Raw genomic sequence first — 121896 nt, forward strand, 5'->3', positions numbered from 1 at the left:
TCCCGTTCATCTTTCAAGTCCTGTTCATCTGCTTAAAGAGCATTTCATGGTCAAAATTGCGTTCAGGCGCCTCTTGTTCTAGAGGCAGCCACTAATAGAGTCGGTTTGAAGGCTGTTTGGAGTGTGTTTAATGAACACTGGTACACAGTCAGATCCATCAGCGCTGGCTCTTTGGCAGTGACAACCAGATCCTGTAATGTCGATGTTTGGAGATAATGCTACAAATTAAACAAGCGCGTCTGTCCCATTGTGCCCACAAGGGAATATACGTTACAGTTCAGGAAACAATGAAATACAACTCCATCTCAACATGTGACCGGATAGATAGCTATGATAAGAAACACTAAATGGGAATCTAATGTGAAAAAAGCCGAGGTCTGTTTCTACTCCTTAATCACAGAGCCCGGTGACAGACCAAAGAAGATGCTTTCACCGTCAGACAAAGGAAGAGAGAGGCTGAATCTGTGGTGGCTAGTGGAGGAGGGAGGGACACTGCCCCCCACCCCATCCTCCATCCCCTGCCCCCCCTCCCTTTTCAACTAAAGGAAGACATCATTATGAGTAAATGACATGAGGCGGTTGGTTCTGTTCCACTCCTGGTCCCCCAAGGACTCTTTTGCACCACTGTGTAGCCCGTTCCCATCCAGCTTTGCTGCTGGCCACAGGCCTTCAGAAGCCCGGGCTCGGGCTGCAACTCAAAGGGATGGACGCTCGCACATTATTGATTGGACACTCGATAAAAGGTCATGGGGGCCCTCCTCTGCTGTGGGGTCCCGCGCTGCGAGTAAGCCCCTCTCTATCAGGCCACACACACATGCAAGCGCACACACAGCGCTGTCCCCTGCATCAGCCACCTGGGGGATAAGCAGAGCTTGCAGACAAGCTAATCATTCCCTCCGATTTTCTCTCTCCTTTTCTCACACACACACACACACACAGACACACACAACAGTTCCTGAGTGGCTGACAAATGTCAGAATGGCTTGTATGGGATTTTTAAGAAAATTATTTATTAATTGAACTGGTTAATTAGGTCCCTGAGGCTTGCACGCTAATTGAGAGCCACAGAGCTGGCGAGGCAAGAAAGCCAAAACAAAAGCGATGGCTCAAACAAATAGACAAGCGCTTGAGAACTCTCACACTCAGCGCACACACACAGTCGCACATAAATTAACGGAAAGATAAACAACTGTTTACATTTTTTCCCCTTCTTGGGCTTCCCCTTTTCCTCGCATAATTTTGTGACCTGCCAAATGTTCTCCTCTTCTTGATGTTCCAGCGATGGAGAGAGACGCGCAGCCACTGAAATCTGCCACATTGCACAAAGCATCTGTCTCCACACAGCGCCCCGCATTCATTAAGTTTGCACCAATTAGCAGACATAGCTCATAGCACAAACATCCATTTGTGCCTCCCACTTTGAAAAATCTTCCTAAAGTGAATGTGTCCCTCAATATGCCCTTGTGTCACCCAACTTTATCTTCACAAAGTCTCTGTTTCTTGCATAATTAGAGAATAAATTCATTTCTTCTCCTGTCTTCTTTCAGGCGGTGTCTTTGTCCCTTTTTATATCGCGCTCGAGTGCACCTTGAGAGCGAGTGTGCTTTTGTCAAGAAATCACACCAAGGTTGTCTGAAAGACTTATGAGATGGAGTCATAGGCGGAGGTTGGTTCGGGGACCAGAACACAGAGAGAGGCATGCTGACACCTCGACAGTTACACCTGTTTCAACAATTATCCTGCTCTCTGATAAGAGCTGAACTCCTTGGATGCGTGCTTCGTCGAGTTAACCGAAAGTTTTCATTGGTGACAAAGTCTTGTGTATTCAAACTTCCAAGCCCCAGTTCCATAGCATTTGAAGGCAGGGTTATTGTGAAGGAAGAAAGGAATATAAATAGATCTACACAGCTTCTCTGTATTTTAATTTAAAGTGCAACATAGGAACATAAGATTTTGATCTGTGGAGCAGACTTTAAAGACACGTCGAGCTTAATTGGTAACCTCTCTACAGTATTGATTCTCCGTGTCAAGTGATGGATGACTTTTTGATTTCTTGTAAATATCCATGTTGACAGCAAAGTTTTTTCTAATGGTGTTTTATAGGGCATATATTCCAAATGACTAAAACAAGTAGTAACTTTAATTTAGTACATCTAACTTTTTCAAAACAAATGTTTTCTTTTCTTCTCTTGTTTTCTCTTCTTTTATCCGAACATGTGCAAAGGACATTTGAAGGGATTAGCATGTTTCCAGATGTGAAGTTTGGCAAAAGACGCACACATTGTAATTCTAACCATCGTAGCATGTTGCAGTTTCTATGAAAGGTCAGTGTTTGATATCAGGGGTAATTTTGAAGGCCTTTCAAATAGTCCTCCTTAACATTCATGAGCATACATGACCCCAGCAGCTAGAGCAGCATCACAATATGATTACCCGCTTAACACCACCGCGTTGTGGAAATTGCCCCCGCCCCCTCCCCAAGTAAACTCTGCCTCTGACCTGCATTCCTTCGCTCTGGAGGGACCGCTTGCGCTCTGTCTCGGAAGGGAGATTCGGATGATGGGGCATCAGGGTCAGATGCTATTGAGCGATCCTTCAAATAAATGTATGAATAAATTACTTGATAAATGAACGGCTGGACTGAAATCACTGGAGAAAACCAAAGAGTTGAACTTTACCGAGTAGTAAAGAAAAAGAAGAAGAAATCTGAAAGTGCTCTTTTCTTAGTTTGGAAAGCGTTCACGTTTCATAGCAGAAGCAAAGCATAGTTTTGTTTGATTAATGAAAAGCTCCACTGAATCACAAGAGAAAGTCTGACATTGAAGTCGAATGTCGAGTGCGGAAAAGACAAAAATCCTAAAATTGTTTTTTCTAGTTTCAGTTTGATTAGCTGAGAATCAAGTCAAGGCTGAAATGTTTGACCAATAAGAGACAACAACTCTTTACCACACCCTTACAAATGGGGTAAGGAGTAGAGATGTCAAAAAGAGGCAGTTAAGGTGGTTGTGTGTGTGTGTGTGTGTGTGTGTGTGTGTGTGTGTGTGTGTGTGTGTGTGTGTGTGTGTGTGTGTGTGTGTGTGTGTGTGTGTGTGTGTGTGTGTGTGTGTGTGTGTGTGTGTGTGTGTGTGTGTGTGTGTGTGTGTGTGTCATCAGGATGCCTGCTAAACGCCTTCTTATGGAGGTTCTGTGGGTAATACTTGTAGGAGACCCTGAGACTCGGATCATGTTTACTGTATCATCATTCATCTTATCTGATTTGGTAATGTCTCAGGGTGCCCAAACAAATGGGCACCCTCTCTAGTAAAGTTTTTTTTTGTTTTTATGTAAACCGGCAGAAAGTGAAAACATCAGGAAGTGACCAAATCATTTCAATACCTGTGGGCCAAATTTAAGGCGGAAACATTAGAGCCAGGAAGTGTACGCAGCATCATTTTCTTTAACCTTTAGGGCTTTGAAGTCCTTTGATCTAAAGGCTGCTTCCTATGATACAGACCCAGTCCTTCGGCTGACGTTGATCATGGATGTATGTTGTTGTGTCCCGCAACTGTGACCAGCAGGTGCAAAATGTAAAAAAATAATAATTTTGCTGTGCTGAAAAATGTATCACTGTGCCATGGCAGTCACGGAGATGCTTATTTTTCACCAGCTACTGAGAATGAGTCAAAGTCAAACATGATGAGTTACAGTAAATCTATGTGTAAATTGAGTATTGCCAACTCAAGCCCCATCTCCGGCCTAACATAGTTTTGTTAACAGCTGGTGTAATATAAATTAGAAGGCCAAGATGAATGTTTAAGAAAGGATAAAACCGCGGTGGCAAACTACCAAGGGCAACACGGTCCTCTCTGCTGGTCCAACAATTACCGTATGGACAGCAGTTTTATAAATGCCATATTCCATTTTGTAATATTCACAGCTGCCAGTCTTTAAATGTAACTGTTTTTATTTTTCTGAGGGATGTTCAGTGTAAAACTTAGTTTACAATCTACCTTATTTTTCTTCTTCTGTGGTACATTTACATCTGAAAAGAATCTAATCAATGCCATTTGCTTTATGTTTAAAAAAATATATATAATATGAAATAAAAACATAGTTGAATAATGTGTTTAAATCCTAAATAAGTCTGTTCATTCTGACAGCTTTTGGTCCACATTTTATAAATCAGCACATTTTGTTTGCTTTGCTCTATAAAAAGGCAGCAGCAGAGAAAATGTGAGCAAACCTTATCCGTTTTTGATGGAGCTTGTTCTGTAGATGCCACAAAAGAGGAATCATGAGAGGCCTGATCCTGGCTTTGTATTGTATTTCTCTCCAACACTGGATGAGTCAATGTGCAAAATATAGCTTTTTCCCTCGCAACTTAAAATAATATACCAGATCATTTGTAAGACCAGTACCTACCTGTACATGGTTTTAGGATCATGTGATCATTATTTCTTAAATGCACTTTAGATTAAATCCAATAACTCACTTTGTGAAACTGAATATGAGCATTTCTATTTTATATCTGTTTTTATTTTCACCAGTCCATATCAACTATGAAACCTTTAAAACCAGATGTATCTAATGTACAATTATCAATATGTAAAGGTTTTCATATTGCATTGTACGGAGTCCCAGAAGTGTGATCTTAAAAAAAAACACAACATTAATATAAGTAGAAAAAGCTGTACACATCTGTCCTGTTTTAGCATGACAGCCACAGTGTCTGTCTTCGGAGGCTGTGTCCATGCAAAACAGATTTAAGGGTGAGCTGTGACTGTGCCTCGGCCCGATGAAAATCCCCTCTACACAGCAAGGCCCCGCAGTCCCAATCCCCCTCAGACTGGCACCGATCGATTGCTGGTTGTTATTGACATGACACCTGCCGAGCCGGGCTTTAAGCTATCGAAAGCCGATGTGGCAGATCAAAAATAGGACTCCAGCTTTCATGTTTGTAAACAGTATCGATTTGCATAATAACCTTAAAAATTAGTTCCCCGGATTAGGCAAGGACAAACCTGTTTCAGCGTTTGTTATGATGCTCGCAGCATATGCCTAATTAGAGGGAAAAAGGCAGAGGCTGTGATCGGCTTATAAAACAGGCTGTGATCGGCTTGACAAGTCGGTGCCTCGCTGTCAACACCTTTTGGTTTGCCACTGTTAATGAAAGCCATTTCCCATTAAATAATAAAATAAAAAAAACACACCTCTAGACTTGCTCGGCAGACAAAAGCGCTGATGCGTCACTTTTACACGGATGCAAATTATTGCTGCGTGTCACAATCATTTATTCATGAGGAGGCCTTCTATCTCTTGGCGGGTTTACCTGCGCCACGGAAGTGCTCTTTCCTCCGTGGTGCCACGGCGCTGAGAGAGATGTCAGCCTTCAGGAGTGACGAGGAGACAGATGTACTAAAGACAACAACACAAGCACCGCTCGCTCCACCAGACGAGTCCAGTTTAAAAGCACTGAATTATGTATCTAAGCACAGAATGACTTGTCAGCGTTGGAAATCTCCATTCCCTGTCTCACAAACCGTGACCTTGTTTGCTACCGAGGAGCATTGATTAGCTGCAGATGCCTACAGATGTCCAACTAATGCCAATTATAATGACATTTACTGAGAGGTCGTTAAATGCCAGTAACATCAACTCCATGCAATCCTGTAATTCGTGTGCATTTTAATACATTTGCACTCCAGTGCTGCAACACACAGGCATCACAACAAAACACGCTGCAAGGCAAAGATGAAGAAGCCTTCCATTTCAACTCCCAGTTGTGGACATTTTTCGTATAATCCACTGTAACACCATTCCTTCTGCAGGAATTCCCCAGTGAAAAATGCAAAAGATTAGAAAAAATATAAAGACAAGTTTATGGAAAAATAAAGGGCTAGTGGTGTCTGACAAGCCTTTAAATCTAGGACACTCATCCCAAAGAGGAATGCACACACTCATTGCAGGGACATAAAAGCAGAGTTTCAGCTGTGCTACGGATGGAGATGGTAGGCCATTAGTTGGAAGGCATTCGTATATGTCTGTGAAGCAGCCACGACACCCCATTTGTTTGAAAATTGTTGCACCGGTTTTTATACTTACGGCGTTTTTAGAGGATTTGAGCATACTTATTCTGGACGTGCAGATTCAGAGTGTCAGTAAAGACTTCAGGGCAGTAGGATATAAGGACTCAATCGATTTATACAGGCGATGTTTTCAATTTGTGAAATTCTTTTTACAGCTTTACTATTTGCACTTAACCAAAGGTCAACAACTATTCATGTCTTAGCAAGATACATTGATGGAGAACAGACACACATGTACAAATACACATCGAAATGGGGAAGGAAAGCAAGAAAAAAAGGAAGCAAACCAAAATGACATTCAAGAAAATGGCTCATGGCTGGATATGGCAGATTAGTTCAGCCAGAATGGTTCTTCCAGACCCACGTTAGGAAAACAATACCATATGTGCAGGCTTATTTACGAAGTGCTGACACAAGGGCCTGAAAGAATTAGTATTCTGCTAGGTAAATGTTTTCCTCTGGGCTCTGTCTCTGCAACAGCTTACAGATGTTTCAGCCATGCAGAGAACGCAAGACTTTTCCCTCCACGGCATGAATGAATGAAAAAGCATGTTGAAGGTTTTTGCCCCAGCCAAGCTCGGAGAGTGATCTACAACTTATACTCGGCTGCACTTTGCTAAGTACTACCTCCTGCACTGGCCAAGGTTTCATCTGACACAGACGCTATTTAGTGCTGCTTCCATGGACACCAGAGCACATTGTTCGGCACAGATTTGTCAGGCTGGCAGGTCTCCAGCGACAGATGTACTGGCAGCAGTAAAAGCCGTCTACACTGCACAGGAGTGTAAAAAAAATCATGTTGAAGCACTTTAAGTCTCCTAGTAAACTGGTTTCTCCTGACTAATTGTTTGGTGTTTCTGATAGACACAATGTGGATTGTTGAACGGCTACATTTTTGCCCTTTTTCAAGTTTCTCTTACCAACTCTGTCTCTTTCTCTCGCACTATTGAGGAGTCATAAAAGCAAATGGAGCCAATCTTGGTTACAAGGAGTAGCGTAGGACCAACTGACTGCTCAGCCCCAGCCTTAACTCCCATTTACTAGTGTAACAAACCGTTAGGGACTGGAGTGAGGCAGGGGGAAAACATTGTTATCAGCAGGCCAGATAAACCCCCTCCAGAGGTAGCGCTGATAGAGAGGCAGCCCCGCCGCTGGGCAAATAGAAAGATCATATCTGGTCCTTGCTCTGAGCCGGCCAATCAGCCCAGCAGAAGCACTGAGGCTTACTCGAACAGGGGAGATGTGTGGAGAGAGGAGACCAGAGCATCGCCAGGGTCTGCTCCTCAGTGGGTCAGTTTGGGCTCTTGAACCTCTCCTGGTCACCCATCTCCTGCTCCACGGCTCCTTTGCAGATTGATTAATACCCTGTGTGGTGATTGACTGATTCCGGTAATCGACCCCATGATCAATAATAATTGCGAGTTGGCAAGATTTGATATTGATTCTTACTATTTTTCACATCTCTCAATGTGAAAAGACATCACAGGTGACATATGGGACATGCTCCCATGCAATTATGATTATGTTAAATTATGTAAAGTACATTTTGACCTTGACCATCTGCACCAAAACAAATGTGACCTGCAGAATTTGACAGGAAAATGAATCATATCTCCGACAGATCTGTTTTAATACTTTTTGGGACATAAAATATGGAAAACACTTTTTGATACTTTAAATTTACTGCCCCTTAAATTTACGATGTTTTCCCCATCGTCCTTGCTGTAATTGTCGTTTTCCATCTCCTATATTCAAGCAATGGCTTTTGCGGATGCCTGATTTATTTTAATTGACCATGGCCCATTTGTTTATTTTTGGGTTACTGAATTTGTAACGGAGCGAGAAGGGTTGTGATCTTTTATGAATATTTGAAAAGACCATTTATAAATATGTTGAATGTAATATATCTTACAGGTTTTCTTTCTATCTATCTGTCATTTTACTTTCTCTCCCCAGATAACAGTAATTTTCTTCTCTTTCCTTTGCTTAAATGTTTCATGGAGGTTTGCCAGAAAAAATATTGGCCCCTCTCCTCATCCACTAGTGGCTTTAGCTTTCCTTTGGGGCACATACTTTGGAGCATCCGCCTTACATTCCTCACTTCCCCTCTTATCCAGTTTCTACGAGACACTCTTAAGACCTGAGGTATAAATTAACCATTTATTTCATCTCTTATTATTGTGCTTGAGATGATCTTTCGAGAGTAACACAACCTTTTTTTGATCCATTACCTCTCTATGATTAATTTAAAAAGACCTTTTCACTCATGTCATTCAGCTCCCTCTGAAGTCAGCTTTGCGACACCTTTAGAAAGGGGCACTTACTGAAGTTGCAGTGATTGTACTTGAGTAAAAATATTTCTGCACTTCCATTCAGCAGTATGATATACGATAGTGGTGAGAGGCCAAGCTCCTCTATGACAAGCAGGAGGCACATTTCCAGAGGCAGAAGGAGGGTTTCAGGGTGAAGAGGCTACAGCTGTCATTGCTCATCTTAATGGCATGCTGGAGTGCACACACACAAATGCACACAAACACTTCCAAACCCTACACACACCTACAAATGTGGGGTAAATGAGGAAGCTTTGGATGTATGCGGATGTATGCAAGTGAGGCCTCGCGCACGCTTGCAGACACATAAATCTGCTCTCTTTCACGCGCACACACATTCAAAAATGTGCAGGAAATGAGGAGAGGAGGCTTTAGATGTACATATAAAAATGCGAGCGCCCATGTGTGTGAATGCATACTCCTGCAGACATTCAATTAGAATCACATAAACACACACATACGCCGGATTTGTACACAGATGTACACGCTCTCACACAACATGAATATGTATTCCTTAACACTCCGAAGCGAGTACACAGCCATGCACACGGATACTGTATAGCATACAGACACACCTTCACACACCGAGCATCGCCTGTGACAGATGTTGGCAGGAATATTGCCAGGAAGAAAGCTCTTTCATTTCTTTTTATTCTCTCTGTATTTTGGCATGCCTATATCTGTACACAGTGTGGCCATGTCACCAAAGCTGTTTCTTTTCTCTTTGCGTTCCCTATGTGCACGTCCCCCCCCCCCTTCCTCCCTATGTTATCGTCATGAAATTGAAGTCATTTGTGCCAAGACACATTAGAAGAGAATCGGGGAAAGCGAGGGGGACATTAGCAAAGATATTTTTGTCAGTAATGAGCTAACTCTTTGTTATGCACCAGGCTAAGGAGGTCTAATGATGACGTTTGTACCAAGAGGAAGAAACTGAGTCTCCAGAGTCCACACACAGCCAGAAAGCACAGGCTTTGGTGCAACTCTTAACTCTATTCAATTATGCAGATGAGCCCGTTGGGCTAGTGTTGGCCGTCACTTTAATGATGACGTGGGTAAACAGACATAGCTTCCTTTTTCTGTCTTTAAAAGCTCTCCCCTCCCGACGCCCTCCCCCACCCTACAAACCCCTTATTTCTTATTTTTCACCCGAGAGAAAGTTAATTGTCTTAGTCATTAAAGAGGTATCAGCTGTCATGCCACTGACAAAGACATAAAGAGAAGGGAAGGCAGAAGGATGTGAAGAAGAGAGAGTAGAGAGAGATTTATTTTGTGCCTTCCAGGCTGATGGCAAAGACTCTCCTAAGATGCAATCATGATATTTTGATGCCAGATGAGGACTGATCAACCTCTCAAGGCTGATCGTCTTTGGAGATGTTTCTCTGTTCTCCCCAGCGTCCACCGGGTGGCAGAAGAGTACAAGGAACAGGCCGCTCCTTTAAACGGCTTCACACACCACAGAGGCCAGGGGAGGCTTTTTGCAACTACAAGAAAACGACCCCAACAGCCCAGGAAATGTTTGTTAAACTTACAGTCAAAAATGCACATATGCTTCATAATCACATGGCTTCAATTGTACATATGCAAGTGCATTAATATGCAAGGCTTTTATATAACTTTAAAGGGGCTTTTGTGGAGAAAAATGATTGCAATAATGAACTCACATGCAGACAGCTCTGAAGAAGTTGGGATTGTGATAATGAAAGGCATAATTCAAAGCATTTATAACATTGAATCAAATTCACATCAATAGATTATATTGTATACTTTATGATCAATGCATTAAGGTGAGAATAAAACAAAGCTTACTGAAGTAGGTAAGGATAATAAGAAGTTGATACAACTAAAAAATAAAATGACTTAGGAGAACCAGCTGTTTCAGGAATAAACATTATGCAGCATTGTTTATTTATATTTTGGTAATTGTTTTGATGCTTATCTTATGAATATGAGGTATTCAAAAGCAAGATCTATTGCACAGTATGCAAGCATATTGTTTTATACTGTGTATATTCTTTCCGGTTAAAAATATTATTTATTTTTGATGCAGCCTAAATAATGATGGTTTAAAATATTGACCTTTAAATATATTTAAGCAATTTGTTCACCTACTAAAAAGAAAAGCAGAAATGTATGATATTGACATCAGTAGTTGTCAGATATTACCTTCTTTCTAGCAGCTGATACACAATGTAGTCATTTATCTTTCAGACAGTATGGACTTTATTCCGCATCATTTATCTGAGCAACATTTTGTCTGAGTGCATGTGGAGTGTATCCAGGACTCAGAGCAAAGTAAAGTCATTGATTGAATGTGCAGATATTTCATAATAACAGGCTCTTTCTGATGCATTGTCTTTATGGATCGTAACTTACAATCTAGCCTTTAGGTGGGCACCGATCAACCAGGGAATCAAAGCGAGAACATTATTCAGAAAACATTTCTTTCTGTAGTGTTTCTTTGTCTTTCTACTGATTGCACACTGGATGCCCTGAGCACTTGTGACTGAAGACAAATTAACTTGGGAATGATTGTCACAACAAAGTCTCTCTCTCTCCATGCTATTCATTTAAGACTCTGGGCATCGAGACCAAAGTTGTGTCCTCAAAGTGAAGAAAAAAAAACCTCTGGCTTTGGCATTAGCTCCATATTTTAGCTTGTTCCAATTGTCTGCTCGCTTGTATTTTTCCGTTTACTGCCCAGAGGAACTGGAGCCGCTGAATAGCAACGGTCACCACAAATCACCCCTTAAGGACGTCCTCAAGTAGACAAGGATCAAGGCTGCATTTTTATTTTTGCTACAAAGGCTTTATTGTATGAAGGTATTGTCACTCAGTGTGCTAGTAAGTGTTTGACACAAGGATTCTGGGTAGATCAGCTCCTTGAGAAATGTCCTTATGTTGTACTTTGGTCTAGTGTCAGATAATGTAGAAGGAGGGCGGACGCAATGCAATGTCTGAAAACTACTTTTCTTTTGATCTGTCCATTATATGTTATACTTTTCTTACTTCGGAGATGTAACGGTAAACCTGCACCCATATTTGCATCACACAACAAAACAAAGCCGCATTTAGGTGACATCTTCCAAATCAGAACAACCTCCCCTCCCCATCTCCCCTTCATAAAACAACCCTCCAGGGAACAAATACTAAGTGAAAGCATGTAGGTAAGCGAGACAAACTGTGCGGGAGAGATGTGGCCATTGTGAGTGTTTATTGGACGCCATCTTCTTGTGATGTGACAGGGGGTCCGAGCCTCATCTCTACAACGTGCATCTAGGCGCTCTCAGCAGGAGGCTCGCGCTCCCCTTCTCCCCGGTGCCACTGCCAGACGTCTCTGCCGAGGTGGCGTGCTAATAATTTAAACAGCCCAATCAAAGACAATGCGATGTTTCACACAAGGGAGAAAAAAGGAAAAGGAGGAAAGTGATTATTAGTGTTTGGGAGAGGCAGCCAAAGTGATTGAGCTGAAGGGGGACTTTGATTCTGGGGCCTCTCGTTGTTTTTCAGAATGGCATTGGGTTTAGCCGCCAGGCTTCAGGAATCTGGTGAGCTGTCAGCGCATGATGGTTCACTTTTTCTTTTTTTTAGCAGGCTCAAAGCCACACACAAAGAGATTCACCACCAACAGTTTATTGTAGTAAGCCAATACCATGTCCATCCTTCTGAAGGGAAGAAATGAGGTTTTGTCATTTAGGATTTTGTGTTCAATTTTTTGATTGTTGTTATTGTTTTTTATCCTGCACACCTCGGGAAGAAAAGTTGAGATTTTGGGAACAGTTTGAAAGAAAACAGTCACTTTGAAAATCACTTCTGAGGAGTAGTTAAAATAGTTTATGTTCAGTTTGGTTTGTTAGGCTACATTCAAATCACTATCTGGAATGAAAACACACACACAGACACACACAGACACAGTAGAGATGAATCACCTTGGCTTGTCAAGAGGTTGGTTAATAGACACATTTGATGTCACGCAAAGCCCAATGGTGTTGAAAGGGTTTTGTTAGTGTGTTGCTATCACCTCCTGTGCATAAAGCTCCACTTAAAACAATAAATAGCAATGAGCGCATCCAAAGCCCCTGCAGTTTAAAACTATATCCCTTTTGATATGGGATACCTATTACTGTTGGCTTTATCTAATGGATTGGATTCCCACACCTCATCCCTTTCGCTGTTTCAAAGCACTGAAACCTTCAAATGTAATGTGTTATCAGCACATTAGCTGCTCTAGAGCCACTATCAATGGCTCATTTTTCTGCAGGGGACAATGTTACACAGTTTGAAAAAAGGGAGCGACCTCTGAACTCCCTGGATTCAAACCATTCGCTTTGCTATCTGTCCAACTTGTTTGATACCCAAAAGAATACATGTTTCTATTTATTGATTGCAAACTCACACTTACTATATTACTTAGTGGTTTTACTAAGGGTCATACTTTAATATGGCTTTATTTGTGTACATTTAGCTTGCTAAGGAACACACTACCCATCACTTTGTTTTTGCTGTAAGACAATCTTAGCAAAACATTTTTGTCATTTCACTTTGACCATACCTGCAGCATACTGATCACATGCATACAGTTGGATATTATAGGCCAAATAGTGCAAAATGTCAGGGAAGAAAATTAGCATTTTGTTGTGAATAAACACAAATCTTTCATGTTGCTCTCCAGATTCTCACATATTTGTTAGTTCATTAAAAGACCTTAAGAAGACCTATAGCAGCTGGCTTATCTTTTGCTATGATAAAGCCACTACAATAAAGCCTTTTGTTGGCCTTGTGTTGGACAGCCTGGATTGTCTTTCTGTTAATGTGGTCAGTGTTTTTAAAACAAATAGAGGTTAGAAATAGTCACTACAAGCTGTTACACATTCTCAGTGTGGTATAGTCGTAATCACATCCTGCTATATTAACATAATCATACCTACTACCAACTGCCCACTTTCTTGCCCAATAGACAATTATCCAAACATTCATTATATGTGCCACAAAAACACAGCAGCATCAAGAATTGACATCTGAGTCTGCATTTCCCTTAAGACAGTTTCCAGCATCTTCTACCAGAAGGCACCTGGATTAACTGAGCAGCAGTAGCTTTATTTACTTCGCCTCTCCTCCAACAGCTGTTATTTGGTTACATGTTAGCTTACTAGCTGCAGTAAGCATAGCTGCATGGTTTGACTACAGCTTAGGGTAATTCTGTTTCCATGGATTGTATTTCTTCAATTGTTTGCTCTGCTTTTGAAATGCATTGAGGGAACATGACACAGCAGAATGCTGATTCATGTTGATTCCCTAATGTGATTAACTGGAGGATGGCTAATTGATGTGTGGCAGCAGGGTGTAGTTGTTTTTAAAACGGGATGTGAGGATGTGGCATTTAACTATATTTAGTATCCCATCCTTATCTATTTCTTGCTATTCTATCTATCTTTGAACTCAAATAGATTTTTGACATAAATGCAAGGAATGTATTGCTTTATTTTGCTTAAAATGTGGTTGCCATTTAAGAATTTCTGTAATTCATAATCCGAAAAATTGGGTTTTTAATAGTAAAACAGCATGTTCTCACAGGAAATCAATATGCTATTTGTTTTACTAACCCTAACCACACACCCACATTACAAAAAACAACCAAAGATACATTAAAACAGGATAAGTCAAGGAAGACAAATGCTTATATAATTGTGGTGCCAAAAACAACGCTCTCAATTTTTGCAGATTATCTTCAGCATTTACAGGTTACATTTGGAGATGACATTATACTGGATTCTAGCTGTATAAATATAAGGATAATTTGAACAGTGGCAGCTGCTATTGACCATCGAACACCATGTCAGCTGCTGGCTAAAGCATTGATTTACACAACACTCAAATATAAATTGTTCACCACCTGTAACTTTCTGCAAAGGGAGGCAGATGTTATGTATCTTGTCTGGTTTTGTAGTGCCGGACCACATATATTTTGAAAAGGTGGCAGAGCAGAGGAGTGATCCGTAAGATTCTTTATGTATCATAGAGTACAGTTCTCTTCCCACCTCTCCTGACTTCTATATTTCCCTCTCTGTCCCTCTTTTCTAAAATAGAAGTGGTGGAAAATGGCCCTACATACTCCATGTTTAGCACCATTCGGTACTTTTGGTTAGCCTCAGTGGCCAAATGATTCACTTTGAAATCTTCCAATTAAAATAAAGCTTCTAATTGTTAGTTTGCTCAGCAATTCTCCCTATGTGTGCCTTCTTCTTTCACATCAGACAGAAAAGGAGTCTCTTTTACGTCTATAGGTCGTCACAGCTAAAATTATACGTCCTGCGTCTGAATGTATGCGTTATGTATGTTTATCCTCCTAGAGTTGTCATTAGGAAGAATGCAGTGCATGTAAGGTCTCGCATGATAACAGGGTTAGTTGTTGTGCTGTGTGTGCCGTGCGCTCTATATAGACCATGTCTGTGTTCGCTTTTCTACGATTGTGCTGCAGCAAAGCGGGCAGACATCTCCACCAAACAGATCCTGAAGGGGCGGTCAGGCAGCAGCTGTTTGTTTATTTAGATCTAACTTGTAATTACGTCTGCGACAGACTGCACCGCGTAGGAAAGACATATTTGGCTCTGCTCACCAGCCAGTCGTCAAAGGGCGCTCGCTGTCCCTCCTGATTACAGTTGTGCAGTGTAGCCGTGCCATCCCAACGACAATGAGAGAAACGAGCCACCAGGATCTCATTTAAGAAGCAAATGGAAGCGACTCAACTGTTCTGAAGGTGTAGGTGTGTGTACACATTTCATATGACAGAAGAATACTTTTATATCACTACTAAATGTCTATCTGAAAAGTTTTTGCCTCTTAAAGTGGAGGTCTATAACTGAGCCTACACGAGTCAGTGTAATTGTATGCTAGGTTTGCATAAATGCAGTGTTGGGGTTTTCAAGATGGCAGGATAGTCCGTTGATGTGACAATACTTTGTCCAGGTCGAGGAGGATTTCTGCTTATGATACAAACTGTATGTAAATGTCCCTCTACAAGCACGGATGCTTGCTGTGTTCCCTCATTTGGCATTCATAAGCAGTTGTGACGACCTCATCAGTTAGATGGAGCTGACTCCAAGACGGAGACGAGACAAAACCACAGACCTCAAAATGAGGTGAGCGGGAAGACAGAGACTCAACTTCACAGGAAAGCGTGCAAACTGAGCCAAATTCTCCTTCTCTCTCTACCCCGGCTCGCTTTTCTTCCCTACCCTTTCTTCCCGTCGCTAGTTTAAAGTTGTCCTGGCTTTTATTTTGAGAAATATTAATTTGGTAGAAGAGTGATGTCGTATCTGAAACACAACATAAAAAGGAAGAAAAAAGCGAAAGGGAGAGTGAGGAAAAGGGGGAAAGAGGGGAAGAAAAAAGAGGCGCAATGCGTGCACATTTCTCTCGCTTGACGTTTTGCTGAAGTTTGTACGCCACTTGAGCCCGCCGTTTCCCTCGCTAATGATACCAGCGGAGCCTCTCTGGGGAATGGCGTCCGTCGTGCGCCTGGCTTTCACATTTCCAGCACCAGGTATTTTGGGATACGCAAGCGGGGACTATGAGGCACATCATTCCAAGAGCTCATCGGGCTCTTTCTCTCTGTCTCTCTCTTGCTTCCTCTCTCCTCTCCAATAGGCTTCACTCCTCTCCTCTTTCTTCTTGTTGTTGTACTTCTGCATACGCAGACATTCTCTGTCTCACTCTCGTTCTCCCTCCTTCTTTCTTCCTACCTCCCATCCTTTCACTCTCTCTCTTACTTTTTGATTTGGTAAGGCTGATTTCAAGTGTGGAGGGGGAAAAATGCGTGCACAGGAGAGGGAAGAAAATCTTTTTATTAACTTATTCATTGTATGTGAAATCAAGAGGGTTCTTCCTTTCTCCCATCCGCTCTCTCTCCGCCTTCTTCTTGGTTAAGGCAAATGAATGTTTAAAGAGGTAATTTACTGGGGCCCTGGCAGGATCCACATTGTGTATTACACAAACAGGCGGCAACAAAAGGAAATTCTAATCTAGACAGTAACACGACTGCACAGAGGATCCTCAACGGGGGGTCCGGATGAATTATACAACAATCTGTGTTCTCGCTCGTTTAATTTAAAGGTCTGTTTTTCAAGGCTATCGCCAGCTCCCACTTCAGAGGAGAGACTTGGCCCGCTGAGGTCAAGCCCATATTGACAAATATCAAGAGGCAAGAAAGGAGCGCCCAAAACGCAGATATGAATAAGTAAAGGCAGACAGATAAGCAAACATAAAGCAATAAGGGAGAGGGGAGGCATTCAGACGAGCATACACACTGGCCATGAAACACGGGGGCCCAGACAAGGTTTTCCAAAGAACTGAAAAAAACATGAAAACTAAGCATATGAATGCACTTCTTTGTAAATAGGAAATAATCGTTTGTTTGATGGCACTGCATGGCTGTCAGGGTCTCTTGGTTTTCACACAAATACACTCACGGGCCTGTTGGACCTTGCCCTTGAGGTTTTGTTTGCCAAGGTAGAAATAGATTGCCTGCATACATTTGTCGAGATGCCGCTTCCAAAAATGATCCGAGGCATTTCATGAATTTTTGTTTTGTTACATAACCGCTATGTGATTGTGCCAGGTACCTCATGGTGCTTTTATTTTTAACTTCCACTGATGCATTTTCAAATAACTCTGAGTGAAGTCTGAGTCTTTGAGCTCAAATATTCTTAGTACAACAGCCCCCTGCTGGACATATTTCCCTTCTCTCTTTCTCCTTTCTCCTCCTCAGTTCTAGAAAAGAGTCGGGTGGTGACAGAATTGCCCAGCCACCCCTAGTCACCTCTTGTCGCCACTGATTTTCTTCATAGTCCATGGGAAACACACTGCAGCCTCCCCCTGCCCACCTCCCAGTCCATCATACCTCGGACAATCAACAGGTCACAGCCCCCTAACCCCTCCCTGTGGCTCACCACCAGCCTGCTTCTGACAGGATGAGTTTGACCTCTGACCCCTTGAGCAGACAGCTCAATCTGTTTTTTTTATGGCACCAGTCATAGCAGTGAAAGAGAGCCACACATATCACATTTCTCTGGGGGGAAAAAAGACAATGGCAGCCGCTTTGGAGTTTCCTTTCTCATTGTGACCCTTCCTCAGTCAGAATTTGATTTAATAGCGTAACATGGCAAATCATTCTCATCCTTCTATTACTCACTGCCTTTATTTGTTCAAATCAACATCAGAGCTTTTTAAGAATCTGAAGCTTCTATTGCTTTTATTTTTGCTTGGCCATACCTCGGAGGTCCTAACCCGATACGGAAGAGTATGATTTGATTGAGGAGGTATTTAAAAAGACAGGAGAACTCTGATGCAAATTTGGCCCCTCGTTCACAGCAGAAAAACGAGTGATGTTTGCTCCCCTAAGTCCTCTGAGCTCCATCGCTGATTTAACCTCCAGGGATGAGCAGCCAGTCATCACAACGCTCAGAGGAAGTTAGCGGCCTCCACTCTCCAGGGGCCAGCACTTCCTCTTGATTTCGCCTGTTCTGTCGAAATAGAAAAGGAAGGTAAAGATAAAAAAAAAACACCCCTGCTATGCTGTGTGTGTGTGTGTGGGCTTCACACGACTGTAAAACTGCGTCATCAGCACAAAGATAAAACTCTGAGTGTGTGTGTCTGTGCGCAAGTGCGCGTGTGTGCATGTGTGTATTTTAGACAAGGTGCCTGCCCTGGAGCTAGATAATGTGAACAGAAGCAGATGGGGAAACTTACACGTACTCCCACTAGGGTATAGCAGAGCTGGCACAAAGTAAGAAGAGGTCTTAGAACATCTCCCAGCTCTAGTGGATGCCAGCACTCTCGCTAGCACTGAGACTGGATGACAAAGAGAGTGGAAAAGAGAGTGAGTAAGAGAGCGTGTGTGTGTGTGTGTGTGTGCCTGTGCCTGTGTGTGTTTTGTACAGTGCCTCTACTTTATGTTTTTTTTTGCTTATTTATTCTGTTATGATGCTGTCGGCCCTCTGTCCTTCTGTTTTGTGACTCCCTTGTGCTCCAACACTGAGTGTGTCTGAGTTTAAGAAAAGGCCACCCAGTCCAGTCCACACTAATGTATTTTCTGTTGCTTGTTTTCAAATAAAATACAATGTAAAAGTGAATGTAGGGAACTTGGTTGTAGTTGAGTCCAAATGTGAATCATGTTTATAATGCATTTGACTATAATTTAAGGCCTTTATTATCCATTATACTTACAAGAGAAAAACCGCTAAAGCTACAACAAGTATGTTCAATATTACTTTACAAACATCCCACCAGATATAATGCTATAAACGTCATGCCACCTTCCCCACTCTGGATTAGTCTGCTGTTCAAGACCTCAAAACCTCTGTGTTTAATTTAAAGGACGCGATTCATACGTTTCTGTTCTTAATCCTATCCATGCTGTAAATGGACATCTAATTCATACTAAATAGTTCCAGATTTAGTAAGACTTTTCTTTCCTCAAAACTAATGTTGAACATCACCGAAATTGTTTCATTCTAATACTTACAAACAGTTGCCATCGGATCCTCTTGAAGACTTTATTTTACTAATATTATAAATAGTATTGGTAATGTTGTATTTGTTTAATTTTTTTTTTTTGTGATGGTCTGTTTAAATTAATTAATGTGATTATTGTGCATTCTGTAAATGTATTTTGTTCTCAGGTTTCAAAATGAATCTTGATCTCAATAAGATTTTGCTGAGTAAATACAGCTTAAATAACTGATTAACTAACTCTGCCTGCTCAGCAATCATGCAAGAAGCACTTGTCCCATCCTTTAGTCATGCATCACATTTTGCAAAGCATCCGAGTCACTTGGGACCAATCCGTTAGGCCCATAAATCAGCTGTGGTTCTCCACACGAGCCAGCCGAGGCAGGCTGGGGGTAAAGAGGGGGCCAATGAGTCCTCCCACAATGAGATGCACATGTTGCAGCCTGGTGGGTGGGAGCTGCAGAGGTCACTGGGGGTGTGTAGGTTAATAATGAAGTGAACTTGATCTTCTCCAGTCCCAGAGAACACTGGTCTCTCTTTCCCCCCACCGAGGGGAGGAGACTGTTATCTCAACAATGTAAGAAGAGGAAAGTGATGAAGGAGAAAGTGGTGGTTTATCTGAACTGCTGGGTCAGATAATGGTCGTGAGATTGCAGATAAATGATTATTAGTCGTGGCAGTCATGAAGACAGCAGTAAAAGTCATAGTTTCATATGAATGATTTTTCCCCCCACTGTTATGCCAATAAAAAGAAACAAGCCAATGTTGCCAGATGTTAAACACAAACAGCTGTACAAGAAAATTGGTTTAATAAAATATCAAAATAAACAAAATGTAGTTAAGTTAAGTGTTCACGTGTTTAATGTTCTCAACACCTGGTAAAGTGAGTGTAGGCCTTTCTGCTATCATCAGCGTGTTTCAATGAAGCCAGTGGGCAAAGGTGATCCTGGTGCTGAGTAAGACCTGACCTCCTCAGGCACGTTGCTCCTGAGCTTAATAGACCTTAAACACACTTGACCTTCAGTCTAGCCATAGGAATGAGGTCTTATTCACACATAAGCCCCCCTGCTTGTTCAAATCAAATATTTATTTAAAAAATAAACACACAGGTCAACTTGATACCTTATTTCTTTTTTATGGCAAACCATCCAGAACTGTTTAAGAAGTGGTTATTTGGCCCATAATAGTGCTTTTCCCCCAAATGTGTTCACTGAAGTTACCGGTTTCATGGTAACTAATTCCCTGAAATTGCTGGTATTTTTCGATTGAAGTTTCCAGTAGTTGCTGAAACAGGATTACTGCATGAATGGTGTTTTTCAAAAGCAGTCAAATAACTTTCTGTTAAAAAGTGAAAGAAAATGTGCAAGCGGCTAATTAAAGATTAAAAAAAGTCAGGACATGAATAAAGTAGCTACAGTATTTGGTGAATTTAGCAGGGTAATATCCAGTGGTCAGTTAGAGGATCTTATATGATATACCGTATAAGAGCCAAATGTGCTTTGAGTTCAAAACAGCTAACAGCTGAATGCTGAGAAGTTACTGATAGCAGGGCAGCAGGAGAGAGCAGGCACATTTTTTGTACTTATATCAGCAGAAGGGATATCTCTATCACAAAGACATAGGAACTTTATTTGGTCAAAAACGTAGAAACTTAGCAAAAAAAATCACTAAGCAGCGTATCCATAATGTTTGACTTATATTAAACAGATAGTTAATCTTACTCATGGATTAAAGAGCAGTGGAGCGGATTGCTGCTCTCTGTTGATGGCACTTAATGCCCTTCAGGTAAGGTCTGGATATTGCTGATGCCTCTCCGTCTCTAGAAGCAGACACACACACATACACACACATGCATAAACGCATATCCCACCCCCTTGTAAGAACGCTCGAGTTTGATTGATGAGGAAATAGATGGCAAATTGCAGTGTCCATCCTGATGGATGACATCATTTGGCCCAATGTGCTGATCACGTATGCCAAACCAGAGTCTTGCCCCCTCCCATCCTCCACTCCCTTTTGCTTACAATTGATCAGTGAGAGTTTTGTACACCAGCCTCCTTTGAATTTAATGCATGAGGAGGGAGAGCAGTTGACGCGGCTCTTTACTGCCTGTCCCAGTCCCTTGGCCCCCTCCCTCTTGTTCACTTCCCCATCCATCTTTATCTAGAGGGGTCCATGCCATGACAGATCCAGTAGCACTCTGTTTGTTTACCCCCATTCACAGACAATCACTCGGTGTTAAACGGCCCTTCTGCTTTTAGATGGATTATTGTTTACACAAGTTCAATTATAGGGGGTGTCTGAATATAGACTTATTGAAGGGGGAGACTCGGAAAGATGGAGAGTGATTGTCAGTCCTTGATATTTTCTGTCGGTGTTTGTTCTCATCATCAAACTAGAGCAAACATTGTCAAGCCTTTCATTTACAGCCACCATGTTTGCCAAGGAATTTTGAACAAACTCGTCGTTTGTTCAAACGATGAGAGTCAACAAAGAGGCAAATATACAAATTGATTTATAAAAGCTTAGACTTTTTTCCACAAGATGGTGAGATAAACCTTATATTGTGTAAATAAATCTGGAGACGACCTCTGACTGGGGGGGGAAAGGGGTTTTCACATCCATTGGCAAAGGAGAGCCATGCATATTCCTCAATCAAAATTCCTACACGTGTAAAACAGCTTTGCCAGGCCTTGTTCTCCCAAAGGCTTATTTTGTGGAAGCTATTCAAGCGCCACCTCATATTCAAATGAGCTGACAGGTGAAGAAGAGCTGGAGGAGGAGGAGGAGGAGGAGGAGGAGGAGGAGGGGTGGAGATGTGTTGATTGATGGGCCGGTAGCACGGGGTGGCGGCTGAGTTTATGAGCCAGAGCAAATCTGAATATTGAGAATGCGGCCATCGTGTCACACTCGCCATATTAAGACATATTTGACAATGCATTATGTTGGAGATCTGTCACGCAAAAAAGATGAGCATGCCCTCCCCTGTGGCTGAAATTACAACCCGTGGTGCAGTGAGGAGTCGCTCCCGCCCCACTTTGGGAATTCTCTGTGGACGACTTTGACACGGGGGCCCATTGACAGGGGCCCTCCTCACTTACTCAGAGTTAGTGACTGCCAACATAAATGATAAAAAACATCAGTATGCATGGATTCCACTGTCGTCGGATTTGTACTGTATTGTTGACCATAGCCCTAACTTTGCATGCATGTCTCTCCTCTTTAAACATGACTTTAAAACTTGAGCCTGTGGCCTGCATTTAAAGGCAGGCCATAAAATGTACCTCCATGACATGTTACGAATTAAACCCAATGTGACAGCTAAAAAAAAGGTTGTGTAATTTAAATCTAAGAAGAGTCTCCAAGGTCTTGATGGCATGCCAGTTCCTGCTGATGTTTTAAAGAGTTCCCAGCTCAGTGCTTTACTGTTCCATGGAAATGATTTTGCCTATAAACATGCCACCCCAGGTCCATCCTCAGGTTATTTTACACTGAGAACGACATGGTGCTAACAAATGGTTTCCACCTGGGCCTACTGGATCTGATCATCTTTCTTGATGCTAATTTTAGCTGCATGGGCAACACGTGACCCTTTTTCTTTTTTACCATAAAGGAAGCTTCAACTGGTAACAAGATTCCTGGCCAGACGGCTGTAATGTTACTGATGTACACGTGATCTCTGACTGTCTTGGTTATGTGTGCAAAGTAAGCGTCTGTGTGTGTTGATATCTCATTACAAGGTGTCAACTTGTTTTGTATTTGGACATTTTAATGAGAGACATTTACCCTGGGGGTTTTTATCTGTTTTCTTTGTTCACCAGACGCACGGATGAAGAAAAAAGAAATCTCCAGATCTCCATCACACTCCAGCTTGTTTTTGTTTGTGTTCAGCTTGTTGTGGTCTGACAATCAAGCTGTAATAACATCAAGGTGTTAATCTGACATTCATTTAGATGTTAGCCGTGTTCCTCCAAATGGTGGAGGAAACAAATCATTGGCCCTTTAATGGTAATCAATGCCTGATCCCCCATCCACCAACACCCCCCTTCTTTCCCCGTGCATCATCTGGTGTGCTGTTTGTGTGTGTGTGTACGTGTATATGCTATGGTGTGTGGTGTTTGTAGGTGTACTCTGAGCTGTGGTTTTTTCCTCTGGGGGTCTCTTTGGCTGACCCCCCGACCCCTCTTTCTCTGAGGACAGCCAGCTAAGAACCAAGCAAGATATCAAAGAGTGGGGGGGCACAGCCAGGCCACTGGGTTTCTGGCAAAATCATCTCAATAAATAAATATCACAAGACACCGCTGCAGGGAAAAGCTTTGATGTGGGGGGATTGAGCCCCATTCTCTCTTTTCTCTCTCACTCTTTCTCAACTTTAATACAGGCGCTTCTCCTCTAGTGTCTTCACTCACCGCCAAACCCTCACCACTTGCTCTGACAAAATGGCTCCTGTGTGCTCCTCTGTACACATCTCAGCAGCACCAAACGTTCAGGGGCTCTCAGAGGAGGTGAGAGTTGGAGAAGCACAGTTTTGTTATCAATAGATCCAGGGCGCTGGATTGGTTACGAGAAGCTGGCGCCAAGCAAGTTAGAGAAAAAGCCTTTATTTTCTTCCTCAATGTCGAGGTTCTCAGGAGAAAAACAAGTGCTCATACTTTGAAAAGATATTTACTGATGCCTGTTTCAGTTCAGTTTTAATTGTTTCCATAAGGTAAAATGAGAGGAGATTATTGTGTGGAAGCACCCTGTCAATCATCCTTTTGATTTGTTATATTTTGAGATAAACAGTACACCATGTCAAGGCCCACACAGCCGTGTCTTGATGTCCACAAAGCTTCTCCACAACATAGCATAGTCTTTGTATGTCTTATTTTCCACTAAAGCGCTTAATCACCATTGAGTCTTACTCTAATTGTGCCATCGTTTATATAAGTTTACTGTAATCTGCTCTTGTATATAAAAAGACAGTCAGGAGTTTGGTCACCTGGGAACGTTTTCAGCCCTCGAAAAGATCATAATTGAAGAAAATGTCCTGATGTAAGTGTCCTAAATTTGTTCAAGGCAATTGCAACACTTTTCCCGACTGTTGCCTCAGTGTGCCACTAGACAGAGTTTATTTATTTTTTTAAATCACAATGTCTACTTTATGGAGTAATAAATACACACCGGACAGTGATAGCTATTCTGTTTTTACTTTGCGGATTTGCCTCATGCCTGTGTCTGCAAACACTGAACTGGAGCGTTGAAACTAGCTGACTGCACTAAAACACATCTGGTGCAGTTTCTAGCAAACTATGTGATAAAATCTGAAGTGTCAAACATTGTCTGTGGTGTGGATAGCCAAAGCAAAGCTGACAGCAAAATGGTCGGTTATTTGTTTTTTTTCGTAATCTTAAATGAATGTACAGCAGTAACAACATATGGTCATAAGGGCTTCAGGTCTTTTCTCTTTTTCTCTTTTCTGTCTTCATTACATTTATGTGAGGACAATTTGTACTATAAAAAACCACATCAAATCATACTAATCAAGATCTAAAAATATGTTTTTATTTTCAATAAGGCATACACATGGCGTGTGAAATTAATATATTCATCAGTACGGAGGGCAGTCAATATAATAATTGATATAGTTTAAAGGGGACCTATCATGCAAAATGCACTTTTGTACGTCTTTTATACATGAATATGTGTCCCCGGTGTTCCAGGGAACTCACCAAGTGTCAGAAAACACAACCCTCTCTATTTTCCTCCATACCCAAATCTCTAAAAAAGGGGCTGCAACGGACCTGATAAAAACTGATCCAGATTTGAACACTTCAATGACGTCACAGAAGTGGCGCTACGGCTATTGGGCCAACTCCATCAATCAGGAAGAGACAGCCACGGCCATTGCCATTCGAAAGCGCTGGAGACGCTGTAATACATATGCCAGGCCTGTAGGAGGTGCTGTTCTCACAGAATCTGCCCTTGCAAAAACAGGGGTAAAAAAGTGCAATTTGAGCGAAATGAGGCATGGCTAAAATGCATGATCTGTTTGGTATTTTGAAAAAAAAAAAGTATAAATATGCCTTATATAGGTATGGTCCTACACTATATTATTATAATATAGCATGATAGGTCCACTTTAAGTGAAATGTTATGTGATGTATAATTGTAAAACCTTGTCCAAACTAATGTTTGCAAATTGGAAAGCTACATTTAGTTTTATATGAATCTGAGACTTGTTTTGTTCTGATGTAATGCATTACAAGTCCATACAATTCACTGCATTAATGTGATCATCTTTTGTGAGATTTTGTATATATTTGCCATATCATACAAATAATATAGATTTTTAAACACAAAGCCTTTGTTTGAAAATTAAAGTAAATTACATAATAGTAAAATACAATTACAAATACCACAAACTTTAGCCTTTAAACTAAATATGTTTTTACTTGGAACCAATAAAGACATTTCCTGTATGAAGGTAAATCTCTTGAGATAGAATATAATATTTCTTTTTAAATCATCAGGTTGGTCTTCACTATGATAACTCTCCACACAACATCACTGTTTCATGTCACTGACACACTCTCATCTAATGGAGCAACATGAATAAAAGACAACATGATAACATGACAACACGATGAAAGCGAGTGGAGGTGGTGAGGGTGGATTGCCTGGAGGGTGAATTGTAGGTACATTAAGCTCAGAAATTGGTCAATAATTTTTTCCTCTCACTATTGAGAGGCAACTGAGTGGAATGTGGATTTAATACGCTGAGCAGTATGGGGGTTAAACTGTGTGTCTCTGGGGAGAATGTTATTGACTGTTGACCAGCCTAAATTAATTTTCAACAAGCCTCTTCAGGGGCACAATGGAGATGGATTATTGTTGCAAAGGGGGGGCCTCATGTGCTTTACTCCAAGGTCCACTAAGTGGATGGCTGGCCTCTTAATATGCCTCCACCTCAGCTGAACTATACTGCATTTGTTATCAATATTTGTCTGCTACAGTTTCCATTGTGATTGTGAGCCCTGCACATCCACTTTAGATTTAACACGGAGGTATGCTGACAGAAAATACCTTTTGTATCTTCTCTCCACCCAAACTCTTTCCCCGATGACGCTGAGTGCAGTTATTATTTCCAAAGTCTCGTCCTCGTATGGATTTAAATGTGCCTGTGTAGTTGATGTGCCTCAGCTGAGGAAGTCAAGCAGCTGAGTTAAACAAGAGGCCTCATTGTTAATTTGAGCATCCTGGCTTATTAGTTTGGTTTTGATCTATCGGAGGCGGCTGGGTGTCATCCCATCGCTTGTTTTCCCTCTCCCACTTTGAATGGTACAAGTGACAAAAGGCCTCCCACACACAGTAGCTGGCGCAGTGTGATCACTGCACGCTGAGACACAGGGAGGTGTCAGCACTAATCTCCTTTAAAATGGCTCTCTTGTCTTACATCCGATGCTCACAGCATATCCTCAACACTGTAATTGTGTCTACTCGATGAGACTTGCCGTCCCACTTTTGCACCACTTTTGTTTCATACAGCGCGCCACTGAAGTTATGATACATTGCACTTGACTGAGGAGTTGGAAATCAGTGAAATGTTTTTTTTTTTTTTACCTGCTATTCTCAGTTGCGTCTTGTGCTTTCTAACCTCCCATCACAAAAATAAGTAATAAGAAGTAATATGCAGTACAAAAGCACAATCTGTTCCCACTGTCAGCCTTGGAATAAAAGCAACTTGTTAGGTGTACAGAGGTAAAGTGATTGCGACTGTCGAATTTCACGAGGGCTTAGGAATACTAATTGACGACTGACTCTTTTCCAGGGCATATATTCAGCACCTTGAAGGAACATTGGAGAGGGATTGGAGGTTTTATTTTAAGGACTACTCAAGTTCTACTTTTTCAACTGAAACTATAGACTTTTTGACTTTAATTTGATTAAAGTTAAGTTTTACATTCAGGTCTGCACAAGTACTTCACTCATGTCCATGTTACCTAAATGAAATGGCAAGTGAACATGCTATTCTTAAACCTATACTTAATATTTATAAGGTGGAGGACGAACTACAGTATGTTTAGATTTTGTATTATAATCAGATTTTAATTACGTTTACGGGTGAAATCAAATGTGTTAATATGACATTTTGTCTTTTCAACGTTTGCCATGTCCCCTTGGCCTCTCAGTGTCAGCCTCTTACACATAGCATTTGATTAATTCGGCCGCGTAGACAAAGTGGAAAAGATCTCCCGCATTGACTGTGTGCTCTGTGTTATCACATGGAGGGGTCAGCTCAATAGCATCACCTCTCGTTGACGAAGAAGCCTGTAACGGGAGTAGACAACGCAAGCCACTCCATAAATTCTCTGTTAACAAAGGTTCGGAGATGCAGCCGTTTGGCATTTGTGAAAGACGTGTGTTACTGTGGAATGTTCTACTCCACTTCCCTTCGCAGCGAGCGTGGTTTGCTGTGTCTGCAGTGTTCTGTAAATATGAGAGAAGGCCCACAGCTGAGGTAGTTTTCCCAAGGTCACAGCCCGTGATGATGATGAGGAGCAGAGCTGACTTGATGCATCTGGACTTCATTATAGGAGACTGGAACATGCATGGCTATCATTCCTGCTATCTGCTGAGGGAGATGGAAGACAGCCGCAGAATCCAACTTCGGAGGGGTTGTCTTCCATCTTTCCTCGTGTTTTGGGGGGGTTCGCCTTCTATCTCCCTCTCGTTTTCCTCTTTTGTTATTCCACTAACTTTGTCTTTATCTCTACGTCTGCCTCTGAAGTGCTGTGTGTTTATGCAAAATCCATGTTTGGCATACTTGTCGAGACTGAAGCGAAGATTGAAGTGCTCGTCGGTGCTTTAACTTCAAGTCTGCCTTACTTGGATGATCTCCCCCTCCTTTTTCCCCCCTTTTTCACTTTGCTAAGAAAGTTTCCTCTTCCTCTCCCATGCCTCGCTGATGCCCCGGAAAAGTCAGAGCGAAGTCAGAGCTCTCCCCGTCTCGCCCCCAGGACAGAGAGCGCCTAGCCACATGCCTCGTAGGCTCGCCAGGAGCTCAGTGTCTCTGAACTGACTGATTGCCACTCAGAAAAAAAAACTCCCACACTGGTTGCCGTTGTGCCATTTGCTGCCGTGCGTGCAAACATGGCGCACATCAAAGGATTAACTCCCTTTACCCCCCCCCCCCCCTCCACAACCTCATCAAGCCATACACCCCATTTCCCGAATGCCCCCCCACGCGCTTCTCCTCCCTATATCAGCCTGCCTCTCTCTTTGCCCATTGTACAATTTGCAGATGAAATCAAACAGACTAATGTTCATTGGTGTGTCAGAAGCGGTGCACTGGACCGTGTGGCTAAGAGGAAAAATCAATGCAGCCCTAAGTGGGAGATCAAACTCAATATGTAGGTTTGGATTGAGCCCTAGTGTCTTCATTAATATCTATCATTCATACCAATGCAACAACAGGGATCCATTATTGATATCTGGTAGCTGAAGTTGCATCACCTTGAGAGTTCCGAAGGTGAAAAACAACACAGCACAACTGGGTGTTTTTTTATTTCTTTATTTATTTCTGTTTCCCTCTAGTGAGATGTCACTTCAAAAACAACCTGACCAAGGAGTGTTATTATGCTGAGAGAATGTCAGCCAGTTACAATAGGCTGCTTAATGAGGTAGTGTGGCAAACTTTCAGGCAGGCCATATTATGAATTATTTGTCATTGGCTCTCTGTGAGTGTGTGTGTGTGTGTGTGCGTGTGTATGTGTCTTTGGAAAGGGCCCGGTGTAAAGCGGGATGAAGGCAGGCCTTGATGGAGAGATGTGGCACTAGCCTGGGGGCTCGCTCCACTGTGAGGGTAGTTAGCTCGCTGCACACCGCCATCATTAGGGACTCGGGCACTTGTGCTGGGAAGGTGACACACAAGCCTACATGCAGACAGCAGCACATACACAGAACACCTGTATATATGCTGCACCTCTCCTCTCCTGTAGTTCTGGCCTCACACCTGCTCTCACTGAGACAGTTGCCACATGAATCATTATTTAGCTGAGATGCAGTGAATAGGGTTGTTAATCAGCACCGGTGACCTAATGGTGACTTAAGGAGGTTTCTGGTTTTTGCAAATATATTTGCAGGCCTGTCTGCATGTCTAGTCTTAGCTGTGCTGAGCTGGCAATATCGGCCGCTTAAAGAAGTCAATTACACCTGCAGTTCCTGATATTGTTACCGCTTGGGAGCAGTGGAAACAAGCCTTCAACACAATTTTGACATAGTATCACCTTTAAAACAGTTCTCAATTACACATTAAATGGAAATAGAGCAACATTTGCATTCATTTGGAGTTGGGCCACCTGATGAATGTTGTCAAATAGTCAATCTAGTTTATACTCTACTCTTTATACTATGTATGCTCTACACCAGTTGACAGTTTACTGGATTATTTATTCTATTTATGTATTTTATTATCATTAACATAATTTCCCACAAGTCGATGTATTACTTGTGTTGTCCAATTAACAGATTCACGATGGTTTATAACACAAGAGATAAGCAGTAAGTTGTCTAATTTCAGAAGTGATGTTCAGCAAATATTGGGCAATTTTGTTTAATGAATGACAATTATTTAAATATATCTACTGACGTTAACCCACAAGTCATTTCAGAACTGATCTCAACAGCCTATATACCTTTACACTCCTGACGTTTACTGATGAAATGACTGAGGACTGAAGTTGTGGTTTCTAATTCTAACAGTGTTGTCTAGTCAGTCATTGCTACACCTGTCACACATGTGATGGCGCTACTAAAGCAATTGATTGTCCTGTCCTTTTAAAAACACGATAGATATTCAGATCTGTTTCTTCTCTCTGTGTTGTTGCCAAACTGTTGCCACTGCGTGACCTTTGGTTTTAAACATCAGACATTGTGGCATCTGATTTTTAAAGTAGGACCGGAGGAAAGATGCTCTCCATGTTGTGGTCTGAATTGCTGAAGTTCCTCTGATGGAGCATGCCCTGTTGCCTCTCCTCTGTGTACTTGATCGTTGCTTTCATTGTCCCTCTTTTAAGGACCTATTGAAGTGCAATACACACAATATGGCCTTAATGGATCCAAAATCCTTCTGATTAAAGATGGCCTTGTTACTAGCACGCCACAGGACAGTCCTTTAGGGAAAGCATTGTGCACCAAATTGTACCAAAAGTTCCCTTGTGTGGTAGCCCTTATTTATTTCTTGGATAAAAGAGACTCTTTCATATCGTAGGAAAGAGAAAATCTATCAAAATATCCACCTTTCATGTGCATCATATTCTTCTTCAAGGTTAGGGGACAATTGTTACCAAATAAAGAGTGGGAGGATTCTTTCAAAAATGGGTCTTGGAAAAGAAGAGGACAGTAGTCTACAAGTTAGTTGTTGGTATTTACTGTATTAAATAGATAATAGGTTTACATATTAGAGATTGGGTTTAGAGCATCCTAAGCTCAGGATGCACATTTCTAAAAGCAAAAGAATATTACCTTCCAGGCTCTTACTATTGAGTAGTTCATTTATGGGTTTACTCTGTTTATCGAGAACTTGGATTTTGAATGTAATAATGTGTGCAGCTCCTATAGCAACATGTAACATCAGATTCTACATTTCATTTCATTTTCCTTTAATTTAATGTTCTTATTTCCCCTAACAAAAACAAAAAACGTAGGAAAGTGATGCGTCCAATAGCAAAAATAGATTACATTTGCTAAATTAATTTAACTGACCATCTCATTACTTTTACTTGACAAATCTTTAGAACCATCTTTGTTTATTTTCGGACAATTTTGCAAGACAGAAAAGCCAAAAGTGAGGGCATACACATGAACGCTTTGGCCTTTGATTGAAATAATAAAATACCAGTCTTCTTTTAAGTCAATGTAGAATTTGGCCAGATCCTGTACTTTCTGTCAGTTGGTTTTTATAATATAAGCCATATTTTAATTTAAAAGCCCTTTCTAGAAGATTTCCAAAAGGCTTTTTTTCACACCACTGAGCAAACATCACATCTGACCTTGCTGTGGTTGTTTTTTTCCCCTCACATATTTATTGCCCTCCTCTTTCTGACCTTATCCTACATAATGCAAACTTGTAATAAGTATTGACATGACTTCAGAATCCTTTAACTCGATGTGTTTTGTTTTGTGGGATAGTGCCAAAATCTCCAGTTTATCCTTGGACACGTTACTGAAGTCTTCAGATCATGAGATACGGTCAAGAAATGCACAAAAAAAAACTGTGTTTTTATGAACACTGGATGTTGTTGGCCGAGCAGTAGTCTCCTTTGTGGACCAAACATATACAACTGCATGAGGAGTGAATGAAGGTTTGCTCTTCCCTGATGGAGGTCACAGCAGGTCTTCAATGCATTGCAGTTGGTTTCAATATGTTCTTTTGAACTGTTCGTGCAATTCATCATTTTTAATGTTATGCTTCGAGAGCGTAATCAAAATTCATTTCACAAAAAGCATCCAAGCTAAAGAGCACCTTCGAAAACACGCCTACACACAGAGACCCTTCACTCTCTTTCCTTTTAACTTCATGCTATGCCTTATTGGGGTGAAAAGAGGAATGTCATTATGGAGGACAACATACATCTGTGAATATGAAGCTGTTTGACGGAATCTTCAGCAAAGAATATTGTCGATGTTTATGCTATACACCGTCCATTTCTTCAACCTTTCAATTTGTTCTTCCATCGTGATCAGGGTCAGGGGTATGCATTGCTTGTAAAAAAAACATCCGAAAACAATACCTTTTTGTGTTTTGTTTGTTGTAACCTAGGGGACATATGTTTTGCAATGTTTTCTGATTTGTATGCTCGCCTGAAGCAATGGCCTTCAACATTGTTCCTCCATGCAACACTGACATCAAAAAACGTCATTTCTTTACTCAGGTATTCAATGGCTTTCCTGCTTCTTGAAATGTAATCGAATCGTCACGGACGCTCCCGCGTTATACGTTGCTTGTCTAACGGTTTATAGTTCAAGGGTATAGCCCACACAAATGCATTAAGTGTGCATATTGTATACTGTATACTCAAAGGGAACAAAGAAGAGACCTGCGTTTGCTTGATCACAACTGAACCCATCCCCCTGTTTTCAGTTTTTCTTTGCTTGTTATTCACCGGAGAACCGTCTATATGGCCATGTTCAACTACAACTTGCACACTGTATTTCAGCTTCACTTTAATACTTCTTCGTTGTTTTCTCCGATACTTTGTAGATTTAAGAAAACTTCAAATAAATAAGAAATCAATGATTCTCTCCTCAGCGTAGAGAGTGAATCTATAAAATGTTGCACTTGCTTACCAGCATCTACACACAGAGCTGTAGTTGATCCATTGAGAACGTCACGTAAGAGGAGACCAACAAAACAACACAGCCTGCTTTGACTGGAATGCAACGCCTGTGCTGCTTCAAATACCAAATATTTGTAGACAAAATTCCCCGACATAAATACTGATAAAACTCCACTGGAGAAAATTGAATTGATGCAATAAAAAAAGCAAACAAATTAACCTGACGCTAAATTAAATCATTACTTTATACAATCCAACAATTTATGTATTAAAAGCGCTTTCAAAGTGCAGAATGTCTTAGCGATGTACAAGCCCCCTTTGTGTGCAGCCTTGTATAAGTATTCATCAGCAAGTCGCAGAATTTACCAGCTCCAGAGGCGCTGCTCTGAGCTCATCCTGAACTCTGGCCTCAGCGTAGACGGAAGCTGGGGAATAGAGAATTTCCCTACAGGGATTCGACAAGTATCACTTTATTATTAATTTAGTGCTCGGAGTCCATTTGCATGACGCATACAGTAGGTACGTCCACATGTAGCCAGACAGTGCAGATTAAAAGAGATCTGTCTTATGTAAGTGTAAGGGATCAGAGCTTTAGAACAGAAGTATTTTTGTACCGTACAGTAGTTCTTGTATTTCCCTCCAGTTTCCTAAATGTTCTTAAGTTTTCTTTACACATTAATGCCTTCCCCTTTTCCTACAGATGTATGCGCAAAGTCTTTGTCCTCTCATACTATACTATGACATCTTTCCTGATCTTTTTCAACGTATAATATTCTATGACATTTCTTCAGAAATATTAGACATACTATACTTACAATGACATTTCTTCTGGTATTTCCTTCATACCATACGACAAACTAAACAATGACTTTTTTCTGACATACTATACTATGTTATTCCAAACATTTTTTGCCATACTATACTATGCCTTATTTTTTGACATTCTATAATATTACTCTTTTTTCAGATATTTATCCACATACCATACTATGCCTTTTTTTCTACATACTTGACACATTTTTTCTTCTGATAAACTATCCTACAACGTTTTTTCAGACAATTTAGACCGACTTCAGGATGTTTCTACTAATATCTTTGTCATACTGTACTATACGTCGTCGTGTCTAAATCCACATCATTTGCGATAAAATATCAGTGCGTAAATGCAGTTCAGAGTTCTCTATGATCATTTGAATGAAACATCCACACTAAGGTGAAGGATTGTTATCTTAATAATAATCACCAGTAAATTGGAAATGGACGATGACCTGATCTCTTCTTTCAGCACGAGTCGAGAAGACACAGAACTTTGTCGTCTGTGGCTTATTAAAAAGTGAGTGATTTGAAGTTACATTTTAAGTTTTTTGATTGGCTTAAAGCAGCAGAATATTACTGATAAGCATCTTGTTAAGTTTGCATGTGTGCAAACACAGAAGTAAATACTGTGGATTTTGTAGAGGGTGTTTCGATCTGAACTTTATTGAAAGTTTCTCTCTCCTCTTGTGTATTACAAATGTGTCAATTAGAGTTGGGACTACGATGCCCTTGTAATCAAATGTGTATGCATACAGAAGTAAGTTTGCCATTTAATCATTGTATTTCCTTAAACACGATACAGTATTTTCCATTTTTAATTACAATGACATGATTCTATATTATACTTTTACTTAAAGAAATCAATGTTGTATTCTATTGTGGCTATCTATTGAAAGGCTCAGATCTCCTGTATTGGCAGAGAACGCTGTATAACCCTTTATTTCTGTGAAAGGTTAGTTCTGCCAGGGAGTTTAGGAATAAAAGGAAAGACACAGATGTGCACATACTAAGTTGCTTTTATTAATACAGAACTGCATGCTACAGAGACTGTACAGCATAAACATTTATTCATTACAAAAAAACATGGTTTTGGAACCATTTAAAATAACAGGAAAAACAAACAAACAAAAAGATAAGAGCATAAAATAGAACAGGAACATCACAGCCGTTAAGGAAACATTCAAACTATTTATCATTAGCATCTTAATAAACCAGAGAAGAAATCGACAGGTTACAGTCGCGTCATGTCAACTACAATGGCACCGAGTGGATGATTCTCTTGTAGCTTTTTTTACAGCCTCTTGCAACATCAACATGCCTATTTTTTCTATCTACCTATATGTAGTAGTGTACTTAAAAGTGGCAGTTTGTGTATTTTTTTGTATTTAATAGTTTTTTTATGAACCTCCTAATATACATAATTTGGCCCTTGTGGGTTTATACAGTATGATGTCCGCTTTTTTATTAAGTTTAAATTTTAATATTTGACAATTTTGCTACCAAACACATTTGTTATAGCAACATTTATACTACATACATAGCAATCTATGTAACGTCACAGCAAAGAATGGTATCGAAATTAAAACAAAACAAAAAAACGACGAGAAACAAAAAAATGGATCCCTACAGCATGGTTAGAGGGGCAGAGAAAATTATCACAAAATTTGGCACGGAAAATCTGTACACGAATCTACAGTCTGAGAGATGTGACTGTGCAATAAAAAAGAAGGGCTTCAGACACTTTTCCAACTACTGAAGACACGGTACCCACTGTCTTGTTCAAGTTTTCTTTTCTTCTTTTTGTAAAATGGCTTATAGACGCATTTCTTGAAATGAAGTTGTGCATACTTCTGTTCATGAGATCTACACAGTACACTGAGTGGAATCCAGGTTTTTCAGCGAGGAAAGAAATCAATAACAAAAGATTTGCCTTTTAAAACCTCCTTGTAAAAATGGATCATTCATATATAAGTCGCTTACCTTAAGAAAAAATATTTGTACAATGTATTAAGAAAGAAAAGTCAAAAGAGACACATACAAGATACAACAAGCAATCTCTAAAGCAATAAATACTACTGGTCCTAGCGTTGTGACATTTTGAATTTAATAACCCCCCCACCCCGACCTCCCCTCAAGCCCACCCAACTTGCCTGACTCCACCCCAAAGGTAAACAACAAAGAAAAAAGACAACGCAGTGGAAGAATGCATATTTAACACAGTAATCCCCCCCCTCCCCATTATTCTGTACATTTAAACAAGAACAAGTAACATCACAATTAAAGTTGTTCCTCCGAGAGGTGTCACTGCTAGCCTCGCGCCCTCCGAGAGTTTGAACAGATGTCAAAATGATTGGTTCGCAAGCTCGTATTTAATACAAATAAAGAAGGAGAACCAACTCTTTCAAGAAAAGGGCTCACTGAATAATCTAGCCTACCTTTTTATATCCGTCTTTTAAACATTTTGAAGTTGATCTAGATAGTTTTTCTGTTTGCACTGTTAAACACTACAAAGAAAAAGACAAAAACAAAATCCATACACATGTTGGCAGATTCACAAAGCTATACTACAGCTCATTGTATCATTTCCTTATAATAATTAGATTTTTTTTTGATAATGATGGGTCAAATATTGACCAATGAACTTTAATAAAAGAAAAACGCCTTGTGGCACAGAAACAAATAGAGAAATGAACCGACAGAGAGTGAAATAGAGCAGAGAGAGGGCCTAGAAAGGTGTGTGTGTGTGTGTGTGTGTGTGTATGTGTGTGTGCAGAGCTAGAAAAAAAGAGGAGAAGAATAGGGCAGACTATTCTATAGACTTAGTCACTAGCGACAGAGGCTGGGGGTTCGAGGAGGGGAGGAGCGAGAGGGAATGACACAGCGATGCCGAGGACCGGGCCATGGAGGACGCCATGGAGGAGCCCGGCTGCCGCGAGGACGAGACGTCACCGCGCTCCCGGGCTCCGTTGTGGGAGGGGGCGCCGGGCGTTTTCCTAGCTGCAGCAGAGTTTCCCAGCTGAACCAAAGATGGTGGTGGAGGCCCAGCCAGGCGGTGCGGGTGGTGGAGTGGCTGGTGGGCCGGTTTCATAGTCAGTGAGAGAGGTTGCATTTGTTCAGTCTGAGGATTGGACTCTTTTGGGGAGGGGGAGGGGACCACTGAGGAAGGGGAGGATAGGGGGGAGTCTAGTAAGCTTCCGTCCGTAGAGGGAGGACTGGCACAGCTGCCTTCACCTTGGATGTAGCGAATGCACTTTTTTTTTCTCCTGAGGGACAAGGAGGGAGAAAGAGAGCATGTTTTAGACAACGCATCTTCAAACTGCATCGCCTCTTAGCACTGTAGCTCAATTCAATGCACCTTCTTTTTTTACATTTCAAAAAAACTTGAAACTTGTTTTGCATCACAGATGTTACAGGTGCATTTAAATGGCTCGTGCTAAGACGATAAAGTGGTGAGAAATGACAGTCAATACACCGATTCTAAACCATAAGACAGGACAGACATGGAGGAAAGATCACGTGTGAAGCAGCAGGGAAATGAAAAGCACACACACAGAGATGATGATGATGATGAGAGGAGATTAGATGGAGTAATGGTTGCTCTCTGGATGTTAACTTAGCCTCTTCTTACAGGCAGAGCTTCAGCTGGGGATCAGCCTGCTCTCTCCAGCAACACGAGGTTACTGGACCTGTCTCTGACTCTATCTGGCCCTACTCTCTCTTCTCCTGAGGGGACAGAGTTTGGATACGAGGCGGAAAAAAAAAAAAGTCAACAAGATCCACACTACTCCGAATCTGCCCCACAGACACAAGTGTGTGTGAGTGAGGGGTCAAGGCATCATGTTTGCATTCCTGCCCGGGGTCAGGACCCTCCCCCCCGCTTGCAGAGTCCCGAGGCCAGGCCCGTTGCGCTCGGTGGAACCCGATGAACGGGGAGGGGAGGGGAGGGAGTGGGGGTTTAAGAGAGTAGGGGATTGTTGCATTTGTCTGCGGTGACTCTGCTGCAAAAGGCTGTGTGCAGATTTGGTTAAGGGGGAATTCTCTGCCCACCTCATCTTTACCCTGACCCTGGCAGTGACCCCTCTCTCAGCTCTCCATGCTATCACGAGGATGCCTGAAGGCCATGGAGTGTTAGTATTTAGAACTCACAGGGAGTAGGTACAACAAAGACTAAAGGTGTTTACAAATATTAAAAAAATAAGATTGAGTCTTTAGAAAGATATGAAGCTAATTTTGTTGAATTGAGGTTCTCAGATGCAACCTTTCCCCTGTAGTTCTGAAGGGGAAGTCTATACAAACGATAAAAGAGAGCAGAGTACTGATAATGAAAAGGAAAAGGAACATCAAATCACATTAAAAAAAGGCTCACGAAACCTTGATCTCATGCTAGGGTGAAAGACAAGCATGCATTTCAGATGAGCTCAATAGTACAGGCACACAACACCGAGAATAGAGGACTAGAAAAGAGTGGGAATGAGGCTCTTAGTGCATTCTGCACTGATACTGTAGCGCTGGGTGGTGCGGGGTATCGACCCGCTGTAAAAAGGTATCATTTGCCACTACATAGACATCTTGCTCTCGATAACTGTCTGTCAAACTGCAACAAATGAGCTAATATCCATCTTTTAACAGACATATCGATTCATAGTATGTGCCTGTGTATGTTATTGATTTCTCCGTCTCGGGGGAAATTACACCAGATGCATCTTTTAGGAAATGGAGCCCAGAGAGAACTTGTAACCTCTCTGCTGTTACAGGACTGAATCGCTGCCCTTTTTAAGCATCTTATCTTATAATCTGCTATTATCTTTTAAGAAAAATACAGTATATTTGATAATGTGTTCCAGCTGGGAGGTTAATAAGAGAGCCAAGTGGAGAGGCCAACAATGGCTGACTGTGTGAAGGGTTTGGCGAGTAATCGTCCTGTCTGATTCAAATGATATTTAATTACAAGAAAGTCTAGGTAATGTGTTCAATTCTAGTTGGACATAGTACTTTTGAAATATAAAAAATCCTTTGACAAACATTTAAAAAACTGACCTCTAAATGAAGCAACAAATTAGAGCTAAATAGAAAAATCTTTTGACTAAATTTGGAGCCGAAAGTTTAAAACAACACAAATGAAACGTGTGGCAGGAAACAATGTGTTGCGATGAGGGGTGTGAAGAAAGAGGTGGGGCGGGTGGTGGTGTGAGCCAGACACAGAGAAGGGTATTACTTAGCAGAAACAAATACCTACCATGAAAATATTCCCAATTCAAAGACTGCTTGTGTCAGAACAGAAAGACAACAGGTAGGGACTAAGTAAGGGTTATTGAAGAGGAGTTTGGAGGAAGGAGAGAAGGAGGAGGAAGAGGGCACAGAAAAGAGTGTCACTGAGCAGGCCCTCAGAGAAAGCAGGGCTAAATTTGTAAGCATAACATTGTTATTCAAAAAGGACGCCAATTAGAACAAACATGACAGTTAAGATTGGGGGGGGGGGGGGAATCATCCCCTGCATGGAGAGAAAATGGATTTCAAACAAGTCAGATTTTACGTAATGTTTTTCCAAAATTGACATTAAGAAATAATGATCCCTATTATTTTGTTGAGATAAAATATTCAGTAATCTTATCAAGAAATCCATTTTCTGCCACTGGGCTTGAACTGAGTTCAGTGAGGAAAAATTGCTGTGAGGGAATTTAGAGCAGGAAGTTCCTCAGTTAGGAAAAAAGAGCAGAGGAGTTTGCCATCTGTTACCACACTGATGGAAACACATTTAAGAGGGAAATCTGAGCAAATCATCAAAAAGAAGAAACTGCTCATTGTGGATGTCTTCCTCCCATTGGCACTACAGCAGTAATACCTGCATGGTTTGCACCATAAACTCAGCTGGTCAAGCCCGAACAAGGCACGACACTTCTTTGGGGTATTTGCATCTGTTAGCCAAACAGGTAGACACAAACATACACACAGAGACAAATAACAAAAGGAAAAGAAAGAAAAAACAAAATGGACACGTCATTGCACAGACAAATAATACAGCCAGGGCTTAGGTTCAGGCTAGTAACACTGGGATGTCCTCCATATTGAACAAGCCATCAGGCTCCAGATCCTCCAAGCCCCGACCTGCCAGTTTAGGATATTTGATCAATCTCAGACTCATTGTACTGTACATCCTGCAATGAAACCCCTGTAATGTTTCTCCACCAATCCTCACTCACAAGACACCATTCATACAAACACTCGAGCATATGCTGTTAATACCCTTCTTCCCAAATAGGAGGTAACAAAAAAAAATAGTGGGAGCCTAGAGATAGACCGGCAGGGCGTGGCTGGAGGAAGCTGAGAGCTCATGATAGCCTGGCGGGGGCGACAGAGGGGAGGAGGAGAAGAGGAAGTAAAGGCAGCGGCAGAGAAAGCGAAGGAGGAAGTCCCAGTGCACAGTTACCCAGCCTTCACCTGGCCCCGGCCGGTGCAAGCACACACCATACACACCTGCATGGGCCACACCAGTTATTCTGTTGATCGAGCCCAAAGCGCGCTCGACACTTCTTAGGAGCGCTCAGGTCTGATGCCGCAACAGGGAGGGGGGGAAGCCAGCAGAGAGGAGGAAAAAGAACCAAAACCAGAAACAATAAGGAACAGAAATCAAAAAGGAGGAGAGAAATGAGGAGAAAAAACAGGTAACAGTGAATCTATGAAGCTTTGCAGTGGCTCATTGTGCAAGAAATCCCCTCATCCCCAAACAACACCCGTAAAGCCATTCTCAAGAGTGCCTTTAAAAGACAGGACTGAACACCATTAGTGTGTTTCAGACATTAGTCAAATCAAACGGCATGCAAAATATAACATTAATAAGGAAACAAACGCTTGAAGTTATCTACATTCTGACTGGAGTTGAAGCTGGAGATAAGATTTAGTCGAGAGGGTATAAACGGAGGAAATGCAGGTTGGATTAATTTACTCGCTAGAGGTTATCATTGCACTACGGTTTTAAAAAGACATGGTAAAAGGGGGAAGAACTAGTAGCAGACTGCTGAGTCAGCACGGTCGTGTGTTAGCCCTAGCCAGGGGAAGGATTCAAAAAGATGGAGAGGGGGGATTTACTCATTAGACCTGGCATCAAACAGTTGACTGTTTTCTATCAACACTGGCTAAAGCTGCCCGTCACTGACCACAGAATATTGTGGTTCAATATTTGAGACCAAGTCTTTGCGGAGTAGATTTAAAAGGAGGGAGTATGCCAAACTCATGCTAGCCTATAAGAAAGCGCAGCTACTGAAGCGTATAGATTAAGGAGGTTTACCCTGAGATCACATCCTTCAGGTCATACTCCACAAGACTAACTTTATATAATCAGATCTTTAAGCATTCTGCATAATGCTTCAAACTAAATAGCAAGATGAAGTAAACTAAATGCAATATAATCTAGCTTGAAGTCAAATAAACAATAGCATCACTTTAAGAAAAGAAAGCAGCAAAGAATGCAAAAAGAGCATATTTAGATAGAATTTAACCTTAATCCTGCCTAATATTACACATTATTGATAGATAAATAAACATTATTTTTTTTTAAAAAGAAGAAGAAATTAAACAAGTTAGTGATTTAATACTCAAAATGACATTAGCACCTGTAATCGGAGGGAGTGAAAGGCAAGGATTTGGAAAATATTCTCTGTGTTCTGAAAAAAAAGAACAGATAGAGAGGCCTTCAAGAAGAAATCCGTCACCAAACGAGCGCCAAATACATGATAACAAGTCTCCGAGATGAGAAGAATATGAATCATAAGAATAAAAAAAAAAATAGATAAATCATGAAATAAGCAAACCTCCTTAATTGTAAGATGTAAGTGATTGTTCTTATGTTGGTATAAAAGCATGCATGAAAGCAAGCAAGGGGCAGCCGAACGAGTGCACACACACACACACACGCACACGCACACATCTGCAGGGCACAGGCATTATAAAACGGGGCCACGCACACAACACTAGCAAAGTTAATGGCTCTCACAATGTTTCAACTTCACATTCTCAAAACATACATATCACAATACCAGAACGCTAAGGGGCAAAGTGGGGGGGGGGGGGGGTGTCAAAAGGGGAGGTAAGAAGCAGTGTGTGGGGGGGGGGGGGTCATGCATATTCAGTTGTTATTAGCTGGGGAGGGCTAGGGCAAAATGGGAAAAGGGGGGTATTACAAGCAACTCTAGCATTTAAATATTGCATTGGGTAGCATAACTATATACAAAGAAAAAAAGCCAGGCACAATAACACACACACAAATAAAACATAAAACAAAAAAAACTAGCTTGACTTTTATCTTGCAAGATGTCACATCTGCCTGACACATGATGGGGCTCTTCTAATATCAGAGATAATTGCAGCTCACTTACCATTGCTCTCTGCTTGCTGCTTTTCCCTTTTTCTCTTCTTCCTTTTCCCCTGTTGGTTAGCCGCCAAAAAAATAGAAAGAAAAAAATAGACACAGACAGGAACCTTAGTTATTATATTGCAGAATGCCCAAAACATGAAACAGAGAATAGGACTGTTCACTGTGTTTACTTATTTATTCATTCATTCTCTGCTCTTTTCTGTCTCTGCCCTCCGGTTTGTAACAGCCACTGCAGGCCAGACAAGAATTATCCATCCTCTCAGTTTTTTTTCTTTTCTTCTTTTTCTGTAATCTTTTGTCTTATTTTCCTCAGCTCTGTGAACATCTAGACATCTTGACAAGCTTTTGTTTTTGGCAGAAGGATTTCTCAAAGCCTGCTTGTGGAAGAATCTGGTCAGCTTGATCCCAAAACTCGATGAAATTGATAAGACTTTGTAACGAAGTCTGAACACTTTGTTATACATATTTCTTCACGTCATAACAAAGCAGGCTTACTGTAGGTCAAGCTAATTAGTCGAGTCTCAGGTATACATGTCAAAGAAAATGACAAGAAAGTTGGAATTGAGGCTAGAAATGAGCCAAAGAGGGAACTCATCCCCGTCACGTCACCTAGTGAAAGGGAAAAAGAGCATCCTGTTACGACTTGTAAACTTAGTAACTTACATAGTTGTCTCGTGCTGACCAGCCTGGGTACAGCTGCATGTGGAGCTGTCGCTCTTTCCTGGCCAGCTCGTAGTACTTGGCCTGCTCCTCCCTCGTTAGGGCATGCCACTGTAAAATGGAAAATAATTCATGAAGAAATTAATATTTTAACCATAAATAGGAAAATACAGGTAATGAGGATGACCTAAATGTACACTACTGGCTGTTAACTGCATTCACCTTGAATCCCAGGTCTATATGAATCCATGTTTAGAATACAATTAGCATGTCAGAGGGTCCTGAGCCCACTGTGCTAAACCCTTCATTTGGACCATTTTAGTGTCTGTTGACTTACCCTTCTCCCCAGGATCTGGTTGATGGCAGCACTTTCCTTCAGTGTGCACTCAGCCACAACCTTGGCTCTCATCTCCTTCATGTAAAGCATGAAGGCATTCAGAGGCTTCTTTATGTGGACTTGTTTCTTCTTCTCCTCTTCCTTTTTAGCGTCTGACTGTTTCCTGTTGAGGACCAGAGTTAAGAAAGGTTAACCTACGTCTCATAAAAGAGTGAATGAAAAAAAAGGATAGGGACAACGAAATTCTACTCACGAGTTGAGAGAGATGTCGCTGTGGGACGATTCCTGCTTGACGTTGGAAGAGACGATGGCTGGGTGTGGGATGCCCGTGGCGTGCAAACTGTGGTGGGGGGGCAACATGTGTGGGGGGAATCTAGAGGACAAAAGACTGTGTAAATGGAAACAGGTGAAATGAGGAAATGGAATACATGTATAAACAACACGAAATAGCTGAATTCCAATTCCATCTTTCAATGACATGTCAAAGTCATGTCTTTTATTTCAATGCATGTCAAATGGAATCGGCCTTTAGCCACAACACAATAAATGTACATAGAAACATCCACATGGAAATGTCCCAAGGCTGAGTTCATCATTATTATTATTATACAGTCAGTATGCTTAGATTTTCTATGTAAACATGTCACAGAATTCAGCCTAGGCAGTTATACACTTAACTCAAAAAGGTATAAAAAGCAGGATATTACAAATACAAGCTTCAGTTAAATACAATTCAAAGCATGAACGCTATATTGTGTGGAAATAATTAAATGCAATTGCACAAGGGTAAATCGCTTGAATGGCTTTTTTGAACAGCCCAAAAAAACCCCACACACTGAATACTTGAGCCAAGTGCATCTCTTCACCTTTATTTAATCACAACCTCATCCTAACCAAGCAACAATTAATGCAATAGATCCAATGACATAGGTAAGCTTGAGGGGTTTTGCTCCTTGAAATCTATTTATTCACAGAGACTGACAGACAGTGCCATCCATAGCTGTTATTCTTGCACAGACTAATCAAGCACTTGTACTGTACCTCCTTTAACAATTGTCACCTTTGATAGATGAGGAAATGGTTTCCAGATAAGATTTAAAATTCCATCTGTAGATGATAAATGCCCATTGAAAGTCATTGTTATTTTTCAGGAAACTGCATTTTAAGCATTTGCACTGATATGGAAATGCCAGGTTTTTGGAGGGGTAAAGCTTGAACCATTATGTCTTATCAAGGAATATTTCAAACTAGATTAAAATGTTCTATCAAAGTCTAGTATCACTTCAGGTCTCTATTTGCCGTCCTCCCATCTTTTCTGCCGGTTCAGCACTGTCAGTTGTTTTTATCTTCATCGCTCCACGCTCCTATCATCGTCTTCTCCCGCTCCCCATATCGAGGCCGGAAAACCCTTATTTATCAAATCGCTTCTGTGTCCAGAGCAGCCATAAGACACTGCTGTGCGGTATGTGCCAGTGTAATGTATGACACTAATTATTTGTGTCACATTATTTGAACACGTCTTATCTGCATGTGTGTACGTTTACAGCACGGCTCCACGTGACCACACACGCATTTAAAAGAGGAGAGGAGGATGAAGGAACAGGAAAGAAAGGAGGAATAATTCTCTCTCTCTCTCTTTTTTTTTTAAAGCAGCTCATTATCCGGCTGTGTCTGGCTGCATGGCTCGGAGCCAGAATATAATGATGAGGATAAACTCGCCAGGAACAACTACTTTCTGTTGGAGGCCATCTCAGGGGAGTGCCAGTGCGCACCCCCCTCAAACTCTTTCCCTCTTTTTCTCCTTTCCCCTCTTCTCCCTCTTCTCCCTTCATCACTGACACATTGGTGTTTGTGCCATGTCATCCGTTGATGGGGAGCTCTGCAGCAGTGGGCTGCATATCGCCCATCATTAGGGCTGCTGCATTTCCTCCTCTCTCCCTGTTCACCCTCCTTACTTCTCTCTCTGTGCACTTGTTAAAATGTCCTCTGTTTTTTTCTTCTTCTTCTTCTCTACTCCTCCCTGTCCCCTCACCACCTCCACACTTCCTCTCCTCCTCCCTCCCCCTGCCACTGCATGGCCCAGGTTATGGTTTAAACATGACGGCCATCCCTTTGAAGCGTGGGGGCATCATCACCACCATCATCATCATCATTCGGGCTCATCAGTAGCAAGCAGCGCCTTGGACCAATTTAACCAACACAGAGAAGGAGACGCAGCAGAAACCCCCAAACCACCCCAACCCCGGGGCTCCTACGTCTCAATCTAAAAAGGTAAGAATGGCTGGCGGGGTTGGGGTGGGGGTGAGGGGGAGGGGTCACCGGCGCAGCAAGCCCAGTGTAAGCCAGTGCCATTTAATTGCCGACGCGAAGCAGTAGCCCCCGTGCCTGTTTAATGTATAATGATCTGGCCGGTGTGCTTCTCCCGTTCCCAAGGAAAAGAGAGGGCGCGGGATGATGGGGGAACATATCAAAGGGCAGGCTTAAGCATGAGGGGCACAGGGTCCATCACATCCTCCTACCTGTCACGCGTACATTCAGGGAACTGCACTGGCTCCAACCCTATTATCAAAATAATGTCTTTCATTTGCTCCCTTTACTGTCTCAACTGGCTCTTTTTTCATTCCATCCAAAAAAGAATGCATTTTTTAACAGGACCTAGGTGTAAGGTGCTCATTGGAGGACCATGAGGTACCAGACTCCTTCCTTGCATCCTAATTCAGCCCGTGTTACGGCACAGGGGACTGATACTGAAGCAGCGCACTCCTGCAAAGAACTGACTCCGGAGAAGAGTACAAGGCCAGGACGTCTCTTCTCTCCGATTTCCTCCAGTCAGCCTGCTCCCTACAAATCGTTTGAGCTATCACAACAGTCTGGTCAATTCTTTGAACAAAACCAACTGGCTGAAGGCTATGTAAGAAAAGATTCTGAGATTTCGCTGACACAATTAGACTGATTTTTCTACTAGATTTGCTCAACAAATTGATTTTTTCCCCTGCCCTGTCAAAGCCAGAGTTTAGTTGTTTTTTTGGACATGTGTTAAACCCTCCCATTCTCCAGAGAGCTCCCAGAGCCCTCCATCTATTCAGTTATACTAATTCAATTAGGGGCCTCATCACAGGGCATTAGCTCTTCCCCATGGCCAGTCCCCCCCCCTCCCCAAATCCCAGCAAGTATATTCAATTAGCTGCCCTGGAAATAAGATGATCACAATGTAGAGGCTGTCATTAAGGGACCAAATTAGCAGTCACTTAAAGCCCAGGTTGGCTGGGTACTGTTGCCAGATGCCAATGTCTGGACAGAGCCGCCGTCTGACCCTTTGCACCTGAGACTGGGACTATAAAACCCGACTCTGATCCAGACTGGGTTTAAAGTTCAGGTTTGATGCCAGGATGTATTTTCTATTGGACAGTTTAACAGCAACAAATCTGAAAAACTGCGATGTCAGGCTGAGCTAACAAACTAAACTTTCCCTTATTTTCAGGGCTTTGCTTTAAAAAAAATGTCACCCCCCCCCCCCCCCTCCTTTGCAACTCCTCCCTCCTTGCATCTACATGATCCATCAATGTCACAGAGGTCTAAACACGCTGCCCTGAGGAGCTGCTTTTCCAATCAGGCTGTAATTAAACTGAAGCTTGGCCTCATCCCTAGACTCCAAACCAGCCCCTTCCATAGTCCCCTGCTGCAGGGGCGGAGCGGGGAGGAGGGAGGAGAGGGAGGAGGTGGAGTAGCAGGCTGTTTGTTTTTCTGTGTTGTTGCTTTTTAGGGCATTTAGTCATCTAAATGTAATTCATTTGGCTTTCCACACAATATAGAGGACACGCGTTCCTCCAGGGAACAGTAAGTAGTTTAACACCAACTGACAAACACATACACATGTATACAAGATGGCAACACATACACATATCCCCCCTGGGTGCACTAATGTCCACAGCAGCACTTGAGCTGGACCCTAATGGGCTGGACCAAAGCACTAGCCAAGTGTCAGAGCCCCGGCTTATATCATGTAGTCCCCTTCAAAGTGTTGCTGTGTTTGTTTATCTGTCTGGCTGCTCAAACTCACAGCATGGACATGCCCCAGCTCATTTCAGATCTGCCTGACATGCAGTGGGGGTAAATGTTCTTCAGGGGCCTCATTAGAAAATTATAAATATAATTAATATTTGAGCATGCTAGCTGGAGCCCCACACTGGAGGATTGGCCTTTTGAACACAGATATGGGGAGTGTGAGCTCTCCCTAAGGGAGAAGTTGCTGCTCACCGTCTCTGCGTGTGTGTGTGTGTCGCTTGGGCATTGCCCTCAGTCAAACACACGCACAACTGTGAGTGTGTGTGTGTGTGTGTGTGTGTGTGTGTGTGTGTGTGTGTGTGTGTGTGTGTGTGTGTGTGTGTGTGTGTGTGTGTGTGTGTGTGTGTGTGTGTGCTTCTAGGTCTCAGCTCACCTTGACATGGATGCGTTGACTTGGAGCGCAGTTGGGTAGGGGTGTCTGAAACCCCCTGTTGTGATTGGATAAACAGGTTGACCTTGCCTGGGAAGGGGGAAGAAAAGAAGAAAGACGCAAAGGTAAAGGAACAGGGTTGATGGAAGAGGAGAAGTTAAAGCCCTCTGTCTCTCTCGTCTCCCCACCGCGGCCCTCTTTATTCTCATTTGATCAGGACAAAAATCTAGGGGATTGCAGAGCGCAGATCAAAGGGAGGAAAACTCTGAACAATTTGAATGCCACAAATCTTGATAGCAATGGCTAATTAAATTTCATAACCCTTCGCTCGGTGTCGACAGAGTGGGGCCCTGTTCCTCCCCAAGCTGGAACTAGGTGTTTTGTTGTGATAATGAAAGACGAAGCGCGGGTCTCTTTAATGGAGCCATCACGCTAATTGAGGTCTACACATCCAAAGACAAACAATAATGAATGTAAATTTATACCAAAATAAAGTGCAGCAAATCAAAGGGCGCCATGGCTGCGCTCGGGGCCTCTCTCGGTATTTAGATCGCGGTGAGAAAACATTAAATTAACAGAGCTTAATTTGTAGCCTTTTGTCATATTAACAAGTGTTGACAAGAGTTACCAGGGGAGAGCCCCCGTGTGGAATTGTGGGGTAAAGTACGGGCAATCGCGGTTCATTACTCTAATTGGACAATACAGCGACATGCAAAATAGTATTTGCCACAAAGTAGCAAGTTGAGGTTTGTGAGGGTGTGAGAAAGAGCCAATGGTCCTCTGTGGTCCCACAAGTGAGTGTGTTTAAGGTTTGTTTTGGTTTGTAACACAAGAACGAAGCCATTTTGGAGACAGAGACGGCTTACATAATTGACTTTGTGTACCGACTATTGTTAGCTGTTTTGCACTTTAATGATTTAGCTTGATATAACGTGTATTACTCATGACAATATGTGGGTGTTGCAAGCCTTTTCACACAAGAGAATACAGTAAAAAGTGTCATCATAAAAAAAGGGTTTGCTTACTGTGGTACTAGCCATCCTAACGGGTGTGGGATCTGGCCGACAGCGCCAGGTGACAGTGGGTAATAAGGAGATATGTCTGGAGGATGTGGAGGCCTTGGAATCCCTGTGGGAAAAAAAAGAGGATGACAGGAGCAGTGAGGAGGTGGACAGACAAGATGATGACAGAGAGAGAACCAAATCTTTGTCAGCCCCGAATTCGTTCTTTGTCGAGAGTTTCACATCTGAACGGGGCAGACATCACAGGAGTGCAGATGGGAGGATGAGGCGGAGGAAGAGGGCTTGTTGCTCGCATGTACACAGTGCTAAATCACACTTCCTGATCAAAGGCCTTTGAGGCGGCGGCGGCGGCACAATGTGTTGGAAGAGGCAGAGGGGAGAGAGGTGAGGAGAGAACACCAACACGATTCTTGTCACATTTGTCTACTGATTCAGGAGATTAATTATATAAAATGACTCGGGTTTAGAAGTGTACAAAACACAATATAATTAAAGCCTTCTCTGTGATCAGAGAGCTGCTTATACAGGGCTCCAGGTTGAGTCAGTAGGATTTACACTGGCTGGATGGATATGGATTCCAACTGATAAATACATGAATAAACTAATATTATGAATTAGCAGCTAAAAAGTTAATTTTCAGTTAGACAGTACTTTGGATTAACGGTTGACTACTCCAGTTAATGTTAATGAATGTATTAACTGATTGTTAGGAGCAGGGACAAAGACGTCTAATTTAAGGACAGTTCCCGTTGAGGGATTCGCCGAGCAATCACAGCGTCCACGCGGTGTTGCCTTTGCTTTCTGTGGCAGCTGACAGGCGAAGAAACTGCATCGACAAGCTGCCCTGAATGAATGCCTTGAAAAGGTCTCGTACACAGTCGCGTGTAAAAATAACTTTCTGTCTCATGGCAAACTTGAAACAGGGAACACTAGACAAGTGTAACAGCACAGCAGGGAGGTGTGTGCACTCGGTAGACCAGGAACTAGGGGACTTTCATTTGGGCTGATCTGCGTTTTTTCCACACAGCTGGCTTGCCTATGCAGCTGTTTTTGCAGATACCTGTGCCAACACAACCAAAGAAGGGCCAGATCCATCTTCGTAGAGCAGAACTTGGCTTTTGTTGGTGGTTACACCCTAACTGCAGCTGAACCAGGTTATCCAGGAACTAAGGGGGGATTTTGTTACTGATGGTGCTGTGCAGCATTTTAAGCCTAAGCGGAAAAAAAACATACTACTGCTATAGCAAAGGCAAATTATATTAAACAGAAACGCCCTGGAACATTATCCAATCGCCACCCAGCGCCGAAGACCTAATACAGCTCATTAATTAATTAAACACTGAGCCCAATTAAGCAGCCCTATTAAGCACTACATTAAACAGCAGCTGGCACATTATTTCCCCTTTGTAAGGACCATCATAATAATGGAACATTATTACCTAAAACACTGACTGAATCCACCAGAGACCGCTGAATAGCATGAAATTATTCCTCGCACTGGAAATGCATTAACCTGAAAGGATGGGCAGTATGACAGTTAACGAATTGAAGTGCTGAGTCAAGATGCTCACGGAAACGAATGACATTTTCTAAAAGGGTATGCTAAATGGTTGTGGGAGAGGCATGTGAGTGGGCAGCATCTGACTGCTTAACATTGACTCTCAATCTGCAGGATCAACAGGCGGTAAAGACATAACTACACTCCTTTTGGGCACTGAGTCAATCTATGACAACCTGTTTAAATCCAGGAGCTCAGGTCACATCTAGCATTTTAAGGATTTGTGTGTACTTAGCTTATGACATCATTCCGAGCAGACACTGTTGAGGTTTCTGGTATTTATATGTGAGGACCTCCAACTACACTGGCTGTCTTGTTTTGAGTCTTGGCAAAAGGAGTTGCGGTCCTGAGGAGTCGTGGTTGTTTGCTAAATTCCGTGTTTTTCCACTGAGGTCAAACCACATTAATGTGAGCGTGATAGCTAAATCAATCGGTAACAGATGAGCGCAGCTGTTGTCAACAAGGAGTACTTAAAGATGACTGTGACTTTGTCCAACTATCAGTCTCATAAACAGTCCTAGAAATGTTATTGAGGTTGTTAAATAATTACTGTGTCAATATCAAGAAGGAGATACGTTGAAACTACACAGTCTACTATTAGAATACATATTGTAAGTAATTCATTCTCAAATTGTTTTTACAAGAACTTGTCTACAGACAGACGCCATGAACTAAAGTCTGTATATGTGAACCATGGTGGCAGGGCATAATAAAACATTAACACAGTCGTCAGTGCAAACACTCTCTCAGAGCTGAAGTGCCTCACTGCTGTTGCTGGGGTTTTAACAACCAAGTGAAACTTATTTGAATTTTTTTTAACGTTATCCTGACAACTTTAAAACACACTGTTCTGCAGTTTTAGCAGGATTCAAGTAGCATGTTGCTAACAGATATTCTGTTTTGAGTAAACAATCTCAATCATACATGCATGCATGGGCAAAATACTGTACCTGTTTTGGGATCCACGTCTGTCTGTAGGTGAGGTGGGGGGTTCCCCGGTGTGAAGTGCTCATTGCTGTAGGTGATCAGAGGTGTGAGAGGGTGCACATGGTGAGGGTGCTGTACCACTGGAACCTTATTAGACTGAGAGAAAGAACAGAGAGATAGACAGGAGGGGAGGAAAAAAAAGCAGAACGTTAATATTTAGGTAAGGGGTCAGAGATTTGCAGTGCTCCTGCCACAGAATTACAACTTGGTCTGAAGGCCCTGAAAGAAGAGCGATCCAATTCACGGTACTCTCGAGGCGCCAAACCACCAAGCCACAGTGAAAATAGTGTGGTTTGTAATTAAAAACACTTCTGTGGTGTCACCCTGGAATTCAGTAACACAATCTTCGAGGCTTGGGGGGTTGCCAGTTCACATTTGGGTCTGCTGTGTGATGAGGCACTTTTAACCACGGTTGCAGTCAAGTAATCGATCATCTGTAAACCACGAAATCAAGGCAGCACGTGTAAATCCACAGTCATTAGCAGCTCCAGTCAGCGCTCTCCTCCTCCCTGGTCTCCCCTTCCCACATATATTCCCCCAGGGCCCGGTTCACGGAGGGTAGGGGTGTATTGTAATAAAAGGGTTAGGAGAGAGGAGGTGGGGCTGAAAATCCATTTCTGCATTTTTGCCAAATTAGTTTTAGCTATGTAATCTTCTCTTTGTGCACCTAAGTGGCGCAGGCCCCCTTTTTTCAATTACCCAAAGATTACAGTGGAGCTTTAGGGGTGTGCTGCCGTGGGCCCCTGCGCTAACCGGAGCTCAGCCCCTCTCATCAGGCCAGGCCGAGACATTCACTAATACACACACAGTCCCCCCAAACCACAAGATAACCAGATTAGAGCTCTGCTGTAGATTAGGCTGGTGTAAGAGGCTGCTCTCGCCTCTTTACCCACACATCCTTATCCTGCCCTCAGCAGTCAAAGAAGCAGCACTAATCAGGCTTATCATACCACGGATGATATGTTCAGGGGGGTAAGACACCAAGCCGCTTGTGTGTGTGTGTGTGCGTGTGTGCGTGTGTGTGTGTGTGTGTGTGTGTGTGTGTGTGTGTGTGTGTGTGTGTAAATCTGCTCTCTCACAGGCCACACACCCTCATTAGCGACTTTAACCCATGCAAGAAAGAAGAGAAGAAAAAAAAAAGAAGCGCTCCACTGTGGCACATTTCCAGAAGACTTTGAAAAACATTAATGGGACTAGATGTTGGCAGGGGGGGGGCATACATACAAATGATGCTCAGTTGCCCCATGCTCATTGACAATACAAATGCAAAGCGGTGGGCTCAGGGCGAGACCAATGTGGGCAGAACTTAACGCTGCAAAGTAATCATCTGTGTGAGGCGGAAGTTAATATTGGGCCCGTGCGAGAGCTTAATACAGCAACCGTCCATTCAGAGGCCCGTACTAAATTTTCTCTGGGTAGTAAAAGCTGTCCGTACAAGCCGGGCCATATAGACCTCTATTCTGTAGTGGCAGTGGTGGGGGAGTGGAGAATGGGAGAGAGGGGTGGGGGGGGAATTCCCTATTGCCATGGTCCCAATGAAAGATTAATGAACCCCAGCAGAACTCCAGGGAGGCAGAGAGACTCCTGGGACTCATTCACAGCCCTGAGCTGAAAAGGCTATGGAAGAGAGAAGCAGAGAGGGGTTGGGGGGGGGGGGCTGTTTGTGTGTCGTGGGGGGGGTAGGCGGAATGGGATTCGTTAAAAAGAACACAAACCGAGGGCTGCGTACAGGCTCCTGATCTGATCTGCACATCTAGAATAGTAGGATGAAAAAGAACTGGTAGAGAAACAACCAGGATGGGGGTTATGACAGCTGCTAGAAGATGGCCTGTGTCTCCCTCTCTCTTGCTCCCTCTTTTTTCCTCTCGTCCCCCCCGCTTCCATATCTCTCACCTCCTAACCTCCTCCTTCGCGACTCCCTGCTCCTCCCTCGGGTAATGATGTGAAAGAATGTTGTCAATTCTTCCATCTCTTGGTGCTGAAAAGCTTTAGTGGCCATTTAAATGAGTTCTTTTGTCCAGGGGCCCCGGCCATTGAGAAGACAGTTCAAAATGCCCATCCACTGAGTCCACATTTAGACAGAGTGTGTTAAAGAGGGTGTGTGTGGGACTGAGAGAGACGGAGAGAGCCAGCCGATTTACATCATAGTCACTTGCGGTCGAAGAGTGTGCTTTTATTTTCTTTCCTGAAAAGCCCAGAGCAAGGCAAATAGCAACGAGCTGGACCGACTGCTTCCACAGCTTGGTGTGAAGGCGAGAACATGGCAACATAAAGTTTTGTTAGTGAATACGTTGCATTCAATCTCTTTTTCCATCTTATAACATTCCTTTAGAGATCTTGGGTGAAAGCTGCTAGTGCCATCAGTCAAACTCGCCCCCACATTGTTGATTGATCACCAAACACATATATGGGCAGTCAGCTGACTTCCTGTGGTCCGATGTCTTCAATCTGCTCACTCTCTACATGCCATGTGATCATCGCACACGCAGTAGCATCCACTTTGTCTCCCGCTGACGCCAAGGCAGCACCCGGTGGTCCCTGAGGAGCGGAGGCCCAGCACTTGCCCTGTGGCCACTGTGGGACAAAACAAGCCCAGGGACTCGTCTGGCAGGCTGTTGGGTGCTTCAGCCGCACAGAGCTCAAAGAGCGCAGTGAAACAAAAGCAGGCAACGTGGGAGGCTTTACTCTCCCTGCTCAACAAAAGCCAGGGGAAAAGAAAGAACGCTTCCTGCTCCTACACCCCCGCTGACTTGCATCCTTTCGCACCACCTCCGTCATTACAATAAACAAATATAGCAGAAGACAAACAAAAAACGCACTGCTCTGTAGTCATAAAGACCAGGTTCTCGAGCCTCAAAAAGAGATTTGGCATTCAAAAAGACCCTGCAGTAAAATTTAAGAGCACGAACATCAATGAGCACATTGACTCTTCCCTCGTCCAGGACACATACAGCGCCTGCTGCTGAGGAAGGCCAGTGCTGTGAAGTGCAGGCAGCACACTTAAGTACAGCAGACACAAACAGAAGCAGTAGTTGCCGCCTCTGGTTATGTTATTGATATCGCCTTGGCTCTATTTATTCTATTCTATTCTTCTTTTTCCAGCTGCAAGGCTCAAATGCTCAAAGGGAAAGATGCTTATATGCCTGAATATATTTTGGTTTTTGTGTCATTCCAACAGTGGTGATTCTCCACAACACCTGCACATTAATGGCTAGCAAACACCAGGATTTTTAAACTTTAATTCTGCAAGTGTTCAACTCATTTCCCAAGCTGCATTGCAGATAGGACCAGAATACTATATCAAGTGTCAAATATGTCCTATGCTAAATGGTGACTAATGCTGTCCACTGTGTGAAAAGAGCCTTTTGGAAGTTGACAAATGAAAGAGCTGCTTCAAGTCGGACCTCTGGGGAGAGAGGGGGGGGGGGGGGGGGGGGGGGTACAGGAGAAGGCAGAGGGGGTGAGAATATGACAGCAGGACAGAGTGAGACAAAGGGAGGGAGACAGCGAGGTGGAGGCCCGGACAGGAAAAAGCTGTTGGCCTTGCATTTCCGCCTGGTGGCACCTCGCAGGGCCAATTTGAGCCCTAAATGTGAAGGTGGCGACCTTGTGGGCCCAGGGGGGTGGTCGGACGGACGGGGGAGGGGGGGGGGCAGCTACAGTCTCTGCCTCTCTGCTTTTTGTCATGATATGATGAGTTGTCACAACAGCTTGCGGGGCGCTAATGAGCTGTAGTGAGGGCCGGTGCAGGAGAGGGAGGCCGGGACGAGAGGAGAGGACAGACAGGGGATGACAAGAGCTGTGATGGATTGGGGGTCCTCTCAGGCCTCCAAATTCCAAAGCAAGCAGAAAAAGCTGCCAGAGCGCCCCTGAGCCTCTCCCAGAGCGTGCAAATGGCCTACGTCCAAGGCACATTGAGTGACACCACACAGAAAACAAACACACAACACTGGGGAGAGTGTCAGAGAAGAGTCATTTGTAAGTGTGTGCGCACTATTTGATTTGAGCAAAACAAAAAAGTACAAACTGTGCTGCCACATATCTATTGTATCATCTGGTATCATTCAATGTCGTCCTGTTGAAATCTGTTTACACACATGATTGCTGTGTTTTCCTTTGGGAGGTATAGAGTGCCCCCTCCAGGCAACAGATCTTCATCTCCTAGCTAACCACATATCATACCGAGCAACGTTCACACACTATCCCTTGCTAGCACTCAGTCAAATCAGTCCTCAGATTCGAGCAGACAATCTAAAAGGAATACTTGGAGACCAACGGCAATGGAATCTGACATGCTCCGACAAATTAAAAGGCTTATCATAGCCCCGATTCTCCAGCACACCATGCTGATTAAAAAACGAACTAACTAAAAAATAATATTTCTTGGTTAATCACTTGAGAGAAAAAGAAACTTCACAATATTAAGAACCTGGGAATTGTAGAAGGGGAGCAAAGGGATTTAAAAAGCAGATATGGAGGTGTTGATCAGTTTTCTCGTGCAGAGAAGATGCGTCTCTGAGGGCAAGGGGCTCCCGAGACCACAGTATATTTAAAAGTTAATCTATTCACTTTGCTGCAGTGACATGCCGACTGCTTGATCAGAGCGCTGAACAAAAATATTATGTGGGCCAGAGCCTTTGCTCCCCTTCCTCCTGCTCTCTTCGCTAGCACTCAAGTCGTTCGTCACCATTTATTTTTGCTTCCCATCTTTGATAGTCGGCACTTCAAATAGAATCGCAGAAAGGACATGTTCTGATATGTCACAGACAAATAAAACTGCGCACAAATAGCTTAAATATGAAGTGGTATTTGCTAGAACAGTTGTATTCTGTGAAGACAAATCACCTCTTAGACACACGTGCGTTCTTTTCAATGTAAACAGCCTCTTGAGCTCCCATACCTGAGTTAAAGGGCTTCCCTAAGAGGTGATATTGTATCACAGTGGTAAGAGCCATACTGAATCCTGCCTTTTGAAATGCAATCAGCCCCTCACAATTTCAGTTGAAAGCCAGGCAATTAAGAATTTGAATGGGATGGCAACATTGACAAAGGAATATGTTAATCTGTGAGGTTATTGAAATCTTATTTTACATTTCATGGTTAAGACATGAGCTCGATCAAATGTTTTGTCAAGTAAATAATATTCCTCTTGAGAGAACCGTGTTTCTGAAAATGCACTTTTTTTTTTAATCAACTTAACACTCTTGACAATTATTTTTTGTATTTAGGCCTCAATTTAAAAGCATCAGTAACATTGAGGTGTGTATCCATGGTTTGAGCATTTCATTTCATTAAATCACGATGTAAGTACAGCACACACACAAAAGTTTTCCATGAAGAAGCACATCAAAGATCATGGGGACAACAATCTCTCGCCTCAATACCACTTGCTAACTGCCAACCTGCACCACAACAACAACAACAACAACCTGTCAGAATAACAGTGGGTAAAAGAGTGAAAAGCAGGAGAGCAGGACTGCGTTACTCACCCAGCTGCTCAGATTGAGGTGCCAGCAGCCCACCTGCTGGAGGAGAGAGAGCCCGGGGCCCAGGACTCCTGCCTTGGCCCCCGTCTCCTCCGGCCCGGCTGAAGCTCCATCCCGCGGGTACATGACCCCCTCGGTCCCACCCCCGCCCTCGTCTCCTCCTCCTTCCACCTGGCCCCCCCAGCTCCTCCTTCCCTCTCTCCGCCGGGGAGAAGCCCTTTTGCTTCTCTTGGCCGCTTCTCTCCTCCACTTCTCCTTCTTTGTCTGTTTCTGCCTCGGCTCCTTCCTTCACTGTTTGCGAGTGTGTTGCTGGGCATGTGTGGTGTGTGTTTACCTCTCTTTGCTGGCTGACCAATGTTCCCTCAGGTTTTGAAAGTAGAGTGTGTGAGTATCTCTTGAGAGCAGGTTCAGGTTCTTAGGCCTTGCTTCCCCATAAACACACAGTCACCAAAAACCCTCCACCCCCTCTTTCTACCCAGAGAAGCTCTCGCTCTTAGCGGCCCGCAATCTCCTCTTCTTCTCAGTGAAAGTTTTGACGCCGGTGACAAGAAGTACAAGACGTGAGAGCCAGAATGTGGACAGAGAGAAGGAAAAAATACTGTGAGCAGCCTCTCAGCAACGCAGCAGTCTTCCCACTAGCAATACTCCAGAAAAAAAAATACTCAAACGGAGAAAAAAAAAATGCAGTTATTACCCAAATCCCTGCAGTACGTTGGGTCTGTGTATGTGTTTCTTAGGAGTATGTGTGTGTGTATGTGTGTGGGCTCTGCTGTGCCTCCAGGATGCCCAGAGACGAACTGGCAGCTTGAAAAGCTTTGGCTACAAGGTAAAGCGAGCAAGGCGAGAGATGGAGACAAAGAGGAGAGAGCAGGAGAGGGAGAGAGATAGAAAGGGAGAAAAGGAACAAGACACAACAACATCCACAAAGGGAGGGCAGGCTCAGCAAAGTGTGGCCAACAGTCACTTTATCCGTGTGATGCTGACAGTCCCTTTTCATACACACTATCCAGGGGGGAAAACAGAGGAAGAGAAAGTCTTCACTCTGACATGCACCTTTCGTCACAATCCTTTTTTGGCCTTTTCTCAATAATACCTTAAGAGTTCTTCACTTAACTCCCACCCTTTACTATGGCTCCATTCAGGTTTCATGTGAACAAGGCCTTGAGTCCCTCCTCAGAGCCCTCTTCTTTCAATTTCTTTGCAACTATTTCACCTTCAAATCCAATATTCCATCATACTTAGGTCAAATTATGAGCTCTGCATGACGGAGGCTTTGTTTCAACAAATGCAGACAATCTGAGGAACCAGAGACAACTGGCAGCTTGAAAAGCGTTGGTTAGTAGAAGGTAAAAATGGGCAAGGCGAGAGATGGAGACAAAGAAGAGAGAGATAGAAAGGGAGAAAACAAACGAGACACAACAACATCCACAAAGGGAGGGCAGGCTCAGGAACATGTGGTCAACAGTCACTTTATTCATACCCACTATCCAGGGGTCTTCACTCTGACACGGACGTGGCACCTTTCCTCACAATCCTTTTCATTCCAACCCCCTCTGCCCCTTTTCTAAACAATACCTAAGAGTGGAGGACAGTTCTTCTCTTAACTCCCTCCCTCTTGTGAACAGGGCCTTGAGCCCCTCTTCAGCGCCCTCTTCTTCACATCCTCTTTTCTTAGCAACTATTTCACCTTCAAATCCATTATTATCAAATGATGAGCTTCGCATGGTCGAGACCTTCTTTCAACAAGCGCAAAGAAATTCAAGAGATCTGTTGGCCATCAGAGCACGCAGACACGGTGCATCAAAGGGAATTACATCAAAAACATGACTTTGGATTTGGCTAAAATAATAATGTTATAATATGAGTAATAACAAAATAATATGAGTGCCTCAAAAATATTATCATTTATTTATATTGCAAGACGGCTAAGAGAAAAGGTTAGTTCCCACATGAAACATTTACAATTAGGGAAATATTATCCAACTATTGTAGAAATGTAAAACCCCATCAGATAAATGCATTTTCTTTTATAGTACATTTTAAATTATTACAAATCAAAATTCTGTCAACAGAATAATCAGTTTCTTAATGTAAAGATAATTTTCGTTTTTACATTCTATAATTAACAAGCCTTGTCATCCGTTTATTACCTTTTATAACATCTAACAACCTGAATCTGACTAATGACCATGACAAATTAAATATTTATAGAGAAAATGTTTTCCATCTAGGCTCAGTAACACTTCATACATGTATAATATGACCTGATTATGGTTATTATAGAAGAAAATAATTAAGAAAATATTAACAGGTCATTTAGATATTTATACACAAGGCAAATAAAATGAAATAATCATGTTTTTTTTAAGCTGTATTAGGGCATTTGAAAAAGTTAGCTACAGAAACAACTAAAAACTAACAAAGACTTTAATCTTAATGCGCTGTTTCTTTTCTTTTCCCCCCCTGCACTCGCTCAGCCTCTCTGGCGCTGTTGGGACCCGGCTCTTCCCTGGCCTGCAGCAGGCAGTCCTGAGGCCCTTAAAGCCAAAACAAAGCCCTGGGAATGTCCTTTACACAGCTTGGACAATAGCGCCGGGGCTCCAGCTTGACAAGTAAAAGAGCCCCGACAAGGCGGTGGCTAATTGCCTGCCCTCCCTCTATTCAGCCGCCCTGCCACACTCCTGCCATCTCCTTTTGTCCCACGTGCACTTTCTTAAGTAAACTGCCAGTTCACCAGCAAGTGATGGACAGCTCCCAATCACCCAGCCACAATGGCATCAACGACCACAACACAAGAGAGCACAGGGGGGGACACACAAAAATACTCTATTCCACTCCACTGTCTGAGATGTTCGCACGAGACCATAAAGTGTGCAATACAAGAGGGGGAAAAAAAAGAACAAAAACTTTTGGAAAACAGGGAAACGGAACGGCCTCTGACCTTTACAAATGCATTACTCTTTAGATACATTTAAACAATGCAGATAAAACCGCAAAGAGATAATATGTTTAACAAACATGTCTATTATAAAAGTGGCCCCTCGTTCTCTTCTCTAAGCATTAACTGTTTTAATTATTGTAATGTTCAAAAATCTGATTTTATTCGAAATGACCGATTTGAGACATTTACCATTAAAGACTGATCAACCCCTATTATTAATGTTAGCAAAAGCACAGAAATAAAAGATATGATAACAATTCCTCATATCTAAATGTTAACACAAAATATAAATTGCTCCAATATAAATAAAGGTAAGAATTACATTCAGTATAATTGTGGTATACAATCAAATAAACAATAATCATATTTATCTTGATGTCTTAGAATAATACACCGCTGTCAGGTTGTCAAGACAAAGCAATCAAACAGTGCCTTTCATTATCCAAATTGTCAATCTGTCACTTAGCAACATAAGTGTTATAAATTGCCAAACGGAACCCAGAAAAATAACCATGAATAAATCCAATCAAAACATTATATATAAAGCCAAACAAGCAGTATAAAATAAAGCAGAGCTGTAATTAAAATGTTGAAAAGTCTTACCATTTAAAAGAGCTGTATTTGGGATGCTGCTCGGTTCCTGGTTAAAACAAGCATGCTGGCACTCGTGGTAGTGCACAGACTCCAAGCAGACTCCCACAACCATGTCAGCCACTAATCCACTGGGGGGCAGCACCTCATCTACGGCAGCCCCTCGCTAAAGCCTGATGGGTTAAGCCGATAAGACAGCGTCCGGAGAACCGGGCTAAAGCCAAGGTACGCTGGAGCAACTTAGGACGGCAGCTCTTAGGTCCCAGAGCGGAGAAAAAAGCGTGGTGGCCAGAGCTGGATGTTCACTCTCAGCCCCCTCATGCATTCAAACGCACACTCAGGCTCCGCTGCTCTTCCCCGCGTCTGACCGAGACTCCCTCTTTCCCCCTCGCCCATCTTCATATCCCCCCCTAATAAGCTCTTTTGTGTCCATCTCTCTTTCTTTGATAAGTTGAAAGAACAACAAAAAGAGGGAGAGAAAGAGAGAGGCTTTCATTCAGCGGCTTGGCAGACATAAAGGTAGTGGAGTGCCGTCTATAGGAGTTGCCCTAACTTGGCTAAACTCAAGCAGCGGGGTGTCTCTCGTCATGTCATTAATCCCCAAAACTAGCCACGCTCCATTCACCGCAAGTCACACTAAATTAAATACAAAATCAAAAACACAAACGCTAGGCAGAAAAAAGTGTCAGGAGAAAAAGGGCTAGAAAAAGCATTCCGATCCGGGGCAAAAGGGTCTGTGGTGTCGCGTCCACGTTACCCCTCAGTCATGCCCGTCGCTAGCCCCAATTTTTGATGTAAGAAGCCCCGGGAAAAAAATCCGCCACGCGAAAGACATAAAAAAAACTAACATTTATCACCGAAAGAGCTTGTCATCGTAGTGCAGCTTTTACATCTTCAACTCTCCTGCCTGAACTCTCTTAAGAAATCTGAGAGGGGGAAAAGGAACCCCAACTCCAAAGTCAAACTCGCCCTACAACAAGCCAACAACAGCAGTTATAACAAAACCAAAAAATACCAATAAATGGATACAAGCTCTGTACGGTTTTCCAGGAGAGCTGGCAATGGAAAAATTCAACCCGGGCCAAATGGTGGCTTGAAGAGAGGAAGCCCACTCTTAAAGCCGTGATCCGACCATCCACTATACCACCGCTGTGAGCCTTTTAACCACAACAGAAAAAAAAGACTATTGATCTTCAAATGGCGATAATTGAAAAGATGAAAACGATTAAACAAAAACAGGAGATTGTGCTGACTTACCATGTTGTGCTCCTTTTCTGTTGCAAGTTTTTGTTAAAATAAAAGATGCAGCATTGGAGGTGTCAGATTTGTGTAGCCGTCTCTTGATCGTATTACTTCCACAGTCCTGGTTTCTAATGCGTCTGAACTTTTTCCCTTTCTCTTTTATTTTGTTTGTGCTACCTAGCCTTTTTCTCCCCTGCTTAAGACTTGAAAAGCCTTCAGCTCAGTAAAGCAGCACAAATTATCTTGCCACCTTGCTCAGCTCTGATGCTTTGGCCGCTAACTTTGGAAGGCCCTTTACTACTGCATCGAAATTAGCATTGTCAAAGCAGTTAATGAATATTAATATTGTATTTGTCATTGGAGCTGGCCCATTGCTGAACTCCAAGTCATCCATCAGGGACAAGATTAAGCACACAATTATTTCTGACTGACAGGGACCAAATCTGGAGATTCTTTTTTCTTCCAACAATTTAAAGAAAAGACACAACATCATCTTAAGGTACCTCCCATGAGACGAGACAAGATTAATACACTTTTAATGAAGCAAGATTTCATGGTGCATGAACAGCGGGAATCTCAAGAAAAAAGGAAGGAGGAATATAGAAATATTTTCACCTCGTAATTTTAACAATTTTTTTAAGGACTTAAATCAGAAATTACAAATAATTTTGATGACACAATTTAAATTCAAAGAACATCCTTTTTTTTCTTTTCTTTTGATGGCATACATCGGATTTATTCTCCTTGATTTTCTTTTTACAAGAAGATCTGGATTTGCTTTCTCACCTTTGTGGGAACACTATTAGAAATAAGATGTACAAGTGAGCAACGCTGGCACTACATTTAACATGAAACATTAATTAAAACGCTGGACCCCCAGCACTGTCGGCAGAGCCCGGCGGAGCCCCGGCGCTGAGGACCACACAGGCAGCCACACAGGCAGCCTCACAGGCAGCTCCATCAGCACCACCCGCCGCAGAGCTCCATCCTGGAGCCCTCTCCCTGCTCCGCCACCCGCTCCCCACAGAAACAGCCTCACACCGGGAACCCTCGGCTCAGTCAAACACGGCTCTCTGAACAATTTCCCAACCCTTCATCAAATATGTCACAATGCACAATGTGAAATATTTTTTCTTCAGAATGATGTCATTCCAATCTTTCTCATGAAAATTATTTTATCCACTGGTGTTATAAATATAAAGCTCTCTGATAAAATATATTTAAAGCAGAAACATTCCTACCTGATTTGTAAATCTGAGCAGATGACAAGCCATCCTTCTCCCTCCGTATCAAAAACTAAATGTAAAGGATTTTTCAAAAGCAGACCCCTTTCTCTTTTCTCACATATTTTAAATGATGAGCCACACAGAGTCAAGCTTCTAGAACAGCGTTCATCCTTTTCAACAATTATCTGATTAGTTTTCTCCGTTCAACGACTTCCGTTAGAGGAGCGGCCAAATCTTATATGGGTCAAATTAAAACTTATGTTGTGAAGAATACAACTATAAAATAAAGAGTGGGGGTCGCACAAAAAAAATGGCAGATGTGGGGCACTAATGCCAACAGCCCTGTGAATTGGTGTGAGTGCGGGGGTCAAGCTGCGGGCTCACCTTGGAGTGCCGGGCCCCCGCCGACCACCCTGCAGGCGCCCTAATACCATTAGCAACCCTTAGATGAACATACTAAATTGGCCTTTTGTTCTCGAGGTGCTGATCCAGCCTCACCGACTCACTGGTGTCACGGACCCAAATACAGATGGTGCTGCTGCCTTTTCTGTGAAATGAATAGCGCGCATAAGAAAGCGCTTCGTTTTCCCGATTCTTACAATCTCCAAAAGCCGTCGGCATTGCCGTAATTTTTGTTTAAGCGCTCCATTCACAATTAAAACTTTATAAATCGCTTTGCAATTTATTTTGACAATTTCATAAATGTTCAAATATAACCTAAATATGCATTATTAAACACATTATTTGGTTTTTCAAATTAGATCTGTTATTTACAAGATGTTGCGGTGATCTAATGAATTCAATTTGATCCAATTTCGGCAGCGAAGAAAGATAAATATAATAAAATTATAGAGCAAAACTAGATTCAATCAAAAATAAATCAAATTTGTATTATTACATTAATTTGAGTCTTCTAATAATTATAGTAATTATATTATGCCAAACTAATTAAATGATTTGTTACACAAATTATCAAAGAAATAAATATCTGCATCTATGACAGCAATAATTCACAATAATAAATTGTGCCTTTATAATAAAAACATTAAGAATATGGGTCTAAAATCTAGATCTTGAAATTCAAAAAGGGCTGCGAAGGAATGCTGTAAATTGCATTCTAATTAAACAAATGAATTTTTAATTGTAGTGACACAAGCACAGACACTGATTAAGCGTTCACACGGGGCCCTCGATGAAAACAGGCACCGAACACAGAATCCCACCGCGGCTTAATTCAAGTTGAGAGCCTAAAACAGGTCCAATCTAGGTGAGGAGGAGAGAAGGGAAGAGAGAGACGAGGGGGAGCCGAGCAGCCAGCTCTGTGGCCCAGCGTGATCACATCAGCGCTAGTATCAAATTAACTCTGACTTTGAAACTTATTGATCTGCTATTAAGACACTAGTGAACTTGATGAAGTGAGTGCTGTAGGTGACTCCGAGACTTCAAAGTCTCACACCAGCCACATAAAACAAGCCACTTTGATCCCTGCTCCGCTCCTCGGATCTGGAGAGGGGGCTTCAGAGGAACCCCCCAATTCTACTCTCCTCTCTTCTCCCACTCACCCCGGGCCTGAGCTCTCCCTTTCCCTTTTCCACGTCTGCTGATGCCCCAAGAACCGGCACCAGTGCCACACAATGTACAATCTCACCACATTTTTACAGAACAGTCAGCAAGTTGAGAGCACAGTGGTAAACAGTGGTGCAGACAGATCTCTTTTCTGATTCGCTGAGAAATAATAAACCAACACTCACACAGAAGATGCAATGTGATGTCAAAACAACTACCAGAATAAGCCGGCCATCTAAGTGTATTCGCATTAAAATTCAGTGCCGATAAGAAGGGGATTCTTCATGCCAAATACGGCATGTAATAAGGTCGGCGATGAGAGAGACAATGCAGAGCGGGAGATAGCAGTACTATTGTGTGGTGAATACATCCCCCTCTTTGCTTAAGGCAAGTCTTCCCACTACATTAAATACTGTGTGCTGCCAATCACACCTGCCTTTTTTTCATTTTGTGCCACTGGGTGGAGGTAGTAGTTAATGTTTTCAACATGCAGCGTATCGCTATAATATACTGAAGCAGACACAAATCACAACCGGCCCACAGAATTAATCTTCTCCACCAGCTGAAACTACTTTGGGAGAATTTTTAACAATAAAAATAGATAAAACAAAATAAACAAATAATATATTTATATTTTCCCGACTCATTTTGCAACAAGACAGTCTGTACAAATGAGAAAGTAGATCTCAGGTTCGCCCTCCACTGAGCTGCTAACTTAGCAGGACTGAGTAAAATAAATATTAACGGCTAAATTAATCATCGAAGGGCCGTGTTTGTGCTCAGGCTCCAGCGCTCACAGGCAGGGTGTGTGTGTGTGTGTTTGTGTGAGTGTGTCTGCACTTGGAGTGCCGGTGCTAAGCTGCGTCTGTTTAATTAAGAGGGGTAAAACAGATGACAAATGCGAGACAGTTAAACATTTAATGTGTGCTTATCTCCCCCCTCGTTTATTTAGTTGGGAGAGATTCAGAGTGGGTGGCGTTTAAGAGTGATGCACGGCGAAACGCTGGTGGAATTAGAACGCAGCCTGTGTGCCGTGACAAGTCAGCAAGCAACACACAGCCATTTCCTGACAATTGTTTTTGACATTTTGCAACTTAATTCTGTTTGATGACAAAGAAAGGGATTATGTGATAAATCAAATAAACACAAATATGGATTCTGCTACACAGCTGTTTGTGAAAAGCAACAAATAAATGAGTCTCAATGTAAATGACAGTGTCACTTAATTATGGATATAGTATTTATGGCAGCATTGCCTAAATTATCAAAATAAACCACGCAATTAAAAACGCCATGTATCAAAGTTCTAGTTTCTCCTTCATTTCACCTGACAAAGATTACAGTTTTTTTTCTAGATGATCCCCATTGTGTATCTGGTGCTGATGCACATTGCCTAGAGTCAATGTCAAATCCCAGCTCCAATAGTCCCGCAAAAAATACAGAACGAACAGTGCCCGCGGCACACACATCCCTTTGCTCATCCCACTTGCAATATCTCATCCAAAGTTATCACTTCCAATGTGACAATGTTAAAATGAAAAACAAAAAAAATATTTTATATATATATATATAGGGAGAAGGAGAGATAAAAAATGGGTGGCAGCGGTGGGGGTATAGATGGGGAAAGAGAAGCTAAAAAAGAGGGAGAGGGAGAAAAAGAAGAAAAGAAGAAGGAGGAGGTGGAGGAGAGAAAAAAGCCCTGTGCCACGAGCATATATAAGAGAAACCTTCACCAATTAGTGGGGAGAAACGGGAGAGGGAGCTGCCGCGGCGTCGGCACTCAAAGAGCCAGGCCTCGCGGCGAAGCTGTCATGTCGGCAGGATTGATCAACAGGCCTGCTATTTCTAATGGCATGTTGTCATGAAGCTGCAGCCATGGGGAGCCACCTGCCTCAGTCCTCACACAGCACTGTGTGTGTGTGTGTGTGTGTGTGTGTGTGTGTGTGTGTGTGTGTGTGTGTGTGTGTGTGTGTGTGTGTGTGTGTGTGTGTGTGTGTGTGTGTGTGTGTGTTTTGTGTGTGTGTGCATGAAAGATGGGGTTGGGGGTACTGCAGCAGCCATACCTGTTCTGTGCCCATATATCTTTTACTAACAATTTAAAAACAGCCTGGGATCCTCCTCCCACTATCTGGCAGTCTACCTTGCCTATCCCTGAAGGTGGAGAAATGTGCCAGCCTGGATTGTTCTTTAAGCTCACACAGCAGAGCCAGGCTATTGTAAAACCCAAAACAATGGATACAAAATGGAGAAGAAATGTTATGAAAGAAAACGGTTTTGGTTTCCGAATTAGAATTTTTATAATATTTATGTTTGTTTAATATAAAAATAGTTTTAATCAATTTCATTCTGTTCATGGGAAATATTTTCACCTTTCAAACAAATTAATTCCTCAATCGTATTACATGGATTAATCTGTCCTGAGTTATCATCTGAAAGGCATTGCATTTGATTATCGTTCTGACAAAAAGCCGTCAAATATCAACGGACAATAGAACCCGCTCGCTAAATGCCATCGTAGGAATAGCACAATCAAAACGAAGAAAATTGCTTTATAAAAAAGAAATCCGTCACGTTATCCTCATTTTTCAGTAATACGGCGACAAAAAACTGCTGCGTATTCGGCCTTGGCGGCCAAACAAGCCTAGCCTCGCAAACAATAAAAAGTCAAATAAAAGTTACAGAACTTGAGAGTTCAAGGTACCGCGGGCTACTTGGAGTGCGTGTCACGTACAGTTAACCTTTTTATCGGGCGCGCCTGTGGTCTCATCAGTCGATGAAATTATTTGCCCGCGGCGGTGGCTTAGCCGAGGGACACGGACCAATAGAAAAATATTTCATTGTGTTAGCATTTCAAATGGCGAGTGGAGGGTGGAGAGGAGGGCGTTTGGAGGGGCGGTGGGGGAAGAAGCTCTAACCGATCGTTGCCAGCGGAATTAATTGCCTATTCTGAGAATAATGTCCCTTATCCACGATCCTCGGAGGGCCGAACGCAAGCAGAGGCCACTTTTTTTTGTTTGGTGTCTTCAAAAAGAAGAGCGCTTAGGGGTACTGGCCGTATTAGGGGTTTAGCTCAGTCCCCTTTAGGCCAGGAAAAAATAATCAGAAGCACTGAACCAAACTCAGCTAATCCGTTCCCCAATTAAAAACGTAGAACCTATAACACTTAACGTTAATGAGAATCGACAAATAAATTATTTTAAATTAACAATATACCTTTATTAAAAAAATAAGCAAATTCTGACAAATAATTTGATAACTCGATAAAATCCACTTTACGAGATAGAACGTGAGAAGTAAAGCGGCTCCGTTTGGCTTTCAGCCAGCTCCCGATAAATGGCTCAATATGGAGCGACCCCGGTGGTGCTTCTATCCTTTTATTTAAGGGGATTTAAGTTCAGGCTCTGTTACACATTGGCCAAGCATATGCAATGACCCTAACTCATATTGGTGCATCTTTTAGCCACATCTTAATCTAACCTTTGTGAGGCACTGTGGCTTTTCAGACTCAAAACAGCATAAAGAACGACTATTGTTTGGAGCGACGAAGGAGGCCGCTCTGGGAGACGACTCCACCGAAAAGCTTCACCCAGACCCTGGAAAAAACAGCTGCTTATGCACTCCAATCAGTCTGAAAACAAAACCCAGATTTCTTTTTTTTTCCTACGAGGTGGAGGGGGCATCCCAAATGCTCCATCCTTCCACATCGACCTCTACGGGCCCATTCGTGCTAGGTGTCGATTTCATCCCTCGGCAGATGGACGGGCGAATTCGCAGCAGTCCCCATTACACGCCTCTCTTTCCCTCATTGTGAATTCAGTCAACGAAGTCAATCTTATTAACTTCCGCGCCGGTTCACACATGACATTTTCTTCAATTTTCTCGCCGACATCAAAAACATCAATTAGCAGCTCGAAAATGGGAAGGAGCGAATGACAGAGTCCGATAACGCCGACTTATTTGAAGCCGAGGGTAAATCTATTCTCCAGTTTTGAATGTGTTCATTACAATTGCATTTTCAAAGAAGACCTCCAAATAGCAAAGAAATTAAATTTATCTCCTAGAAATGTCCAGAAATTGTTTTTTTTCCCCCTTTCTTTTTTTTTTAATCCTGTGTCTATCTCTCAGCCTCAGTGGGTGACACAAAGCATTGTGGTGCTGCATTTTCTTTTTCTCATTAGAACAGATCACAACTCCCACAGAAGTTGAAACCCTATTCTGTAACCTCTAGAATAACCCGTGAAAATTCATATTAAAAAAAGAGTCAAACTATTTCTTTAGGAAGAAAAGAAGGCGATAAAGTAGCCTGACAGTGACCCACAGTCTTAACGGAAATACTACGATGACGTTGATAAATGCAGTGTCTATTTTCACCCAACAAGGGGAGCTATTATCAGATTTAAAAAATATAAAAGTCTTTACTTTTCCAACATGGTATTTATCAATCTTCATCATTCATTATGAGAAACGTTGGCATTGCAGTGATATTGAGAAAAAAAACTTTTGCTAATTAAATGAAATTCACCTATTTGAATAAAATGTTTTTCGTAAACTGGAACATATATAATTTAATAACAAATTTAAGGGACATGTTTTGATATATTGGTTATTACCAACAAATCCTGAATTCTCTAACACAATGAGTGCATTATATATATTTGTTCTAACCTATATTTAAATATAGATGTTGTTGCATAGATTTATTGTTGCTGTCTTTAAACCCAACTTCCATCTAAACTACCATTTTATCCACAGCCTCATTGATCATTTCCTGCTACTCCACATCACGATTACATCAAAATGTGAAATCTAAACCTACACATTAATGAAGCTCTCATGGCTCAACTGTTCTGCCTCCCATCACTGATGAACATGTAACTCAATAAACCTTGGCCAGTAACCTTTAAGTAAAAGGCTATTTCTTTCCGATATCCAAACATTGTCTGACGGCTTCCTCATGCTTGAGTTACATCTCCGAGGGGGTGAGCAAAAGCAACTTTAGTGGCTGTAGAAAGACACTCGTAATGCGAAGGGGGGGCCGGTCGCATGCGGAGCCGTGCGGATCACGTTTCTCCGGCCCATTGATTTCTGATCTTTTGACATTATTTAGTTGCTTTTTATTTTCTTGCCCGTCTTTTATTCCATGTCACAAAAGACAGAAATGTCCAAACAAGTGATGTTGGGAGTATCTACTATCTGTCAAAAGAGCAGGCTTTTCCCGGCATTAAAGCGACCAAATGCTCTGACGCAGTGCCGAGAATCGGCGGGATGAAAATATCACTCTTTATAATGGGGGCTAATCAGATTTCGGATGCCGTTTGCCTTCTAGCTAAGAGATGGAAACGGATGGAGGAACGGGGATGTAACCAATACACTCCCAGTTCATCGCAATCCTGACCTCAAGACAAAAGGCCTTTGCCTCTATTCTCATTTCTAATCTACACAGAATATACAGCGAAGAAAAATAGAACACAAGTCAAAATCTAAATGAACACTAAATGTAATTGTTGCCCTAATTTTCAGTTGTAAATAGACATGACTGAAGAGACAAAGCGGGCATGCTAAAAGCAGGGAAAGACGAGGAGATGCATTTGTAAACGGCTTTCGGCTGAATGTTGAACACACAGTACTGATCAGTTCCATTAAGCAGGGATTTGATCATCTCCCCCGTGCGCTTTCACAGCCCGGCTTCAGATTAGATCACTGTGAAAATGGTCAAATGGTGTGTTTATCTCACTGTAATTATTTTGATGCAGATGACAGAGATTGGTTGTTTGCATGCGGCTTGATGGGTGTGCACAGTGTGAGCCAAGACGTGCACACGCAGACACACACACGCTGGCGTGGAAAGGGCTGAATGGTTTCCTCTCAATGCCATTAACCCATTAGATGGTTTCAACAAAGGGCCTGAGAATAGTGTTTTATCTGCAGGGAAAAAAAATAATAATCAGAGCACGCTGCACATGCAATTACTGCGCCTTAATCCTTAAGTTATGACGTATATTCATGTTCTTGTTGGGTGACACAAATGGACTATGAATGAGATTGAAAGAGAACACTAAAAAGGTAACAATGAGTCATGTGGAGTTAAGCTTAAAAAACGCAAACAAAGCAGGAAAAACAATATTTTGTTCTCCGTATTTGTTGATATTCCCGGGCACGAACTTGTAGGAGTTGATCTTACAGTAAATTGATGATGTCAGGTTGCTGCTACCTAAATCATTTGCAAAACAACTCCCCTGGCCTTCATTTAGGCACTAAGCGAGGTGACTTCTATTGTTTGAGTCTCTCCAGCTGCTGTTGCACTCAGGATGCCCCTCTACCATGTGGTGACCTTGAGTGAAATGGTCTTAATCCCCCTGGGTAACTTTAAGAACTATACGGCACACTGTTGCCCTTCTAAAACTGATAATATATTCAGTGTTTTCATGAGATCATCTGTGCGATGTGTCCGTCCCCGTTCTCAATAATCAACTCTATTTTCACTTCACTCGACTTAGGCTGTGTCACTTGATTACTGGCCCTTCGTATCTACCTTTCCAATTACTTTTAAGAGTTTTGGATGGACAAATTTGTGCTTTCATGTCCCGTGTTAGCGGATGAGTCGCTGCTTCTGGCCATGAAAGGAGAGTTTTTAATGAGCTGAGGTGAGGTTAATTGGTTCGCTAAGATCCTCCGAGTCATGTGCCTCTATATGAAATGAAGTCCATTTCCTGGAGTTTCCCCGGACGTATTTAATAACAAACACTTCAGCCCAATTTCCATTTCCCACAGAGAGGGGGAGATAGGGTGATGGAGGGGGGGAGAGTTTGGTTGTTTGTGCTTGGTTAATTCACCTTCGCCGCCCCACACAGTTAACGCTATCTTGTGTTTGTGTTTCTTCAAAGACCAATGGTGTAATGTCAGATTCCATTCAGAAATAACATGAATGTCCTGTTGCTTAAAACTGCAAATACAGCAGGGTTTTGAAAAGATATCTGAAAGCTAATTACCAGACAAACACTTTTTTAAGGTTTGTTTGTACAAATCTGCATTTCCATGAAGCTGGGCATATTTCTGGAAGTTACTGTGGCAGCATATCTTACACTAAAATATAATGGCATGAACACAATTCCTAATTAATAAAAGCATACACTTTCAAATGTGTAAGGTCACAACATACTTAAATTATTACAATTTAATTTAAAAGCCTTTTTTTTTTTACTGAGTTGCAAAGTCACAATGTAAGATATATAACATATGAACAAGATATGTACGATATATTATCTATACAGTACATATTCAAGTTCCAAACACAATTGTGTATTTGGTCATAATGGGACAGCTTTAAGCTTTTGCTATTGTTTGAATTTTTCCAACAATATGGGGTCAATTTGTGGGCAATTACTACTGCTGTTAAGTCAATGTGGGGGAACCGCTGCGTAAACACACCACGATACACTAATCCTCCACAAATCACTGGGCCTTTCACTAGCCATTAGGAACTACATGATGTGAATCTGCCCAGACTAAGAGACCTTGTAATCAACACTGGTGCAAATGTGTTAAGTTCAGTGTCTCGTTGAGGGGGGTTCAATGGTCCTGACAGTGTAATTACGGGTTGCCGCCACAATACAGCGGCCAGTGCGCTCAACACTAATTCAATCCATCTTCATTTCCAAGAGCAACGCCCCTACCATTGATGGATAGTTATCATTAGAGAGTGACAAAGCACTGAAACAACTGAGGCGTGAGCGGCAAAGTCTGCATGCGAGTGTGTGTTAGTGTGTGTGTGTGAGAGCGCCGAGCGTAAAGTCATGGATCAGGAGGATATGTCCTCTCAGATACACACTATTGCCCCGGACAGCAGGATTATATATTACTACAGGGATGAATACGGAGAGACGTTATAGGGAAGACACTTTGGGTCAGGGGGTGGGGTTTGCATCCTTCATACACACACACACACACACACACACACACACACACACACACACACACACACACACACACACACACACACACACACACACACACACACACACACACACACACACACACACACACACACACACACACACACACACACACACACACACACACACACACACACACACACACACACACACACACACACACACACACACACACACACACACACACACACACACACACACACACACACACACACACACACACACACACACACACACACACACACACACACACACACACACACACACACACACACACACACATAAACACATAGAATACTCACACAGTGTGTGTACGTATTCACAGTTTGGCTCGCTGTGACCCCGACACACAGAGAGGCTATGGCTCGACTCACCAGCCTTTTATAGCATGCTGCTCAGACTGCTGACAGACAAACGCACACACACCAACAGTAAGACACACACACCACGGTACAGGTCTGGGCACCGTCTGCAGCCAAACACTAAACCACAGGCTGTGATTGAGGCCGACTGGTCTGCTTCTCTATATTTTCCGTCTATATATTCAGTCCACCCTGGGCTGTATATCTTAATTATGTGCTCTGCCTCTTTTCCTAAAAGAAGGGGCGACAGAGTCTGCTAGTCGGGCACTGAAGCAGCAGCAGGCCACTGAAATGAGGCCCTTCCAGTCTTTATGGGGCCTTCAGCTCAGCCACTGCATCATTACATGACTTTTAGGCTCTGGAAAAAGAACACTGTGGATGCCTCGTTCCCCGTGTCTTTCCTTGCATATAACGCCTCACCCAACAGAAATCATCCTGTGCGTGGCATTTTCTGTATCAAGCTGTATGGCTTCAAAACAAACTGGAAGCCCCAAAAACCTTTTCGGGAGGACTAACAGCCTGTGAAAGGCCATAATGAGTAAATAGCTCAGAGGGTGGAAAAGGGGAACAAATGGCCAGAAGAATTATAGCACAGTGCTGTGCTCAATGTGATTATCTCCTTTTTCCTTGCGGTTCGCGGCTTTAGGGGTCACTGCCGCCTTATACTCTCCATCTCACACACACCAACACACACACACACAGGTTAGGCTTTGCCATTCAATGACTCAATCGCATCTGGAGCTCTCCATCGATTGTGCTCAGTGACCCGGCAAAGGCCCATGCGGCGAGTGCCTGCTCCACCTCTCTGAATTAGACCACGATCGAATGAGAGCCAGCATCATGCTCGCCCCTGTCCGTTTACCAGGAGGTGGTGCTACTGGGATGCAAAGCACTACTCTTTATTTTTGCTTATAGTGCTAAAAAGCAGACGGGGATATGTTTGGTGTGAGGTTTTCCATAATAGCAGGGATTTAAAAAGGCTTTTCTGACACCTAGAGTTGTAGACACATCCTCAAAGACACAGACGTACTCCGCTTTACTGTCGGTGTCGATTGAGCGGCAGAGAGCTCATGTTGGTTCACAGTCGGGCGACGCTGCCTGCTTGAATGCATAAGATTCTCAGACTTGTGAGCGCTTGTTTAGTTGGCTCACCGTGAGGAATGAATGGTTTGCTACATCCATCCAACCTCGGTGCACCTATACACCCACACAATTAAATGCGATGCTTACTCATGCACATTCCTATTGTGCTAGAATACGCACACACGTATTGAACATCAATGCGAGAGCTTTGGCGATTTGTACACATACATGCAGGCATGAGCTCAGCGGCCAACGTGCTGCTGCAGACTGGCTGGCCTGCTTGCAGACCCTGCAGTTTGTTTAGCAACACTCCTTTTGACGACGCCCGAAGGGTGCAATTAAGCCCAATTAGAGCCTGTCAGTTTTATTAAGAGGCACAGACTGGCCAGGCTCGGGGGCAGTGAGGGGTAGAGGAGGGAGGAGGAAGAGGAGAGGGAGGAGGAGAGTCTGCAGCACCAAGCTACCGCTACTCTTGAGAAATGAGGCAAGCACCATAGAGAGTAAACTGGTGTAAATATACTGTATGCCAACTACTAAACAGAAATGACAGCTGTGACAGACGAAATGACTAAATGGTGTGTCCCCGTGTTGCTTGGAAAGATTTGCCAAGGGCCTGTTCAAGTTTCTATAACCAGGTCATGTTCCGCAGGTAACCTCGGGTGCTCTCAGTTCAAATACACAGAGATTACCTTTATGATGCCACATAAAAGCTACTTAAAAGAACAGTTTTGTGATCAGACAACCCGAAGGGATCAATGGATGACAAAACCAACTCGTCTATAAATACTCACTGGCTACAGTGAATGCAGACATGTGTGGATGCAGATGTCACAAAGCATTTTCGGAAGGGGGATTGGGGGTGGTGGCTGTGTAGTTATGTGAGCCTGCCCTCATATATTAGTGTGGTTGTGAATAGAGCAATACAGCTGGCTTGGAACAAAAACGGCAGCATCTCTTTCATCAGCAAATCAAAAAAAAATAAAAGAACCTAAATGAATGTATCATTACCTCACAATTCCTTTTCCGTCGACCCCTCAACAGAGATGTTTACAGATAGCTATCATTCCCCCTCTTTTACACATTTGCGCTTGGACATGTTTCAAAAGACCGGGCCTTTTCATCTCCCCTCTCGCTGTGAGGAAATTTGCTCCTTAATGGCTTTCAAAACAGGAAGCGCAGACAATAAAAAAAAACGGAGAAGTGAGAAAAAAGGCTTCGCTCCCCAGTCCCCCCTTCAGAAGACGCATCCTTTGCGGGGCTGAGTGCTGCAGCACACTGCCGCTGTGCCAAGGTGCCAACTGTGCCAGTCACACTGACCTCCATCTGCAGGCAACTTGATACCATCTCTCCAACCGCCGCGTACTCCCTCTGAATGGGTTCGCTCAGTCACAGTGAAGTCTGAATGCCATTCAAGGCTCAGGCTTGGAATTGTGTTTCGAGTTTGTGCGCTATTGTATTCTTTGTTCACAGCTGCTGTGTAAAAAAATCCTTTATCACTAAACTGAATACTAAAATGGTTGTATTGGAGGAATGCACACAGGAATACATTACTGCCAATGTGCAAATCATTCCTCTATCAGGCAAATTACAGCTGATTTTTCACAAGTCTTTATCAATGACCCTCAGAAGAGTAAGGTTGAACTGCTACGGACCAGCTCAAATGGCTACTTAAGCGGCTCTCCGGCGGAGTACTAGGCTTTTACTATTTTAATAGTATATGTCGGTGTCTGTTTACTCATGTTGTATTCATAATTCCGCCTCCTGCAGGGCATCCGTGTCCACTGAGTGCCCTTGAACATGCCATGAGTAGTCTTTCTGCGCCTCAACTAAAAAGAGACCTGAAAGACAGCTACACACGCTTCCGCACAGTTGGATAAAACAAACCTTAACCACACAACTCAACCTCACCAAAGAACTTGCTTTTTTCAAAAGATGTTCAGAAGAGTGTTTTTTTTCTCTCTCCTCGTCTTTGCTTTTTCTCTCCCTGGGTAAAACAAATGCATCATTTTTCAGAAAAAAAAAAAAAAAAAAAATCTTTACTCCCTCCTCTCCCTCCCATTGTGCCATTTCCGTGTATGGAAGTGTTCCCTGCCATTGATTTTCTCCCAGTCAGGGCCCTACCCAACACGAGCCGCTTCCTTGCTGGTGTCATCTCCTTGTGCCTTTCTCCTTTTAACTGTGTTTTACTCTTGTGGTATAATTCACAACTGGCTACTGGGAGAAAGAACTGATACAAAGCGCTCAAAAGTTTTGGCTATTGATTTCTTTTTGATGCAGATGGGGATAAAAAGAGAACTGTTCAAAGCTGCCGGGAAGCTTTTTGATCACCAGTACAGTCGAGCCAGTTGATATTGTTGTTGGTAGTAAGGCGTAAGAATTGTGCGTGTTTGTCTGTGTCTTACATTGTGTTATGTTTCAGCCGTTGAATCAGCGGTCAAAAAGCTTATTAAATGTAATGACCAACACGCACTCTGGTCAAAGCTTCCCAGCGCTTGCATCATTAATTCACACAAGCGCCTGGAGAAAGTGTCAATTCCGATGGTGATTGTGAAAGTGAGCAGATTAGGCCTAAAGCTCCATCTCAGAAAAACACAAAATAATAAAAAAGTAACCTGCAGCTTTGTGGATGAAAAAACCAAAGGGCTACTTAGAGTAATGGAGAGGGCCATATTTACAGAGCCAAGAAAGAGATACATGTACAGAACTAGAAAAAGACACCCGAGTAAAAGAGTGATATATGTTGGGTATATTTCTGAAATTCACATGCTCAAGATGGGATACTGAAATCAAAGGCCATGTGCAGAAATCCAGAGATGGAGGGGGAAGCTAGCAGGAGTTTCTTCCAGCCACTGCAGCTCCTCTCCACAGCTTCTGCTCCAGTCTCTGACGGCCCTCTGTGATGTGTGCCTGTGTCCACTGGGGGCTACAATTAGCCCATCAAACTCATTCCAGCCGGGAATCCACACCGCCTCTCCAATCCCCTTTTTCTGGCTCTCCGAAGCCTGGGCTCCTCCAAAGAGACAGGCAACTTGTAAGACTAGGGGAGGTAGCCTTTGATGTCCCAGGTTCTGCAGAGGCCTCCCTTTTTGCTCATATCAAGGCTGAGGAGATATAACAATTAAAATGGCAGGAGAGGCAGACTGACACTATGCTCTCGTGCAGCTCGCCCTGGCCCTCACAAGTAGGGGGGGCACCTCTGTATTAGAGCAGATATCAGTTGCCTAGAAAATGGTGAGGCAATGAGAAGTCACGTACTAGTTGAGAGATGTTCTTTATGCCAATGCTGTAAATGTGTCATGTGGTGTCTCCTGGCTTCTGATTGGTTGGCCCAGGTTTCCGTCTGTGTCTGTCAGTTAAGAGCCCTCTACCCTGTGGCAGCGGTGTAACATTTCACAACATTTTCTGGCCCGTGGCCCTGCGTTGGCCTGTGGCCCTGTGCTTACTTTTGTATGTATTTCTCCATAAATCAATTAGTCACATAAAGTTAAGCAACAACTTTAACTATCCATTCATTGTATAAGGTTATAATGCGAAATATTTACTTTTTTTCAATCTCCAATGTGACAAAAAAGAAATTTGAGGAAGCACTTTCAACTCTGGAATGTTCTGGCATAAATAATACTAATTTGATCATGACCACAGCAACCAGAGAGTTCAAATCTGTGAATTTAGATTTTATTTTGGTCTCGTCTCTAGAAATCTCCCCTGACCTGCGTCTCAAGAGCTCCCATGTTGTGTCCCGACCCCGAACACACTGTGGGCCAGTGGTTCAGATGGGCTGCTGCGTGGCGTTGTGTAAGACACAGCTCCACTTTTGTCTCTGCTCCAGTGGGGCTCGATGGCAGACAGCCAGGTAATTACACAGCACTGACTACCAGCCCGGAGAGAAAGGCCCACTGCCACACACACATACACAAAAACACTTATTTGTATGTGAGCATACAGATCATACAACCCCACCTGCACTCACAATATCTTTCTCCCATTTGCTCTCCTCCTCACACACACACACACACACACACACACATATACACACACTCAAGGGCCCCGCCAAACACAAGGACTACATTATGTCAAGGAGGATTACAATGACTCCAACGTGACCCGGCTGCGCAGCTGCTCTGCCTCTGGCGTGAGTGTGCCTGAATTTACTGTTTGAGGGAAAAGACTGCCCACAGTTTAAACAGGTGTTTACTTATGCAGATAGGCAGCTCAAGCATGTGGTTTGCATTAGTTGCTGCAGTGGAGCCAGATTGAGTCAGGCTCAACATGTCAATTGGGGTTGGGGATCTACTTGCTTTTAATTCCTTGAATTAAGGAGCTGGATATTGACTAAATCATTCCAAAAATGTACAGGAATGAATCCACTTAATTAAGTTAGTGAGCATTTACTCAGGTTTCAACCTCTATCACATTACAAGTTGGCAGGTTTTATCAGCTGTTCAATTCCATTTGCTTTAGTGCTAATGCTTAAACCTTAAGGTGCACACATATCCTGGTAAGTCTTTGCAACAACTTAAGAAACAAAACCCAAGCGTGCATAACAGAGTCATGACTAAGTCTGTCACGTAGTCTGGAGACTGAATGTCACTTCAAAAAGCAGACATTTAAAATTATCGTCAGGGCTGATTCCATCAGTTTTGTTATCTGCACTAATCCCAACAGGCTTACCACACTTGCTTTGAGTTAGTAGACTGTAAAATGGAAACATCAAGAGTGCAATGATAATTCATTATGGTAATGTGATTATTTCCATTATCACGAGGCCATTAACATTTTAAAACCTGCACGTAAAGTGAATGAATCTAAAGCTGGAGTACAGCGACAACAAGGGTTAGCCATTTGTTTCTGACAATGCTTAAGCACCAAAAAGTGAGTTGGCATAAAGTCAAGTAAACTGCACCGGCAAAACAAAAAGGAAGTCATGCTTCAAGGAAGGAGGAGGTATTCTCTCTCCCTTGTTGGTTATTCCAGACCTTATCCGAAGAAAGAATCTTGGATATAAAAAAACTGCAATGGATTCCCGTGAATGCCAGTGAGAATCAAGCGAGCTATTCATGCTGCCAGTTGATTTAGGCACGCCTCGCTACACACCAATCAGCCCGGCCCGGCCTCGCCAGCCACTCACTTGTCTGCCATCTCAACACAAGATGGAGACAGTGCCAAAAGTTCCAATTAAAATATCCATTTGTGATGTCTGTGCAGAAAAAAAAGGACAAATAAAAAAATAAACAAGTACCAGGCTTTTTCGATAGCGTAGGAGAAAATACAACAAAAGCTGCCAAAATTCTGTGGACAATCCACATACTTAAGAGTTTTTCTGTCTACACAAACTAAATAAGTGTGCAGAGTGTGTATGTAGGCAGAATGTGAGTGCGCGAGAACGGGAGACAGACAGAGCGGGTGTGTGCACGGGAGTCTTGTTATGGAGGAACAGAGCATGTTGCAGATAAGAGGGCGACGCTGTTCAAAGAATAAGGCAGGCCGGTAAAGTGCGCGCCGATTCGACATCATCGCCTTACTGTCCCTTAATGAGCCTGGAGAGGAAGTCTGGTGTCCATAGAATCCACTCCTGTCTCGCTCAAATCACGCGGCTGGGCTTTTTATTCAAATCTCACACACAACTGTCACACAGGCAGTCTGGCCGCACTGTTTATCTTACTCCAGGAGGATGTTAACAAGACAAATGAATGAATAAATACACAAATAATGCGTTTAGGTAATGTTAATAATGTATGAAATGGAAGCTGCTTTTTGACAGTAGCGCTGCACTAAGGCTTCTTCCCAACTTTAGTGACAGGCTTGTTTATTCTTTTCCCAGCATGCAATTCTCTGCATCTTTCGCAGGCGATGTCTAGCCAATACTATAGCACATCTCGCTGATGAGAAAAAAGTGGTCTGACACATTAGTTTAGACTTCTCTGCCATGAAAAATACCCCATATACTGTGAGGATTGAGCCATTTCTCCCTTCATCCAAAACGTCTAGCATGATGATCCTCCTTAATCTCATGGAATCCAGGTCTCCTTTTCACCCCATCACACTTTCCTCCTGCTATAACATGACTGATTTCAGTGACGTTTTTAACAGGCAATTCAATTAGAGTCAACTTTATTGAAAAAGGGCTCTATAAAAATACGTGTACACACTTGCACGGGTATGCGAGACCAGTCAAATCCCAGCATCACCTGCCTCAAAGAAGTGTCCCAAACTTCTAGGACTATTAGAAAAAAAGGGAAAACAAACAAAAAAACAGGAGTGGGGGGGGGGGGGGGGGGGGGGGGGGGTGTTGCTCAAAGAAACTGACTGGTTTGGAAAATACATCTTAAATCAAATTCCTTCCCTGGGCCCAGACAAAAGCAGGCCTAGCACTCAGGCGTTGTCAACTACACACACTTCGAAGACGGAGAAGAATAAAATAACAACACGCACATCAAAACCGGAGCTAAAGAAATCCAAGAGAAGTTCAGATAGGTCTTCAGTGGAACTGCCAAGAGGAACAAAATCAAATAAATTGGGGGGTTAGTCTCGTTCAGGCTGGCCCGACAAACCTGAAAACACTGTTTAGAATATATGAGGAAGGTGACGGAGGACGATGCTAAATGACTCAAAAAGCAGATACCCGGTGTTTACCATTGTAAACTCCAAAGAAAAGCCCCTCTCCTGTTAGAACCCGGGTGGGAACAGAAAAGTGAATTCAAGGCGGCTTAAGTGCTCTCTGGAATCACTCAGCATTCCACCGTCTTCAACACACACACACAGCCACAGATTTCAAATGTGACTGTGACAGTGTATTCATCCATAACTGTAAATTGTTCTTTGGGGAATTTGGTGAAGCTTCATATTCCCGCCCCCCCCCCCCTTCTTTATCCACCCTAGTCCCCCCATCTCCTCTGCCTGTCCAAAAAGCTGTCTCCATCACTCTCAATCAAAAGCTGTTGTACATATGTATAAAAGAGATGCTATAGCAATTGTGGAATCCCTCAACAGTAAGTCATAACTAAACCTGAGGGATGTATGAGGCACAGCAGTAATCTGGACGTATATACAATGTATTCTGTGCTTTGTTGAAAACAATTTGGATTATTGATTGCTTTGAGGAAGACTTGAGTTTAAATTCTTATATAATAAAGTCATATTTTTATCTTGGTAAGAGGTAAGCGCATACATATTTAGGATTTAGGTGTCAGAGCTTAAACATTTTATGACAATTTGATTTGATTATAAACCCAGGGCACAGGTTTCCCTAAAGAATGGCTGCTTTAAGAATAACTTTTGTCCCTAATATTAAATACTGACTCGAACAAGGCATCCCATAAACTGCCTATAGACCGAAGACATCAGACAAACAGCTACCTCCAAAATGTTCCTCTGCTACCACTAACAAAGCGGCTACTACACTTCAGACAGGCTGTCACTCCCTAACTAGTTAAAGCATTTCAAGTCCATTTTTCAACTAAACAAACTCATTTGTATTAACCTACAGTACATGCATTGTATCAGTGTCATAACACTCAAGATGCAAACACTACTCTAAATTCTGCAGGCCACCTCTGTGTAATTCACTAAATCACTTCACCCCGCTCTCAAAAGTTCACTTCCAAACTTCCTGGAAAAAGGAGCCGGCATTTCTGAGGAATAACAAAGAGGGTTAGAGCGAGTAATAACATTGTGTTTAATCCCACACAATTCTGCCTCGTACCATGGTGAGAACAGCAAGCCAAGGGGGACTGCAGTAAAAACAAACCAACGCTCCTGCAGACAGATGTGTGTTAACAACGCATAACAACGGAATCAAGTGTCAGGAGTTTATCTATAACAAATTACCTACAATATGGCTCATTGAGTATGCACCTAAATTAAGAGAAAGACAGACAAATATTCAGGTGCATATTGTGAAAGAAAGTTATCATGTATTAGTGTTGCGTTTCCTCAGCTGCCCTCCTGTCCCCTCCTTCTTTTCCAAGTCGTCCCCTCCTCTCTGTGGCTCAGCTCAATCCTCGGCCCCTTCCATACTGCTGCTGCTGAAAACAAAAACGAGGCCGCGGATCGACTTACTCCAGCCTTCCTCCGCATGGTCACAACACCCCCCCCCCCTCCCCTCCCTCCACACCTTACCCTACCAGCACCTCTCACTCAAACCCTCATTCCATCACTGTGGCCAAATCCGCCTCATCCCTCCTCCTCCTCCCCCCGTTTCATTTCTTCCCTTCCCTCTTCTTTACTCCCACCCTTCCTGTGCCCTCAGCCCAGTGCTAATTGGTAAATCTGTTGAACCATGCCAGCCCCAACAATGAGACACCTGGAGTTCTGTCAAAACAAGTTTCCCTGTGAAACGGCCTCCAGTGTTAATACAGTAGCGTGGGGAACTGCCGAGTCTGCTGTCACTCACAGGACTGGCCGCTGAACGGAGCCGGGGATCGTGCTATCTGGGGACATTTGTAAAAGATGAGTGCACTCAACTGTCGGTCTATTGGGAGTGGTGGATCATAAATTAGATGATTTATCAATATCACTCCTGAACCTTGATCCTAGTTCTTTGTGCTGTGAACCAAATCATGTTTACATCTCTCTTAAAGCCTTCTTTAGTTGTTGCTCTATGGGTTACTGGTTCTCTGGGTTAACTGAGTTTGTGTTGTTGTATGCAAAACACATGTTATAACCTGGCCTGACCTAGCTCTGCTTAGCTGTCACCTAAAACTCAAGTCACACCTAGGACGAAATGATACTACACATACGCCAGTGCAGATAAAGGTGTGTTTGTAAGACGCAAACACACGGAGAAAGACAGACACACCCAACAGCGATCCTGCCAGACCTTGTCAAACAAGTTCTAGCAAAGGCACTTGAGAGGGAGGGGAGGCATGCAATGATATGGCATGGCAAGAGGAACAGAGTTTGTTTTCTTTTCCTTTTAAATCCTACCGAACTGCGCGATCATATTAATGGATATTTGCACAATAAAGTAGTATTTACATTCCTTCTTTTTTATATACTTGTGTTATTTAAGTGTGGCAAGGAGTGCAAAATCAACAAGCAATTGATTAGTCAAACAATTCAAGGAGGCAATCCAGAGAGCTCTAGTAGAGGAGGTTAATAAGTAATTATTTGGTTATTTATGTAAGCAGCAATCCAACTTCACACAGGAAGTAAACCAAACAGTCAAATCTTCTAACTTTACCTTTAGGTTCCAGTCTGTTTAAATTACAGCTCGTATTCAAGAGGGTTTAAAGTTGCAGGACAATGACAGAGGAATCTAATCTGTTTTAAATAAGACGACATGCAGTGTTACGTCACATTAAGGTTAGGTAAATGAAGTCCAGATCTTCAACCAGTGGACATAAACAGTGTGTTATTGCTTCATCTATCTCTCAGTCTTATATTTCGGCCCAGATGCTGTTAATAAAAACAGCTTCTCAAAGACACACAAACACAACAGAGAGACTGCCTTTTCCTGGATTGTAGGCTAATTCAAACCAAATACACACACAGCGACTCCTGGAGCTAGAAAATATGTCGTCATTAACCAGAACGACACAGAAACTGACACTGGTTAGTCATAAGACAAATAGAGAAGGCAAACAGAATCCTTAACACACAGAAAATGAGTAAGAAGCCAAACAAGAAATGACAAAGCTATACATTTTGTGTTTAGTGCTTAAAATATTGAATTAAATGATATCCCTCCTTCACAAATATCCCTTCACCTAGATTGACATTTCAGACATTGGGAAAGCACACCAGCAACAAAGCAGCAGCACTGAATTATAGCACAAAGCACAACACAGCAGGATTATCATCATCACCAGAATTTAGGGGTTATTCATTCATTATTTTTGTTTAGAAATCATCAATTATCAGTTGTTAATTTGCGTGTAGAATCAGCCAAAAAATCCAACAAGATATTTTTGGAATTCAAAGTTCTCTCACCAAATGAAATTGGTGAAGGCTCAGATCTGACTGTCCGGGGAATTCCCAGCAGAAGGGCCCCTGAAAGGCAAAGACGGACGTTCCCAAGTCACACAATTATATCAGCTCTCCATCTCTTGTTCACTCTCTCACACATACACATCTGCACACACTCCTAGCCGGCCAGGTTTTATGCAAAAGATACATGTTCTCCCTAGGAATAATACATCCCCTTGGCTTTTTAGTTATTTAAACTACTACCTTGTCTCTGCTGGCTCAGCTTTCTCCTGGGTGCATGTACGGCCTCATTATTATTAATCTTACACAGATGGAATAGGAGAACACTGGCTCTGCACTGGTTACATGGCTGGTGCTACTGGCGGGCTGGTTGTTAAAACAATAATCCACTTTGGTAGAACATTTTAACTACACAGCATCCACACTTTTACAGACGCTTAGGAGCAGTCAGCTGGTCTGGGGTTCCACTGTGGTCAAAAAAGCTCTGAATACATGATCTGGCACAGAGGAATAAATAATATCACCTGAGTGTCTGAGATATGTGTTTCTTGTTATTAGAGCTGTTTAGGAGAAAATATAAATTACCTAAGAAAGTGCACCGACTAGAGAAGTCAAGCTAGGTATTTTTATCACGTCACTGCGCGCACTAAAATGTAACTTACTAGTCTTACTCACTGTTCAAATACACATTTCTTAAAGGAGGAGGAGGAGGAATTCAGAGTTTAACCTGGCAGATTTGTACCTACTGCTCCTAAGAGCAAACATTCGGATCTGACATCTTACAGAGAGATGTCAGGAGATGATAAGAGGACAGAGAAGGAAGAAAGAGGAAGAAAATAGGGAAAGCGAGGTATTGATTTCTGAGGAAGAAAGCACATGCTAGTGGAAGTCTTAGAACATGTTGAGAAAAGCAAAAAGGGTCTTTAGTTTACTGAAGGGCTCCAGGACCTAAGAGCTACTGTTCAGGTCGCTTTCTCTGCAGCAAGATCACTGGGTTATATATATGTACTTGTGCTTGACCCCGGGGCCAGATAGATAACGCTTCATAACAGCTAGACAATGAATGCTGTAGTTATTGGTGAAACACACGCACACAAACACACTCAAACAAATACACTCATGGATACAAATATGTATTGTCCTCTATAATGTGCATGTCTAACAGAGTCACACATTCCCTGGGGTAGCTTAAGTTCACAGAGGTTATTTAACAGTCAATAACACAGCAAGGAATATAGACAAACAGCCATTCACACCCACACAGAAACAATACAAAACTACAGTGTTACAATAGGGAGACAATAGTCTTTACACATTTAATGTTAGAAGTATGGCTACATTTGTTATTTTGGATTCTCACTAGCATAACTATTTAACCTAGAGGAACCTCATGGCATGTAGTCGGGTACCTTTAACATTCAAATGTTAAAGTGTTCTGTTAAGTTTAGATAGTAACGAGAAGAGTCTTCAGTCATTGTTGTGGTTTGTCCCTGACTAAGCCAACATTGAGTGGATTGTCTGTGGGAACAAGCGGCTGTCCAGACTGCTGGACAATGACTGAGGTGCTCTCATTTTCTTTGTCTGTGCCCGAGCCTGACGCCATGTCTCGACGGCCTCAGATTTTGGCCAGAGTCGATGATGTAAGCGTGACCTCTTGAACAAACGTCTTGTCTAGAGAAGACAGTGAGAGACAGGCACAATGGCCTCTGTCTGAGGTCTGGATTACGTTCCTAAAAGAACTAGATTAAATGGACAAAATCTACAATGTCTATGTAATTTAGGATTATTATTTCAATATATATATATATATATAAAATATTTACATTTTTAAATGGGAATGCCTGATCTGTCAATCCTACTTCAAAAGTGGCCATTACAATAAATACATTTGTGAGATAAGAGATTTCTATTGCAGCAAAGGTTAAGGGTGAATGGAGGGATTCATGCACGGAAAGAAGACAAAAGCGGGGGAGAGGTTAGTCGGAGAAAAAGGCTTTCAATGCAGAAGGAAAGAGCAGTTTAAGGTCGGCATAAGTCAGGATAGAGAAAGCCTTCTAGGTAAAGCCTATGGACAGTGTGTGGGTGGTGCCTGCTGACCATGGGGTCGCTCATTAACAGCTACAGAGGCCAGGCATCCCAGAGTTCTGGGCAATTGTCTGCCTAGCCCAGGTGCAACGCCCATTCAGACCACAGGAAGCCCCCTTTATCCCCATTCCTCTAACATGGACAGAGACGCGGTCAAGGAAGGTGAATGTGATCCTGGCCTGTCTTTTCTAACACCAAACTAGAGTAGCAGTCACATGCTCATACAGTCCTTCGGGCCCATTGTTGGGATCCACAGTCATTGTGGCATGTCTTTCTTGAATGCTCGGCTAAGACGGGGTTCTGTTCTGTTTTTTTGTTAGAATATGAAAAACACGTCAGCTCTTTTCACACAGCCAGTACCCATTCTTTAGAGAAATAAGAATGAATGGGGATAAAATAAGCATGTTCTAGTTGTAAAGGCTCAGGTGGGAGGTCTTGCAAGCCATAAAAATGGCCAGATTCCATCACTTCCTCCACACTAATTACCATACACTTGGAGCAAGTGCCCTCCCTCTCTTCATCCCTGTGCCCATGCTTCACTACCTCTGACACACACACGCACACACAATAACACACAGTGAGGCGCAGTTGGGAAATGGTTAACACTCCAGCCGTCCCCTGCTGCCAGTGAAAGCTTACAAAACAATGGAGACATTGTTCGACCAGGGCTAGGCTCTAGACTCTAAGGCTGTGTGTGTGTGCATGTGTGTGTGTGTGTGTGTGTGTGTATGCACGTGAATGTCAGGAAAGTAGTTTGTCTGTGTGTATGCGTTTATCATTTGCATGTTTCTGCCCCAATTCCCCGAACGACAACTTCAGAAATCTCATTCAGTAATAAATACTTAATATTTTTAAATGCTAATATATTTAGTGTATATTGTGCCCTTCAGCCAAATGATGTCATAACTTACCAACATATGTAACTGCACTTATGTTGATGCTATCAACACACACACACACACACACACACACACACCAAACAATCTGGTGCGGTATTTTTGTTGTTGTTACTGGGTTAATCTAATAATCACTTTCTTGAAAATAGTGGGGTAATAACAAAAAGAATACACACCACTTATAACATTTGACCATATGCTTTAAACAACTTCCTGCTAAGTATACGTGTCAAATTAAATCACAATGAAAGGCAAGTTGACAAAGCAAGTACTGTTTATGATCTTTCCTTCAGGGACTGTGTGAAGCATACAAATATTTCTTGGAGTCTCTCCCTCAAAAAATACACATCAATAGATGGATAAATATTGAATAACTTTTAGCCAATGGCATAAAAGTTCAGCGGCGGCAGCTTTTGAGACTGCCTGCGGGGTGGTCAGGCACTTCAAAGGGTCTTGCGTGGCCCCCTTTGAGGGCATGGTAAACAGGGGCATACAGCGTGCCCTCCGAAAGACCGGCCTGCGTGAGGTCACTTCCTCTTTTTCTCAGCTGATCCTCCAGCATTCCACCTCGACTGAGCCTTCCAGACAGAAATGAGACCGCCTGTCTGCACCTCCGTCCCTGTCCATCTCTCTTCCATCTTTCTCCTCCGCCACAACTTTCTAACAGGCCTTATCTACAGACATCTGTATCCCTCCCTCCATCTCTCACTGTCTTTTTTATTGTCGTTTCAACTCACTCAGGGTCACTCAGGCTTCAGATTGCTGTTATCTAGTAGGTCAATCTGGGTCTTCTTATCACTGCTGGAGCATCTAACTTCCACTCCCGCTAGAGAGATCAAGGTGTTCCTTTGCATTGGTATACGAAAAACCAACTACTGTTTACAGCCCTATTTATTGATAAGGGGATCACGTACTGGAACATGTATGCCTACATCTTCCACTAAAAAATAAATAAAATGGCTTGACTGATTGAGCGAGACCAGTGGGAGTCCATGTGGAGTTATTATTGGCATTCATGATGCTGTCTACCGTAATCTGTCTTTTCTATATGTACAACAGCCAGTATGATGCAAACCAGGGAAACATTCAATCACAATTCCTTCTCAGTCAGAGGTGGGTGCTGGAGCGGGATGGCAGGGGCGGCAACTATACAAGCTGCATTTCACATTCAATTGTATCACTCGGTGCTAACAGCGAGATGTGCGCCTAGGCAGCGATGCTGCAATGCCTCTGATCTTACCAGCCTGTGTACTCTATCAAACAGATCACACTAGGGCTGGGCAATATGACCACAAATATTACAATATATTCTCTCATATTGATCAGTGTCAGTACTAATCACAATGTCAGTTTAACAGTGCTCCCACTCGTCAATTCTGCTTTTGCTTCTGTTTTCATCTAAGAACTAAAGCCCAAAGAAAGAAAAAAAACTAGAAGGTTCATTACAATTTTAGATACGGAGTTATTTATCACCAAATCCAACAGTTTTTTGACCCCGCAAAGACAACTTTTGAGTTTGGACGAGTCTCTTGACTTCATTTTCAGTTGTTGCTTAAATTCCCAACTTCAGGCAGAATCCTCAGATCCCTATCGTGACCATATCTAATAAGTTACTCATTGGCCCAAGGCCCAACAGTGTTGATAAAATGTGAGAAATCCAATGAAGGCTTGCATAATATGGTGTTTTTAAATGAACAGGTCATTTGAATGTCTCTGTCGCTTTTGGTGGTTTGATTGCTAATCTATTACACCTAACATATACTTGTATATATACACAATATACAATATTTTGATTATAGTCAATAGGTAAAGTAACTACATTGTGCTATTGAGAAAGGGTCTGTTATCCTGCAATGTGCAAGTTAAAATATCTGACTGGTTGTCCATCTTAGTTGTTTCAAGTAAGTTTTTGCCCCACAGCCAGTTTTCTGTTTTGGTGTTGCACCTTTGTTCTGAGCCTGTTAGTGTTGCATTGGGAAAAATAGATGCTTGAATTTATTTTGCCAATAATAAAACACAGAAGTGTTTAAGATCATGTGAGCTAACTTGCTTTTGAGCAACCTAATACAAATAAAAAATGTTTTATATATATATATATATACAGTATATACTGTAGATATAGATATATATTACAGCAAAGATTAAATCATGCAACTAATGCAAGTTGGAGCTGCAATGATTACTCTTAATGTGTTATTCTCAAAGCTCATTTAAAAGGGAATCGTACAGCAGGAGTTAAGTGGATGTGAGGTAGTAAGTATTTACAGCCGTATGAGTCATAGCAGGATGAAACCTCAAGTATTTACCTGCAGCTTTTTTTGCCAACAACCAGTTTAATGACTTCATAGGAGTTGGAACTCATTTCTCAGCCTCTCCTAAAATAACAGAGTAAGAAGAGGCCCCTGAACTCTTTGGTATATAAATAACACGAGCATCGCAGAGAAAGATAAGGAGGGCCTTAGCTGGGCTTGTTTTGTTCAGTATAACGCTGTCATCGCTAGCTCTTTGTCTTAAAACACAACTTTTGACAAGGTTTCTGTTTCAAATAAACAGCCTTGTCGACTCCTGCTATTTTAAGACGTGCTTAACTTAAATGGGCAAAATACCAAGGAGGCCTCGGCTTGCCAACTTTTGAGTAACTGTTCAAAATGGTATTTATTACAGACCATAAAAGTAACTCAACTGATCAAATGTCAAATGCGACTCAGAGGGACACTCTGTCTCGACAGTGTAATTTGTGTGATACAAAATCTTTGCTACCTTCTGTGCGAGCTCCACAGCCGCGACGACTACTAACTGCATTGCTTCGTAGAGTGCTTAAACACAAAGGGTCAGCCGTGTATTATTAGCTCCAGCTCGAGGGTTACTACAGGAGATATTGTATTCATGAGCAAACAAACTTGGAAGGTTTCTCAATCTCAAATAGTTATGTGCTTTTCAAATGTTCATTTTCATAACAATATGTAGAAGATGCCTGACTCCAAGACAAAAGTAACAACTGTGCCAATAATGGCCCAGGGCATTCATGATCACCTCACTAATTCTGCTCAATCCCCACTCTCATTGATTTGTTCGTGCTAACCCTGTGACCACATACGTACACCTTCCCTACCTTCAACTTTTCCATTGACCTCTTGAAAAACGTTCCGCCTTTAGCTAACGACTAAGTTTATACTCAATTGTTCATTCTAGCGCTGCTTGCCTCTCAGATATTGACATGCCAGTGGTGGATGCTCTGTGTTGTGCATGTGCTGCGTGTGCCCCTATGGCTGTCCAGCCAACTCTCCTGCCAGACTACTCCTCCAACTCCATGAATAGGGTAATCAATGTTGAAGGAACGCCCACACTTTCCTCAAATACGATATGTTAAAAGACCAGCATTAGCCCATTCTCTTGAAAAAGTTGTCAACATAACAGCTCAGAAAGAGGCTGGGCTGGGTTATCATTTCTCTCTGGGATTACAGGTGGTGTTGCTGTCCAAAGAACAACTGCTGCGCCTGCCACAGTGGCAACCCCCATTGACATTTGCCTCCTGATCACTCACTAACAGACATAAGCTCTTTTTTTTTTCTGGGATTCACAACACTTCTCCATGTCAAAATGTGCACTTATAAAATAACAAGTTTACATAAAACTGTCTGGGTGCGTTAGTGACTGTGATTTAAGGGGAAATGCAAACAAATGTGCATTTTCTAGTCAAAACATCCACTTATGGGGACAAGGGGAGGCTTTAACACTGAAGAGGTATGGGTAAGAGAAGAAAAGCAGGGTTTGTTTGTCTGTCTGTCATGCATAAGGGAAGAAGAGCTGGTGAAAGAAGAAAAGTACCGGGCGGAGTTCTACTTACAACGATGTGTGCCGGTGACGGGGACCTGGCATCTTTAAGTGCTTGTCTACTTTGAAGACCTCCTTGTTGAACATCTAGCAGGGGCCATTTCATCTGTAGGTACTGAATGGTAGAAAGGAAACAGAATGGAAAGAAAGAAAGCAAACATGTTAACAATGCAGAAAGCAAAAACCAAAAAGAACAACAAAAAAATAAGACATTTCTTGACATTGGTGTGGAAACTCAAAAACATCCAGATCTAAAAGGTGGATGGGGTGAGGACGGCCTCAAGCATGTATATGAGAGTCCAGTATGGGTACACACAGTAGTATTATCATAAATAAATACAGCATAAAACAGGTAGTTCTTTGGTAGCCAGACTCAGTGAGCAGGTATTTTAGAACAAAAGGTAATTCCTTCTTTTGTAAAGTAGCTTACTAGTGACTTTGGATTGCATTAAGTAACTCATTTGGAGTTGGGGGAGGGCAGAGGTCAAAGGTAGTACTGTACTAAACTCATGGCTTTGAGATGACCTAATGTCATAAATGTTGTCAGACTTTTTATTGGAACCCATAAAAAGGTTAAAGTGTGGCGTCTGACTCCACTCCTCTGGGTTTAAGCCTCCTGACGGCTCACATTAATGATTGACTTGGGCTCTATCAAAAGTCTCTCCCTCTTTCTCTCTCTCACACACACACACAGGAAAAACAGATAAGCAGAAACGAGGGTCATGAGAAACATCTGTCTGTTATAAACTGGGTGGAGTCCTTCTAAATTTGATGACGTGCTTTGCTGACTCTACCTTGAATGGTTTACACTAGCACTCCAAGGTTAATGTCTTCATCTTCACATATTCCTTCAAAAATACCCAAATACAAAAATAAACACTTTTGCGCATATTTATATGAAAGGGAAATGACTCTGTGACTATACAGCCAATTCTCTTCAGACATGTCAGCCATGGACTGCCTGGTGTTTGCTAAAGTATGTAGTGCAGACTGCGTGTCAATGTCACGGCCACCTAGTTCGAGGTAAAAAGGTCACAGCTGCTGTGTCAGCTCTGAGGCCTTAGGAATGGGTACCGTACTGAGAGTTGAATGACCTAAAACATGTGAAGAAGGGAAACTACTTAGGCAGCAGGACATCCCTCACATTCAAATATTAACCTCAGTGGCCTGAAATTAACTGTTTGACTCAACCACCAAGGAAACCGGTAGTTAAAAACCATCTCCTGGCCAAGCATTTTTTTTTTTTAAAGTAAACTTAAATGTTGTATATGTCTCAAGGAACCACATGGAAGACCAGGAACAACATTTGGTGCTGGCTAATAAATACAAAAATCCGGTTTTGTAACTTTTGTGCCAAAGATACTTGATAACTTAATAAAGAAATGAAAATGTTCATTCATATGTGTGCTGCTATTACACAACAGTATTCCCCTAAAGACAGTCCGACAGATGAACTGATACTAAAGGTTTCCAGGACCATGATTCCATTTGCACCTTTAGCATGATCATATCTCATCTGAACTTCGGACTGCCTTTACACATGTTTGGAATTACTTGAAGATGCTATCTGAATCCTTTTCACTTACGAGTGATTGAGATCATGTCCCTCTTTGCAGTTATGACACAAGACCTAAGAAAGGTTCATGAAATCCTGTTACATTGCATAATTATCTCACCATCATTATTGGCTCAGAACCCAGGATCACATTTTGACACATGGCGAGTAAAATGTAAGGCATTGCTGTTTAATAAATGAAAACAGTGCAATCATAGTCCAGTTTGGCAGTTGTTTACCAATGCAGGTATATTAGATGACATTTATTTGTACTGCCATCCACTAATGGTGACAGCGAGTTTCTACGCATGTGAGGCCGGGTGTGTGTCTGTGTGCTGTGTGTGTGTTTCAGAGCTAGTCAGAGAGTGAGTGTGTCGCGACCCTTCCTGAGACTGTGTCTAAATCAGTGGTAATTAGCGAAGAGTTCACTGTGGGGTGCCTGCCAGTGGTAGACGCTGGAGGGAGTTATTGACTCCATGTCCTCGGTTACAGCCTATGCGAGGGAAAAAACGGTTTGCTGCCTGGTCTTTCTCCACAGCTACCACTCATTTATGACTCCAAGATGGTTTTTATTGCTAAAAAACGGAGTTTGTTTATGCTCGTTTGTATGTCCTGAGAGTGGAAAAAGGAAAGGTTGTAAAAAAAACTCCAGAGTTGTAGTCTTGTGGGTTTTTTATGGACCCCCCACACTGGGTATTAATTGCCATGAAGGAGGGAGAGGAGGAGGAGAAGACGGGGGTGGTGTTGTAACAGTAAAAGACAAGGAAGAGAGTGACTGGGCTGTTGTCATCCATGAGGTAATTCAAGACAGTGTCCATTGGTGCCGGGGAGGGTGGGGGGGCTAGAAGGCGAGGCAGTTGGGTAGAGAAGGGGGGTAGATGTAAATACAGTCATGGGAAAGTCCTGCCATTGCATGTGCGTGTGCACACATGCTCACACATGCAAGTATTCATACACAGCTGCAGCCGGAGAAGAGGTCAGGCCAGAGGACGCTCTGAGAAGGTGGGCACGGAGCGTGAAGGTGACACCCGACTGTGGCAGAGAGACACTGAAAGACTACGGACAGGGAGGGTGCCGCAGCGCATGCCCCGACAAGTGGCTCCACTTCAGCCCTGCTATTACAAATGTTCTCACACACTAATCTCTCCTGCAGGTTTCACAAGCATGCCAAAGAAAACGGAGTCCCAGCAAGCACCGGGCTTTCCGACCACCCCCTTTCTTGGCCTCCTTCCTCTTCCTCCGCCCCCATCCGCTAACCGACGCACCGCCTGGGCTTGAGTAGGCCATGACCTCTGACCCCTCTCTGCTGCTCCAAACCCCTCCCTGTTCCCCACTCTGCGACCTGAAAACTCTCCCGCTATGAGGGGGGCCCCCCGGGTAACTCAAGAGCCATTCCAATGTGACAAATTGCTCCGGAGTTCCAGGATAACTCTCTCTTCTCCTCTGTCTCTCTTCCTGCCCTCCTCCCACACACACACACACACAAACACTAAAACGCCCCCCTTGACAGACCCCCACCCTGTAAGAGCCACCCAGTGACTGTGCTGGCTTCGGGTTGTGCAGCAGACGGCTTCTCCTTCTCCCTTTCAGCCTCCCCCCTTTCTTTTCCCTTACCCAGTGCCCCTCCACGCCAGGCCAGACCCACAATGGGAGCTGAATGACTCAATTGTCTCTGATGAAGTGAAAGACAAGGGAGTCCTCTAAATCCTTACAGAGGGATGAACTCACTCTCACTGTTCCGATTTTCCCCTCCTATACTGCTTTCCCAAGCAAAAGAAGGGGGCTGGTGGTGGGGGGTGGGAGTTGTTTACATGGGCCTATGACTAATGATTATTTTCCTTATTGATTATTTTGTATCTTCTTTTTTCATTTAACCATTCGTCTATACAAATCTGTCAGAAAACATGCCTGTTCCCAGGGCCAAAGGTCCCAAGGTGATGTCTTCAAATTGTCTTTCCTGCAGACCTTCAGGACCAATTTGTCCAAAGCGCAGATTTATCGTTACATTGAAGACCAAACCAAACCAATTTGGCATTTTACTCAAACTCTATTGGCAAAATTCTTCTTTTTACTATACTAAGTTCGAGCAGGTGCTTTCTATTTGCATGCTGGACTACTCACGCATATGTGAGTTACTGCTGCTGTACCAAGGTCTGGCATGTTATGAGCTACAGAGTGTTAACCCAGATCCACACTGACTGTCATCGCAGTGAAAACAAGCTGGGGCCTTGGTCCCGATGTCACAGCTCGTGGCAGAGGGGAAGTGGACTGGAGACAATTCGAGGGGCATCCTGAGCGCTCACACATCATCCTCACACGTCTGCACACACCGGCTCTCACCACTGTTGTTACTAATTCAACAAGCTGGCACGGAGGCTATTTGGCTTAAAACTTGGTACCAGTGCTGGACTCTGATCCTACCTAAATATAAACCATTTGTTCCACATCCTATCAAACATTAACCAAACGTCAATATGTGCTATTGACAAAGAATGGGGGAGGGGGGGTCTTACTCATAAATGTTTTATTGAGAATGAGAGACAAGGAAAGTGCAGGATTGTTATGCCAGTTTCTGGTCAACAACCAGCTTTTTTTTCTAATCAAGCCCCAGTCTGATGTGTTTATCGGAGCAGCAGCCATCACATGGCTTGTTCGTTTTGTTTTGGATTAAGAGCAGAGGGCTTCAGACCAATCAAACAAACAGAGCTCATTATGTGCCAATGTGGCTCCAAAACACTTCCAGCAGGGAACCAGGGGACAGATGATGAGGACCACTGGGGCTCCAGCAGGCATCCCGTCCATGTGAGCAATGTGAGAATGGGGGGGGGGGGGGGGGAGGCAGGCAAAGGCAGAGAGACAGATAGCAGCTTGGGTTTAGAGTTAGCATATGGATACTGGGTGTTGCTGTAGAGAGTCCAGCAGATCTTCGGCCCATCTGTGGCCTCATAACATAATGACAGACATGACATAGCTTTACACAGGCGTCATTGACAACGTTTACAGATGACACGTGTACATTCACAGCGACCCCCCCCCCCCCGACATGCTTACTCAACCATTCACACCTAAACAACAATGCTCACCTACATTTGAACATACTCTGGTGGACAGCCCTGGCAGCTCCTCTGGGAGAGCGCTCAGAGATGGGATTGACAGCTTGCAGATTAAACCAATCAGACCTCTACTCTAAAGAGCTTTATTTAAGTCTGAAATGATCAAGGCTAGTAAAAGGGAGCCCATTCAAAGCTCTGCAAGTAAACTGCACCAAGCTTAAAAGATTAGTCCATCCAGTTTGACTACAATTTTATCCCTTTAAAAACAAGAGCTGAGCATATTATCTTGATCTGCTGCGGATATTACCGGCAGTCTTTGTCCTCACTCACAGGTGCCAGAGAAAAAGCAATTGCGTGCTTATACAAACACGTAATTTGTTGAGGAAGGGGCAGTCATTTTCTGTAATAGGGGGAGGGAGAAGCCTAATGCAACACAGACACTTTGAAATCTACCTAATTAAAAAAGAAATAACTAGCCCACTGAGCTATATACATTGTTGTTTCGGTTTCTGTGTTCAGTAATGTTCTTTTGAAGAATTGGTTGACTGTAGAGCAAATAGCAAGAATACCTTGACAAAACTGGAAGAAAGTTGCAGACACAAGAGGGCCCATCATGGCTGCTTTGGTTCTACTAATGCACATTTTATGAGTTAATATTAAAGAAAAGAAAAAATACCCCACCTGCTCTGATAGCCAGAGGCATTTTGCAACCAGGAAAATAAAAGTGGAATGTGGGAAGGCCTGGGGTTTGTGTGCCCTGGGGCAGGAAGGGGTCCGCTGGGCCCATATTTACTCCAAAGCCAGATCCGCTTGGGGGTTCCACTGGCCCTGACAGCACTGGGGCCGCCGACCTGATCCAAAACCTCCCCTCCTCACCTCCTGTTCCCCTACTCCCTTTGCCAACTATCTCCACCTCCACCTCAAACTCCCCTTCTTGCATAAAAACTCAACCTGACACTTTTCATAAGCCTTTTTTTCCATGCCATTCGCAAATGACCTTTAATTCCTCTCCACCCAACTCAGACTTTACTAACCCATCGGTGAAATGGGCCAGGAGAAACAACTCCTGTTGTTAATATTTCAGAAATAACTTCAGTCTTCTTCTTCCTGGTTCAGTCTACATTTTAACCAGTTTGGTAGGATTCTATTATACTTTTTTCAATGAACACTTGACTTTTATCTGGCCTCTTCTGGAAGTTAGTTTCGCTCTCTTAAACACTAGTTCATGAGAAAAGTATGGCTTTGCTCTGACACTGTTTACTTAGCAAGTGTGGACAAATGTGGTGTTCAAACACCAGCCGATTGACCTAAAAAGTTTCAAAGGATTGCGCAACATGTAACCGACAACAAATCTGTCTACAACTTGAGGACACAAAATAGTTTTTTTAGTCAAAAGATTTTTTTTAATGTACTTCACTACCTTCAATTAGATTGATTGGATGATGATAGACTATAACAAAAACGACATACACAGTCTGAAAAGATTTTAAAGGAAGTGTTAGGGTGACATGAATACAGTGTAAAACCCACCAACTTCTCAACAAGCCTCAGAAAGTAAACACCGTTCCATTTCTGGCATTTGCACCCCCTCCCCCCCTTTCCCACTGTCCCTTTCCCTGTGTCATTAAGAGTATCTCTTGGCTGCTCTATAAATATTGTGGCAGGGAGGGTGAAGGCCAGCAGGAGCTGGCTGGTCTTCCGTCAGCCCCGCTAATGAACAGGCGCTCTGGCACCTTTAGCATCAGGCTCAGCTGCAGAATGCCTCGGCTTTCAGGTGAGAGATACTCCTCTATCCGAGTGACTCTTTCTTGCTTTTCCAATACTCGGACACAAATAAAACTTGCCTTCAGTGGCATTCATGACCACTCGGGTGACCAACTGAATGGGTTATATGTAAGGTATGATTATTGCAACGGTAAAAAAAAAAGCAGCTCAAGCTATGATATGTCATCACATTAATTATAGTAAGTAATCAATGGTGCCCAGTCTGGTCAATAAAAGCTAAGAAATATGCTAAAAGCACAACTAAATGTTTGTACTTATAACAAATAACTCTCTGCATTTCTTTCTATAAAGATATCTGAAATGACTTATTCAAAAGGCAACGGGAATACTGGTTTTGTCCTGAGGACATTTAGTCACTTATCAATTCTGAAAACTAATGAGCATCTTGGATAAGCCGTGAAGCATCTTCAAGGTTAAAAGAGAAACAAATCAGTTGCCTTTGACACGGCATTTCTAGATAATCTGTCACTGTATTGTATTCATATTATATTGTAGGCTAGCACACATGCATCAGCTTGAGTTTGAAACATCATCTTGTCAGATTACTGATATCCATGTCAACATGTGCCTGAACTATTGCTTCAGTGTGGGTTTTCATAATAAATTGTGGTTTTGGGGCATTCTGACATTCTGTATAATTTAATAGGGATAGTAAATTGTAGCTCAGTAGAAGTAGGCTGACAGAGGCCAAAGTCAGGTCCTGGACCTTCCTGGTTGGAATCTTGTACACACTGACCTACTTACAGGCTACATGGAAGTGAACAGGCACATCCACAAGCCTAGGTGTGTCTGAGCCCCTTACGCAAGGCCTGGCCAGGGGGTAAGAGGAGAAGAGGTTGGGCAACTTATGCACACACCACATGCTTACCTTTGTTTGCAGGAAGCAGGGTTTGGGGCGTGGAGGGGAGAGTTAAAAAGGTGAACAGCAGCTGAGCTCTGCTAAGGAAGGAAAGTAAGCTGATTGCAGCGCCCACGTTCTGCTGGGGAATGCTGTATTTGGTATTGTGCTGGAGGAGAGCTGAACGCTGCCCTTGATGTTGGGTGTCTGGTTTTGTTCTGCGAGAGTTCAGTATGAATTAGTTAAACGGTAGACTGGATATAAGGAAGCTATGAAACATGCCTCAGAGGGAGAGAATGTGTACACTCTCAGGCTTCACAAAGACTTCCGATATTGTGAAAACACTACACAGAATCACACAATTCCACCTACGCATATTTATCAATCAGAAAGCATCATGTTGAAAGCATCACACACACATACCAACAGGCAATTAATCTTCACAAACGCATCATACGAAACCAACAAACCTTCAGTCTGTTTTGCGTTTCTTTCACACTTGCACATACACCTTGAAGCAGTTCAGGCTCCATATTCATGAGGCTTCTCCCTCAGCATACCTAAAGCCCAGGATTTTAAGGGTTTCAACTCAAATATCAAATGTGATTTCAGGTTATGGATTCATAACCCAGCCATGTAGGCTTTTCATCAGCTTTAAGCCATCTATTTTAGGTTCAATTAGCTTTAACCTAACTTATCGATGTTGTTACGCAACATGGTATTTATTACGATAACGTTCATGAACGAAGGGAGAGAAAAAAAAATCCCACACAAGCAATTACATGCACACTCACACAGTGGGGGTACTGCTGCTTTGCCACGGTAGCTTAATGAATAAATAAGTAATAAGGGCTTGGATATTGGAGCTCATTAAAATGGGAGATGCTTCCATGACAATAAGACCTGAGGAGGGTCAGGGGAGGCGGCCGTGTAGCTCGGGCCAGTGTGGGTGGCTCTCCCCCACGTCCCTCCATAACCTGACCACATGGCCTCAGCGCTCACCTCCAAATCAACTCTGTCAGTGATGCAGCCCCGCATCTTACCCTCTGCATCCCCACCTTTTCCGACACACACGGCAGTATCTTCATGCACACACACCTCCAAGCACAAGCTCAGAAAGACACACACACACACACACACCTCGCTCATGGTTAATTACCACTTAGCTCAATCACGTGGTGATCCGTCCATAAGAGCCCCCCACCATCTCCCCCGCAACACCAACAGCAGCACACATGCCAATTATTGATGAATCTTTAATATGGCGTTTTACAAAGTCTCTATCTCACTTCCTACCACTGAGCCGGTGATTACTCTTCCAATAGGACAAGTAATATAAATAGAAAACGGCTCAAGCATATCAAGTATTACATGCATATGATTGCATAAATTAGCTTAATGTAATATTATTGCAGGGTTGTAACAAAGTGGCCTGAGCCATTTGGGGAAGATGGCTAACTTTTTTTCCCTCAATCCTTGCATCTCTTAGCTAGCACTGCATAAAACCCCCGCACAAAAATCCCACGCCGCGATAACATGTCAATAATGAGCTGAGGCCATCTATTGATCAGCTTAATTTTGCATCTATTAGCTAGGGAACGGCTTGCTCCGGGGGCGAGGGAAGCCAGGCGCTAACACGCACCGACAGGCTGGATGGAGATCATTACAACTGATGTTCACACACACGCTGTGATTGACATGGAGATAAGGCAGGGGAGAGCCCAGGCTCGCACGCCTCCCCGCACACTAAGCTAATGATACACCAAACGTGTGCTTGGTGGTGTGTGTGTGTGTATGTGCGGGAGCGTGATAGAGAGCGTCTATCTAGAAAGAGAGTTGGGAGCAGGGAAAAGAGAAGAAAAGCAGGCCACACGCCTTTGCTAATTGGCACAGTCAGACAGAGAAGCTCATAAAAGGCGAAAAAGCATTTAGTGGAGCACCTCAGCTTTCTGGATCGTCTTATCAAGTCGGTGTCATTTAAGCACAGTTGAATATACCACAGAAAAGCCTGGCTTTGACCTGGAATGCTTGGCTTCCTCGGAGACTGCCTTAATTTAGAGAGTTTGCATAAGGCTTTCATTATGAAAAATTTGTTTTCCTGTGAACGAATGATTGCAAACTTTCTCTGCTCCGTGTCAACACAGCAACCAAAGCAGCTGAAAAACACAACAGAGAAGTCTATTTTCTTCGCTGAAATGTTTCTGTGTTTCGCTAAGTGACGTAAGGATGGATCCATACAGGGAGAGGGCGTGCTGTAAACAGTATGGTGCGATTCCCTTATTCCCCCTGCTTACCTATCCACTACCACTGCAGCACAGGGCCTGCTTTGGCGTTGTATTGATGCAACCAGCTGCAATATAGGATGCTGCATGTTATCCACACAGTGAGAAAGGGAGGGTCCGGGGGCTGGAATTGCCCCTTTTACCACACCTTCAAAAAGAAAATGATTGAATCTTTGTGTACACCATCTGTATATCTGAGTTTTTACGGGGAGGAGGTCTTGTTCTGTGCCAGATAGGTTCTATGGAGGTGAGGTCAGAGACACACACAAAAAAAACCTTGGCTACAAACTGTGTGTTTTTGTCAGCTGAGGGATGCAGCGGAGGGAGGGAGGGAGGGAGGGAGGTGAGAGAGAGAGGGGGGAGAGAGAGGGGGGAGAGGAGGAGAGAGGAAAAAAAGCCCTCAGCCAAGCCATCAAGTTGAACATTGAACTTCACAGTAGTAGCTGCCTTTCTATGCCTCTCCTTTTGATGTTACCTCCAAAGCAAAGGATCAAAGGCTTGGAGTGTGGCGTGGGGAAGTCCCAAGCTCTTAGCCTGCCAGCCCGTGATATATGCAAAAGTCTACGCCAAAAGAGAGAGAGTGGGGGCAGAGAGAGAGAGAGACAGAGAGGGTGCAGGGGGAAAAAAAAGAGGAAGCTTACATGGAATGTGGCTAAATATGATGTTTTGTGACTAATGAATGACAAGGGCATGACGCAATCAGCCAGTTACTTGCAGTGTGACGTAGAGCGGGAGGAAGTGCACACACGAGTTTCAGAGAATAGGGTGTGATACTAGAGGGCTGGGCATAAAGGAAGGGGATGGGATAGGGTGGAGAGGCAGTGTTTGTTGCCCTCACAACTTCCCCCCCCTTCCTCCCCCCACCCTCAACAAGCAACGCGGGACAGCCTCTCCCCTACTTCCACTTCCACCTCGCGCCAACCCCCCCCCCCCCCCAGCGCCTCGCCAACATCAAGGGGGTGAGAGGCTGTGTCCTCCCGACATAAATATACAGTGTGCCGTTAAAAGCGAGGACTACAGTAAACACAGTACACATGAAATCCTGGTTGTCTCTCACCGGAGCGCCAACTCTCATACACAACACACAGACACACAAACACACTGTGGGCTCAGCTGGGCCAAAGAGGGGAGCAGAGGTGTGCTAAACTTGACGAATCAACGAGACAAACACAATCCACACACACACACAAACACAGAGACACACACACACACACACACACCCTTTCCCCAAGGCTGTAGGATTAAGAGGTCCAGCTGGCTGACAGCAAGCCCTTCCTTCCCACGTATCCCGTCGATCTCACCCGCCCCCCCCCGCCCCTTCCCACCCCTCACACATATAACCAACCTCTCAACAGCCCCTCCCATACCGCCAACCCAGGTCTGCCAGCCGTTTCTCTCGCTGAGCATGCCAGTAGGACACACCTGAGTTTGACATCGATAGACCCTGAGCCCTTTTCACCTCTATACGCCCCTTGCACATTATCAAAAATGGAAGAAAAATGAGAAGAGAGTATTTAAAGAGACAGGAAGTCCTGTTAAATATGAATGTTGGGTGTATACTGGATAGGGAGCATATGCCAACATTTAGGCTACACGTCATTGGTATACTATTATTGCGTATTGTACATCCATCCAACTCCTTGGACTGTGCAGCTGGTTGTATTCTTAAAGTTAAAGATTGTTTTGAAATTCATGACCTTAGGGAAATGGAGGAAAGAGTAGGGAAAATAAGGTGCTGAAGATAATAATGAATGAGCCCTGTTGATAGAGGAATGGCAGAAATTGAGACCAAATGAGTGGAGAAAGAATATAAACCTAGGGAGATCTAAATCCCCCCCCCCCCCCCCCCCCCCCCCCTCCTTCTTAACTTCTCAACAGCTGCCAGGTCACTTTACGAAATGTCTGGAGGAAAATATGCAGCACGGTGTCGTTTGAGTGTTATATCATTTTGTCGACAGGGAAGCATGTGCACTTGGATGTGCAAGAAAATAAAGGTTCAGTTTTCCAATATTTGAGCTGACTGAAAATGAAGGCATCTTTGTCCGATGGGAATGAAGATGCCAGAAAGATGTGATCAGCACGGGAACAGAAAGCAGATATTTAAAACTGATACCGATAATAGCTCATGAGAATGAGTTCAACAACTCATTCTCATAAAACCAAAGTGTATTTAAGGAGCCAAGAAATCTAAAGCGTCAAACATTACCACTATGATATGATAAGTTCTGAAACCCAATACATGTATTAGGGCTGCTCGATTATGGCAAAAATCATAATCTCGATTATTTGGGTCAATAATTGATATCACGATTATTAAAAAAAACGATCGATTATCCATTTACTTTGAAAACATCCATTTATTGGAGAAAATAAATGTTTTTAACAGTTGATTACCCTGAACTTTAAGTATAATTCAACTGAAAAACCAATAAAAATAAAAAAGTTAATTGAAAAAAAACAAGAAAAAAGCCTAAAATATATATAAAATAATAAAAAAAAAAAATAATCGTTTTATTTCGATTACGTTGTTTTCGTAATCGTTGCAAGCCATAATCGTAATTGCGATTAAAATACGATTAATTGAGCAGCCCTAACATGTATCCATGTTCCATAAAGATCCCCATGGATTATATCATAATAACTCAAAAGTCTACCTGTTGAAATATGTAACAAATGAATTCTTGAACTTTCTTTTTTACCTAGAGTTGGAAATGAGTGACAGGCCTAACATGGAGGAAGGACAGGAGATGATTTAGGCTAAGGGAAGTTTGGGTGAAGACAAAACAAGAGCAGCAGGATAACATTTCGGTGATCCCAACTAGAGGATGCTAAAACCGTGCTTAGGGCTGCCTTGCCCCGATGGATACCTAATGAGAGCAGAGAAACATCTATCTGGCGATTCACCATGATACCATCGACAGAGGCAGATCGCTACCACAGATTGGCTTGGGTGCGGTGTGGAAGGCAAAAGAAAAAATAGAAAAACAGACAAGGCTCTGGTGTAAGGAAAGAATAAGAATTAGGGAGTGAGAAATGGAGAAAGGAGAAAGCAAGAGATAGACTGGAGGGGGGAAAAAATCACAATGATGACACGTAAGTGCAAAGAGCGATTAAGGATTTACTTTCAAAAGGACTCCCATTGATCTTTTTTGATAGACCTGCAATAAATCAAACCGGATTGACTCGCATGAGAACCAAGCCTAATCCTTTAGTCAGATCCAGGAGAACTCCAACCAAACCAGCTGTTAATTTAGGCTTTACAAGATAAAGCGGGAGAAATCCAACCTGATGTACCCTAGGGCAGAGGCTTACATCATCTCTGTAAAGCAATCAACTTATTGCCAGTTTGGAGAGGTAATCAGAGCACATACTGAGAGAGGAGAGGGAGGGTGGGGGGACAAGGGGAGAAAGTGCTGGGTTGAGGGAGGGAGGTGAAAAAAGAAAAAGTAGACAAGAGATGGCTGAAGAGGTTAGAAAAAACAGAAGCAAACGAATGTTAGAAAATCTAAAATGGGTGCACTTGAGAATGTTGTTATTGAAAACATAAAGAATAAAATGCTCTTTCCTGCATGCTGGGCAGATACACAGATCCTCTGACTGAAACAATGAATTGAAACTTTGAAAGAAAAAACATGTTTACACAGAGTACATCTCCAATTATCTCCAGAGGGTGAAGATAAAACGGAGAGGAGCTGGCTCGCTGCAAACAGTAGCGCTGTGGGCTGACAGCAGGGAGTAGAGGCAGGCTTCAGCTCCCCTATCCCCCCCTCCTCCTCCTCCTCCTCCTCCTCCTCCTCCTCCTCCTCCTCCACACCACCCTGTAATTTCCCTGGAGGCCAGCCCAGACCTCGTCCCCATCCCCAGTGGCCGGTGCCACCTCAGCCGGGCCCTGCCAGTCGCGCTGTGGCTGCACCAAAGCACAACCATAGTAATTTAAATGGTTATTTTTGTTTTGGGGAACAAGAGGAATTTTCTTTCTTCCAAACTCTGGGCGGAAGTATTGCAAGACACCATCCAGCCCACACTGAGAAAACCATACAGATGTCTTTTTCAGCTGCTCATTCCGTGTTTGTGTGTGAACTGGATGTCAGCGACAGCGTACTACGGGGGTTTTGGTTCCTCTTCTTCACTGGGTGTGAGACACTGCGATGGAGGATGCAAAGCCTAAAAACACCACCCCCCCCTATTATGTACACACTGACAGACAGACTCATTAGCGCACCATCTCCCTTGTCTTTAATGTCCTGTTTACAACGCGAAACAACCAGATCAGGACTGAAATCCAATCACAGAGCTTTGCAGGGCCCTGCGTCGGCCTCGCAGGAGAGCTGAGGAGAAGCAGGCCTTGTAATCTCTGGACACTGTCCAAGAGAAACCAAACCTCAGGAGTCAAAACAAAACCACACATAAAATCAGAGTTAAAACAGCAGCCTCTATTCAGCCCGTTGTGACCCCACTAGAACACACACACAAACAGACACACACACACACACTCTCCTGGTTACACTGTGTGCACACAGGGATCACTCCGACTTCGGCTGGGCGCCACTCATATCGCCAAATTGACTGAAGGTTGGTGACTTGGGTTTTGACAGGGGCTCGTTGGTGTGTGTTAATACAAACACACACACACACACACACACATATACATAGGAGTCATCCATGTAAAGGAGACTGCCACTTAAGCTCAACACACATCAGCCTGGGCTATCTTTAGCAGCTGGGCTAAACTGTGAAAACCGCACAACAACTATGCCCCCCCCCCCCTCCCAGCCAGTCTCTCCTGACTTCAAATAAGACGGCCTGGCTCTTTGGCAGTAGCTGCCCACTGGCACCTCCCTCCACGGCCACAAGGTCACACGTTTAATTACACAGAAAGTAGTAATCTCACCAGACAGATGGCAAGCAGGCCGCCTCTCAATTACTTTATGCCCAATTGAATCATTACTTACGTTATTTGCTAAATCATGGCACACGGCAAAGCACCACAAACACTGGATTTGTGCGACAAGTGGGAGGGGGGGGGGGGGAGTGTTACAGGGTCGTGGCAGTGTTAGGATACAGAAGCAGATGTGTCTCTTGCCAAGCAACTGTGACAGCGATCAAAAAGGCGTGAAGAATACAAACGCATGACTGTGTTAGCTTTTGGGAAAAAACTGGGAGTTTAATACCACAGTGATGAGTGCCAGAAAAAACAGACCCTTATTTTTTCTCAAAAACCAAAACTGGTGCAGAACATCAGCCTATGTGGAAACCGTCGGCTCCCGGCAGCCCAGTTGAGGAAACCGCATGACAAGGCCAATTTAAAACGCAAAGAACGTGTCTGTTTTTTTAAAAGTGGGCCAAGAGAAAAGAGTTGGGTTGTTCTGGAGGTTTTCTTTCTTCAGGACAAACGGTTTGTCATTCGGGGAGCATCCCAACGGGCACGACAACCCCAGAACGGCCAGTGCGAGCGGTCTCATCTCATCTCAGCGTCGATGCCCCACTCGTCATTTCTCGGCTTCTTTTGCCAATGGCTTCTGTGAACAATTAGAGGTTGACTTTCCCAGCGTCTCAGACCACAGCATCTCAATCTCTGGCCAGGGAGCTCGAACAGTTGAGCTGTCCAGCCAAGAAACCAGATTCTCCTTAAGTTCAGACCTGAATGTTGCTATGTATTCACTAACTGTTAGTGAGGCCTCTTTGAGCTTGTTTAAGATTGAACACTAACACAGACCTACATAACAGCAAATTAACTGAGCTGTCTGGCCTCATTCATGTCAAATACATGCTTTTAATGATATCATTTCTGAATGTACCACCAATGTGAACTCAATTACCAACATTCTGGTCATACCAAAATAAATATGTTGGCTGTTAATTGTCCAGGTGATTGGCTGCTTGTTGGGGCACATTACTTCCCATGAACCAACACTTATGGATTGTTTTAGACCACATATTACTGTCATGCTAAAAGTAGTCAAATGTATGCTATGTAAAGCAAAACTTGTCTGAGTTATGTACAGCTGAGGCAATTGTTACTTCTAAATGTACCAAAGCATTAGAGGAACAACTTCAACTGGTTGGTGAGTGGCTCAAATAACTTCACACCCAAGCCATGTCCTATGAAACTACACACAGAGGCAGTGAAAAACATTTGTCCTACTGCTGACTGTAATAAGGCTGGCTGCTCGCCACTAACTGGGAACAGTTGTGGTGAGAGGCACGTCTACTGATGTAAAATGATCTGTGGGAGCATATAGAAAACTTCCATGCATGTTTTTTTATTTTTCTGAGTTAGTGTGAGGAATTGCACTGGCCTATAGACGGCAGCCAGCAGTTGTTCTCCCATGAGGGTGGGTAAGCATCTGGGAAGAAGCAAGCGAGCGGATCAGGAGAAGATGATGACTGGATCTGCATATTTACTGCACAGGATTTTCAGATTGCAGGACTCAAAAGTGATCCCAAAGGCGAGTGTAGAAAATGAGAAGAGCGGGTCCATGGAACTTCCCCTCGAAGGCTCAGAGGGCTTACAGTAATGGCTCCCAGGCACATCTACAACCCCACTATCCTGAGAGGACGGGGGAGGCTTCCTGTTCCACTTTCCAGTTGTGACATTGCTCTGCATGGGAGAGAAGCTGCATGGCTTTTTAATACCACAATGTTCACAGGGATATCAGCGAGATTGAAACTTACCAGAGAGAAGTTAAAGGGGCATTTTTACATAATGATTTTTACTAGTTAGTCTGCATCTCTCATGCTGTGTAGGGTTATCAAAAGGAACTTTTGAATGTAAATTAAACTATAACCAGGCAGGGCTGAATGTTATAATCGCACCCAGAGCAAAAATGCAGAATCAAACCATACCAGAATACAATCTTTAGAAAGTATTTCATGGCATTTCTTAATCACAATTAGGCAGCAGATGTGACATAGTGGAGTATTTCCAACAATGAAGGTGATCACATGCCTCGTGTTGTTTAGCACATGACAGGTCTCACGTCGCCAATGATGTAATCATAGCATGTGTGCAGGTCTGTTAACTATCGCTGTAAATTCAAGACAATGTGGATACTGTCAATTACACACCTTGTTAATTATATTTCCTGTGCAGTGCATACTAAAACAGCTGGATATGACATGTTTGCACAATGTTTAACCTTTCAAATATTTAAAACACTTGTTGCATAAGACCAGAATCTTTTTAGCTGTTTAAATCAAGGTAAGATTAACGCGCTTATTTTGACATCTCTCCCTATAGAAGTGCAAAGACAAGACTGAAGAATGTACGGCATACAGAGTAGTTGCAGAAGGTGCATGCACAGGCGCATACAGCATGTTTCAGCCTTAAGCCTCAGGACTGCCCATTTGATCCCCAACTGGGAGGGAATTCAAGCTGATGCTGTCTCCCAATGGCCCACACTTGACTGTGAGCCTTGCTGTGTTCCCCAGCTGCTATACGGCAGGCATAGCGGACAGCACTGGCACCTGTCTTTGACAAGCCTCGGCATTCACACTGACTCTGGTTTCCTGAAACCGGCTGCCTGGCAGTCAGGTGACAAATGCTAACACACACTGTCTCCGACACAGACCGCGTATGCTCACCAGCAAACCAAATCTGAACCAAGAGGCACTTAAGTGTGATCTTAACCACTTAAAATGCATCGGCATCCTAGTGAGAGAAGTCTTAGCCTCTCATGTTTCTCTGTCTGATATCAAACCCTGCCCTGATTCAGGCTGTGGCTTGGAGCTGTAAACCAAAGCTTCCCTCAACGCCTCTCACCCGCCCGGCTATGCTCTAACCACTGTTTTTGCATACCGCTCAGCTTGTGTAACCGTTGAGTGGTTTCGCTCTAGCGAGACAATGGCTGTGTACCAGACTAAGCAGAGCAAAGCCATCTAATGTCCATGTGTTGCAAGAGTTGACAAACACAAATCTGTCCACGCTATTCAAAGGAAAACGGACAAAAACACCTTAAAGAAAATACTTTTTATAAAAACAATCATAAGTGAAACTGCAAATGCGCGAGCCAAAAGGAAATATGTCTCAGGTGCTTAGGTCATCATGCTGAGGGCTTTGCATACTCAAAGTAAACATCGCCCTCCACACTCTAATTATAACTCAATTGGAAACTCCAGAGTTCAGAGAGATTACAAAAGTCAATCTGGGTCGGGGTGAAGTGTAACAGAATGTCAACAAAAAAATTCATAAAGCATGAATTAACTTTCAATTACTTCTAATTACATAGTAATTAAACTGTTTGTTAGCACACTACTTGATAGCTTGACACTAGAACCGGGAATTAGGTTACAGGTCTGCTCTTTGGGGGCGTGTAATTACTATGGCCTGTCACAGTGTTGCTTCAACTGCTGCATATAGAGAGAGCAGTCATTTAACCTGCAGGATGTGATTGAGTTTGTGGTACGGCAAGGCATTGTGGTACTCACTCTGCCGCCCAGCGGACCACATCCCTGTTCCCACCACCTCATTTGCAAAGCAATCCCTCTTCCCTCTCACTCACTGCATCTTTTTGTCATTTCCATGTCCAGGGTCCATTTGTTTTGTCCGCTGAGACGGCAAAGGGGGTGGAGTGGAGAGAAGTTGGAAACCAGTTCTCAAGGAGACTGCTGTGCAACTAAACAGCATCTTCACATATAACAAAAAAAATACACACCCATATCCACCCGGCCAACACACACTCACCTCTTCCCCGTCTGACTAATGTGCCCTGACACTCGTACATCACCCGTAAATTGGCCAAATGAATTAACCACGGCCCCTGCTTAGCTTTACGGGCTTTAAATGGATTTTCTTCTCCCCAGGTCTGCCCAATAATTGCATTTATCCATCTTGTTGAAGCCAGGTTTACACACTCGCGAAGATCATGCCAATCCCCGGATACATTTTCCGCTCTGGTGGCAAGAGTGTGGGAGATTTGTCATCGGATCATAACAGGTCATTCAAACAACAATTAGTTTGACGACTCCCGCCGTATGTCAATGTCTAGCTCCTTGTTGGACAGGACCTTGGTTGGAGCAATGAGCTGCCTCCTATCTCTTCATCTGTCTGTACATCTCTTACGTTGCCCTTCCCTTGTGTCTCAGCGTGATAAATTGAGCCCTGTAAATGCTTTCTATCTATCATCCAAGCCACCAGGTTAAAGCAGCAAACACCCACAGTAGGGAAGAAAGTAGAGGCCATGAGTCTTCACTGTTCACAAACACACATTCAGACGGAGAGCAGACGCAGGGTGAAGGCAGAGCTGTGAACACCAGCATCAGTGGGGGTCATCTCCACACTTGTGAATGTTTGAACAGAAGTGCATTAGACACTGGGGGGGCCCAAAGGACAATTCAGCTATGTAAACATGCAGCAACTTCCTTCCCTCAGCTCCTCCAGGCCTGCACTGAGACGAGCCACTGTTTAAACAGCACACACAGCATTCCTGTGCCTGGGCCCCGGCCAGCTGCTGCATCCTCACTGCAGGCCTGCCCGGCTGCCTGAGCAGAGACAGATACAGGCCTTACAACAGCAAGGGTCATCCACAACACACAAAAGGGCTTTTATAGACATGCAAAACTGGACTCATGTAGTTGAAATGCTCCAGAGCCCTATGGTGGCTTCTTAAATACTAAACGGCCAGAGTTCACGGAGCTCCCACAGAACAGAGATTAGCCATTGAAAGAAGTAAATTCATCACGTCGCTAAAAGGGTCCATCCTGAAAACTTAACCGCCTGACGCCACCTGTAATGACGAAGCTGGACATTTATCTTTATTGATATTTCAAATATGCAAAGTGTGGCAGCCATAAAGATATAGAAGGCAGTAAAGAGGAGATAAAGAGCCTCCTGGTTCTAAAGGGCACTGTGACGTGGCATCACATGACACGAAGGCCATTCCCGCTCAGTGATGCTAGTCTCTTATCTCAACTTCCGATATGACTGTACAGGTTTTAGAAGGACACCTTCAAATCTGAAATTCACCTTTTGCTATGCCATGCTGAGGGATAGTAAAGTAAAACAACTATATACAGTATAGTCCACTTCAACATTTTCACTTTTACAGAAATGTAGGGACTCAACACTAAGAATTAAAGACTGTGTATATATAACCAAGACATCCCAAAAGTGACAGGCCAGTATATCCTTTTTTATTTATCCACCAAAAGACAAACTTTGGAATTGTGTGGTGTTAAGTCTGAACCTTAACAGAGGTTGTTCCACTTAAGTAACTTCCAAACCAAATAAGAGAGCTCTCACTCGTAACAGTTTTAAAAACAAATGAATTGCCACATGGAAACCTGCTGGAAAAAGACTTTTGTCCCATTGTGGGTAAGACCCATCATTACAGAAACCAGAATGCAGAATAATCATCCTTAAATGATTCCTGTGCCAAAGTATGTAAACTCGTAGAACCGGAAAACATGTGCAGCACTAATCTGAATGTAATACTTAACGCAGAGCTTTAAAAAAAAAAGCATCTGTCATTCAGGGTTTGACTAAAGGAAATACAATCATTACAACATCTTTTAGTCAATGCCTTAGCAGTGGACACACCAATGGGCATTATTTCAATCACATATTAATTTCAGGGTGTCTACACTGCATTGTTTTCCACCACAGAAGTGCCACGTTCCCTCTTGCCTATCTGTTTGTCAGCCAGTTCATTAGCTCCTCTGTCCGTCCGTCAGCTCTCCATCTGGCTGTTGGTGAAGGCCACTCATCTCACCTCGGGACATTGTCCAAACAAGACACTCTATTCACTCTGACCCCTGGAGGGAGGAAGCCAATTGACAATTCACTCAAAGCAGTGAGTCAATTTGTTCACTTTTGGAATTGACCCCGAACCACGGCTGACACACCGGCCTCTCACTAGTGTGGAATGAATATTAGCAACCGGGAGGATTGGAACAATATCCATACATACGTTTTCAGTTTACTGCTACGCATCTTAGTAGTACAGTTTAAATTGCGTAGACACAATTTAGGGTTAAGGGAACAACAAATATTTGAAAGTCCATCTTATATGTAATTATTAAAAATGAAAGCACTGTTTTTAGACCATTTGCAAATACATTATAATGTTTTTATGATTACACTACCAATCATATTGCTTCATGCTGCATTTCTCTGCCAATTTTTTGTACACGTTACCTGCACAATGGTTGGCAATTCACTGCTCACGTGCGAGGCCTAGGCCATGTGTGGATGTAACAAGCTGTTCACATGAAATGTTATCTAGTGCTGTACACAAGTTGACAGCTGTCTCTTTTAAAAGAGGCGTATTATTATTTTGTGTAAATAGGTTTCTAACAGCTGGTTAAAGAGCTAACATGGGAATTTACTCCTAATCTGTTTTCCACTGGAATTGGTTCGTCAACTTGATGAAGAAAAATCCAACGCTGTTCCACACGGCACGCCAGTGTAAAGGGGTTACATTTTATTAGCATTGTGCATTATAAAAGTAATCTCGGCAACATTTCTTTCCCACTGACAAATCCTACAGTAATCCGCAGATTAGCAGATTCATTTATTTCTGCTTGCACTCTGAAACCTCCCTCACCTTTCGCGGGCAGTTATGAATCCAGCACCTTTTTTACGACAAACAAGCAGACGATCACCTCATTAGCCGACTCACTCCGCTTCCCTCACACCACGCACATAATCACACACACACTCCTCGGAGCTTATCCTGCTACAATTAAAAGTTTAATTAGTAGATCAAAAAAACATTGACTGGAGATTTATCACCTTAAATTCCTCCATTATGTGTTTAGCACATAATGGAGGAGTGCCTCCTTCCCATCTGAGCAGATTATCTGCATAAACACATTCCCTTGACAATTTTAAGAATAGAGATACAAACAGGGTACAAGACTGCTGAAAAACACCATCGGCATTTTATACTGAATGTGGTGCAAACTAATTTAGATATTGCCTATATATGTTTACGTTTTATATGCTGTAGTTCGAATTTAAATATTGCAGAATATAGGGGCTCAAACTATTAAAGATCGTGTTTCTATTTTATGTTGAAAATATAATTTACTGATGAGGAAGGTTCCTGTATTTTCTACCACTTTCCTCTGATTATTTATGTACAAGAGAAAAAAGGAAAAGCATAAATGAAAGGAGATAAATAAAAACTATTTAACACATTAGCATGAATGAGATTCTTCTTCTGTGGTACGTTCCAGAGCATTCTACCACATCTATAAAAGGCTGGTGTACCACAGGTGTTCTCTGCACACTGGCACGGCTAGTCATTATCTAGCCCGACATGATCATTAAGAGCTGTGATGGCACCTCCTCCCTCAAAGCACACACACACACAGACACAGACACACACTAAAAAAACCTCCAGTGGAGACTCAAGCAGTCCCTATCAGTTGTTGTAAAAAAAAGGGGGTGAGAGGGGAAGCTCCTTTCTCAACGAAAAAGCATGTCAGCGCTGGTGCACTTTGACCCTGCCCAAAACACACTCCGCAATCCAAACAGAAGGCCGGCACCACCAGAATTCCTCCAGCGGCTCTATTACCAAGATCTTTTAAGGAAACATTTTCTGATGACGATGAGTGTGGGAAACACGGAGAGCAACGTGGAGGGAATGGTGGTTACGGGGGGGGGGGGGGGTGGGGGGAATCAGAGGCAGAAACCGCACACATGAACACATGCCTGCTCGTCAAGCGTGGCTGAAAACTGAAACGTGCATGCTCTAATCTGTGTTCCTCTCTTTTTTTCCTTCCACAGGAAGATAAATGTGAAGCCTAGGGGCGCTATTGTTTGGACATCTAACCAGGAACTGTCGCTGCTCTCATTGCCCTGGCATTAACAGCAATTATGCGCTCTATTCAGACGGCTTTTGTGCGTCCGACCCCCAGCCCCCCCCCTGCCGTCGCCCCAACGTCCCCCTCCGCTCACTCACTCACTCACACACACACACACACACACACATTTCCCGCTTTTCTCTGCCCCCTCCTGCCCCCTCCTCCTGCCCCGTGTTTTCCCTCCCACTCCGCTACTGCTGAACTCATTTGGCTACTGGAGCACTCTGCTCCCATTATGAATGAACTTAGAGAAATATGCACATTCAAGGCAGGGAAAAGGCGAAGAAGAAAAAAATAAATGCACATTCCAGTAGTATTTCTAGAGTGATACCTGAGCTCAAACTATTCTTCATGTGGATGTCTTACCCACAACAACAACATTTTTAAATTACAGCTCAACAGAATAAAATACTTTTGAGAAAATCTTAAACACTCATCAGCCTTTCTAGAAAAAGGCTATTCTAAAGGTTTTGTAATTATTTGTGAAAAACACAAATTCTAAGTAATAATCTCTTGAAACCAACTTATCCTAACCTTCATATCTAAAAGATGCAATCAATAGTCATTTTAACCTTATCTTTCAGCTGAATGCAGCGCAGTACCACTGCCAATAAAATCTCATCATTTATAATCTATGTTATCACCATTTTCAATAAGCCTTTATTTGAAACAGCTGCATGGAAGTTCACTTTATTGGCTGGAAAGTGAGAATAAGCTCCACATTCTACAAAACAACACATGTACTTATACTGGGGGACAATTAACAGGGATGAATGAATCTGATATTCATTATCCATCATGAATTTAAAATGCAAAAAGGGGAAAAGTATTGACTCAAAGTTTGGTGTGAATTTGGGTTTTAAGGATTCCAAAAGTCAGAAAAGGTTTTAAATTAAAAAGGAATTAGCCAAAGATTCAAGGGAATACAAAATGTGGTGTCTGCCAAGGAAAAAAAAACCTAAATAGAAATAAAGCAACATGGTCTGTATATAAATACAAATGTAACTGGTGGCTAACACGCACACACAATAATTTAATTTCCATGTTTTAAGGGAGCCCCAAGCCCTGTGGGCCAGGAGCACAGCTAGCCTATATTTAACAGATGACAAAAGTTGCATTCCAGATGTACAGTACTATCTTTGTGTTGAGCTCTATAGAAATGCATGGGAGAAAGAGGGAGCGAGAGGGGGGTGCGGCTGGAAGAGGAGGGGGTTTACACTGGGGGCTGGAGGGGGGGGGGGGCACCAGTGCACAGCTGCTAAACTAATGCCTTTTTTCTCTTCGCTCAGGCACAGAGAAGCAGAGTGTGGTGGCTCACTGACAGAAACAAGGAAGGATACAGGAGGTGAAAATGAATTTATCCATTCTGAGCATAATTTGTTTTACCAAAAGAAAAAGAAAAAAAAAATACCCAGGCTGTGCTGTGACTTAATGAGTAACAGGCATAATCTGTTACATTGAAGTCAAAATTAGGCATCAGATTAGCTGTTATTACATTAAAAAGAATGAAGTCAATGATTTCATTTAAAAAAAGGTTCAGCCCCAAACCAGACTTGACTGCAGCTGAACGTTAGCTACACCCAAACCCAGCTCTCACTGCCACCAGGGAACCACCTTTGCACTAGTTACAAATCAGATTTTCTTTGCCTCTGTGTTTTGTTTTTCTAGCAGAGTGACAGATCGACGAGCGCATAAGCTCTCACACGGCTCAGCCTGCCAACATCATCAGCATTAGACAATTAAGCCCCGCTAGCTGAGAGAGAAAAATATATATCTTCTCAGTAAATATTTACTGCACAAATCTTTTACATTCATTCACCAGGCACTAACAAAACCTTACTGTACTCCCTCTCTTTCTGAGTCCCCCCCCCCCACCACCACCACCACCACCTCCCTACCCCTACATCTGCGATTCATTGACTTTACAATTTACCACATGTCGAGATGGGAGAGGTCGAGCCTCCATCTGAATCACGGCACAAATATGCAAGTGATTTATTGTTTTAAAAACCCTGGGCCGATTTAGTGCAACTCCACTTTTCCTGAGCATTACTCCTATTGGCAGACCATGAACAATTACAGTTCGGACTAATTAAGCTCTGAGAATGTGCTGTGCACCACTAATGTCTAGCAGGCCCCAATTTTAATTTAATGGTGCCAAACTTTGCTTCCCAGCACACCCAACCCCCCCCCCCCCCTCCACTAACTTAACTCCTCAAATCCAAAGCAGATTGTGCTTTTTATGACTGTTTATTGAGTCGAAGAAAAAATAAGGACCTTTTCTTTCCCCTCTCCTCGCATAGGATGAGAGAAACAGCAGAGAGAGAGAGGAAGAGATGGAGCACAAAAAGGAGTAGTGGGAGGGAGAGAGAGAGCGGGAGCCGCTTCCGCCATACTTTGTAAACAAAAGTGATTTGCAAGACAAAAGGAGCGCAACCTTCCAACTAAATTCAGAGTGCATTTTGCGGCTGGAGGCACAAAATACGGCCGCGTCGTGCCACCAAACCCCCCGCGGACACCAATTAGGCCCTATTAACATGTAAAGCCAATTTGATAAGGTGTGGGCCCTCTCCCTTAAATCCGCATTAAACTATCTTTCCTCTTGTCACTGCCAAAAATCCATTTACAGCAGGCGAACACACATAATCCATATGATATACCATTGTTATGCTTATGCTGCTGCCACATTTAGGAAAGATACTGTCTGTCTGTGTCAATTATAACAGATAAGGCCACAGCAATGTGTGCACGTGAGCACAAAGGAGGTGGTGCTGCATTCACTTCTGCATGTTCATTACAATAATCTGACTAGAAAATCCTCCATGATTATGTCTTCCCAAAATAAGAAGAGAAAGGAAGAAGTCAGCCTGTATGGGAGCGGATTTATTTTTTTAAAAGAAGGTGAATCTGCGGCAACAGGAGCGATCCTGGCTCGACAACACAGCGGAAACAAAGAGGGAAAAGGGGAGAAAAGCTATTGTTTCAACCACACAAAGCCTTTGCAGCGTCTTGTAGTAGAATCGCCACGGGTTCTGGGAGCGTCTTTTTTCCCTCTAAACACAACGTAGGATGCTTGGTGTTGCGTTTTCATCCCCCCTCCACTTTCTTGTTCTTTTTTAAACTACTCGTAATTATAGGTCGAAACTCAAAACCTCCGCCAAAAGTCTCCAGGCTTGGAGAATTATGGGGCCAGGGGTGGCGTCAAATATCTTAACATTCATAAGTCCGAGAGGCAGTAAATAAAGCCAGTGGATTTACGGCCCTGCAGCCCTGGTGCAGGAGAGCTGGCCGTCCAGATCCCGCTCTCCCTCCCTGAGCCTCTGCGTCTCCAGACCTGTTGAGGTGTGATGTTAGCCCACAGCACCGCAGTTAACCCGCCGCCTTTTTTCACAAGCCCTGTGTTAGCATCGGCAGGAAACAAAAGGTAGACAGAGAGAGGAAGGGAGATAGAGAGAGCAAAAGGAGATAGAAAACCGGGGTGAACTGGGCAGGCCACTTGTCCAATTCAACCTGCACCCAGTGATCCAGCAGGCCTTTGTGTGAGGTTTGGGGAGGAGGGAGACGGCAGGGTGAGGAGAGGAGGAGACGAGGACAGGAAGGCTTTTAAAGCCCAGGCACCACGTCATGTCAAATTGCTAAATGATACTAAATTGTGAGTCTCCTTGGACTTAGGTGGTAGGAAAAACAAATTTGCACTGATTATGGCTCCCAGAGGTCAGACAAATTATGGTAACCGCCACACTTTTTTTTCGCCCACTTTGGACGTGCAAAAACAAAAATCACAGAAATAGGGGGAAATGTCAAAACAGATGAGGGTTAAGTGCCAGCTGACAGAAAAAAAATCTATTTGTATCAGAATTTTGCACTGAGAATTACCTGCATGTTTTCCAATATAGGAATCATATTTACATTTAAAACATTATAATTAAATACAACAACGCAGATTTAAAGGCCTTCTACATCCTGAAAATAATTTTACAGCATCGCCTAACCAAGAGGAGCAGAAGAATGAAAATGAAGGGAAAAGCAGCTAGAATCAAAGCCTTTCATGACAAGACAGAGAAAGTCTCATTGCAATAATACCAGCAGTCATATTCAGTGCCTCACATGACATGTTAGGGAGCAAGACAGCTAATCAATGTCCAGGTGAATTATTTATGCCAGCTTTAAGTCTAATACATTTATATTACAGCGGCCGCCGACTTCAAAGCTCTAATGGCTGGACACACAGGGCGCTGCAGACAGTGGGGGCCGAGGCTCTACAGAAGGAAGATCACCGCAAGCCGAACAACCATGTTCATCATCTGCACTGTTCAGGTAGATCTGGGAATTCAGCTGTGGAAAATGTTGTCTCTTAATATGCCAATAAACACCTCCTCAAAAATCAGCAGTGGCTTTTTAGAGATTTTGTAATATTGTAAATAAATACAGTGGCACAGAGAGGAAACTACACAACAGGTAACAAATAAAAGGGACGTATATTTAAGTATAATAATAATAAGGATCCTTCTCTTTCTGAAAATAGTATTTCAGGGGTGGAATTAAGGGAGCAAAGGTCAACACTGTCTTGCCGCAGCATCTTCCAGCCATGCTGCACAATTCACTACATTTCTTACTGCTGCATAAGCACAATGAAATGAGCGCTCCTCGGACTAGCACTACGCACAAAGAAAACTACAAACCTCTGCCACTGACACAAGGAAGTGCCTCAGTTTAAATTATGTGTGTTGTTGTGAATGTGTGTTTGTGTCAGTACTGATGAGAATAATGAGTGACTAATTCCACATACCAGCCAGTAGCGTTAACAAGGCTGGCTGACTAAGAGGGAAAGAATGGCACAATGTTCTCATATGCTGGGAATAATAAAAATCTTTTCAAAACCATAAAACACACACATGCGTATAAAGGATTGTGTAAGCATCACAAATTATTTGAAACCCTGGGCGATCACGTTGAACAAGGAAACAGAAATTGTGTCAAACACAAAAGAAGGCATTATGTATCAGATGTGCATTTATATTTCAAGGTGTGCACAGCGCACAAAACAAAAAAAATGGAGGTAACAAATATCAGTTTCGTTGGTGCTGGTGGGGGGGTGGGGGGGTCATATTTCCTAATGCCTGGTCTTTGCCTTAACCTTGTAAAATGAGATGACAGGTCCTAAAGCGCAGACTTGTAATTGCAACCGTTTAAAATAGGGGGGCTAAAAAACACCCATGGTTGAGAAAATGATGCCGCTTAAGGATTGCTATTGCCCAGTGGGACCTGCAAGGTGCTGAGCAAATGAGTAAGTGTGCATAATTATAGCATAGCTGATTGTGTCTAAATAACATGAATTTATTTATAAATATGGGTTAACATAGCACATGCTTCTTTTTTCTTTTTTTAAAGGCAGTGTATTCCTTATTAGAAGCTTATGGCGCACATGCAGAGCACAGCATAGTGTTGCACAATCATTCCCATTCAATAAATAATTTTAAATAATAGATATCAAAAATAAATAATTATTAAACGATTTAGAAAAAAAACAACTCTAAAATGTTAATGCATGCATCTTTCAAATAATGTCTTTACAGGTTTTGACACATGCAAATCACTTTGAAAATCTCATTTGCATATTGATTTTATTTGTGTGCTTTTACATTGCTTTACACTGCTTGCAGCGTGTCAGAAAGCCAGTGTAAAGGTCTCAAATGCTCATGCAGCTTGTGATAGAAAAAAGGGCATGTTTGATGAGGCTGTGCAAACACAAGCCAATTGCATTATTCAGTGGGTTAAAAACATGCACTTGTAGCCTGGAATACAGGACAATAATAACATAATAGAGAATAGAATAATATTTTCACCATTTGATATGCATTTAATTAAAAAGTTGTTCAAGTAAAATTTCAGACAGCATTTAAGTAAACAAAAAGGCAAGTGCACAGGACCTGCCATATAACCAGAATGACCATTTTCATTGTTTTGGGTCCTAGCGCTTAGCACTGTTAGCATGCTAGCTGCTGCCCACGACAAACACGCACGAGCTGCAGGCGGACATGCATGCCACTGTACTGTACACTTCACGAGCTGCAAAACTTGGCTCTACGCTTTTATCGGCTGCACTTGCGGGTGACAACACTCTGTGTCCGGCAGACTGTGTCTGCCCAGACCCCGTGTGAGTGTGTGTGTGTGTGTGTGTGTGTGTAGTGTGTGTGAGTGTGTGTGTGTGAGGATTGTGTGTGCACATACGGTTGTAAATAAATGAACTTACTGTGCGTGCTGTTGGCGAAAGTGATCCATTGGGAAGGTAGGGGCTTGAGAGATCGGGGATCATTATAAATGGATAGCCCGGGTACGGTGGGCTCTTGAACAGCCCTCCATCTTGCCTTTTCGCAGCTAACATGGCGGGGGGGGAAAGAAGAAAACTTTTTTTTAATAAAAGCGGCCTTGAAAACTTTTTTCCCACAAAATGCATTTGAGGAATAAAGCGGAGGAGATGCCCTCCGTCAGGCACATATAATGTCATGGTGCAAAAACAGCCAAGAGAGGAACAATAAAGCAGAAACTCACCCTCTTCTAAACTTTCTCTTGTTTTGTCTCTGAAAGTTTCAGATCTAGGCGGAGGCCGTCTTTCCGCCTTGAAATGCAATGAAACACAGGGATTGCGTTAAAGTTAACACAACGGCCGACGAGGGTGATAGTTAACTTTCTTTTTTAAGTGTCTCAGCGTGACAATGTGAGAATTATGAAGGCAGCAGTTTCACAGAGCCGGGGAACAGCGAGCCCCGCGTTTAATGCTGCAACTTACCTCTGAATCCGAAGAGCTGTTTTGATTCGTTTCCGACTCGTTTACAAGAGAAGATTTGACATCGGCTAAATCCCTTTCTGCCGAGAGGTTCTCCGAGATTTTCTCTTCCTGTTCTCCTTCGTCTTTGAAGGAAATCATTTCATCGTTTGCACCCAGATCGTCCCCTCCACCGCCGTTGAGTTGCGGCATTTTTTCCCGTGCAAAAATATTTTGGGGGGCAAAACACGAAGTTTTAAACCCTTGATCTCGGTGATCAGGAAAGTCCGAGTTTAAGTTTTGGTTCTGTATTGGCGTTTTCCAAAGCTCTGGCGGTTGGTAGAAAACTAAAAAAGAAGGGAATCTTGGCAGAAAAAGGAAGCCGGAGAAGGAGCCGAGCCGCTCGGATTGAGTGAGTTGAAGTTGGTCGGAGTGGTTTTCAGTTCAAAGGCGGCTCTGATTGACAGATAGAGAGGGATGGAAATAGAGAGAGTCTGGATTCAGGATTATTGACAGGGAGAAACACACAAGAAACTAATGAGATTCAAACAGGGAGGGACTTGAAGTGACGTTTTCATAAATAGGAGGAAAAAAAAAAGAAGAAGGGGGGGGAGAGAGAGAGAGAAAAAGAGAGAGGGAGGCAGGAGGAAGCCGGCGGACGACTGCAGAGAAAAGCATGTGAGGAGGAAAAAGCCAGTTTGTGAGCAGGACAGTGATGGTGGAATAGGAGGAAGATAGGAGTTACTTGTAAATGTGGATTAAACGCACATATGGGCGGTCTCCCGGTGAAAAAAAAAAATGAAAAGAGGGTTCTTCCTCAGGCTATTTTGCAACCAGTTTGACTCCACCATTCCCTACCAGTCTGTCACACAGGGGCCAAATTAAGTTAAAGTTTATTTTCTTTTTCATGCCTTATTTGAATTCTAATAGTCACCTTTTTTTGGCTTATAAAATCGAGGCCTATCAAAGCAAGCTTTTAATCCAAGCTTGTTTTCTTATTTTATCTGCTTTGTCAGTGCCTCAGATCTATTTTTTATTATATTAGATAATGTTCCCTCAGATCTATTTTTTGGGATGCAGGGTGTTATTGCATCCTGCTTTGTTGACAGGTGTGATGTCCTCTGGGACTAACCTGAATTCCTCCCTGGCAGCACAGACAGAGCTGTTTTTATTTCTCTCTCCTCCCTCAGCAACCAGGCTGGACACAAATAACTGATGCTCCATTTTTGTCTCTTGTTCCTACTGAAATACAGCCTAAATAGGGCATTAGTAAGATAATGCCTGTAGGTGATTGCATTAAATACAAATAAATAAATTGACAACATGAATTTAAAAATAGGTGTCTAATATATTAATGGTATATAATTTGACATTATATGAAGACATTTATTGTATTTAATGTGTTCCAATTAATTAAGAAATAGGATTTGAAGAAAATATAACAATAAAGAAAAAAAGCTTAAATGTAAAACATACGACAATTTCCTCAGATAAAAAAAACAGGTTATTTAGGGACAAACGCAAGATAACGTATAAAAAAAACCTCCCGTTGCATAAAATAATGTATTTAAAAGCAAAAGGAGGGGGGAAAAAACCTGATGCTTGCTCCAGTTGAACAAGGGGATTGTGTGTGTGTGTGTGTGTGTGTGTGTGTGTGTGTGTGTGTGTGTGTGTGTGTGTGTGTGTGTGTGTGTGTGTGTGTGTGTGTGTGTGTGTGTGTGTGTGTGTGTGTGTGTGTGTGTGTGTGTGTGTGTCTGTTTTTTTTCTATGTGTGTGTGTGTGTTTCTGTGTGTGTGTGTCGGGGATGTGCTCAGCACCGGTGATTCACTAACCTTATCTCATCTGCTCAGGAAATGCCATTTCCATTATAGCCGATATTTGATGGAGCAATCACAAAATCAACAATGAATTTCAAATGTAACTGGCAGAAATAGAGCTGATACATACATCCAGGTGACACTTACACTGTGTTGCAACATGGCTGACTCCTTGCAAGCAAAACAAATACATTGCTATAAGATCAAAACAAAACATAGAATTGCTGATTAAAAAAAAATATTGTTTCATGTCACGGTGCTGTTAGACGCAGGAAAACAAATGTTATGACAGTAATTCCTCTGTATCTGCCCTCAGAAGTGTTGTCAAACAGCAGTGAGGGGGGAATTATGTGCACAGTGTAGCACCAAAGTGTTAATCTGCCTACCAACACACCTAGACCAGGCAACACCATGAAAAGCAGACGATTCCGCTCAATGATCACTGATGTGCTTTATCTGGATGAGGTGAAGGCAGTGTTTGTGTTAGCAACCAGCAGTGTGAGGGAGCAGGGAGGAAGGGAGAGTCTCTGGTTCTCATCCAGTGTGTGTTGAAGCAGCCGGTAGAAGAAGAAGAGGCCCCCCGCGGCTCGGGGCCCTCCAAACCTGAGCCCACACAGACCAGACCAAAGCAGAGGAGCTCCAAGCTGGCCTCTCCCCGGATTGCCTCAGCAGGTACCTGAGAGTTAACTGGGGGCTGGCAGCGTGTTATCATGCCTGCCGTGGGGACACCTGCCTCTGATGCCGCCCTGGTGATTCTAATCTGCAGGACCCTTTAATAAGATGATGATAGGCTGCGTCGATGCTGCTCTGAATAGTGGAGCAGGAGCATGCTTTCTGTTGCTGTTTTTTTTTTTTTTGTGGCGGCGGCCTCACCTCTGCTCCATGTGCAGCTGTGGTTTGGTGGTACAACTGGGGATTGTTTCATCCACGCACTTCCATGTCCCAGTGTGTGGAGGAAGTCAGAGGCGTCACCAGCGTCTGATCACATGACTTCAGCTTGTTATTGTAGTCTTCATCTGCAATGAGGATAAATAAATACACTGATTTTTAGATTTTAATTAAATGATAATCAATTGCAGATTTAATTATAATATTTATCTGTGGCCAATACACATTTAGCTATGAAAATACATGATGCAAATACTTTAAATAATTAATGATATGTCATTGTGTAACCTTTCAGACAGCTCTGTTGGAATTCTTCTCTATGTGTGTCTGGCTATAGGAGGTTTAAAATTAAATATAGTAACACACTCTTTTATCAATATGTATGTTTTCTTTTTGTCTAATCCTGCCTATGTAATGCTACTATCATTTAGGCAATAAACAAAACATTATAAATATGACAAATAAACCAAAAAATCTTTATTTATTGCTTTAAAAACATAAAACA

General features: G+C 42.9%; 1 protein-coding gene across 22 annotated transcripts; it reads right to left on the minus strand.

Annotated features, from left to right (window-relative positions):
* Positions 1-34037: 34037 nt before the first annotated feature.
* tcf7l2 (transcription factor 7 like 2) lies at positions 34038-119388 on the minus strand. Of its 22 annotated transcripts, none has more exons than XM_034119260.1 (16): positions 118711-119385; positions 118473-118539; positions 118174-118298; positions 89614-89715; positions 82789-82848; positions 50373-50505; positions 47868-47970; positions 46846-46932; positions 42661-42795; positions 42408-42570; positions 42074-42181; positions 41412-41475; positions 40650-40700; positions 39514-39586; positions 38276-38336; positions 36118-36302 (listed from the first exon to the last, which is right to left on the minus strand). In XM_034119260.1, exons 1-15 carry the CDS (start codon positions 118897-118899, stop codon positions 38294-38296), a joined length of 1503 nt encoding a protein of 500 aa, XP_033975151.1. In that variant the 5' UTR covers positions 118900-119385; the 3' UTR covers positions 36118-36302; positions 38276-38293. The 22 variants fall into 22 exon arrangements, with proteins under 22 accessions (XP_033975140.1, XP_033975139.1, XP_033975138.1 ...); XM_034119261.1 differs by having other exon boundaries at positions 41412-41460; positions 118711-119384; XM_034119262.1 differs by having other exon boundaries at positions 36272-36302; positions 38276-38300; positions 118711-119384.
* Between the last annotated feature and the right edge of the window lie 2508 nt (positions 119389-121896).

Source organism: Trematomus bernacchii, unplaced genomic scaffold (assembly GCF_902827165.1).
Source record: "Trematomus bernacchii unplaced genomic scaffold, fTreBer1.1, whole genome shotgun sequence".
NCBI classification, from domain to species: Eukaryota; Metazoa; Chordata; class Actinopteri; order Perciformes; family Nototheniidae; genus Trematomus; species Trematomus bernacchii.

Excerpts from the sequence above, each read along its gene's own strand:
- tcf7l2 (XM_034119244.1), bottom strand. The coding sequence starts at position 118,899 with ATGCCGCAACTCAACGGCGGTGGAGGGGACGATCTGGGTGCAAACGAT. Across the intron at positions 50,506-82,788 it reads GCCTTCACCAATTTCATTTG|TCTAATAAGGTTCCAGTGGT; the intron begins GTGAGAGAACTT and ends TCTTTCTCTCAG. Across the intron at positions 42,182-42,407 it reads ACCAGATCCTGGGGAGAAGG|TGGCATGCCCTAACGAGGGA; the intron begins GTAAGTCAACAG and ends TCCATTTTACAG.